Source organism: Mytilus trossulus, chromosome 2 (assembly GCF_036588685.1).
Source record: "Mytilus trossulus isolate FHL-02 chromosome 2, PNRI_Mtr1.1.1.hap1, whole genome shotgun sequence".
NCBI lineage: Eukaryota > Metazoa > Mollusca > Bivalvia > Mytilida > Mytilidae > Mytilus > Mytilus trossulus.
The window spans coordinates 43,204,859-43,336,930 of record NC_086374.1 but is presented as its reverse complement, the minus strand read 5'-3'; the positions used below and the strand labels follow the sequence as shown (position 1 = coordinate 43,336,930).

Here is a 132,072-nt window from a genome sequence, read left to right as displayed (position 1 = left end):
TTTGTACCTTTTTTAATTACGGAAATTTTCTATCCGTCAATCAGCTCCACAAATTATTTTTCCCTTCACAATGAATTTGATAGTTTCGATGTGATTATGTAGATTTTGTAGGAGAAGTTAATTTATTTTTGAGTGATTTGAATATATATAGTAGTTCTTTCGTGTATTTTCTGTAAATAAGTTATATTTTTGTTAATAAAAGTTTAACTTTGTATAAAAGTTAACCAAATCCTTCGGATAAGAGGTGTTTTCTGGATAATGACTATAGTGGATGTTGTGTGAAATACAGTGTATGTCAATGTTTAACCTCAGAGAAATTAATATGCACACAAATGGTTGAGGAAAGGAAAAAGTACTAGTGAAGTTTCGCAGAGATTTGGTGTGAGACAAGGTGATGCTACAACCAACTAATCTTGATATTATGCTTTCCTTATGGCGAATCATCAGTGATGTTATGAGACTTGCGCCAGAAATTTTACATTGCAACAGGCCACCTACAGACCCCTCAAAGAGTTATTGCAAGGGTTCTTAAAGTGCAAAGAACGTAGCACTCTCTTTACACGAGGCATTGGATTTAACTTCCCCATTCTGACCGGACGTGACTGCGAACTTGATACATCCCGCACAGTTAAACGGACGCCCTACTTCGTTTTACTGCAGGTCGGGGGAAGACCAAGTGACCATATTTCGTTTCCCCAGTCACCCATGGGAAACTTTTAATAAGAAACAACAGAAATCCAAATATGTGATCAAACTGATCGACATGTATCCTCACAACCTGACACTTTTCTACGATGTCGCGCTCAGTTTCCTCCTTGAAGTTTGAACAGGTTTTATGTGTAAAAGAAAAACATTTCAAAAAACACCAGAAAACTGCACAAAACTGAGTCCTCTAAACGTGTTGAAAGACTTTTAAGTTGTGCTAATTAATGTGAGTAATCGTTTGTCCATGCATGACCCCATGTACCAAATACTTATTGAAGTCAACACCTGTGCAATTAGGTGAAAACAGTTACTGAAAAATTATAATTTGAACTTCCTGTCAGTTCATTGATAACGATTGTTGGTGATGATCTGTTCTTCCAGAAGAAAAATCTTTCTCGTGTAGCACATCCTCTATATATACCGATCACTTTTACCCAAGATTGCCTCTGATGCTTATCAAACTGCCAAACTCCAGAACTACAAAATGTAACTAGACATTGTAACACCTTACAATTCAGACACAGTGCCATATCTCCTTTAGCAAAATTGAAGTCTATGTTAAGACTTTCAGAATTACACCAAGATGTGTCTGAAAATATCAAGAATACATTAAAAGAAGACCAATTACTTCACCCTGCCGCCAGTGCTCTTATGAGCTATGTCTTTTTTGAGTATTTCTATGGAAATTATGCCCGCATAGCTTCATGATAGATATAGAAAGATGTGATATGATTGTCAATGATACAACACACCATCGTAGTCACAATTTACAAAAGTAAACCATTAAAGGTCACGGTCCGGTCTTCAACACGGAGCCTATAGGATCTTAAGTTCATTTGTTAGTTGATTAATGAAAAACATTACAAAGGCGCTTCTGAACCGTATATTGCCCCTAAAGATAAAAAAAAAATCGTAAATGAATGGCTATTACAAAATCAATCGTTTCTGTAGCAACATTCGCCCCATTACATTTGGGATTTGCCGTGCAGATAAATCAAGCATATGCAAATGGGAATATGGGTCACGAACATTGATCGAAACTTTGTACTCACATTGCTTTTGTGTTTCCTATGCAAAGGTAAGACTATATCTGACGAGTTTGACCGAATCAAGACGGTATTTACGCTACAGATGGCAATTGTACTCAAAAACTGTGTTTGCTTTGATCAAACTCTGTCCTGCGCCGAACTTGTTCTTGTAAAAAAGGGAAGTGGGTTGTAATGCTTATACGCGTACTGAATCCGCATATTATGACTTAGAGATTGATTCATGTCCCTATTTAATGAATACTTGAGGTATTGTGTGTCGCTTTTAAAAGTTATATAAGGATCATGACTGATTTTGAATTACAACATTAGAAAATTGGCATTACATTTTTTTCACCAGGATTATCCCACTAAGACAATGTTTATGCACCAAACTGACTTTGTTTTACACTCAACCAAACCTCTAATCAAGGCAAGTAACACTTATGATTTTTTTAAACCTCGCATTCGCCTCGGGTACCTTTGGTATATTTTGTGTTATAACTGATCTGTCCAAACTTTGCAAATACACAATATGTATTTATCTATAACTAGATACTTATTTTCACAAAATACACAACCTTTTAGATGCAAAATTAATATCACTGTTTCAAAGATAGAAAATATTGAAATAATTTGATAAACTGGTGTTTTATAGTTTAGAAAATAATTCTGTAATATACTGTAGTGAAACACTAAACAATATGAAAGTTTATGGATGTGAAAAGGTCAAGACCATTTCTTCTTTTGCTATGTCATAAATGGAAAAAAATCAAAAGGTTCCAAATCAACGCCATGTTGTTATGGCAGCTCTTCATATAAGTAGTCAAATTTGTCGTTTTAACATCGTTTATAGCATATGCTTATGATTGAATCGTTTTCGCAGCATTCTATTGAAAAATATCAGAAAACTTCTCGTTTTGTCCTGGTGGTTGAAATATTGATATTTTTAAGTTTGACCTTTGACCTCAGTTTCACAAAAATGTGACTACTGTGGATTTTTACGAACCAACTTTTCTTATTGTACACGTTTTCCTCTTTCCATCGATATTTAATTTAGGTGTGTGTTCATCCGGACCATTAAAGTTTTAAAACACGAACTCTGGTTGCAGTACTATTTCGGCTCTTATGATTAATTGACTCGTTGACAATCATGCATTGTACCATAAATACTTGATGAATATCAAATGTGTTTATTAATGAACCCTATGCATATAAACTCATCATAGACATTTGGTAATGAAAATAGATATTGTCGCTTTCTATATGTATATATGTAGGCAATTATATGACAAATTTCACACGTTTTTATTAAATTTTGCATTGAAAAACAATCATTAAGCAAATGAATTAATTTGTATCGCAAAAATAGTATAATTATATGTATACAGATGCTTCCAATACAATTTAAATGTGCTATTCAAAAGTGTTAAAATAGTACTAAAATTTTACTAAAATGTTTGAAAATGTCATGTTGAGCCAATTGTAGTCTTTTATAAATTATTCAAAAATCCGAAATAAGCCTTAATGTTATGTTAATAATCAGTTACTAGCAGTAAAAATATCAAATTCATATATAATAATTTTATTGTAAAATGTGCACATCCTCCAGTTGTAAAATTTTCAAAATGGGAGGATGAGCTGCATTCTAACATTGAAGACTGGAAGAAATACTTTTGCCTTCTTCAGAGAGGTTGTAGATACATATCTGTATAATTGCCAATATAAGTTTTTACATAGGACTATTCCTACAAATTCATTTTTATATAAGATTAAAATCAAAGGGCAATGTTTGACAATGTTAAAAATGTAAAAACAAATTATAGTTAACAGGTTGACAGGTCGACAGGTTAATAAGACGTTGACCAATTGATAATAGCGTTATAAACTTGTCGTTTGTCAACCTTTTCATTGTCAAGCTGTAGACCTGTCGATTTTAACACTTGTCGACCTTTTCATTGTCAACCTGTCGACCTGTCGACCTGTTAATATGTCAAAATATATATATATACATGTAAACCGATTTACTTCTAATTTAAACCAATTTACTCCTATTTTCTTCCGATGGAACTACAGTACCGTATATCCTACTTGACCCAATCAAAGATACAAAGTTATAAAAAAAAAGATGTGGTATGATTATGTTGGTTTTGTAGAAGAAAGCTCATTTTTAAGTTTTCTTGTATTTTTTGACAAAAAAATACATCTATAAATGCAAGCTAGAAGAAATGCTCCCAACTGCAATTGAATTAAAAAAAACTGCAAAACTTTTATAACATATACAGCAAGAAAATACAACAAAGTTTTTGAACTTGAAAAACTTATAACTTACGAAGCTACCTGAAGGTCTTACGATGTCAACACGACTTCGTAAAGACCTCGTAATCCCGTCGTGTTGCCATCGAATAAAAGTACGATGACGACAAGATGGAACTACGACGGCAATAAATCCAGCTAAATGTTAGTTAATTTTCGCGCTAAAATACAGTTAAAGTGCCATGCGCGATATGCACTAGTCAGTATAATACGACAGTTAAGAAAGACATTCTCAAAACATGGAGCTCATATCATATGATTCTATGAGAACAAGAAAGGCGACAGCGTTGTTTCTATTAATTCAAATTGAACCAAGAAGAGCAGCTATTACAGGCTCAGAATTCACTTTTACAAGTAAAATATTATTTTGTCAATTTTTCATATCAAGTAACATAATGAAAATCATAAACGAGTCTCGTATACCAACACTGCATGTACACGTATATAGGGAAACCAATATTTTCTTCATTATTTTGTTTTTTTATGTATCGTCTGAGTTGTCGTCACACGAATGTTTACTCCATAACCATTTTGTTTTCTATATGTCATATTTTGTCGCATTTGTTGCTTTCTCCACATCCTTCCTTTTGTCTATATCATTATGATATTCTCCTGGAAAGAACTCTTTTTGAATAAAAGGGATCAGTAAACATGGGCATAATTATGAGTGATTATTCAGACTAGTGCACGCATTTAACAGTTCAAACAAGGCAATGCCGAGCGTGGCATCCCCTCGTATGTAACATATTGGTGACAAATATGGACACTATATTTGTATATGGCACATGCAGAAAATAGTAAATTGAATATGCATATTTGATACATAAACTATTTTTTTTTAGAAATCAATCAAAACGTTCAGTAACTGGAAATACCTTTGATCTTATCTTTAGAACCAGCAGATAAAAAAATTAGCAACCAATTTCCTGTGTATTATGCTATTTCAAGGAGAAAAAACAAGTCCATCTGCATGACCCTGACCTTTGGCCATGAGCGTAAACAAATGTCAGATCATTACAAGGAGGAACAATATACCAAATGTGGTTAATTTTTATTGAAGCATATTGGTTTAAGAGTGTCCATAAGGGTGATATTGCCTTGTATTACAACTGCCACTGTGACCTTGACCTTTAAACTTTAAAGTCAATAGCGCTTAAGATATTCTTAACGAGTAACACCATACCAAGTTTTGAGCATTTTGGTTCTAGAGTGTCCATAACAATTCTATCTACACGCAACTTACATGTAGTAGGCGAGGGGATAATAAACTATGTTTTATAAGAATTGGACAAAAAGATCGATTTCCCGCCATGCATGGCAGACTTGTACAGAAACAATATGTTGTCGAATTTCTGTTCGTATCATAAAAAAGTTAAACAGGTGGGACGCATTTTTAGATCGATTGTATACTTGTATTATGTATTTTACCTTTATTTATCTTGTATATTTTCGGCATATAATTTAAATGCATCGTAAGCTGTACACGACGTCTTTTAGATATCGTATGGCAATCGCGCCATCATCGTTATTCATCGTGTTGTGTTCGTAATCCATCGTGTAGCCTTCGTGATCCATCGTGTAGGCTTCTGCTGAAATATAAAGCTTAAATACCCGTCTTCGGTTAATCTTCGTATGTCCATCTTTTGCTATCGTATATAATTTCGGCACCATCGTATAGACTTCGTTATTCGTCGTACTTGCTTCTTTCACTTTTTGGTATTTTAACGAGATCGGGACCAACTTCGTACGAACTTACAATTTTCGCATTCGGGTGTCCATCGTATATAAAAATCGGGACAGTGTGACGCGGGCATAAAGGTTATTATAATTGATTCTCATTTATCCAACTTTTTAAAATTATAGATGGTACAGGTAAAAAAACAAACTTGGATAGATGAGATCAAAGTTAATCAAGAACAAAGGGTTTTTCAATTAGAGTTTGTGTTAAAATACACTCAGGTGAAAAATAAGACTGAAAATTATACCCAGATTAAATTTGCTGTAGTATTATTTAGCAAAATATGTTAAAATGTACAACTGACATTTAGTAAATGTAATGTAAATCATTTGAAAGTATTTTTTGGTTTTTTAATTAAAATGTGAATTGGATAGAAAAATATAAGTTGCACTTTTAGTCATGATGAGATTTGTCAATGAGATGGAGCTTTTTTTGTGTATTATAGATCCTCTTCGTTCATTTTTTTTTCTGTTTTTTTTCTGACCAAATGATCCAAATAAGACACATATAATTTGAATACATTTTACTACACAAAGACTAAAATATACTAAATTTTATTTCATAATAGTTTACAATCACCTATCTATAATGAGGTCCAATTTATCAGCCGTCATCACGTTAAAACGACGAATCAAAGAATTCAACTTTATATATAACTAATATAGTACAAAGGTGTAGATTAAAAATTACACCACTCCAGGCCCTTTTGTTTTCCATGTAATTAATATTGCCAATAATGGAGAAGTTCTGGGTCGAGTCCGATACCGATACCAATAGTATATTCACCTGTTACCTATTACCTTATCTGTACGTTCCGCATCTGACAGGCGCACCAACAAACGGTGTATTCAGGATTAATATGCTATATACACGGGTCATAATCACAGGGTTGACACTACTAAATTGTCAAATTGTTACCTAATGCCCTATTGTAGTATTTTAATGAGTAAGACTTTCTAAGATAACAATACGAATACTAAAAATCTGGACTTGAAATAAGGCGTATAGGTACAGTTTTCAATTTGCACCACAAACATGACAAAACGGTGTATTTTATAGGATTTTGCTATATACACGGGTCATAACCACAGGATCAAATTGTTCCCTATTGTGTAGTTTTTTAATCAGTAAGACTTTCTAAGATAACAATAAGAATACTAAAAATTTGGACTTGAAACAAAGCGTATAGGTAGTTTTCAATTTGTTAGCGGACATGACATAAAACAGCGAATATAAGAATTCAACTTTAATTATAAATAATATAGGACAATGCTGTTGATTAAAAGAAAATCCATCCCAGGACCTTTTTTGTTTTCCAAATAATTAATATTACCAATAATTGATAAGTTCCAGTTTCGACGGGTTCAAACAGAAAAGCAGAGAAAACTGTGTATCTTATAATCGGTATTACTTTATCAGATGACAATACCAATACTGAAATAAGGCTTACGCATTGTTATATACTTTAATTCAGTCACGGGACCCGCGATATCACGGGTGTGTTCTAGTTATATATATTTCTTCAAATAGTATAACATACAGGAACAAATTTACTGTCAAATTTTAGAAAGACACCTTTACTATTACTAAACAAACAACCCAATAATTAACAAAAATAAAAAGTTGGCTAAATGAGAAGACACCATCTTAAACAACCAAATTTGTATCAATATATATCTTTTTTATCTATTTATGGAACAGAGCACACAACATGTAATATATGCATAGCACATGTTAACCCTTTTGTTCTATTAAATAGTCTATAGATATTTCTATATGAAGAGATTGTGAAAAAAAGAGAGAGAGAGAGAGAGAGAGAGAGAGAGAGAGAGAGAGAGAGATTTTCAAACAATTTTTATTTTAGATTGTGTTAATCTTGATAAAACAACAGTCTTTTCCTGTTATAAAAAGATTGGAGTAAAAGTCATTGGTATGGAATAAAGAAAATTATGTCATACCTTTTTTATAGCAACATAGCAAATAGTTTACCTTTTTTATTATAAGCACATATTTATTATTGTTTTAGGTGGTACATAGGCGGTTAGCAGCAGGAAATGTGTTACTCAACGATCAGTATGTTCCTAAAATCACAAGATTCGGCCCCGGATCAGTAAGCAAGTGAAACAGGAGACACAAAAAAATCAGTAAATATCATTTAGATAAGTAAAGATATTATAGACAACTTTCAATACCAGATCTCTTCAGATGATGTCATCAAAACCCTTCAAATAGACCATGACTAACTGGTTTCCTTTTTTATGTATGTTTTTATTTGGAGAAGGGAGTAATCGATAAACCGATACACTAACTTGTTTTCTATGTTTTGTCTTCTGTACTATTATTTATAAAAAAAAAGAAGATGTGGTACAATTGCCAATGAGACAACTCTCCACAGGAGACCAAAATGACACAGAAATTAACAACTATAGGTCAGCGTCCGCCCTTCAACAATGACCAAACCCCATACCGCATAGTCAGCTATTAAATGCCCCGAAATGACAACGTAAAACAATTCAAACGAGAAAACTAACCGCCTTATTTATGTACAAAAAAAAACGAAAAACAAAAAGGTAACACACAAACAAACGACAATCACTGAATAACAGGCTCCTGACTTGGGACAGGCACATACATAAATAATGTGGCGGTGTTTAACATGTTAGCGGGTTCCAAACCCTCTCCCTTACACGAGACATTGGTATAACAGTACATTCAACATAAGAACGAAATATACAAATCAGTTGAAAAAGGCTTAACTTATCAGATGAACAAAACATTTGTCTGTTTTTCTTTTTTTTTGTTTTAGCCATGGCCTTGTCAGTTTATTTTCAATCTATGATTTTGACCCCACTCCGGTATCTTTCGTCTCTCGTTTATTAAATTGTAAATGCTGATCGTTGGCATATATTTGTTTATCACTGTGACAACAACCAAACGACACAAAGTAGAATATATGACAACGGAATGTCGATTAACGGGTTTCGATGAGTTTCGTATGACTACACACATGTATATAAAAGCATTAAAAAAATAATACTGATACCTACTGAATGAAAAGCAAAAAGTTATTTTAGAAACGATCAAATTTCTATTACTAGTATATATGTCATTGATGTTCTACATTTTGTTTTGTAGGAGAGAGAGTGACGTGTGGTCTTATGGTATCGCTATATGGGAAATATTTTCTCTCGGTAAACCCTTTTATCTTCATTTTTAAAGTTTTCAGAGTTTGGTTTAGAAACAATTAAAACATACAGACAACCACGGCTGGTAATCTACACACGCAGAACATTTGGTTCTGCAATGAAAACCGTGAGAGGATTTTCCGGTTGTACTTGAGTGGAGCAATTGTCACCGCTTTAAAGAATATAGACATTTCTAAATCGCTATTTTCTTATTCGACTGATCAAAATATTGAAATCAGAGAATGCTATGCTGTGGTGAATACTTTAACGAAGAGATGCATGTATCATTTACTGTTGTATGTGGAGTTGAACTCCTACAAAATCAGTTGCCGCACGTGATTTTGCCGAAAAAAAGTGACATTTAGATTTTGAAATGGTTCTATTAACAGACCTACAAGTTCAAATTTACTTTTTATTCGGTCAATGGGTATGAATGTCGTTTTAGGCGGCGTGGACGTTGTCCGGTGTTGATAGATATCTTAATAAATCTAAAAACCTCATATTTTCATTTTGTCATGCGTGAGGGTATCGGTTCTGATTGAGGACATCGTGAATGCGTGAGGGGACTTGGAATTATATCTTTATATGTAAGCTATCAGTCGTTGAAAGTTGCCTTGGTATGGTTAATGAAAAAACAAAGGAGCAGGTCTGGTAAGGACCGATTTTGGCCTCAAATTTCCGGTTCATCTTTTGAAAGATTTTGCCCACTTTTAAAACACTTAAGTGTCTATTTCATCTGATTCAATTAGTTTATGTGAAAGATTTAAGAAACGATCCGATTCAAGCTCAAATATGAAAAACTACCAAATATGCCGAAAAATGTCACTTTTCAGATGTTTTTTGTGAAAAACGAAAGTGGCCGCATCCGTGTTCATCCACTATTATCATCAAATACAACTTACATTTCAATATTAAGGATAAACACGAATGCGGCCACTTTCGTTTTACACGGAAACTGTCAAAAATTTAACTAAAATGCTAGAATTGTGGAGATTTCAGTAATTTAGCATGACTTAATGGTGCTACTACCCAATATAGGTGCATTGTATTGTCAAAAACAGCCCATATTTATGTAGCAGAAGCATTCTTCTATCCAATAAATAACTATAAGTTTACATTTTAACAATTTTGTAAAACTGCTATACTTTTGGGCCAAAAAGGGGTCTCACTGGACCTACTCCTTTGTGTGCATAAATAAAGATTATGAGATAGAATTTTGAAATAACAATAAATCACCAAGTTTTCTTTTTATGAATAAAAGTCTAACCAATAAATTTCAAATATATCTCCAAATTCGTAGATTTGGGCAAATAATTGGTATAGTTTACTATCATTAATCGTAAACATAAGGTAGCAATACACAGTTAGGAAAAAAACTTAAAATTGACACTCATAATTTTTAAACACCCCCTTCCCCCCCCCTGTATAACAAAGAAGGCTTTATATGTGTGTTATGCATGTATATACTTGTAGAAAGAGAATCTTCCATAGATTTGATTTCTAATGGTCATAAGGGTGAAATATAATCCCTTTTGGGTGTAACCATGGCAACAATCTGCATTTCTTAGATACAAAATATAGCAAAAAAGGGGGGTGAACATGTCACAAAAGTCTCCAAAATTTGGTCTAAAGGAAAATTTCAATGAATTACAGTGATACCTTTCCTGAATCCATAGGTTTATATCTATCAAGTGGTCCAAAAAAAAATCATATGTCTTCCTGCTCGTTTTTCCATAAAATTGAATTGAAAAGATCGAGCGCAAAATCTTTGTTGATAAACACTACAATAATTTATGGACCTATGAACGGTACGGATAGGAAAATACGGACTGTCAATCATTGAAATGGCATATAAAACATGTTAAAATCAATCTAAATGTTCATATAAACCCACTAAGAAGGCCATATTATTCTTCAATTACCTAAAAATCAATTTTATTGTACAAAAACTTTCATATTTAAAAAATTCACAGGGGCCATAATGCGAAACTAAACTTCTAACTGTGTATTGCTACCTAAATGAATAATAAAAGATACAATGACGGAGAGATCCATATAAGTTCAGGAGTTATTATAATAGACAATACGTATGAAGGTTTAGTCTTGGGGTATGTCAACATTTTACATGCAACTGTTGTCTTAAATTAAAGTCATATGAAATTTAAAAATAAAACATACAATGTTTCATACAAAAGTACATGTACAAATGTACATATTTGAAAGGCTTTTCTGTAAATTTATTAAAATATATGTCCTCCCTCTTTCAATTTGTTTTTGTCAGGTTTTCTTTGTGCACTGTGGCAATAAACATAGAATAAAGAAAATTATTTTAAGTCTGGTTACATGATATATATTACAAATATAAGCTTCGTTTTGTTGTCAAACCCCCAAAAGGAGACTAGTATATATATATACATACATTACATATAAACTGTTCAAAAAGTTACAAAATTTCATTGAATTCAAATCAAGAAAGTCAAACCTATAATAAAGACCCACCCATATAAAGCCTTGTTATTGGAAGTAGCTTAGTTTTAATAAATTAATCAGAAATTTTTGTTTTTGTTTTTATCATGTTTATTAGAATCGGATGATGCACTTTCAAAATTTTAGGTGTGATACATGTTATGTATTTACAGATTTTAATAGAATATATTTATTATTATGATTATTACTAGCTATTTTTTCAATCATGCTCCCCACCCCTAGAAAAATAATTTTAGGCAACATTTCTATTTAAATTCAAAGAGATTTATTTCCTAAACACATATTTTGGTCAGGCAGATGACAAATACAAATATTTTGAATCCAGATTTTCCCCAACAACCTGTGTAAGTATTAAATTTTGACAAAATGATTTGATTGGTAGCATTAAACCCCCCCCCCCCCCCCCCACCCCCCCTTGAAGTGAAATTATATATTCCCGTAAGTGATAAATAATTACAATATATCCCGTTTTAAAATGCTGGAGACACGCATAAACGTTGAATAAATGTTCTTATGTAAATTTTAACATTTGTACCGGAGCAACAATTTTTTTTTTTGGATAGGGAAAGGAGGCTTGGATTATCTAGATCTAGCATAAAGAAGGAGTTCAAATTTGTGCAAGTCATTCGTTCTGCATACTCAGTCAATTCTATGATTTTATTTCCCTGTGTCCTATACATGTACATCGAATCCAGATCTGTTCACCCAAAAATATGTTTACGTCCAATTATGTTTGTCCCTTTCACACCCTACATGTTCGCACCCAAAGTCCTTTTGCACACTTTTTATTGGTTTTGTGATTTATAATAATTTAGTAATTGAGTTTTGGTATAAAGTATATTGGTATAAATAATTTTTGTTCATTTCTTCAAAATAAAGTGTTATTATGACAGTTTTTTTTTGTATTGCGATCTTTTATGTTTTTCATTTAAATTCTTCAATGTTTTACTCATACCTGGCTACAGTATTAACATAAAAGGAGATAAAAAACAATTATGATTTTCAGGTCTGTTTGCACCCTATACATGTTCACACCCTACAATGTGTTTCTCATACCTATCTGCAGTATTTATATCAAAACAAGAGACCAAATTAAGCTTTAACCAATTAACAGCTATCATACATACATGTACATAAATAACATTTAATAATTAATCATCATTTGATAAAAAATAAACAACATTTGATACATGTATGTCTCTTATGACACAATTTTATTCTGGAAATATATATAATTTTTTTAGGGAATATATATACATATGAAAAAATATATCTAATAATTCAACTGGAATTTCAACAAAAATTGAGTGCAAATATGTAAGGCGCGAATGGACGTAGGGCGCAAAGGTGTGTGGTACGTATAGATTATGGGGTTTTCTACACAATGTGACATTGATATTTTAAAATATCAGCCACAAGCCACAAAGTGAACCTTTTTTACGAGTGAGTGGAGCGAATGATCTAAATGTCAGTGGCGGATCCAGAACTTTTCCTAAGGGGGGGGGGGGGGGGGGGGGGGGGGGGGCTCTGACTGACCTAAGAGGGGGCCTGCTCCAGTCACGCTTCAATGATTCCCTATATAATCAACCAAATTTTTCCCACAAAAGGGGGGGCCTGGGCCCCCCTGGATCCTATGAATGTTTCTCATTATGTCGAGTGGCTGATATTTTATGATATCGATTTATATTAAAGAAGAAAACTTGATTATCTTTTTATTGTTCTGTTACTGGTCTTTTCCCTCGTCCTAAGACAGTTTTACACTTGACAAAAGCAAGCTTGATAACATCTCTTGTATTGTGACATGCCTGATAACTTCTCCTTTCACATTGTGACGTGGCTGATAATGCATGGTCTTGTTTTGAAGCCTTGATAGGAGAATTACAGAGCGACTGAGCAGGGTTATATGGGCATAGGGAAGGACAATACACATGGTTATTGTCACTTATTGAGCAAAATAGTCCAAATAATTATAAGGTCTGGCAATGCTATTTTAATTTTTTTGGGACAACCTCATAGGAAGGCGTCCCAGAAAAAAATAGCCTTGCCAGTCATAATTATTTTGACAAGGCGTGAAACAGACTTGATCCCAGTTCACATCCTGGGGCTAACTTCAACTTTTACAGTTAATAAAGATTATGAGAAAGTATTTGATTTTTAATGAAAAGGACCTTTGAAAGTGGAATTTAAATATGACTTGTCATGCTAGTCCAGGACATTTATTCTTGAAGGCAAATGTTAACCTTACTCAGTTACTGGTATTAAAACTCATTAGTCCAAGATTGCTCTGACGTCCAACGGTTTTTTGCCACAACTTGCACAAGCTGGCCAGTGAGGGCCCCTCAGTCCAAGATTTTCTGGCGAAACAGTCGTTGGATGTAAAAACAATCTCGGACTAATACTATATAAAGATTATCTTTATGGTCAATATAATTTTACGTATATAATTTATTCATTCAATTTGTAATATTATATACTGTAGTTGTAAAACTTGTGTTGATGTTGTCGTGTATTTTTCGGGAATCAAATGGATTACTTACTGGAAAAATAGTTGTGATCATTAGAGTAAGTCGATGTTTTGGTCAATCGGGCATGTTGACTCTCCGACACCTTCAGATATCTTTTAGATTTGAAGCCATGCTTACGTATTCTTGTCATCACTGCAGCTACCAACGTTACGTTACAGCAGACGACTGTTGTTGTTTACAAATGGCGCCGGAAATTAAACGATGTCGTAATCGTGCGATCGCAAAATTATTTCCATAAAACAACAATAAAACAACTTTCATTTATAACAAAAGTTTCAATATATTCAATCGTTTAATAAATTTTGTATTTATTATTTATTTGTACAATAATAAGTTTCGTATTTTACCGACAGTTCGAGTTGCGCAGAAAATTCAAATTCGTCAGGTTCATATCTCCTTAAGAAATTCATGTGACGTCACTTTGTCTGTTTTGCTGAATGTGAATTCGCATTACTATAATACGTGTTTCTGTACTTGTTTATCCCAAATTCATGTATTTAGTTTACATGTTTAATGTTATATTTGTAATTCTGATCAGATTTTGTCAAATGTGTTGACGTCTTCTTATTATATATTTAGGTGTGACGGATAGAAAAATTAATCACCTCCTCTTTATTAATAATATTAAATTTTGTACGATTATTTACGTTTACAGTTGGATTCATAACAAACTGGACATATATATATTACAGTTAATTGCTATTAATAAGTATTGCAATATGCATTTTGTTTAAATGAATTATCAGTATTTAGTTCTAAATCAATCCTAATTCTATCTCATTTTTGAATGATAGTTTTTCATATGTGACGTCATGCTGTTTCTAAATTTTATAAATTCAAATGTGGCATAACGTTTCTGCCTTTTCGCCATCGTATGTGACGTCACATTTTTTTAATTACGTTGACGCCTGGACTGATTCGGATGTGTGTCTATTTTGTGATAAACTCGGGTTTAGTTTTCTGTAATTAGTTAATACTTCAGTTTCATTATGTATATCTCTTTCATATTCATTTGTTAAAATTTACTGTTTGCAATAGCATTAAGTGTTCTATGTAATAAGGATGTTCTTATCCCGTGCATAAAAACAATGCCGTATTTGTCAAAACCTTTTCAACTTTTGATCTTCAGTGCTGTACAACTTTGTACCTTTTCACGTTCGATCTTTCATATCTAGGCGTTATGTATTCAGGTTTAGTTTTCTGTAATTAGTTAATACTTCAGTTTCTTTGTGTATATCTCTTTCATCTTCATTTGATAAAATTTACTGTTTGCAATGGCATGAATTGTTCTATATAATAAGAATGTTCTTATCCCGGGCATAAAAACAATGCCGTATTTGGCGAAACCTTTTCAACTTTTGATCTTCAGTGCTGTACAACTTTGTACTTTTTTCACTTTCGATCTTTTATATCTGGGCGTCACTGGTGAGTCTTGTGTGGACAAGGCGCGTTTTTGGCGTATTGAATTTTAAACCTGATGCTTTTTTTTTTTATCTATTAGTCATGTTTTTCTTTGTCTAATATGTTCTCCTATTTATTGGTATTGTAGTCCTGTTATATTATGTTGTCATTTCAATGTTATATTTAACTTTGCCATTAAAGTGCGAGGTTTGGCATGCCATAAAACCAGGTTCAACCCACCACTTTTATTCCCCTTTAAAAGTGTCCTGTACCAAGTCAGGAAGATGGTCATTGTTATATTATTGTTCGTTTCTCTGTGTGTTGCATTTTAACGTTGAGTCGTTTGTGTTTTCTCTTATTTTTTGAGATATTGAGATAAGACGTGGCACGGTACTTGTCTATCCCAAATTCATGTATTTGGTTTTCATGTTATAATATTTGTTATTCTCGTGGTGTTGTGTCGTTGTTCTCCTCTTATATTTAATGCGTTTCGCTCGGTTTTGGTTTGTTACCCCGATTTTGTTTTTTGTGCATGGATTTATGAGTTTTGAACAGCGGTATACTACTGTTGCCTTTATTTGTGCGTTGATGGTATGGCTAACTCGGCTGTGAATTTTTATGTGCTGGTTTATGTTGTTGTATGTATCCGTTTTTATTGTGTAGTTAGTCACCATTTCGATTTTATCATGTATATCTATTATATAGTTATTTTATAAAACTTCACTGGTTGCAAAATTATGAAATATTCGAAATAATAAAGATGTTAAAAGCCGTATTATGCACAACTTTTTGGAACTTTTGTTCCTCAATGTACTTGTCTTGGCTTTCGAACTTTTTTTATCTGAGCGTCACTGGTAAGCCTTGTGTGGACGAAAGACGCGTCTGACGTATACGTTTTTTTTAACCTGGTACCGTTTGTTAGCTATAATTGGCGTGTTTCTCTGTCCTATATGTTCTCTCATTTATTTGTATTGTAGTCCTGTCATGTAATGTTGTCTTTAAATGATATATTTACCATTGTCGTAGAAATGGGAGGTTTGGCATGCCACAAAACCGGGTTCATCCAACCATTTTTTCTTAAAATGTTCTGTGTCAAGTGTGTGTGTTAAAGTGTAATGTTAACTTGTGTTTCTGTTGTGTCGTAGTTTTCCTCGGTTTTAATTTGTATTCCGAATTTGTTTTTCTCAATCAATTTATGAATTTCGAAGAGCAGTTTACTACTGTTGCCTTTATTGGAGATTTGTAATTTATTGGTTAGACTGTTTATTCATATACAGAAAACTTTGTGATGTATTGTATAAATCAAAATATTCAAACAAATATCACAATTTGTGTTTTGAAATCCATTTTTTTTTAATTTTAAATACGCAATATAAAGGGAGTTATAACTTAACTCTTTTCGTAAAAAAAATGTATACTGGGCTGATGGGCAAATATGAAATTTTTCAACTTTTATTTGTAGCTAGAAACAAATCGTTGACATATTTTTTTCCTTTTATTGTTCGTTAAACATATCTTCCAACAATGTATTTCAAAATTTAATTTCATAAATTTTGTTTATGCACACAAATGTGTTTTTTCATGAACAATCTGACCACATTTAGGCAACTTTCAAAGACTCATAGTTTGAAAATAATATTATGATTTCACGTCCCCTCACGCATTCACGATGTCCTCAATCAGAACCGATCCCCTAACGCATGACATAATAAAAATATGAGGTTTTTAGATTTATTAAGATGTCGATCAACACCGGACATCGTACACGCCGCCCAAATCGACATTCATATCCATTGACCGAATAAAAAGTAAATTTGAACTTTATGGTCTGTAATTAAAACCAATTCAAAATTTAAATGTCACTTTTTTAGGCAAAATCTCGTGCGGCAACTGATTTTGTAGGAGTTCAACTCCACGTACAACAGTAAATGATACATGTATCTCTTCGTTAAAGTATTCACCACAGCATAGCATTCTCCGGTTTTCAATATTTTGATCAGTCGAATAAGAAAATAGCGATTTAGAAATGTCTATTCCCTTTGAAGCGGTGACAATTGCTCCACTCAAGCACAACCGGAAAATCCTCTCACGGTTTTCATTGCAGAACCAAATGTTCTGCGTGTGTAGATTACAAGCCGTGCAATATTATAAAGAAAGATAATGATTAATTTTGTAGGCTGAAATCGGTACACTATGCAATGATGTTTAATTATATAGCAAACGCATTTATAAGATATTTGAAGTCAAAATGGTTCAAACTTTTAAATTCAGTTTAAAAGACCTAGCTATCTTATGTTAGGCTTAATTGAAAAAAGTACAGTTCAGTTGTTTAGAAGAAGAAAAAAACATGCTAACTAACCAAAAAATATGTATAGCAATTTTATGAGATATTTTATATCCAAATGCTCCAAGCAAGTTTTCAAAAGTTACACAAGTCGTAAATATGATATAAGCCCCTAATACTGCAAAATTAGTACAATTCTGCAGTATTTTAAAAATTGTGTTCACCAATGGTTATTTTGCGGGGATATTTTAGTCCTTAAATATTTGTATTGAGTTTTGCAAACACTTGGTGTCGATCATACTAGTTCCTGCATGAGAAAAAACATGTCATTGGTAGTACAAGTCGGTTATTTTTTTGTAACTGTTATGTTGTGATTGGAATCATGCAAATACCCCCCCCCCCCCCCCCCCCCCCCCAAAAAAAAAAAAAAAAAAAAAAAAAAAAAACTCACTACAATATCAAATAGTAAAAATCAAAATCTGTGCAGACACTGCTATTTATTTCTTTTATTTTCGATGAAAATCACGATGGGGTTACAAACGCTAATTTATCAAGGATGAAAATAGTTCACTTATAATGAACATGATAACTTAAGTTTGAACTGGATATTTAACCTTGATCAAAAATTCAGCCTGACACTGTCTGATGCACTTATTTATGGAGGGGCAGAGGGAATTAAGGAAGGAGGGACGAACAGATCAGAACATAAACATGTCATCCTTCTGTCGTAGTCAAGCATTAAAAACAGAGAAAGACCACGTTGGTGGTATTTATTTCACTCATATGAACACAATCTAAATGTTGTCGATTCTTACGGGAATAGTAACATGTATGAATAAAACTGATTATTATTAGAATTGAACATTAATATATATTTCATTCATATACACATCAAATTGACTGAACAAACTTTTGATTTCTGTATTTAGGCATTGCACTAGTTCATGTTTTCCTCTGACTTTTAATGACGTCTTTACACTAACTAAATCCATTTGATTTTGGATCATTTTGATTAAAGTTGATAGGTAATTATCTAAAATTCAACTGAACTCTGTCAATTCATAACAACTGCATGTCAATATTTTTTTAAATCTTGATTGTGTACCACTGAACTGCAGGCTAGGGCTATTTTCCATTTTTTGTGACAGTACTCTTGGATGTTTAAGTTTGTTCTTAAGAAAGTGTGGACTGAAAACCTATTCCGTTTTATATTTCCATTGTTAAAGTTCCCAGTTACAACTCTCATCACAGGGAAACAGGTAGTAATAAAAAACAATATGATTGATTTAAACTGTGTGAAGCTTGTTTCCAAATCCTAAATTTGAAATATTTGTAAATTTCATGAATAAATATGTTTAAACTACAAAATGCAACATTATTATTTTTTTTTTTCCATTACAATTATTCTGTAGGTACACAAAAAAATAGTTTTAATGGAAGACTACTAATCCAATGAAATGTCACATTTTAAGTGGTTTTTTTTTTAAATACATTAATTTTATTTTAGTGGATAATTACTCATCAATTGAGGTGCTCCTGAATTGCAGGAAGATTCTCAAAACAGCATTTTTACAGAAAAAAATTATAAGATCGTTGCTCTCACCTATCTCATGTAACCCACACTCTTTATTTACTTTGAAAATTGTTGACCTACACATTAAAGTATTGCATGTTGATGTTTAAATCATCTACAGCAACATTATTATGTTTAGATTTAACAAATACCAATGTGTGATTAGTGCAGGATCTCTGAGAATAATCTAAATAACCAGTGAAGGATATCCCTGCTTCTTCCAAGAATGACGTCACTATAAAATACAATGTAGGTTGGATATATTTAGAATAACTCGTCATACTAATTTTTCCGGATTGTATAAGAAACGTAAATAGTGTAAAGGAGAGCTCAAGATACGATAATTTCGCCAGAAACAGAAGGGAAATGTGTAAAAAAAGTGTTTAAAGTCAAACTACATGTATTCATTTCTGGGTCTGCTTCTCTTCAATCTAAGTAAGATTTGTTGGGGGGTTTTCCACACTATAAAAACAAAATTAATGATGTGAGGGAATGTCACTCTGGTCAACCCCATAGGGAATTGACGGCTTCAAGCCGTCTTTCCCCCAAAACACATAAAAAGTCAAACAAATCAATATACAAATCAAAAAGAGTTATTTAGCTCTTTTTTTTTTTTTTTTATAAAAGATGACACTTGGCAAAATGAATAATCATGGCAGTCAGAAAATCCACCAAATAATTTCTACTTTCTAAAAGATAAAAGGAACCAAATGGCACAATATAACCACACCAGAGCTTCATTAACGCCTGAACAAAATTACTTTTTAGAAACCAAAACTATTTCGTATTTTTGGGTAATTTAGATTAGAATTAGCTTTCAGGAAATTGGAAAGCAAATGAAAAACTATGAATATTTGAACTAGATCTTACAACAATTTGTATTTTTATTAAAATACTTGTTTCTCCAATAGCTCTTTGCATCCATGACAGCTGCTTATTCGGGAAAATTATATATTTTTTTATGTAAACTTTGTTACTTTTAGAACGCACTTACGCATGTGAGATTTCAGCGGGGTTTTGGTGAATGTAAACAGAAAGATACTACTTGTACTACCAATAGTTTCTAGCTTTGTTAACCATGTCATTGCATTAAGTTTAATGTAAACCGTAGTAAATTTATATTTGTTTCTTGTTATTTGCGCTGGTTTTTTTTTTGACAGATAAAATTTGTATGAGTCATCACAATATTCTTATATATAATCATTGCCTTAATATAACCAGACTTAGTGAAAAATGTCTTGTAGTTACATTCAGATGGAGATTTTATTAAAGAGGTCCTGCATCATTAAGTCATTGTGCTTCTGAAGGCAGTTATCGAAATGATAGTTTTAAACATATACTCAAATTTAAATACGTCGGATATCTTTTTTAAAGATAGTTCTTGTTTAAATGTGTGAAACGTTTTGTATATAACTATATAGTTTTGCGTGGTCAGGCTAGTGTAATGACCACTTCAAGAAACTGAAATATTACCACATACATTTCAATCAACTCAATCTATGTACTGTGCATTTTCTAATATTATAAGTAAATATCTACTTACTATAATTTTGAAATCACTCCTTTATGGAACAACATGACAAATCCTACGTTTAATGAATGAATTACACATTTCCTTTCTAATAATGGTTAATAAATAGCACAGTCATGAAATGGAAGTGGGCTTCATAACATAAATTCCAAATGAATAAATATTTTGAAATAATATTTGCCCTGGTATAAATATTACAGTTTATATTCCTGACAGATTAATGGTACAGAATATTTGTTCCGACGAGAACAGTTATTAAAGTATATGTTCCTAATAGAATTAATGGTATACATGCAGAAATTATTTTTCGAAAGAAAACATATATTATGACATCGTTTGTACAAATGATTCCAGTGGAACTTCAGTTACGTGACTGTGGAACAAAAATACGTTGACAGCACGTGGCAAAAGATCACCCGATCAAAATGCAAAAGAAATTAGTTAAAAAAAGAATCACCGACTATAGGAAGGAAAAATTACAATCCTAGTCAATTAAGATAAAAGTCGAATGACTCTGCATGTCACATGCTACATTTGCTTGTGATAGAGTTTTTCGCGTCCTAAGACTACTAGGCCACTGAGGCCCTTTTAAGATGGTTTTGCCTTCCAGTAAAGCAAAATTTTATTCGAAAGACTGCTTTATAAGGTATGCCCTATTTCCAAAATTTTATGAATAAGTTTGTGAATAATGTTACTCGTACCATATTTGACAAGCGTCTGAATTCTACGCATACATTCTGGTGAATAAAACCGTATTCAAAAGAAATAAATTGAGATACATATATGACAATAGATAAAGGAAGATGTGAGATGAGTGCCAAAGAGACAACTCACAATCAAAATCACAATTTAGTAAAATTTATAAAAATAAAACATTATAGGTCAAGCTATCAAGGGCCCCAAAATTTATTAGTGTAAAACCATTCAAACGGGAAAACCAACGGTTTAATCTATATAAAAAAGGAGAAACGAGAAACTACACAAACAAACGGCAACTACTGACACAGTGTAGATACTATTCTGTACGCTATCCGGAAGTCGCGATTTTCGAAGCGAGAACTTTTTGGATTACATTTTTAATTTGTTGGATATACTGTATTAAACGATAGGATGTTCATCTGTACATTGCTTAATGATTAATTCAGCTGACATCGATATTCACAAATGGTTTATAATTAAATTTAGCACATTCCTTATTCGTATCTTTGCCTTAATCAAGAGATTTTTAAGTGCATCACTAAGGAAAATCAGTCGGTGAACCTAAAAACAATCTTTTTGCACCCTTACTGTACAAATTAACGTAAAAACCAGACTTAATTAACTCAATAAAGTATATTCTAAGTGGTGGTAAAAGTTTCAGCCAGAAATAAGAAAATTACACTTGTTTGAATTTCTCACTGTACGATCAGTCTCGCTTGTATATTTTGAAACTGTATGATCAGTCTTTATTTCACTGTATTCGAGTGGTGATATCAAGTTATTTACGATACTTTAGAAGGTGGCATTTTTCTAAATAACAAAAATGTATTTCAATGAATTCATATCCTGAAAACTTATCAAACATGTTATTAAATTAGCTTGATAGGGTGTACTCGACTTACTACATTGTAAAGTACCAGTCTTTGTAAGAATCATGCAATTTATGTAAAAATCAAAACATGATCACAAAAAACCCACCGAGCTAATCATGCTATTTAATAGTTACCATCATCCTGAGTTAAAAATTATTAGTCTTTCGTTTGTGTGTGTCTGGTAATATCAAATAACTCAGTTAGAAAATTGGTTAGAATGATAGCAAATTACAGAGTGATCTCCCCTTATTCGTTAATTCCTAGTGTATTTCAACCAAATGTATCTTTTATTACCAGAACAGAACACGAAAATGAATGTTATTTTTGTGCATAACTACATATTATGAACTGAAATCATTGTCAAATTGGGTGGGTTTTTTTGGTCATGTTTTTACCACTGCCTGAGACTGGCACTTAAGTATAAGGATGTTTGAATGTTGCTAAAATAAGAGGAAGGTTTGTTGTTTATATAAGTTTCAGAAATGTCCTCCGTTATACATAAATGTGTACAAACACACAGATTTAATTGTTATATAAAAATGAATGTATTTAAAAACATTCGATGCAGTACTGTAGCATATAATTGATCACATGCAGTTTCTTCACTTTGTTTTGGATGTATATATCTGTCTCTTTCACACTCAATTGTACACGACTTTGTAAAGCGGTGGTTTATAGTGATAATGAAGTCCGTCTTTTCGTTCGTCCGTTGGACCGGTACAACATGTTTCGCCAGTTTTGTAGGCGCATCTCCTCGTAAACCTTAATATTACATTGGGGTTTCCAGACATTTTTGAATGGAGAGGGGGTCCAATCCAGGAGACAAGAGGATTCCAAATATATGTTCCCATACAAATGCATTGATAGTTAAAAAGGGGTTCAAACCACCGGATCCGTCACAGGTATAACTATTAATTATTTTTTCTCGGATTCCGTATCATAAATGATAATATAAAAAAGAAGATGCGGTATGATTGCCAATGAGACAAACGTCCACAAGAGACCAAAATGACACAGATATTAACAAATATAGGTCACCGTACGGCCTTCGACAATGAGCAAAGCCAATATCACAAAGTCGCCTATAAAAGGCCCCGAAATGAAAATGTAAAACAATTCAAACGAGAAAATTAACGGCCTTGTTTATATGAAAAAAGTAATGTATTTTGAATTTTATTAAAAATCTTTTATGGGGTTTCTTTATACATGTTATATAAGATACGGGCTAAAACATTGCATTATATGGGGGCACCCATCAGGTATTTCAATCCGTGACCTCCAAAACCAATTGTTAAAGCTTTTTAAATTGCTCCATTTTTAGTCAATTAATATATTATGGACCTTCTATTTCGAATTTTTAGTAAATATATTTTTCATGTTTCTATATTTAAAATATAGACTTTGTCATAGCCTTATATTGGGCGTACCTATTTTATATCCACAACTTCCTTCAGACACTAGTCATAACTTAATGAATCTTTTTCAGATTCCTTATCATTTAATTCAATTGTGCACCTCTTATTTTGATTTTTCAAAAATTCAGCAGTTTTCTATTTCCATGATAAGTACTGTTCCACTACTTTATTGGGTGGTACCCATTTAATTTACGCAACGTAATTATGAAAAGCGATGTATAAGTAATGATAATTGATGTTACGGAAGTTATTGCTCTAAGATTGTCATGTTTTTAATACAACAGCAGGACGGACGTCTGAAATTCAATATACAATAAATCTTTTGCCCAATGGGTCCTACAAAGTAAAATATCTGTGGTGAATGCCAGAAAAAAGAGGTTGTCACTGGGAAAGGATATCTATGATATATATAATAGGAATAGAAATCATTGTGTCTACTACTAATTTAACATCCCTATTTCGAATGAAAATATACATTTTTAAGTCAGTGCTTCCATGATGAAACAGGTTTAAAATGTATATAAATATCGTATGGCAATACAAGTACATCGGTTAAAATGTGTGTACTTTTACAAAAAAAAAACCTAATGGAGATTTCAATCGTGGTATGTAAGCCCTAAATGAATGATCCAGTTCTTTTAAATAATGCGTGTATGGTGTATTGTGAATAAATATTTATATGTCGTGTAATCAAGTATAACAGTTACCTTTTTTATGATTATTTATCAGGGATAAGATTTTTGATTTATATGAGATATTTTGATTGATAGATGTACGAAAAAAAACGTTAAAAAAATCTCAAAAGAATGCAACATTTTACAGAAAATGACGAACTAGATAATTAGTAAGCACGTTAGATAAGCTTATGATCCTGTATCATTTTTTGACTTCCGTTTTAGGTATACTTTTAAAGCATTTTATTCAGTTTGCTTCATTCCCGCCAAAATCGCCCTTTTGACGCCGTCTTTTGACGTTGTCAGTGCCCCTCAGTATTGTGACGTTACAATGGACCTTTGAAGCAAACTGAATAAAATGCTTTTAAAAGTATACTTAAAACGGATGTCAAGAAATGATACAGGATCATAAGCTTGTTAGTACTATAATACAAACTTTTTTAACGTGTTTACTAATTATCTAGTTCGTCATTTTTATGTAAAATGTTGCATTCTTTCAAGAAATTTGTTTTACGTTTTTTTCGTACATCTATCAATCAGAATGGCAGCTAGAATATCTCATATAAATCAAAAATCTTATCCCTGTTAAAGTTAAATAATCATAAAAAAGGTTACTGTTATACTTGATTACGCGAAATATTAATATTCATTCACAATACACCATATATACACGCTTTATAATTAAAACAACTGGATAATTTATTAAGGGCTCAATTACAACGATTGAAATCTCAGTTAGGATTTTTTGGTAAAAGTACACACATGTTAACCGATGTACTTGTATAATATTGCCATACGAAATTTCAATACATTTTAGACCTGTTTCATCATGGAAGCACTGACTTAATTTTTTTTTATTTTCATTCGAAATGGGGTTGTTAAATTAATAGTAGACAGAATGATTTCTATTCCTATCATATATATTCTTTCCCAGTGGCAACCTCTTTTTTTTTACATTCACCACAGGTCTTTTACTTTGTTGGACCCACTGAGCAATAGATTTATTGTATATTGAATTTCAGACGTCCTTAATATTGCATGAAATACTTGCCACTGAACGTTGAGAAGAGAACAATTTATCAATTAACAGATTTTAAAGATATTTCGTGTATGTCAATTATAGTGTGTACTTATCATTGTAAATGAAAATGAATTATTATTGATTCAGATTCACTTGTAGACAGTAGAAATTCATTTTAGAGAATTTCTTCCCTCGTTTTTACTATGTTTTTTATTCGTATTCTCTAAAATAATCAATAAGTGGTCAACAAAAGAATAATAAACATGATTAAATTTTATAGAAAAAATATATCCTCGCCTACCGAAACAAGGATTGAAATCATGATAATTTTAATCTGACAAGTTTGATACTTTCCAACAAGAAGTATAGTTACAAGAATCATAGAGCAGCTGCTCGGAGATTTTATATATTTTTATCAATTTGTACAAGCTTTGTTTTTATTTTCATTATCATTGGGTGCCGTTGTTTTGCCGTTTCTATAATGATTTGAGAGGGTTTTTTTCAGTATAATTCAATTACCCATTAAAAAAAACGAGAATACATATTTTAGTATGTTATAGGTGGTTAGAATCGTTTATGTATTTCACTTGACAAAGATAAAACAAAGTCGCCTTCCACAAGTGTCTCCTTCAAAGCTAGTATAGCAGTTGGTATATTATTTTCAATTTATTTTAAGACAAGATAAAAAAAATATATTCCTAGGTTGAAAGTATTTTTAAATAATGTTTTATTAAATACATCGTTTAAGACAATCTTAGAGCAATAACTTCCGTAAAATTACTTATACATCGGTTTTCATAATTACGGCTACATTGACGCGGGAACAACTATGGACGGCGGGAAAGCGCAGTTCTACAGAGAGGCACAAGTTTTGCAACGTCACAGATAAGAAACGTCAAGATGCTTTTGGCGCGACAAAGCCAGAAAATAACTCGGCAGCAAGAGGGTTAAGGACGTCCATCGGTAGGTTTACTGTCGCAAATTTAGTTTACCTGGCGACGCGGAGCGGAGACAGGTAAAAGGGTATTTGCGACAGTAAAACTACCGATGGACGACGGCAAAGCTTCAAATACATTACAGTTATCTCTATTTTAATGCAAAACAAGTTTATAATTCAATTTCAATCATTATTTCAGTGTAAAATGTTCATTAAAGAAAAATCCGCGAAAAGATGTTATGTTTTTTGGTCCCTACACTAGGTGACGTCATAGGTATGCTTCCGGCGTCAAACTAAGCTGGTTCTCGGCTGATTACTACACTTTGTTCATGAGTGAAGCGAATACAAGCGGATTCCAGTTTAGCGTCAAACATGAACACCGGGCGTTTTCTGGCTTCTGTGCCGTTTCAGAATGTAATAGAATTTGGTAAAAAGAAGATTTTTAGGCGCAACAATTGAGTTTTTTGTTTATTATTGTAGAAATGACATGTCAATACATTCCGAAATTCACAATGTCCGCTTCCTTAGTTACAGACAAGGAGATAGAGAATTTTACGCTTGCTGTTATCCAATCAGAACAATTGTTACAAAATAATAGACCACTTTCGAGTTCATCCGTCACCGGCAAAAACTCGTCAATTATGCACGCCTTTATGATGTCATTTACCAGATAGAGGGGGTCGCCTGTATCCCTGCACTATTTACGTTCATCAAGCGTCTTAGTGGTCGTCTTTGTGCAGGATAAACTAGAAATAATGGTTGCTCTGTAGGTACTTACTGACAATTCCCTAATGACAGCAGTGTTGATTGTCAATTTTGAGAATTCAATTTGCCGAATAATTCGAACAATATAGAATTATAGTTTTCCAACCACATGCTCAACATTGGAAGGGAAATGACGACGCCCCTAAACGCACAAATGACGGTGATAAAGGCGCGTATAATTGACGAGTTTTTTTCCGGTGACGGATGAACTCGAAAGTTGTCTATTGCATTAGAATATATTTTCTCCTCGTTTCAAAAATACTGGACGTATATTGAACCAACATGTGAACGACATCATTCTTGTGGTATCTAATTTTAAAATTATGACCGATGACCCCGCCTTTAAACCAACATTGCTAACATGGCTACAATTAAATATAGGGGTAAACTGTTTGTCTTATCTCAGAAACTGCTATAGATGCTGAAAATCCTACAGAGCAGGAATGTCTAAATATTGATAATCTGGTCCGAAACCACAATTATTTCGTAGGGCATTTCTTTTAGAACATAAATGACAATAAAAAAAATCCCACCTGCGCTTTCTCAAAAACACTTTTACAGTGTGTTGTACTACTGTTGGGACAGATTATATCAAAATTAGAGAAAACTTCATCGGCTCTAACTCAAAATATGGACAATTTTATGTTTAGGGCGTCTTGAAATCTTTTGACAGCTTCCGAAGTGCTAATTTTAAACCTTTTTCAGCTGGACCAAATCACTACTTTCCTTTAAAATTATGGACCCAATTTTTTTTACAGTGAATTTCACCCCCCCCCCCCCCCCCCTCTTGCAATTTGATTCTTGAGGCATTAAACATGGAAGGGTATATAAAAATTAATGGCAAGTCCCACTGTCAATACTAGGGACTATATTTGTGAACAACGAAAATAACAACGAAAATCAAGGGACGAGAACAACGAAAATAACAACGAAAATCAAGGGACGACAATTGTGACCTCGGACCATCTACTATCTGTCTGTATATACCAAAACCGTCATACGACTTCTTATAGTAGCGATTGTCCTTTTATGATATATTCAGCCTATGACAAAAAAAGTACAATTAATATTCTATTCTAATGACCATTAACTATGAATAACAGGTAAGAAAACAGTAAAAACAAACCTAAACCTTACTTGTAAGATAAGAAAATAATAAATTAGAAAACTTGAAACTTGACAAATTGTGATCGGGTACTTATACATCCCCATACCAAAAAGACACTACGTACAGAATGAGATCTGAGAGTACTTGATGTTAATGACAGCATGTGCAATAACAAATGACAAATTCATTTATCTAAGACTTAAATATCCATCAGTATACACCCAACTTAAAATGGGTCTAAATGAGCGCACTTTGTAACTCATAGTATTTATGGTATTAGTAGGATAGACTTTTATTTTACCTTTGCTTTTTTTTTTGTCGTTTATTTATATTTAAGGCCGTGTTCACACCAAACGCTGTGTACAGTAAACATGTTTACATTTGGTTTAAAGTAACGTGCACTAGTTTCACATTAAATTTGTTCACATCTATACACCTTGTTTAGCTACCTGTACATAAGTTTTTTTCACACTTGTTAACTGTATCATATATGTCATTTAAATGTTCATTACGTAGAACAGAATTCAAATTTTCGAATAACTTTTCTTTTCGTTTAGGGAACGACCATTTGACTTTAAAAAAGGGGGTGATTTTACCACAATTTGATTTTTAAAAATCGGGTCATACCTGTAGATGAATAGAATGAACAAATATTCTGAATCCAAAAATTGACCAAACATTATAGTGTCAAATATTGAATTGGTACCATAGAAAAAATAAATAAGTATAAACTTTCGCGCGAGAAAAAAATTCTGACTCAGACCCCCCCCCCCCCCCCTTTTTTTTCTTAAATAAAGTGGTTCCTCCTTAACGAAAGTCATTTTGGATGATTTGCAGTAGTTTAAAGATGTCTCGATTAGCATCAGCTTGCTTACAGACCAGACGAAGAAATATAATTGCAATGTTAAGAATCACTACATTTCTATCTTTTCTGTTTGTTTCAAATGGTATTTTTTCTCCAAGGAGTATTTAGCAAAAGGAGGGGGTTGTGTTTTTTTTTCTAACTGTATCTTAACGGACTTGAGATACTGCATAAACAAACAATTAGCCTCACCCTTTTTCAGTAATGCATTTATGAGTGAATCGTTGTTTGAGTAAAGACCAGTGGCAAATATTTCTGTCAGTGTGTACGTCCAGTCGATTCGGGAAGACCTTTTGTAATGAAATATGTGTTCGGCAATAATGATGGATGAGTCTTGTCTGTCTTGATAAGGTGTTAATAAGGTTACGTAAAGTGTTTTTATAACAAATAAATATATCAAGTTTAGACAAATATTTCTGCAAAGAACTTTATTAACAAGTGTTATAAGTATCAATTTTATATAAAAATCGCTTCTTTTTAAAATATACATGGGAAAATTAAAGTTCTGAATGCCAAGTTTTGTGTACACTTAACCTACACAAGCCTACATCGACTATCGACTGAATGTAGACAAAACATGATTTACACTACATGTAAACATTGCGTTTTATCAATGAGAACGTAATTATGTTTAGTTTATGTGTGAGTTACACTAACACAACACCGAGTTTAGGTCAATGTTAACACGGCCTAAGCTGATTTTGTTTTTGTTGCGTGTAATTTCCTATTAATTGTGTCTTATTTAATTAATATGAAATCATCAACTATTTTTTTTTCTAGTCTCAGATGTTAAGTATGTGTTAATGGAGGTCAAATCTAACTATTGGCGCGTGCATATCATTTTCAGCGCTCATCTGGTACCCTATAGCCCTGTAATATAGGTATTATACGTTGCAACTTCAAAAAAGAGTCTTATCGATTTCGTTCTCATCTCTTGTGTTAGCTTTTGATTTTTAGAGGTGAAATTACCATATAAGCGCGTATGTTCCACTTTCAGCGCTCGACTGATACCCTGTTACTTATTCGTTCCCTATTCGCTTGTCTTACGTGTGTTATACGTTGCACCTTTTAATTATTTTATTTTTTTAATATTTATCTTGTCTTTTGATTTAACTATGGGTTTTCCAAGGTGAGATGACCATATTAGTGCGTAGGTAATCGTTCCAGCACTTAACGGATACCCTGTTACTTCTTCGTTCCCTATTGGCTTGTTATACGTGTATTTTTATGTTGTACCTTTTAAAAAATATTGTTTCTTTCGTTTTAGTGTCTCTGGTGTAAGCTGAGGTGAAATAGTCATATTAGCGCCTATGTACCCGTTTCAGCGCTCTCCTGGTATACCCTGTTTATTATTCGTTCCTTATTTGCTTGCAAAACATGTGCTTTACGTAACACCTTTAACAAAGTTTTTCCAATCTATTTTGGTGTCTCTTGTGTTAGCTATGGGTTCTTATAGGCGAAATAACCCGATTAACGTGTATGCACTCGTTTCAGCGCTTGACTAATAACTGTGACGTAATCGTTCTCTTTTCACTTGTATAATACCTGCGTTATACGTTACACCTTTCAAAAAAAACATCATTTTTTTTTTCTTTTCTGGAACTAGTTATGGGTTTTTAGATGGAAAAACCAGATTAGCGCGAATGCACCCGTTTCAGTACCCGAATGATACCCTATTACTTAGTCGTTCCTTAATCGCTTGTAATACGAGAAAATGATAAGTAATAACTAACGAACAGGTTACGAATAAGGATTCTAATGCAATTAATTTGTAACAATTGTTCTGATTGGATGACAGCAAGCGTAAAATTCTCTATCTCCTTGTCTGTAACTAAGGAAGCCGACTTTTTAAATTTCGGAATGTATCGACATGTTATTTCTACAAAAATAAACAAAAAACTCACTTGTTGCGCCTAAAATTCTTCTTTTCATTATAATTTATTATATTCTGAAGCGGCACAGAAGCCAGAAAACGCCCAGTGTTTATGTTTGACGCCGGAAGCATACCTATGACGTGACCTAGTATAGGGACCAAAGAAGATAACATCTTTTCGCGGAATTTTTCTTTAATGAAGATTTTACACTGGAATAATGACTAAGCACTTTAAAAGGGCTTAAAGTTTGGGGAAACCATTATCTTACAATCTAATCTTTTACATTTCCAGTCAATGTTGTCTGGTGACAGATATGTGCTGTGATATTTGCTATTGATGAACCGACGTCAAATAAGACTGAGGTTAAAGTTCGTATTCAGACGAAATAGAATCTCTCAGGAATGAAACAAAAACAAAAACTAACAGTTGAAAAACTAAAACCAATTCCCCCTCATCCCTCAAAAAACTTCCACCACTGCCACCAAATCAAAATTCCTTTTCCTTTTCCTTCATAATTTAATTATGAACTTGCTTTGCATTAGAATAGAGATAACTGTATTGTATTTGAAGCTTTGCGGACGTCCATCGGTAGTTTTACTGTCGCAAATACCCGTTTACCTGTCTCCGCTCCGCGTCGCCAGGTAAACTAAATTTGCGACAGTAAAACTACCGATGGACGTCCTTAAAGCTTCAAATACAATACAGTTATCTCTTAAATAAGGAAAAAGGAACAAACTTGACGACCTTCCCATTTGGATACTATCGAATTTCCTATCACTACGTTCGCTATCTTTGTTATAATAGTTATTTCACAGAAATCAAGAGACAGATTTATTTCATTTGAATGTTTAAAAACACATTTCAGTACATAATTGATTTTATAGCAAAGACCTTCTGATTTTCAATTACATGAATTGTATATTTATTTTTCTTGCATTCTCATATTATTAGTGTCTACACTTGTCTGTGTTTTTTGCATGACAAAAACAAGACAGATTTCAAATATTAGTTTTGAATGCTCAGCAACGCAACAAGTTTAGTTGAAGTTCCATTATGTTTGATTGCCCATTGTATATTGAATGTCGAATTCACTCTTTTGGTAAACTTTTAATTGAGGACAACTTCACAGATTTGAATCCTGCTGACAAATTGAATTTTTTCATGATTTTCCACATCAGAAAATTAGCAAAATATATAGTTTGTGCATTCCATATAAGACGTCAGTTGCTGTGTAACACTTAAATATTTTGGATATTTAAAGCTTAAATTTTTGTTTACAAACATTTTGAGGTTCATATTTTTTTTTAATTTACTTACATAAACAAAAGATTAGAACGTGATAAAATTGTTTTATAATTATTTTACTTCATTTGAGATGACTTATAGGTCCATTGGGCCGGGTGTGTTAATATTTTTCTATATTATATACTTATAATCTGTACCTATTTACACATGGCACTATAATAAATAATTTACTTACTTTAATTTACTTACTGTAGATATAAATTTGTAACAGAAAATCTTATTGTAAATGTCTTTGCGATTTATGTTTTTTTATAAATCGTAAGTAATCAGACGTTTGGAATCCTTTTAAGGTGGTACCTAACACTACAGGGAGATAACTCTGTAAAATCAGCTTAACGTTTTAATTACATTGTGTTGTTTAGGGAATAAAAAGCTTCTCAATGATCAAAATTAGTGTTTGTCAAACTGCTATATAACCAGTGTAATTTTTCTGATAAAATGCTTGGTTTAAATTTTTTTAAATTTTTATATTTTTGTCAGATGGTCAAAGAAAATATATATACAAAATTTTATGAGAATTAAACGAGCCAAATTAATTTAAGTCGAGGTGTTGGGTACCACCTAACAAAAGGTCTCACACTGCTGTTGTCTGTGTTGTTTTATACAGGCAGAAAGCTATTCCACAAATTCACGTTTGTAATTATTTTTCATTTTTTTTAAAGAAAAAATCAACTGTCAAATGATATTAGAATGAAATTTCTATTTATGCGCTGCTTAACTGATTGAGCATATTATTCTTAAATATTTGTAAAGTTTATAATAGTTTTGAAAAATAAGTATGTACATATCAATGGATAATTTACGTGTTAAATAGTAAGATGAATGACTTTTCACCGTTTATCAGATTAGAATTGTTAGAAATAAAGATTTTTGTCACGGAAGAATTTCACAATCCTTTTCATTGGTTCGATTTTTTAAGTAGTTTCTTTCTCTATTATAGTTATTTCACAGAAATCAATAGATAATTTTACTTCCTTTTGAAGTCCACTTCAACGTATAAACTTATTTGAACATTCGTTGATGATTGACCTGGTCATAAACAAAAGTTTCAGGTCTTTCTTTTAACGTCATGATGCGATGACTTGGGCTAGTTTTTACATTGATTGGCCTTGATGAGTCAAAACATTTCTTTCCTTAAAATTATACTATTTACACTAATTATTGTGTTCTTTTTTAATAACACCAATTTAAAATATCAAAGTCACACAAACAAATGAACTGGACAAAACATTTGCTTTCGCAAATTTTCAAATCTTACATTGGTGGGTTATTTAGACGATTATTTATACAGAATGTATTTTCAGCCTAGTATCACCATTACTGGTGATTCGATGGAAGGAATCTGTCGTAAAGTTGTCACTGCTTCAGACGTACTTATATATACATATTTATATAAACGTCTAAATAGTGTACACAACAACACCAATAACAAAAAAAGAAACTATAAATGTTATTATTTATAAATATTTCGGATAACAGATATCCTTCATCGGCATATATGATTGCTCGAAGCAAATTTACAGATCTAAAATTGTTGGGTTGATGTTTAGACGAGTTGTATATATATACATACATAGAGGATGCACTATGTAAATACCGCTGTTTCTCAAACCATGCCTCTTTTTGGGAGATATATGATATTGATAGATTTATAAATTTGTTAACGTACTGGTTCCCCGTTATGATCTATGTAAGTCATCTCATAGAGACATAACTTGGTAATGTTACCAGTATCGAATAACAGGGTAGCGCCTAGAATCTAAGTCCAATAGTGGAAGTAGGGTAGTTTGGTATTTTAGTATATTAAGTTTAAACTCTTATATTTTCAGGGCATACAAATGTTGAAAATATGCCGCATAGCCCTTTAACAATAGTAGTGCATTTAATTTTTCACGAAACTTAATAGTAAAGTGGCACAGATTTAGCCGCAAAGGGAGTTCCTATTGGAAATTGCATTGTCTATATTTCCAGAATTGAAACCTAAAGACAATTTAGTTTCTTAGTATCTAAGGCAAACTGACCACATGAATCTTCTATTTAGCCGATGATTCATACTAAACTGTTTAGTCTAAAATAAGATAACTCTTTTTACCTTGTCCATGTTGATCGGAGCTGTTTCACACAAACAAATATTATGCATACAAAAAATAGTGGGTTATGTTGTGAATTACCCCCATCAACTTAAAGTTTTTCCGATGATTGAAATGTAAATATGTATTTGTTTTTATTAATAAAATATATAAACATTGATTACAAATTAAAAACAAATTGCTTTAAAGTTTTGTTAAAAAAAGCTTCATACTTTTTGTTTCACAATGTGTGACAATTGATTCTTAAAATCTCCACTAAAAGGCCTCTGACAGACTTTGTGCGCGTAAAACTATTGTTTTCGATTGGCGATAAAAGTGTAATTGATTCTGAAATAAAGTTTTAAAAAAGAATGTAGCAAACAAGTCAATGAACGTCATGATACTGTTTAAACTTTTTATAAGACATCGGCTGCAGATAAAGATTGATTGGTGTTTGTTTAAAACCTCATCTTCAAACACAAGATACATTGCTGCGACCAATGCGATAAAAGAGTACATAAGTATAAACACTTACTTAAAATCGTCATTGAACTTCAGTCCTCTGAAAATTATAAGACCCAGTCATTTAATATCATTATGTCTTCATTAATCAACAAAGTACTATATAGATATAGGAAGATGTGGTGTGAGTGCCAATGAGACAACTCTCCATCCAAATAACAATTTAAAAATTAAACCATTATAGGTTAAAGTACGGCCTTCAACACGGAGCCTTGGCTCACACCGAACAACAAGCTATAAAGGGCCCCAAAATTACTAGTGTAAAACCATTCAAACGGGAAAACCAACGGTCTAATCTATATAAACAAAACGAGAAACGAGAAACACGTAAATATTACATAAACAAACGACAACTACTGTACATCAGATTCCTGACTTAGGACAGGTGCAAACATTTGCAGCGGGATTAAACGTTTTAATGGGCCCAAACCTTCTCCCTTTTTCTGAAACAATAGCATAACATCACAACATATAAAAACATACGATAAAATATCAATTAGCAGACTTAACTCAATCAAAAAACGTATGATTACACAAAGAACGAATAAATTTGATCTGCGATATCTGAATACAAATGCACAGTTAATTAAATATTAGAGACAAACAGTCATGACCAAAAGGCTATCAAACAAATTCAAACACACTGAGAAATATTTAACCAATCAATGTTCACTTTAGAAAAAAAACCGGCTTTTTATAATCTTGAAGTTTATACAAATGTTGTAAGAATAAGTGAAAAATTGAAGATATTACAAATAATCAAAGCTGGTATACAGCCAAGATCCATATAAATAAAAAATGACAAAAAAGCATTATAAACAGTATCAACAGGTCGAATTAACAAGAAAATACGATTTGAGAGTACTCGCAGTTACTGACAGCTAGTTAAAAGCCAAAACCAATTAATAGTAAAAAATCATGCATCAGAGACTAAAATCGACTAAAACACATCACAGGGATTTAGTATTTTAACGTCATTAATAGTCAGAGAAGACATGACTTGTGCAATGCCAAAAATAAATGTATCGACAGGTAGTAGTATAGTGAAGAGCGACTTCTATAGAAATAAAAGTTAACGTGGCTGTGTCCCCTATACATCTCGCCTCAAAAGATAATGAAATTTAGTTATGTTTTAATTTGCTAATGACAAAATCAATATTAGTGCCAATGTGAACTATATTCAGAGATCTAATTACAATATTGGTACGATAACCCTTACTTATAAGTTTGTTTAAAGGTTCGATGAGTTTACTATGTATACATGGTAAAGGAATTTTGATTTGGTGGCAGTGGTGGAAGTTTTTTGAGGGATGAGGGGGAATTGGTTTTAGTTTTTCAACTGTTAGTTTTTGTTTTTGTTTCATTCCTGAGAGATTCTATTTCGTCTGAATACGAACTTTAACCTCAGTCTTATTTGACGTCGGTTCACCAATAGCAAATATCACAGCACATATCTGTCACCAGACAACAATGACTGGAAATATAAAAGATTAGATTGTAAGATAATGGTTTCCCCAAACTTTAAGCCCTTTTAAAGTGCTTAGTGTAAACACTTATTAGACCTCCGGTCTGAATCAATACTATTTCAGTTAACAAAAGTATGGCGAAGATATCGCAGAGTTGGCTTCAGGGAATAATATTTCTTTCTTCTTTTCATCTTTTGGTATGCGGGTGAGTACAATATGTTTTTGCTTTGTAATTTTTCAATAATTATTTTGTATTTTCATGGTAGTTGACTGTTTGCTCAAAATGGAAAAAAAGGTTAAATAGTTTTACGTTGAAGAAAAAAAAGAATATTCTTCATTTGATTTTTCAATTTATCTGTAACCGGTTGCCAAATTGTAATTTGTTGCCTGCAATCAAGGTCTACTTGTCATGCTTCGTTTTGTCATCCTTTAATTTCCAAGAATAGTAAATAAGCGATGAAGGAAATTTCAAAAATATTTGGATGTGGCTTGGACATGCTGAACTAATATTAATGAAAAAAATAATATTTTCATTTTATTATTTAGTATTTACTACGAAAGCATTATTATTGACAATGATTTATATTCAATGTTTAATCTCTTGTATCATCAAACGTTCGATTGCTTGTCCTTCCTTGTACTGTTTTAAATTATGCCCCCATGTTTGGTCATTTTCTGTATGGTTTGATGAGGAACATATAACACAATTAAAAAAGTGATTTACTAAGACTAACATAAAAAGTATATATTGGCGCAATTTATCGGATATTCTTATGACATTATTATGTTTCAACCGAAACAATCTAGTAATATCAACCCAGTTTTCTGTTGTTTCTTTTGTTATGAGGGGGAGTGTTACATTGCTTATATATATTAGTTTATATGCTTCTATGTTGCGTATTTTGTAGTATTGTTTGTCTTTTTTTTTCTATTTAAGCAATTGTCATTGTCTTCTTATATCAATATTCACTAAACGAAAAAGTATCATATATGGCACAAAGTTATTAAAAAAATTATCAATCAAATAAGGTTTGAAGTAATAAACAACTTCAAAACGGCAACCATACCATTGAAAACAATTACGACAAAATGAATAATGTACACAGGAAATATTTCTATGCCGTATCTACGATAGTAGATGGGCATTATATTTTCTGGCATATGCGTCCGTTTGTCCGTCTGTCCTGCTTCAGGTTAAAGTTTTTGGTCGAGGTAGTTTTTGAGGAAGTTCAAGTTAAATCAACTTGAAACATAGTACACATGTTCTCTATGATATGATCTTTCTAATTTTAAATTTAACTCATATTAGAATTTTCACTCCATTGTCACGGTAAAATGACAAAAATGATAGTGGGGATGGGGCATCCGTGTACTAGGGACAAATTCTTGTTGAATATATACTATTTTTTGGCAAAGTATAAACAAATTTTATGATTTTTTATTTAGACTCTAATACCACCTTAAGCCTCAGAAACGATTTCGTACAGTTTAAAAGTTTTAACTTTTTCTTTCGATATATTTTTCATTTGTATTGAAGAGTTATGAATCGTACGCAAACATGTTAAGATTTTTTTCAACACCAACAAACAAATCAAGGACATTGATTCATTACGTATTCAATGGTGAAGATGATTGACAAAATAAACATCGCTCAAATGGGAAATATCATCTGGTGATACACTATATTACATTTTATAGTGGTATAGCCAATACAAAAAATAAAAACCGAAATTTTGTGACGGTTGAATATGTTATATTTTGCTAAATAGAGTAATACATCAATACGTACGTATGCTGTGTATTCGTCGTTAGTCATTAGGGACATGTTGGCTAATTTTGGTTTTAAATTCGTCGAATTCTATTGATATTGACAATGATCATACCTTTTAAAATTCTAATAATGGGTCGGAAAATAACATGTTACAAAGAAAAATCCTAGGAAACAATGATGTCATACTAAACAAATGTTTGTGTGGTACTAATGTTGTGCTTTTATGCACTGGTTCATCACTGAGTCATTAGTTCGTTAAGTATTGTCCTGAATGACAATTTATGGCAATTATAAAAGAAAGGACGTTTTCATACGTTTACATAATCAATAAAATATATTCTTTCACGGTCTACTACATCACATTTTTTACAATTTATATTGATTTCTGAAAAACAATGACCAAAATTGTGCACAATATATGTTGGATGAATGTCAATTATATGCAAAAAGTGATGCCATGGTTAAGGTTAATATGTTCGTTACAGTTTAGTACATTGATTCTAAAGGTTTTTAATAATTAAGGAAAGATAGTGCTGTCATGCTTTTATTATACGTTTGTACTTTATAGAAACTTTTGCAAAAGACAAATGAAATACCAGTTCGACACCTGTTCTGGTGGTTCCGGGTATGTATTTTGATATTGTACAAAAATGAATGTAAATCAAGACATTTTTACTATAACGATTACGATATCTGTTTCGAAATATTTTTTTAATGTAGATGCCAGCGGGCAACTCCAAAATTTAAATTTCTGGTGTGAACAGATTTTTTGCGTTCTTTTACTGGTATTTAACATAATGAATAGATCTTTTAATGTATTAAAAATCAATTAAATGATATCAGCTGTGAATGCCATACGAACTGGATCGCAAACTTACAAATACAATAGTTAAGATCCACAAAACTCCTACGACATATACTCGATGGCCAAATCTATATTAGTTCGACGGAATTTAACAAAGACGTTTAAATACATTGGGGTATACCAACACAATATACTGACCGTGGCACGTAAACAGATGTCGAGTATCACTGCAATATTCTTGACAAAAGATTATCACATCAGCGTAAAAACTAAATAATTGGTACGACTAGAAACTTATAATTATCAAAAGATAATTGTGTATCTCAAAATTGATTATGTTGCATAACAAAGAAATTAGAAATAATAAAGAGGGAATGACTTCTAAGTATCACAAATGTGAAAAGGGCGTAAGTGGTCGAGAAAAAATAGAAACATCTATACTTTCATCATTTACAGCATATGTGCAATATCATTAAGTTCTTCAATTCTGGAGAATGCATAACATTCTTTCAGACTTTGTCGAGCATTAATAACGACAAAGGATGTCGATGCAGTTTGAATTACACCACAGTCTCTCGGTTATTACCCAATCCGATAGTTATATAATGTATTATAAGACAAGAACACCAGCAGCTGCCACATGTAACAAAAACAATACGGGTATCCATCTATGATTCAGAATCAGTACATGCACATCAAAATAAAAAGTAAAATAATAGTGTGTTTATATATTTTTCAACATGTTCAACATTTTAACATTAAGATCTTTAACATGGAGTAAAACTTTGTTTATCTCACTACAAGACGGCCTGTAGCAATGAGATAAGCGAAATTATATTTACAGATAGTACACCATAGTTAAATGTAGTCATCTCTTTATATAGTTCCTCAGGAAATCACCGGACCATCATAGTTGCTACTGCTTGCATGACTACAAATTGAATAGATCTGTATGATAAAAAGTTTTAAGTTTAATGGGACGTATGAAAATATCAGATATCCAATTTAAGACTTTAAATGAAACAATCCCTCACTTTGATGTGCTTTGTTGCTGCATTGAACGTCCATATATACACAAAGCAAGTTCTAATCGGATACAAGAATAAAACTATCGCATGTAAACTTACAACTAACATATTGCAATATTTGAATGTCTGCAGATGTACAGCTTCAAAAGATTATACAGAGGTATACTGCTGCCCTGGATGGAAGGGATATACATGCGATGTTCGTAAGTTTATACACATTATAAATAAAAAGAAAGCCCATATGAAAACTCTCTATCCAAGTCATAAGATATGACAAGTTAAAAATTATTGGTCAAAGTATGGCCTTCAACCAGGCACCTTGGCTCAAATAGCAATTCAAAATAATGACTAGTGTAATCAATTCAAACAGGTATTTTTTTTTAATTGAATGAATCTATAATTAGTATTTATGTTCCGGATCATATGAGTATTTGGACCATACGCGAATGGTCATGACCGTATGGGTAAAAAGAATACTCATTTGATCCGACCATACGCGTATGGTCGGGGTAATTAACAAATTTACAGTTAAGACTTATCTCTTCCTAAGGTATGATCTTCTTGTTGTCACGTCTTTTAGATAAGATATTAAGTCATTTAATGATATCAACATAATTACCGTCTCCACCGAGTGGAAATAAATGTCATCCTACGCATTAATACAAGAATACAATAAGCGATGAAAACTAACTATGGTATCAATATATAATGTTTATGTAGCATTTGAAGTATAAACTCTATTGTTTTATAATAACGGTTGTAATGCATATTTGAAAAAAGCATACCTATCTGGTCCAAATACACAGATGGTCCGGCCCGTTAATAACCAAACGAATATATACCCATATGGTCGGACCATTTGAGTATACGCATATGGTCCAAATACTCATACGGTCCGAATTATGTATATTACGGTGTAATACAGGGTTGTTCTAACCAAATGAAAAGGTGAAATAGTTGTTTATAGCGGAATTATATTGGTTAAATATTAATTTTGGCTTTTTTTTGGTTTTGTATGTGCGCGTCACTAGATGATTCTTTTTAATGAAACGCTCGTCTGGCGTCTTAAATTATAATCCTGGTATATGCGATTATATTTTGGAACAAAAATGTGCAGGAATATAATTTTTGTAAAATAAAAATCATACATGTAATTTTTTTTCAATATATTTGAATGTTTTTTGTACTGTTTTTTTAATAAATTTCTACTGGAAAAAAATCTCAATACGATGACCGCATAAGATTTTCATTGCATATCATATATTTGACATATAAGTATGTTAGTAAAAATGCGAACATTTAAACAAATTCACTAATTAGCGCTCATGATCCGAACACAACAATGTTTTTACGTTATTGTCAAATAAAATGTACATTTAACTCGGTTGTAGGAATTTGCACTGAATATCACAAACTTACAAAATAAATATGTGGTATGATTACCAATGAGCAAACTCTCCAAAAGACACCAAATGTCCCAGAAATAAAAGTTATTGGTCACCATACGGTCTTCAACAATAAGCAAAGCCCATATCACATAGTCATCTGTAAAAGATCCCGAAATCACCAATGCAAAAAAATTCAAACGAGAAATATAACGGCCTAATTAATGTACAAAAATGAACGAAATAGAAATATGTAACACAGCATTAAACGAAAACCACCTAATTACAGGCTCCTGATTTGGGACAGGAGTTTATTTTATTTGTTATAACGTAGTTTAATGAAGGTCAATATTATAAAATTACTGTCTTTTGATGAGGTACATGTGTGGTTTTATTGTCATTTGCAAAACTGATATCACTGAGTTCAACGGCCGAAGTGAATGTGAATATGTTTTTCAAATTTCAATTCAACCACATATTTACCGAAACAAAAGACAGTAATTGTTTTCTTCCATGTTGCGAGAGAGAGGTTTATAAAATATAACAGTAATTTACAAAAACCAACTAGACGTCACACATTGTATCGTTATTTTACACGTAAAAGCACGCGACGTTTTGCACGGTGTATATTACTTTTCCACAGGTGAATATGCTTTATTGTACAAAATCAAATTCGTATAGAAAAACCTACTAAGGTCTATCAATATGGAAAAGTGACCCTTATTTTTTAGATGTTTAATCATAATACTCATTTAACAAAAATATTTTGCCTAGTATGTCTGTTTTGTTCACGCATCGTTTTAAATATAATTCGATTTGATGCGACTGTTATACAAGTGAGAGGGAAAGCGCTATAAAACCAGATCCAATCCACTTTTTTCTTCATTTAAAAATGCCTGTATCAAGGCAGGCATATGACAGTTGTTGTCCATTCGTTTGATGTGTTTTATAATTTGATTTTGCATTTGAGTATGGACTTTCTGTAGCTTTCAACATGTTTTTTTTTTATGTATGAAACAGTTGACAAAACAACACAGCTTAATTATCCAAATTTGCATAATTTAGATCTAGCATAAAGGTGTTGATATATAACTTTACAATCAATGAAAGGCAAAATCAAGGGTTTTCTGATTCTTTTCCTTTAAATAGCATTTTTCATGATTCGGAGGACAAGGTGATATTTCAACATTAAGGATACAAAAACATTTGTTAAATTTTAATGAAAAAGTACATTTATCGTTCTTTTGAAATACATAATTTTTCCTTGGATATATATACAACAGTCCATGGACAAATTATGGAGTCGATGGAAGCGTCTAACGTACAATATTTTCCTGTGTTATTGGTGACCTGGAATTTGTTATACACACTCTTTACGAAATGTTTTAACAAAGGAACATATAAAGACAACAGTAGTATACCTCTGTCCGAAAGTTATAATCAATTCCGGGTGACAAACTAAAACCAAGGGGCGATCACTGTACTGGTACTGGGTTCTCAAGGACAAAGGATTGTTCTATCTATCAAGTGATTAAAGATACATCTTTCAAACTTATGAACATCCATGTTTTTAGATATCAAAGCCAAAGTCAATGAGCATCTACCCACTATAGAGACGGTGTAAATCAGAAGTGGGTTACAAAAAAAATCAAGGTTCCGTTAAAATCTAACTATCTCTCCTAATCCAACTATATGAAAAAAAAATGTTTTTATTCTTAACAATCGTTTTATATTGACATTTTTTTTAATGTTATATTTCAGCCGTTTGTAAATATTGTGGTGAGACCTGCCTTGGTCCTGGTCATTGTGGCTGTTCAAACAGAACTGTAGGAGGAGTCTGTCCTAATTGTAAGCTAAGACTTTGTTCCAATTATAATGGCTTATTTATTTTTTAATAAAGTAAAGCAACAAGCTTAACTGAAAAAAAAGAAGTTCGGTTAAGAGTGTTTTTCTTATAATCTCAAATCAATCCTAATTCTATCTTACTTTTGAATTATAGTTTTTTATATGTGACGTCATGCTGTTTCTAACCATAAATTCAAATGTGGCGTAATGTTTGTGCCTTTTCGCCATCGTATGTGACGTCATTTTAAAATTTATGATTTACTGCGTTTAGGCCTGAACTGAGTCGGGTGTGTCTATTATGTGTTGGGCTTAGCATTATGTATTCGGGTTTAGTTTTCAGTAATTAGTTAATACTTCAGTTTCATTATGTATATCTCTTTCATATTCATTTGATAACATTTACTGTTTACAATAGCATTAATTGTTCTAAATAATAAGGATGTTCTTATCCGAAGCATAAAAACTACGCCGTATTTGGCACAACCTTTTTCAACTTTTGATCTTCAGTGCTGTAGAACTTTATACTTTTTTTCACTTTCTATCTTTTATATCTGGGCGTCACTGGTGAGTCTTGTGTTGACGAGGCGCGTTTTTGACGTACTGAATTTGAAACCTGATTCTTTTTGTTATCTATTAATCATGTGTTTCTTTGTCTAATATGTTCTCCTATTTATATATTGTAGTCCTGTAATATTATGTTGTCATTTCAATGTTATATTTAACTTTGCCATTAAAGTGCGAGGTTTGGCATGCCACAAAACCAGGTTCAACCCACCATTTGTATTCCCCTTTAGAAATGTCCTGTACCAAGTCGGAAATATGGCCATTGTTATATTATTGTTCTTTTCTGTGTGTGTTGCATTTTAATGTTGTGTCGTTTGTTTTCTCTTATTTTTGAGATATTAAGATAAGACGTTGCACGGTACTTGTTTATCCCAAATTCATGTATTTGCAATGGGTTTAGATGTTATATTTGTTGTTCTCGTGGGATTTTGTCTGATGCTTGGTCTGTTTCTGTGTGTGTTGCGTTTCGGTGTTGTGTCGTTGTTCTCTTATATTTAATGCGTTTCACTCGGTTTTAGTTTGTTACCCCGATTTTGTTTTTTGTCCATGGATTTATGAGTTTTGAACAGCGGTATACTGCTGTTGCCTTTATTTATTAGTATTATACTTTTACAATACACCAAATTGAATTCTTAAAACATTTAAAATTACATAAATTCAATATTAATAACTACTTAGTATTTTAATGATTTCTTCAGTGTAGAAAATCTACAATTTCCCAAGGATTAACACATATTAAGCTTAAACTTGCAAATAGTACCAAAAGGGGAAAAGTCAATCAAGATGGACTACGGGGACAGGACAAACATCATTCAATCACTGAATGCGTAATTCTAAATCCTTATCATTGTGCTTTCCGTTAAAGAATCAGATTACTATGAAGAACGTACTTAATCTTCTCATAGTTTTTTTTTAATTTAAGGGAAACAAACAATTAATCTGAACATATTTGCTTCTCTGCGCCATTAAGTCACTTAACAAGATGATATGACCATGTTGGGTTATTCATTGATTCACTTCGTACCAAAATAACTTAACCAGAACAGATATAGGTTCTTTGTTTGCAACTACGAAAATATCATTTTTCGTTGCTTCAATAAAACTATTGTTGTTTCAATATTTTTACCATGGAACTATGTTAATAACGCTTCGTCATAACCAAGACGACTGAATGCTAACAGAACTACACAATTAAACGTCCAAAAATACTTAAAATGATTTTTTTTTTTACTTAAACAAGGCCGTTAGTTTTCTCGTTTGAATTGTTTTACATTGTCTTATCGGGGCATTTTATATCTGACTACGCGGTATGGGCTTTGCGGTGACCTATAGTTGTTAATGTCTGTGTCATTTTGGTCTTTGTGGATAGTTGTCTCATTGGCAATCATACCACATCTTCTTTTTTATATATTAAGCAGGTACACGATTCCCTGCTGCCTTGTTGTCGTATGAATGCTCCCATAGTTTCACCCTTTGTATTACTTATTACAATTACAATGACGTTTTATAAGTCGCATTCGTTAATGTCACATGCAAGAAAATGTGATTTTGTTAATATGAACATATCCATTGACTTCTGTGATCATGGCATTCACTAACGGTCATACAGGCATAAATTGCGTCTGTAAAATTGCCGATAAGATGATTTAAATTTTACCATTGAGAGAACTTGATGTAGTGTAGTGTAAAGTAAATACTATATCCTCTGTCGTCATAGTGCGACAAGTAGCACTGCTTTTTCTATCTGCATTTGGTCTATTCAACAGTTAATGTAGATACAACAGTTTCGAAACCAGCGATAAATTATTGTACATAGATAATAAAATAGATTCTATAAAAAATTATACAAATGTATACTTATATTATTATACGTTGTTCTTTATGTATTATTGTCATTTTGTTTAGTTTCTATTGTTTCCTGTTCTGACATCGGACTCGGACTTCTCTCAAACTGAGTTTTACTATGCGTACTGTTGTGCATTTGCTTTTTCTACATTGGCTAGAGGTATAGGGGGGAGTTGAGATCTCAAAAAAACATTTTTAACCCCGCCGCATTTTTGCGCCTGTGCCAAGTCAGGAGTCTCTGGCCTCTGTTAGTCTTGTATGATTTTTAAATTCAGTTTTTTTGCGTATAATTCGAAGTTTAGTATGACGTCCATTATCACTGAATTAGTTTACATATTTGTTTAGGAACCAGCTGAAGGTCGCCTCCGGGTGCGGGAGTTTTTCGCTGCATTGAAGACACATTGGTGGCCTTCGGCTGTTGTCTGCTTTATGGTAGAGTTGTTGTCTTTTTGACACATTCCTGTTTCCATTCTCAGTTTTATATTGTTAGCTTTAAACAGAAACAACTAGGGAACTTGCAAAAATCATAAATAGTTCAGGACAAACACATATGAATAAGCCTACATTTATTCATGGCGATTATCATATTCCCCATGGGGTCTGATGTCGACAAATGTATATGTAGAATACAAACTTATGTTTAAAAAAGACATGATGAATTATTACTTTTTACAACAGTTGAATGTTTTCCTCCTTGTCAACACGGCGGAGAATGTTTCGGACCAAATAAATGTGCCTGTCGACCAGGATATGCAGGAGATTTTTGCGATGTTAATCGTAAGTATTTTTGTTAAGTTATAATCATATTAGTTTCCAGTACAATGATACAGTAGATAAACATTTGTTTTACATTTTTAGTAATATATGCTTTCCAATAATTATGCCCCACCTATGATAGTAGAGGGGCATATAGGTTCTGTTCGTCCGTTCGTCTGTTCGTTCGTCCGTCCGTTTGTTATTTCGTTCGTCCGTCTGTCCCGCTTCAGGTTAAAGTTTTGGTCAGGGTAGCTTTTGAGGAAGTAAAAGTCCGAACAACTTGAAACTAAGTACACATGTTCCATATGATATCTTTTAAATGTTAATGCCAAATAAGATTTTTTACCCCAATTTCACGGTCCACTGAACATAGAAAATGATAGTGCTAGTGAGGCATCCGTGTTCTGAGGGCACAATCTTGTTTCTATTTGTTTAAATGAGTGTTTTAATTAGGTTAAAAGATTCAGAAAATTGATATCTCACTAGTAAAAACCTTGTCTTGCATGTGAATAATTGTCATTAATACTAAACAATAAAAACATTTAGTTTAAACATATTTATTTATATTGGATTGCGAAACAAGTTTTGCAACTTATATTAATCCCTTTTCACTTTGTGGGTGCGAGTTCTGCCTTGTAGCGTTATTAGCCTGCTGTTGTTCGAAATCTACAATGGTGTCCTTAACGTGCAAGGGATATAGCTCTATTAACTAATTTTGTGGAGTCCACGAAAACAAAAGCCCTTCAATTTCAAATGTTTAATTAGCAGTAGTTAGTGTCCGTTAAAGGGCTTATTGATATAACAAAAATATGTTGAATTCCCAAAACATATGTCAGAAATGTTGAAATCAAGTTGAAATGTTATTGAAAATCATACCTTTTAGTTTTGTTTTTGCTTTGTGTTTATTTTTTTGTTTGTTTTATTTTTGAGGGGGTTAGGTGATCTTCAACGAATTTTCACTTTTATTTGAATATTCGTTGAAGAAAATTATTTCTGAGTAGAATTAAACATCAGATGTATTCTTGTTGTTTATGAAATCGTCAAATTGAATATAGAATGTTTAAATCACTACAGGAATTGCCATCTGAACAACAGACTATAAAAGCTTTTATTTTTTACAGCATCTGATATTATATTTGTGATAGACGAATCAGGTAGTGTTGGTAATGCTAACTTTCGTGTAACCATGGAGTATCTGGCCAATGCTGTTAATAGACTCCCTGTCAGATATGACTTGGTGCGTGTTGGTATGGCTTTATTTGAAACTTCTGCCAGGAACCAGTTCAACCTCGATGAATTTCATACAAAGAAGACTCTGACAGACGCTATATTAAAGACACATTTCGGAAGTGGTGGAACAGCTATTGATCAAGCACTTGGTTTTGTATGTGGGGGTATGTTTACACGCGAGAGTGGAGCACGATCTCATAGCCATAGTATTTTGGTGTTGTTAACTGATGGACAGTCATCTGAAAGAAACAAACCTGGTCTGGCAAAATGTAGAAGCAAAAACGTAACAATAATTGGGATAGGAATCGGGGGCAACGTTAATGAACAACAACTCAGGTCTTTGGTCTCCCAACCAGAGTATTATTTTGATACGACTTATAAAAACCTGGATACCACTTTGCCAAAACTGTTAAAAACTATAACAGGTAAGTAATAAACTAAAAATATAAACATCGCTTTTAAATGTATTCCAAAGTGGAAAAATTGTAAATTAAAAGTGTTGTCGAACCTGCAGAAAACTACATACAGCATAAAATATGCTAGTTTAATCGTAGGACATGACATTACATGTTATTATACTACAAGTTAAAATGCCATGTTTTGATTGGCTATTACAAAGACGTTTATTTATTATATCACATAGCTGAGCGGGGACATTTTTTTTATGTCACTTTCTCGTTCAAACCAATCAAAAATCGATAATTTAAAAGACATTGAATTGAATTTACATCCAATTTAAAGACATTTCTTCTGTTCTACGTTTGGACTCAGATTCTATAATTTGACTGTAAAATAAAAAAATAAATCATCTTGCTTCCCTTCTGTTGATTTTTCTTATACCCGTAACTTTTGTATGTACGTGTCGTCATAGAAAATACTTTTAAATAAAATTCATCTGTAAAGGTCAAATAATGATAGGAAATTCAGTATCATCAATTAAATAACGCATAGCTGAAAGGGTGATAGAGCAGATTGGTACTCCTCGAAAAGGCATTGTCAGCCTTGGCTTCGTCGCGTTTGACAAAATGGTTTCTTGTGGTAACAATCTGCTCTATCATCGTATGTGTTTTTTATATATATTACTCCCCCATTCGTGCATCACGGTCTCTAATTTAATATCAATCACTCCATATTTGTTCAATGTCTACCAACAGAAGTTTCAAAACATTTTGATAGCTGGTTAAATGCAAAAGCGAGCACATTTTGACCCTGCTTTCCAGTTGAGTGCCGACTTGTATTTATTTTCTTGTTCAAGTACGCAATAATTTTATAGGTAGCTAGCACTACTCACTTCTACGTCACTTGATATCTGCCATTGGCAATAATAATGCAACTAAATATGTTTATGTTCAAAGGAGGTTTTTTTCAAAAAGACAATTATTAGTAATTTCGTTTGGCTTTATATATTCAAAATGATCAGTATGGTTAAATAGTAATTTTACTCTTTATATGAGTGTTTAATGATGGTGGAAATTTTTAACGGCCTTGACTGGCTATACAGTCCTTGAACGACCGGTGTGAGTGTTTACTTTTACAAGACGCTTCTTACACAATTTTGAGTTACGGGTCGATAGATAGAGAGAAACGTTGTACTATTAAATGATCAGCATGACAAATTCTTCAATAATATTCAACATGTCCGAAATTGTTAGTCAACTCCTTAGTGGATTTTAATGCCCTTCAATATTTTTGTTTTGTCATTTAATGACATTTGTTATAAATGATTTTGATTTTTAAGCCGACAGTTTAAATAGAGTGAAACTTTAAACAGCCAAATTGATCACCAAAATAACATCTACAAATACGTCCATCTGGCTGATATTGTCAGCTTACTTATAATACTAATTAAAGCCCTTAAATAATGATTTCAGTCGTAAACAAATAAAGTGTTTTACCTAATATCTTGAAGCTAGCTAACCAAATAATCAGTCACATAAAACGTTTTATGTTCAAAGAAGGATTGAAATTTCACCTGAATCACATTGTGTGCAGTGTGTTGTTTTTATTCATTTTGCATTTTATCTTGAAAACTGAAATACACAAACTAAATCTACTTGGCGAAACTATCGGACAGACTCGATTTAGGATGTACATTTGCCATCTATCCAAATAAGATCGGTGATTTTTTTCGATGTAAGGCTAGAACGCCTTTTTCTTGTTTCTATTGTCGTTTTGTTTGCGTTGCGAAAGAGGAGATAGAAGTATTATAACTATATTTTTAAAACAAATTCTGAATACATATATTTATAATCTTTTTGGTTTTTTTTTTTTTTTAGATTTTTGTCCACCAGGTTGCCAAAATGGCGGAACTTGCATTGCTAGAGGAAAATGTGACTGTCCAGGGGGATATGCAGGAAATCTGTGTCAAACTCAAGGTACTTAATAAAGATAGCGTTTCTGAGATTCCACTTATTTTGTTTGTTAAAAGAAAAAATCACATGGCGAATACCTAACAAAAAAAGTGTTTTCACTGTTTGTTTTCACATTCAAACCAAGTTTTATTTATAAGTATTTTCGGCTCAATTTCCTATTTGAACATTTAGTACCTTCGGTACAAAACAAAACATTTTGATATCCAAATCTTCATCCACACATTATCTAAAAGCTCTCATCTAGCATACAATTATATTTCAGTTAATTCAAATAATACCGCATTACAAATATCAGATAAATACAAAATCGTATCATAAATTCACGTTTGATATCTTATTTTTTATTGTTTTACAACAATTTTTTAATCTTTTAGTGACATGTAGTCCAACATGCAAAAACAACGGGAAATGTTACGATACGAACAAATGCCGATGTCAACAAGGTTTTAAAGGATCTATTTGTGATATTCGTAAGTTTATATATGCAGGTCAATAAATTATCTGAGACATTTTGTCCTATCAAATGTGTGACGTTTTGTCCTGTGACATTTTGCTCTATCCTGTAATTTTTGTCCTATCAAATTTGTGACTCTTTGTCAAATGACTTTTTTTCCTGTGACTTTCTGGCCGTTTACCTTTTCACAAATTAATTAAAAAAAAATATAAATCTGCAAATCAAATTAAGTATCGCTATAAAAATATCGTTAATCTTCTTTTTACTGCCACTTTAAATTACTTTAATAAACTTTTTAATACTAGATATATGATGAATTTATTTTGGTTTTTTTTCCCGATGCCCTTACAATTTTCACAGATATTATAAACCTAATGACATTGTGCACCTCTTTTTTCATATTTTTCTAAAAACTGTTCGCCTTTTCATGAAATTCTTAAAAGTATTAAATGCATCTATGAAGAAGTGCATGCATTTCTGTTTTATTTTGAAAGTTTCTGTAAGATATTTTTTTTCTAATTGTAGCTATATGTAATCCTGAGTGTAAGAACAATGGAACTTGTTCTGCACCTGACACATGTGTATGCGTAAATGGGTATAGTGGAGGCTTGTGTGAAGTGAATTGTAAGTATAAACATATCAGCCTGTAATCTAAAGACGTTGTATTGTTTTAGTTATATTGTATTACGACACATTTCATTATCAATGTATACACATATTGTAATGGCAAATATAATATGTTAAAATAAAATGAAAACATCACGTCAATAATTTAATGCCTTCTTTGTTTGTTTTTTTATTTATCTTTATCAGGAACGCTTAAATATTTGAAAGCCCTGGGTGTATAAGAACTGAAACAGGTAAAAAGCTGTTTGACCAAAGAATATATAAAGAAATAGAAGACAGTAATTGAGCAAGGTTGGAAAATATATTTCGATTCTCTTTAAGAGCAATAACACATGTGAATTCCAAAAGTTTTAATGGTATTATCTTGTGTTCTTTTGTAGTAGAGTTTTGTCGACCAGGCTGCCAAAATGGTGGAACTTGCATTGCTAAAGGAAAATGTCTCTGTCCAGAGGGATATGCAGGAAATCTTTGTCAAACTCGAGGTACTTAATTAAAAAAATGTTTAGCTCACCTTGCCCGAAAAGGGCTAAATGGGCATTTCTCATCACTTGGCGTCGGTCGTTCGTCGTCATCCAATATCTTTTACATAGAAACAACTGGGCCAAATGCAACCAAACTACGCATATATCGTCAATATTGTATTTTTTTTAAAATGTATACGATGACCCCGCCCATCTATCAAGATGGCCGCCATGGCTTATAATAGAACAAGGGGGCTTTTGTCTTATAGCTCTCAAATAAAAGTATAAATAACAAATCTGAAAAGAAGTAAAAAACGTTCACCAGGTAAAGATCGATTCCCTGAAATATTCAGACGCATCGGACAACCAGTTTATCTGTTGCTGTCGCTAAATTACTAATTTTAAAGATATTTTGCAGTTTTAGATTTATGTCTTGAATATAATCATAGATAGAGATATACTGTAAACAGCAAAATTGTTCAGCAAATTTGGATAAACAAATAAAAGTAATGTTTTACAATTTTCACAATTTGTGTAAGTTTTTCTAAAATCTTCTCTTTATAAACTACTCAGTCAAATAAAACCAAACTTTTTATAAATCATCCTTAGGGTATCTCGTTTTGAAAATGTATCCGATGACCCTGTCCATGAACTAAGATGGCTGCTTTGGCTAAATGTAAAACATTGTGGTGAAATGCAAGTTTTGTCTATTATTTTTTGAACCGTTAGAAATGGAACAAACACGATCAGAACAATTAGCTATATCAACTGTTCCTATACAAAATGTATGTCTAAACTGGTAGACAAATTCTTATAGGAGTAATGGCCCATAAGTGACAAATTTTACAATTCAATTTTTTTCATTTTTGCTTATTATCATGGAAACAATGATATATAGAGAGAAACTTTTTTTTTCTTTAATGCCTCATATGATTAAAATTCTAAAAGATAAATAAACACTTCAAATTCCTAAAACTGACCAGCAAGGCAAGATCTTTTAATAAGACAAAGAAATTTAACAGACTGAAAAATCAGTTATTCTAGACAAAAAAAAAGGGTTGGAAAGTCTGTTCTTGTCTACAATGTTGGAGAGTGTGCTTAATATGTGATATGCACAAAGACCAACATGAGCGACACGCCATTTTTAGAGCCTCTAGTTTGAGATATCACTCATTTGTGTTTGTTAAAACATTTACACGTGAACATTTCTTACAAGGGAAATGTAAAACAGTGTTTTCACTGTTTGTAATAATTCAAACAAAGCTTTATTTAAAAAAAAATACTGTTCAATTTCCTGTTTGAATATTTAATGTCTTATTCCTAATAGTTTTACAACAATTTATTTATGTTTTAGTGACATGTAATCCAAAATGCAAAAACAACGGAATATGTTACGATTATGACAAATGCCGATGTCAACAGGGTTATCAAGGAAATATTTGTGATATTCGTAAGTATATATGCAGGTCAACAAATTGTTTGTGAATTTTTGTTCCTTGACATTTTGTGCTATGAATATGTGACTTTTTGTCATGTGACATGTTGTTCTATCAAACGTGTGACGTTTTGTCCTGTAATTTTTGTCCGATCAAAATTGTGACTCTATGTCATTTGACGTTTTTTCCTGTGACTTTCTGACCGTTTACCTTTTCATCAATTATTAAAAAAATACATCTGCATATCTAATTAAGTATCGCAATAAAAATAACGTTAATCTTCTTTTTACTGCCATTTAAAATTAATTAAATTAACTTTTTAATACTAGATAGATGATGATTTTTTTCCCGAAGTCTTTAACATTTTCACAGATATTTTATACCTATTGACCTTTTGCACCTCTTTTTTCATATTTTTCTTTAAAGTAACTTAAAAACAATGTTCGCATTTTCATGAAATTCTAAAAAGTATTAAATGCATCTATGAAGAAGTGCATGCATTTCTGTTTTATTTTGAAAGTTTCTGTAAGATATTTTTTTATCTAATTGTAGCTATATGTAATCCTGAGTGTAAGAACAATGGAACTTGTTCTGCACCTGACACATGTGTATGCGTAAATGGGTATAGTGGAGGCTTGTGTGAAGTGAATTGTAAGTATAAACATATCAGCCTGTAATCTAAAGACGTTGTATTGTTTTAGTTATATTGTATTACGACACATCTCATTATCAATGTACATGTATACACATATTGCAATGGCAAATATAATATGTTAAAATAAAATGAAAACATCACGTCAATAATTTAATGCCTTCCATGTGATTTTTTTCGATTTGTCTTTTGTGTTCAAATAATTGAAAGCCAAGGGTGTATAAGAACTGAAACAGGTAAAGAGCTGTATGACCAAAGAATATATAAAGAAATAGAAGACAGTAATTGAGCAAGGTTGGAAAATATATTTCGATTCTATTTCAGAGCAATAACACCCGTGAATTCCAAAAGTTTTAATAGTATTATCTTGTGTTCTTTTTTAGTAGAATTGTGTCGCCCAGGCTGTCAAAATGGCGGAACTTGCATTGCTAAAGGAAATTGTCTCTGTCCAGAGGGATATGCAGGAAATCTTTGTCAAACTCGAGGTACTTAATAGAAAAAAATGTTAAGCTCACCTGGCCGAAAAGAGCTAAATGGGCCTTTCTCGTCACTTGGCGTCCGTCATCCGTCGTCATCCAATATCTTTACAAAAATCTTTTTCATAGAAACTACTGGGCCAAATGCAACAAATTACGCACAAATCGTCCTTATTGTATGTTTTTAAAAATGTATCTGATGACCCCGCCCATCAACAAAGATGGCCGCCATGGCTAATAATACAACAGGGTTTTTTTTGTCTTATAGCTATGAAATAAACGCATTAAAAACAAATCTGAAAAGGAGTTAAAATGTTCACCAGGTAAAGATCGATTCCCTGAAATATTCAGACGCATCGGACAACCAGTTTATTTGTTGCTTCCGCTAAATTACTAATTTTAAGGAAATTTTGCAGTTTTTGTCAAACTTTTCTTAAATCATCTTTAGGGTATCTCGTTGTGACAATGTATCCGATGAACCTGTCCATGAACCACGATGGCTACCATGGCTAAATGTGAAACATTGGGGTGAAATGCAAGTTTTGTCTATTATGTTTTTGAACCATTATAAATGGAACAACCACGTTCAGCACAATGAGCTCTATCAACTGTTCCTAGACAAAATGTATGCTTAAACTGGTAGACCAATTATTATAGGAGTAATGACCCATAAATGACAAATTTTATGATATTTTGTTTTCATTTTTGCTTATTATCATGGAAACATTGATATAAAGAGAGAAACTTTTTTTCTTTAATGCCTCATATGATTTAAATTCTAAAAGATAAACAAACACTTGTATGTGCCCTTGAATTTTTACTAGATAACATTTTTGTTCGCTTTGGGGATTCCGTATATCGTCAGATTATCGGAATTCCAATGGGGACTAACTGTGCACCACTTATTGCGGACCTCTTTTTGTATTGTTATGAGTTACAATTTATGACAAAAATAAGCAAAGACCCATCAAAACAACATCTGATAAACAAATTTAATAATACTTTTAGATATTTGCATGATATTTTGGCTCTCAATAATGACGACTTCAGTATGTATATTAATGAAATTTATCCTGCTGAACTTACTTTAAATAAAGCTAATACTAACAATGACCACTGCCCTTTCCTCGATCTTGATATCTATATCATTAACGCAAAGCTGAATACTAAAATTTATGATAAAAGGGATGATTTTTCATTTTCTATCGTTAATTACCGGTTTTTAGATGGTGACGTTCCCTTGTCACCTTCTTACGGTGTTTATATATCTCAACTTGTACGATTCGCTCGTGTATGTAACAATGTTTTAGATTTTAACGAGAGAAATTTATGTATTACTGAAAAATTATTACACCAGGGTTTTCGATATCACAAACTAGTCAAAACATTTACTAAATTTTATCATCGATATAAAGACATCATTCGTAAATGTAGCTCAACATGCAGACTTCTTATACGTTCAGGTATTTCACATCCATTTTTTTATGGAAATATTCTTTATAAAGCAGAAAGGTGTCAGTATTCACCTCAGAAACTTACAAAACCTTTGAACAGACTTATTAAGAAGGGGTATAATTACGATACTGTTGTCAAGTCATTAAAGATTGCATATTTTGGCGTTAATATTGAGTCACTGATAAGGTCTTTGCGTCGGAACTAAACACATTTATTCTAAAAACAGTTGTTGGCATGACACGGGTTATGTTCTTCTCATATATGTTATGATGGTATGATACTAAACCCCTAACGGGAAGGATTGTGCCTGATGTTCATATGATGAAATCATAATCTTTCAGTCAGTTTAATTGAAGTCTGGAGCTGGCATGTCAGTTAACTGCTAGTAGTCTGTTGTTATTTATGTATTATTGTCATTTTGTTTATTTTCTTTGGTTACATCTTCTGACATCAGACTCGGACTTCTCTTGAACTGAATTTTAATGTGCGTATTGGTATGCGTTTACTTTTCTACATCGGTTAGAGGTATAGGGGGAGGGTTGAGATATCACAAACATGTTTAACCCCGCCGCATTTTTGCGCCTGTCCCAAGTCAGGAGCCTCTGGCCTTTGTTAGTCTTGTATTATTTTTATTTTAGTTTCTTGTGTACAATTTGGAAATAAGTATGGCGTTCATTATCACTGAACTAGTATATATTTGTTTCGGGGCCAGCTGAAGGACGCCTCCGGGTGCGGGAATTCTCGCTACATTGAAGACCTGTTGGTGACCTTCTGCTGTTGTTTTTTTTATTTGGTCGGGTTGTTGTCTCTTTGACACATTCCCCATTTCCATTCTCAATTTTATACTTCAAATCCCAAAAATGACCAGCAAGGCAAGACCTTTTAATAAGTCAAAGAAACTTAACAGACTGAAAAATCAGTAACTCAAGACAAACAAATTTGGGTCGTGAAGTCTGTTCTTGTCTACAATGTTGGAGAGTGTGCTTTTAAATATGTGATATGCCCAAAGACCAAGGTGAGCGACACACTCTCTTTAGAGCCTCTAGTTTGAGATATCACTCATTTGTGTGTGTTAAAATATTTAAACACATGAACATATCCAACAAGGGATCATGTAAAGCAGTATTTTCACTGTTTGTAATAATTCAAACAAAGCTTTCTTTAAACAAGTTTCCTGTTCTATTTCCTGTTTGTAAATTTAATGTCTTATTCGTAATAGTTTTACAACAATTTATTTATGTTTTAGTGACATGTAATCCAAAATGCAAAAACAACGGAATATGTTACGATTATGACAAATGCCGATGTCATCAGGGTTATCAAGGAAATATTTGTGATATTCGTAAGTATATATGTAGGTCCACAAATTGTTTGTGAATTTTTGTTCCTTGGCATTTTGTCCTATGAATATATTACTTTTTGTCATGTGACATGTTGTTCTATCAGACGTGTGACGTTTTGTCCTGTGACTTTGTGTCCTATGAATATGTGACTTTTGTCCTGTGACTTTTTGTCTGATGAATATGTGACGTTTTATCCTGTGACTTTTTGTCCTTTGAATACGTGACGTTTTGTATTGTAACTGTTTGTTATATCAAATGTGTGACGTTTTGTCCTGTGAATTTTTGCTCTATTCTGTTACTTTTTGTCTTATCAAAATTGTGACTCTTCATCATATGACGTTTTTTCCTGTCACTCTCTTGCCGTTTACCTTTTCACTTATTATTAGAAAATTACATCTGCATATCAAATTCAAAAGTATCGTTATAAAATAAATCGTTAACCTCCACTTTAAATTAATAAGATTAACTTTTTATTACCAGATAGATGATGATTTTTTGAGGGGTTTTTCGATCTCGTTACAATTTTCACAGATATTTTATACCTACTGACATTGTGCACCTCTTTTTTTCATATTTTCTTTAATTAATATTTTGCTATTTAATTTATTCCGGTCTAATCGTAGATTGATTATTGAGGAATCAGACAAAGAGTAGAAAAATGAGTACTAAAATGGTAATTTAAAAACAACGTTCGCCTTTTCATGAAATTCTAAAAAGTATTAAATGCATCTATGAAAAAGTGCATGCATTTCTGTTTTATTTTGAAAGTTTCTGTAACATATTTTCTATCTAACTGTAGCTATATGTAATCCTGCGTGTAAGAACAATGGAACTTGTTCTGCACCTGACACATGTGTATGCGTAAATGGATATAGTGGAGGCTTGTGTGAAGTGAATTGTAAGTATAAACATATCAGCCTGTAATCTAAAGACGTTGTATTGTTTTAGTTATATTGTATTACGACACATTTCATTATCAATATATACACATATTGTAATGGCAAATATAACATGTTAAAATAAAATGAAAACATCACGTCAATAATTTAATGCCTACTATGTGCTTTTTTCGATTTGTCTTTATCTGGAACGTTCAAATATTTGAAAGCCAAGGGTGTATAAGAACTGAAACAGGTAAAGAGCTGTATGACCAAAGAATAAATTAAGAAATAGAAGACAGTAATTGATCAAGGTTGGAAAATATATTTCGATTCTATTTCAGAGCAATTACACAGGTGAAATCCAAAAGCTTTAATGGTATTATCCTATGTTCTTTTTTAGTAGAGTTGTGTCGCCCAGGCTGCCAAAATGGCGGAACTTGTATTGATAAAGGGAAATGTCTCTGTCCAGAGGGATATGCAGGAAGTCATTGTCAAACTCGAGGTACTCAATAAAAAAAAATGTTAAGCTCACCTGGCCGAAAAGGTCTAAATGGGCCTTTCTCATCACTTGGCGTCCGTCATCCGTCGTAATCCAATATCTTTACAAAAATCTTATACGAAGAAACTACTGGGCCAAATGCAACCAAACTATGCATAAATCGTCCGTATTGTATGTTGTTTTAAACAAATGTACCTTATGACCCCGCCCATCAAAAAAGATGGCCAATATGGCTTAAAATGAAACAAGGGGGCTTTTGTCTTATAGCTCTGAAATAAAAGCGTTAATAACAAATATGAATAAAGTAAAAATGTTCACCAGGTAAAGACCGATTTCCTGAAATATCCAGACGCATCGAACCACCGGTTTATTTGTTGCTGTCGCTAAATTAGAAATTTTAAGGACCTTTTGCATTTTTTGGTTAATATCTTAAATATAGTATCATAGACAAAGATAAACTGTAAACAGCAAAAAAAACCACGATAGCTGCCACGGCTAAATGTGAGACATTTTGGTGAAATGCAAGTTTTGTCTTTTATTTTTTGAACCGTTAGAAATGGAACAAACATGTTCAGAACAATGAGCTCTATCAACTGTTCCTATACAAAATGTATTTCTTAACTGGTAGACAAATTCTAATAGGAGTAATGGCAAATAGATGACAAATTTTATAATATTTATGTTTGTAATAATTCAAACAAAGCTTTATGTTTTTTTAAAGAATTTCCTGTTCTTTTGCCTGTTTGTAAATTTAATGTTTTATTCCTAATAGTTTTACAACAATTTATTTATGTTTTAGTGACATGTAATCCAAAATGCAAAAACAACGGAATATGTTACGATTATGACAAATGCCGATGTCATCAGGGTTATCAAGGAAATATTTGTGATATTCGTAAGTATATATGCAGGTCATCAAATTATTTGTGAATTTTTGTTCCTTGACATTTTGTGCTATGAATATGTGACTTTTTGTCTTGTGACATGTTTTCCTATCAAACATGTGACTTTTGTCCTGTAACTTGTTGTCCAATCAAAGGAGTAGGTCCGGTTAGGGCCGATTTTGGTCTCAAATTTCAGGTTCATCTAACGGAAGTTTTTGGACACTTTTTAAACACTTAAATGTCTTTTTTAATTGATTCGATTAGTTTATTTGAATTTTAACTGATTTTGTCATGAAAAACGCTCTGATTCAAGCTTAAATATGAACAATCTATCAAATATGCCAAAAAACGCCACTTTTCAGATGGTTGCAAAATGAAAGTGGCAGCATCCGTATTCATCCTCAACCTTTATATATTTTTTGTATTATCATCAAATACAACTTAAATTTCAATACTATGAATGAACACGAATGCGGCAACTTTCATTTTAGACGGAAACCGTCTTAAAATTACCCAAAATGCTAAAATTTTTAAGATATCAGTAATTTGGCATGAACAGCGATGTGTGTGCATTGTATTGTCAAAACCAGCTCATATTTATGTGGCAGAATCATTTTACTTTCAAAAATATAGCTTAAAGATTACATTTTCACAATTTTCTAAAACTGCTATATTTTGGGGCCAAAATGGGGTCTTACTGAACCTACTCCTTTGTGACTCTTCGTCATGTGGTGTTTTGTTCTGTGACTTTCTGTCCGTTTACAACTATTATCATATACTTAATAACATATGATTTTTACTGTATGATAAAAGCACTAAATTAACGTAAATTCCATATTTTTTCGAATTGGTGTTAAGCGGACTTATATGAAAAGTTCATCACATGCTTCGATTGTTATTACATGCCTTTCCGTTACGTTTTCGCATGGCATTCCGGTGATAGTCGGCAAATTCCGGATAATACACCACAATGCTACGTTTTCTATGAAAAACATTACAAAGTAGTGTACAAAACAATTATTTTGATACTGGAAATTATCTATAGTACTAAAATAACGAGTTCCAATTTGTTAACCGTCATCACGTAAAAACGATGAATCCAATAATTCAACTTTATATATAACTAATATGGTACAATGTTGTTGATTAAAAAATTACACCACTCCAGACCCTTTTGTTTCCCACACAATTAATATTGCCAATAATTAAGAAGTTCCGGGTCGAATCCGATACCGATACCAATAGTATATTCACCTGTTACCTATTACCTTATCTATACGTTCCGCATCTGGCAGGCGCACTTCCAAACGCTGTATTTAGGATTTTGCTATATACACGGGTCGTAATCACAAGGTTGACACTACAAAATTCAATCATTGTCACATTGTTCCCGATTATAGTATTTTAATCAGTATGAATTTCTAAGATGACAATACGAAAAATAAAAATCTGGACTTAATATAATGCGTATAGGTACAGCATGTACAGTTTTCAATTTGTTAGCCGGAATCACGTAAAACAGCAAATCAAAGAATTCAACTTTATTTATAACTCATAAAGGACAATTCTGTTTATTAAAAAAAATCCGTTCTAGGCCCTTTTGTTTTCCAAATAAAATTAATAATACCAATAATTGATAAGTTCCAGGTCTACGGGTTCAAACAGAAAGATGTTGAAACATGGGAAAACTGTGCATCTTATAATCGGCATGACTTTATTAGATGACAATACCATTTCTAAAATAAGGCTTACGCAGTTATTTTCTTTAATTCCATCACAGACCCGCAATATTAGGGATGTGTTCTAGTATTGTGTAAAATAATAAATAAAAAAAAAAAAAAAACTAACAAACAACTTTTAAAAAGTTAGAATCATAATTTTGAAAGTTACTTTAAAAAAAGTTCGACTTTTCCAAACAGTGTTCATTATGTATATTTTTGTCGATTCGTCTATATTAAAATATGTTTCTTCTCTGTTGGGGCATATGATAGAAAGGTTTCATATCGAATGTAATAAATTTGGGTTTCGACGTTCGTGAACTTTTCACTCTTTGAACTTCTATTTGGGAGCCACGTAAAAGAATCAATATAAGAATCTGTTATTTTTCTCCATTGTTGAAGCATATGATAAAAAGATCATAAGTCATTTTTTTTATTGCATGTATTATCAGCCTTCGGTCTATATCAGCCCTCGAGTCATGCGGCTCTTGTGATGATAATGAACAAAGGACTGATAATACATGTGATATGAAAAATGCCATGTAATGATCTGATAGTATTGTATGTAACCATATAATGTAGTTTTTATTTAGGGTTTTTAGAAAAATCAAGTTTTGTTTTAAAAAACACAGCAAACTAAAAGTAAATTATTAGTTTTATTACTCTCAACAAAGTTTTGGTTTTCAAGTAAAAACAAAGTATTTTTATTTAAAAAGACTCAAAATGTAAAATTAGATGATTTGACTATCTCGATTTGATCAATCTGAGAATCATGTAAGGATGTAAATATCTATTTGAATTGTGACTGTTATCATATCAGTTCAAACGAAAGTAATTTTAACCAACAAAAATATACAAGTAGAGGCTATTTGGTCTAGTATGGTTCAGAATAGTTTAGTGTTATTTAAACCTTTGACCGAGTAAGATTCAGACTGAAAATAAAAAGGTTGAGAGCTGATCAAGTGTTTGTTGAGTACAGGAGGGAAATTGGATCAGACTGTTTTAGACTGGTCGAGTAATAGTTCAAACTATATTCGACAGCAAGATAAAGGTAATGTACATTAGTACAGTCGTGTTTGGTCGAGTAATATTAAGTTAAGGTCAGACTCATTTAGACTTGTCGAGTAAATATCAGTACAGTCGAGTAAAGATATAAGTCATTTCAGACGTTTACTGGTCTTTAGTGACATGCATATCTTTAATTGTCAAGAAAGTTTTTAATTTCTTGGTTGATTAAAGTTACACATGATGCATGCCTCAAGAATTATATCAAATAAAATACATCTGCATCTCAAATTTAATATCGTTTTAAAATAGCGTTGATTTTCTGTTTACTGCCACCTTAAATTATTTAAATGTTACCTCTTAATGCTAGATGAATGGTGAATTAATTTGTTTGTATCCAATGTCGTTGAAACTTTCACAGATATTTTCTATTTTATGGCATTGGGCATCTCTTATTATCATATTTTTCTCTAAATAATTGTGTTTTTTTTTTCCATTCCATTTTACATTTATGCTTAAACGTCCTATTTAGAATTCAGACAAATAGCAGGAAAATGTGTAACAAATAGTAATTATAAAAAAATATTGCCGTTTGTATTTTGAAAGTTTCCGCAAAATTATGTTTATATAACTGTAGCTATCTGTTATCCTGAGTGTAAGAATAACGGAACTTGTACTGCACCTGACACATGTGCTTGCGAAAATGGATATAGTGGAGGATTGTGTGAAGTGAATTGTAAGTATTAATCGAACGTAAAATGTAAGGATGTACATATAAAGACAGTGTAGTGTTTCAATTAGATTCAATTACGACAACTTTAATTATCATTGCATTCACATATTGTAATGGAAAACATAACATGCTATAATAAAATGAAAACATCGTATCATTATGTGTATGCCTCTGGTGTGATTATCTTGAGTTTTCTTTATCAGGAACGTTCAAATATTTGAAAGATAAGGGTGTAAAAGAACTGAAACAGGTAAAGAGCTGTATGACCAAAGAATAAATTAAGAAATAGAAGACAGTAATTGAGCAAGGTTGGAAAATATATTTCGATTCTATTTCAGAGCAATAACACCCATGAATTCTAAATATTTCAATTGTGTGTTCTTTTTTAGTAGAGTTGTGTCGTCCAGGCTGCCAAAATGGCGGAACTTGCATTGATAAAGGGAAATGTCTCTGTCCAGAAGGATATGATGGAAATCTTTGTCAAACACGAGGTACTGAATCAAAAATATATTTTAGCTTACCTGGCCGAAAAGGCTAAATGGGCCTTTCTCATCACTTGGCGTCCGTCGTCGTCCAATATCTTTTCAAAAATCTTTTACAAAGAAACTACTGAGCCAAATGGAACCGAACTACGCATCAATCTTCCTTATTGTATATTGTTTTAAAAATGTATCCGATGACCCCGCCCAACAACACAGATGACCGCCATGGCTAAAAATAAAACAAGGGAGCTTTGTCTTATAGCTCTGAAATAAAAGCATTAATAACAAATCTGAAAAGTAGTAAAAATGTTCACCAGGTAAAGATCGATTCTCTAAAATATTCAGACTAATTGGACAACCGGTTTATCTGCTGCTGCCTCTAAATTACTAATTTTAAAGAAATTTTGCAGTTTTCGGTTATAATCTTGAAAATGATCATAGATAGAGATAAATTGTGAACAGCAAATTTGTTCAGCAAAGTTGGATATACAAATAAGTCAAACATGTCCAAAATAGCCAATTGATCCCTTTAGAAAAATTTTCACAATTTTTGTAAGTTTTAACTATATCTTCTCTTCTGAAACTACTCAGCCAAATAGAACCAAACTTGTCATAACTCATCCTTAGATTATCTTGTTTTAAAAATGTATCCGATGACACTGTCCAATAATCAAGATGGCCGCAATGGCTAAAGGTAAAACATGGGGGTGAAAAGTAAGTTTTGTCTGTTATTTTTTGAACCGTTAGAAATAGAAAATATATGATAGGAACAAACACTTTCAGAACAATGAGCTCTATCAACTGTTCATATACAAAATGTATACTAGTATCTAAACTGGTAGACAAATTCTTATAGGAGAAATGGCCCATGAATGACACATTTTCCAATAATTTTTTTTTCATTTTTGTTTATTATCATGGAAACAACGATATATAGAGAAACTTTTTTTCCTTAAATGCCTCATATGATTTAAATTCTTAAAGATAAATAAACACTTCAAATCCCAAAAATGATCAGCAAGGCAAGATCTTTTAATAAGTCAAAGAAACTAAACAGATTGAAAAATCAGTCATACAAGATTAAAAAAAAAAGACATTTTGTCGTGAAGTCTGTTCTTGTCCACAATGTTAGAGAGTGTGCTTAATATGTGATATTCCCAAAGACCAAGGTGAGCGACACACGCTCTTTAGAGCCTCTAGTTTGAGATATGTGTGTGTGTTAAATCATTTAAACACATGAACATATCCAACAAGGGAAAATGTAAAACAGTGATTTCACTGTTTGTAATAATTCAAACAAAGCTTTATTTAAAAGAATTTACTGTTCGATTTCTTGTTTGAATAGTTAATTTAATGTCTTATTCCAAATAGTTTTACAACAATTTATTTATGTTTTAGTGACATGTAATCCAGAATGCAAAAACGGAACATGTTACGATTATGACAAATGCCGATGTCATCAGGATTATCTAGGAAATATTTGTGATATTCGTAAGTATATATGCAGGTCAACAAATTATTTGTGAATTTTTGTCCGTTGACATTTTGTCCCATGAATATGTGACTTTTTGTCCTGTAACATTTTGTCCTATCAAACGCGTGATGTGTTGTCCTGTTACTTTTTGTCCAATCAAATTTGTGACTCTTGTCACGTCACGTTTTGTCATGTGTTTTTTTGTTCTGTAACTTTTTGTCCTATTAAATTTGTGACTCTTGTCATGTGACGTTTTGTCCTGTGACTTTCTGTCCGTTTACCTTAAATAGCTACTAGTATTGTATGTAACCATGAAATGTAGTTTTTATTTCGGATTTTAGAAAATTCAAGTTTTGTCTTAAAAAAACACATACCAAACTAAAAGCAAATTAATAAGGTTTTATTACTCTCAACAAAGATTTGGATTTCAGGTAAAAACAAAATATTTCTATTTAAAAAGACTCATTAAAAATGTAAGGATGTCAATATCTATTTGTATTGTGACTGTTGACATATCAGTTAAAACGAAAGTAATTTTAACAATAAAAAATATACAAGTAGAGGCTATTTGGTCTAGTATGGTACAGACTGGTCTAGTGATAATTAAACATTTAATCGAGTAAGATTCAGACTGAAAATAAATAGGTTGAGAGCTGGTCAAGTGTTTGTTGAGTACAGGAGGGAAATTGGATCAGACCGTTTTAGACTGGTCGAGTAATAATTCAAACTGTTTTTGACAGCAAGATAAAGGTAATGTACACATCAGTACAGTCGTGTTTGGTCGAGTAATATGAAGTTAAGATCAGACTCATTTAGACTTCTTCTTCCATATAAGAGTTGGGTTCCTTGAATGAAACGTTTAAACTCTGACTTGTCGAGTAAATATCAGTACAGTCGAGTAAAGATATAGGTAATTTCAGACGTTTACTGGTCTTTAGTTTAATTAATTTAATTAATTTAATTTAATTTAATTTAATTTAATTTAAACATATTTATTTATAGTGGATTGGGAAACAAGTTTTGCAACTTATATAAATCCCTTTCCACTTTGCGGGTGCGAGTGCTGCCTTGTAGCGGCTTTAGCCTACTCTTTTTCGAAATCTACAAGGGTGTCTTTAACGTGCAAGAGATATGGCTCTCTCTTAACACGGGTCAGCCATTTATCGTCCCCGTCCGACGGACTATCATCGTTTCCTCAAGACCATACTTGCAAATGGTGTCAAGGGAGAGCCGAAAATTGGGTTCCTGAAATTTTCATCCCAAACGGGAATCGAACCAGGAACCTCTGTGTTAGTAGTCCGATGCACTAACCACTACACCACGGCTCTCTGAAGGTCTTTAGTGACATGCATATCTATAATTGTCAAGAAAGTTTTTAATTTCTTGGTTGATTAAAGTTACACATGATGCATGCCTCAAGAATTATATCAAATAAAATACATCTGCATCTCAAATTTAATATCGTTTTTAAAAGTAGCGTTGATTTTCTGTTTACTGCCACCTTAAATTATTTAAATGTTACCTCTTAATGCTAGATGAATGGTGAATTAATTTGTTTGTATCCAATGTCGTTGAAACTTTCACATATATTTTATACCTAATGGCATTGAGCATCTCTTATTTCATATTTTTCTCTAAATAATTTATGGTAGTATTTCCATACCATTCTACATTTATGCTTAAATGTCCTGTTAAGGATTCAGATAAATAGCCGGAAAATGTGTAAAAAAAATGAAATTATATTAAAAAAAAAGCTTTTTCATGAAATTCTAAAAAGTATTCAATACATCTAAGTAGTAGATATTTTGGAAGTTACCACAATAGTATGTCTATCTATTGTAGCTATCTGTTATCCTGAGTGTAAGAATAATGGAACTTGTACTGCACCTGACACATGTGAATGCGAAAATGGATATAGTGGAGGCTTGTGTGAAGTGAATTGTAAGTATTAATCAAACGTAAAATGTAAGATTCAATTACGACAACTTTAATTATCATTGCATTCACATATTGTTATGGAAAACATAACATGCTAGAATACATCGTGTCATTAATTGTATGCCTCCAGTGTCCTTTTCTATATTGGTCTTGATCAGGAACGCTTAAATATTTATATTTAAAGAATACATTAAGAAATAGAGGACAGCAATTGAGCAAGGTTGGAAAAAATATTCCGATTTTCATTTATTTCAAATGTAAACAAAAACAATATGACTACTAGCATCCATCATTCATGTCATTCTCGTAATTGTTTCGCAAAGGGGTTGATATGACAGCACTTATTAGGTCTTTCCACTTTTCCGTGGAAAGACCTATTGGTTTTCTTCTGATTATTATTATTATTATTAGGTCTTTCACCTTTCGGATTAAAGACCTATTGTTTTTGTTCTGATTATTAGGTCTTTCCACTTTTCCGTGGAAAGACCTATTGGATTTCTTCTGATTATTATTATTATTTTTTTTTTTCTTCCGCCAACTTTTTGTTCCTTCGCAATTTTTTTGTTTCGCAAGATGTCGCTTAGATATATGGTATATGATATCGAGCAATTAATACACTTTTGAAACTGACACCGCGTAACCAAAATCTTTTCAATGTAAGAGTTATCTCCCCGAACACTATTTTTCTTGTTATCGCTTAATCTTCACAACCGTATAAGAAACTGACAAATTTATTTTTCCAAATGGCGCGTTAAATCCTCAGGATGTTCTGTTTTATTTTGACCGAAGCCGTATGGAGATTCCATATGAGAGTTATTTCCCCTTTTGTTTTTGAAATTTTGAAATGTATTTTAAACTGGAAAACCATAAGTTATAGAGACCTAGGGTATTTTGATTTTAGATTCTTAGTCCAAAAAAATTAAAATAAGGTCAAGGTCAAAGGTCAAGGTCGTATTTTAGATTTTTATTGGTCTTTGATTTCCCTATAACTTTGGAATGGTTATAGATATAGAAAATTTACATAGTGAAAAATGTTTGGTACTTCAAGGGGCAACTTTGTTACATTTCGACTGTATTGGTTTTACCAATGTGTAAGGGACATAATCCCCATTGATGGTTTATATAAAGCCATTATAAGACAAAACTCTTAAACCAAATGACCTTGACCAATAGGGTCTTTTGAAATGACATTGTGAAGCAATGACCTTGACAAAGGTTACAAGGTCAAAGGTCAAGGTCATGTACATATGTGATTTGGGGCACTACTTGAAGAGTTTTATGTGTGTTTGCCAACCAACCAACCAACCAATCAATCATGATCATGATCATGATCAATCAATCAATCAATCATGTTTCCCAATCAATCAATCAATCAATCATGTTTCCGTCTCATGTGTTTATCATAGGGTTCAAGATCTTCTTTGTTTCTTTTTCGCTGTTTCAATTGACCCTATCCAACGTGTTTAACCAACCAACCAACCAACCAACCAACCAACTAATCAATCAATTAATCAATCAATCAATCAATCAATCAATCATGATCATGATCAATCAATCATGTTTCAGTCTCATGTGTTTAATATAGGGTCCAAGATCTTTGTTTCTTTTCCGCTGTTTCAATTGACCCTATCCAACGTGTTTAACCGTTTAACCAACCAACCAACCAATCAATCAATCAATCAATCAATCAATCAATCAATCAATCAATCAATCAATCAATCAATCAATCAATCATGATCAATCAATCATGTTTCATGAAACATTGGAATTTAATATTGTTCTTGCGTCACTTCTGAAAAAAAATCCACCTGTACTCTGAAACTACAAGTACAATCGACCTCAAAATTTGCAGTCAGCAGGGCATACATGTACTAAAAGTTTATAAAAAAACTTGGTGCAGATATCTCTCAAAGCTTTTCCTAGAGAAAAAAAATGGCAATGCCGTAAAAATCGCTTGCTAGGTCCGTAAATCTCAGTGAAATCCTACAATAAAAATGTCCGCTCCTGGATTGAAAAACTTATCTGTTACAAAACTTGTGCTGAAAAATGTACATTTTAAGAAAATAATCTTTAAACGTGTTTTAAAGTTACACCGGATCAATTAAATCCGAATCATGCACTGCTGGTGAACTGTGAACAAAATGTCAATTTCCTACAATGACAAAAGAAATTACATTGTGTACATTCCATCTCTATAGATGTTGTCTGTTTAACGTCCCCACCTAAAAAGAAATAAAAAGACTAAGTTTTTGTTAATATAAACCCGCGTCACGTGGTGTCTCCTCAATCTGGCGCGCACTGTACCTAAAATAAAATAAAAACTTTCCAAACTAAACATGAAACTTCTCCGGTAACACAATAATATAGACCCCATACCGAAACAAACAAACAAACGAACAAACAACCCCCCCCCCCCCATATAATCAATTTCAAAGGGGGAAAGACCGTTTACAATTGCTTTTTAAAAGCAATTGATTTATATTTATTATTATTTTTTTTCTTCCGCCAACTTTTTTTTCCTTCGCTGTTTTTTTGTTTCGCAAGATGTCGCTTAGATAAATGAAATATGATATCGAACAGTTTATGCGCTTTTGAGACTAACCCTGCTTAACCGAACACTTTCCCATATAAGAGTTATCTCCCCGAACACTGTTTTTCTTGTTATCGCTTAATCTTCACAACCGTATAAGAAACTGACAAATTTATTTTTCCAAATGGCGCGTTACATCCTCAGGATGTTCTGTTCTATTTTGACCGAAGCCGTATGGAGATTCCATATGAGAGTTATTTCCCCTTTTGTTTTTGAAATTTTGAAATGTATTTTAAACTGGAAAACCATAAGTGATAGAGTCCTAGGGTATTTTGATTTTAGATCCTTGGTAAAAAAAAATTAAAATAAGGTCAAGGTCAAAGGTCAAGGTCGTATTTTAGATTTTTATTGGTCTTTGATTTCCCTATAATTTTGGAATGGTTATAGATACAGAAAATTTACATAGTGAAAAATGTTTGGTACCTCAAGGGGCAACTTTGTTACATTTCGACTGTATTGGTTTTACCATTGTGTAAGGGACATAATCCCCCTTGATGGTTTATATAAAGCCATTATAAGACAAAACTCTTAAACCAAATGACCTTGACCCATAGGGTCTTTTGAAATGATATTGTGAAGCAATGACCTTGACAAAGGTTACAAGGTCAAAGGTCAAGGTCATGTACATATGTGATTTGGGGCACTACTTGAAGAGTTTTATGTGTGTTTGCCAACCAACCAATCAATCATGATCATGATTAATCAACCAATAATGATCATGATCATGATCAATCAATCAATCAATCAATCAATCAATCAATCATGTTTCCCAATCAATCAATCAATCAATCAATCAATCATGTTTCCGTGTCATGTGTTTATCATAGGGTTCAAGATCTTCTTTGTTTCTTTTTCGCTGTTTCAATTGACCCTATCCAACGTGTTTAACCAACCAACCAACTAATCAATCAATCAATTAATCAATCAATCAATCAATCAATCAATCATGATCATGATCAATCAATCATGTTTCAGTCTCATGTGTTTAATATAGGGTCCAAGATCTTTGTTTCTTTTCCGCTGTTTCAATTGACCCTATCCAACGTGTTTAACCGTTTAACCAACCAACCAACCAACCAACTAATCAATCAATCAATTAATCAATCAATCAATCAATCAATCAATCATGATCATGATCAATCAATCATGTTTCAGTCTCATGTGCTTAATATAGGGTCCAAGATCTTTGTTTCTTTTTCGCTGTTTCAATTGACCCTATCCAACGTGTTTAACCGTTTAACCAACCAACCAACCAACCAACTAATCAATCAATTAATCAATCAATCAATCAATCAATCAATCAATTATGATCATGATCAATCAATCATGTTTCAGTCTCATGTGCTTAATATAGGGTCCAAGATCTTTGTTTCTTTTTCGCTGTTTCAATTGACCCTATCCAACGTGTTTAACCGTTTAACCAACCAACCAACCAACCAACTAATCAATCAATCAATTAATCAATCAATCAATCAATCAATCAATCAATCATGATCATGATCAATCAATCATGTTTCAGTCTCATGTGCTTAATATAGGGTCCAAGATCTTTGTTTCTTTTTCGCTGTTTCAATTGACCCTATCCAACGTGTTTAACCGTTTAACCAACCAACCAACCAACCAACTAATCAATCAATTAATCAATCAATCAATCAATCAATCAATCAATTATGATCATGATCAATCAATCATGTTTCAGTCTCATGTGCTTAATATAGGGTCCAAGATCTTTGTTTCTTTTTCGCTGTTTCAATTGACCCTATCCAACGTGTTTAACCGTTTAACCAGCCAACCAACCAACCAACCAACTAATCAATCAATTAATCAATCAATCAATCAATCAATCAATCAATCAATCATGATCATGATCAATCAATCATGTTTCAGTCTCATGTGCTTAATATAGGGTCCAAGATCTTTGTTTCTTTTTCGCTGTTTCAATTGACCCTATCCAACGTGTTTAACCGTTTAACCAACCAACCAACCAACCAACTAATCAATCAATCAATCAATCAATCAATCAATCATGATCAATCAATCATGTTTCATGAAACATTGAAATTTAATATTGTTCTTGCGTCACTTCTGAAAAAAAATCCACATGTACTCTGAAACTACAAGTACAATCGACCTCAAAATTTGCAGTCAGCAGGGCATACATGTACTAAAAGTTTATAAAAAAACTTGGTGCAGATATCTCTCAAAGCTTTTCCTAGAGAAAAAAAATGGCAATGCCGTAAAAATCGCTTGCTAGGTCCGTAAATCTCAGTGAAATCCTACAATAAAAATGTCCGCTCCTGGATTGAAAAACTTATCTGTTACAAAACTTGTGCTGAAAAATGTACATTTTAAGAAAATAATCCTTAAACGTGTTTTAAAGTTACACCGGATCAATTAAATCCAAATCATGCACTGCTGGTGAACTGTGAACAAAATGTCAATTTCCTACAATGACAAAAGAAATTACATTGTGTACATTCCATCTCTATAGATGTTGTCTGTTTAACGTCCCCACCTAAAAAGAAATAAAAAGACTAAGTTTTTGTTAATATAAACCCGCGTCACGTGGTGTCTCCTCAATCTGGCGCGCGCGCTGTACCTAAAATAAAATAAAAACTTTCCAAACTAAACATGAAACTTCTCCGGTAACACAATAATATAGACCCCATCCAGAAACAAACAAACAAACGAACAAACCCCCCCCCCCCCCCCCCATATAATCAATTTCAAAGGGGGAAAGACCGTTTGCAATTGCTTTTTAAAAGCAATTGTTTTATATTTATTATTATTTTTTTTCTTCCGCCAACTTTTTGTTCCTTCGCAATTTTTTTGTTTCGCAAGATGTCGCTTAGATATATGATATATAATATCGAGCAACTAATACGCTTTTGAAACTGACACCGCGTAACCAAAATCTTTTCAATGTAAGAGTTATCTCCCCGAACACTGTTTTTCTTGTGATCGCTTAATATTCGCAACCGTATAAGAAACCGACAAATTTATTTTACCAAATTGCTCGTTATATCCTCAGGATGATTTGATTTATTTTGACCGAAGCTTTCCGGAGACTCCATATGAGAGTTATTTCCCCTTTTATATTTGATATAAGTGATATGCATTTTTAACTGGAAAACCATAAGTGTTAGAGGCCTAGGGTCTTATGTTTTGAGGTCCTTGGTCCAAAAAAATTGAAAATGAGGTCAAGGTCAAAGGTCAAGGTCATGATCAAAATTTTGATTTTGGCTTGTTATCTCTTATTTTCAGAAATCATATAAGATATTGACAAAATATTTTCATAAAATTGTTAGTTACGACATGTAGTAACACAGAAATTTTAGTCGAAAGGGTACGTAGACATTTGACGTGAGTTTTCCCCCTTTTTATATCTAATATCATATGTATGGTAATATAACTCATAAACAATATAAAGTAGAGGACTAAAGTCTTTTGATTTGAGGTCCTTGGTTGATGACCTTGAAATTGAGCTCAAGGTCATTGGCAAAATTAACGTTCTAGATTTTGACCTATGCTTTTACCTCATATGTATACATGATAAAGACATGGGACTTATTGCAATAGGTTGCAAGCAATGTGACCTTGTAAAAGCCAACCGGAAGTGACCTTTTGTTTACCGGAAGTAGCTATTTTTGTTCTAAATAAATGTAAAAGTATATAGAACCATATATTTTTGGAATCAGTGTCAATTAAACTATCAAACTATACCGGAAATTACGTCGTTTGAACCGGAAGTTAACAATTATCTCCCTTATCTATATCTTTTTCCATAGAAACCATACATTTTTGGAATCAACGTTCAATAAGCTGTCATTTGACGGTTCAATTGACATTTAAAACAAAAATTTTAATATTTTCATATAAAAAAATCTTCTAACTGGTGGAAAGACCATCAATGGTTCTCTGAACAATTGGTTTTTAATTGTTTTTGGTTTTGTTTTGGTTTTTTTTGTTTTTGTTAAAAATTTCAGTAGTAGGATAACAACGGCCAGCTTATAAAGATATCACGGGATAAAATATGAGTACGATGTGTTATCCCATGCATCCTGTGATAATTATAAAGAATTTAATACAAACGTCTTTGGTCAGGTTGTTGTCTCTTTGACACATTCCCGGTTTCCATTCTAAATTGTATGTACTATTATTATTGTAAAACTGTTGCAAAATTATGATCGTTGCACCGAGGGATAGCATTTTGCAGCCAGCCATACGATCGAGATGAAATATATCTTTTAAACAGCCTCTTCTATATTCAACCATCACGTCGACTTGATGTTTCTAATTACTTTTTCTACATTTATTAACTAGCTGTATTCTTACGTGTGAGTGTAGCATTCGCAAAACCATTGATAACCTTGAATGTCTTCATGATAGAAGTTGTACAGAAGTTTGAGCTTGTGACAAGGATCTACAAAGCTTTTTCCAAGACGCAAATGCACACCTAAAACTTTAGAGCTGTGAATCAAATTAGTCTTTATTCAACTAACTAATTTACAAGACCAATTTGTCACAAAGTACTACTCAAGCTGATTTTATTTAAAGAAGATTTTTTTAATAGTCTGCAATCACATAAGTAACGACAGGTTGTATTTGTAAATAACTAGATAGAAATAGTGTTTATCGGCAGCTTGTGAAAATAAATATCTTGAAAATATACAACACTTTAAGGTGGTATGCGGTTTTTTCGTCATCTTAGATTGTAAAAAACAGAGAACCTAAGGTAATTTTCTTTAATCTAGTAAACAAAATGTGATGCAGGAATGCAGAAAACTGAATTTTAATTAAAAAGAAAAAAAGCATAAGCCTATAACATATAAATATCAATATTTTTATAAGATAAGATTACATTTACTTGATTTTCAATGTTTGTAAAATGACATTTCAATTGGAGGTAACTCTGAAATTGTGCATTTTCTGAAGGAATCTACATGGAATTTTCCTACTTTGTGTTGTAGCCGGGAAAATGTACGGTGACACTTTTCTTTTGATATTCCCAAAGCAGTTTAATTTTATAAAGCTATCTTCTCGTATCATATTTATATAGTTTAGATTCTAATTACATAATGGTGTTTTGACCTGTACAATCCATACAAAATGTGTCATTTTGTCACAACCTGTAGCTTGAGAAAAGGCGGTGACCTACCATTTTTTTAAGATATCAATATATACTATGTTTTGGCAAAGTATAAACAAATTCTTTCATTTTAAAGTTAGACTCCCATATTAAATGTTTATACCTCTTTGGTTTTTGTATCTCTTCAAAGTTTGTACTAGGGTCGAACTCTTAAATAGTTTGGTCTCTGGCAATAATGAATAAACCTTAAATGTCGAAATCATGTTCCTATAAGGTTCTTAATAATTTGCCAGTAACACATGCATGTAGATAAATTTAATTGAAATTTATGACGTCACTACAGACACGTGCATGGCAGCTTTCATACTTTTGGTCATTTATATATTTTCAGATTATTTTGAAGCTTTTGGAATATTTCAAACTTGCAAAATATGAAAGTCTGTCGGGTGTAACTAACTTACGTCAGGACAGTTCGCACCTGTAAATGGAAGGTCATGAACTTAAACCACGGCTAATGTGAACCCCTGATAATTTTGAGACAAATGCACACGAGACTATAAAACTAATAAAATATTTCATTTAAAATTGAAAAAAATCTGACAATACTTATAAATCTTGACTAAAAAATAACAACTGCATTGTCAATATTATTTTGTTATATTTTGACGAGAGAACATTATTGAACTGAAACTATCAGGGAAATCCTCTTCTTTAACATGTTGACTACATCGAAGAGAAGGTTACTATGTTATATGAAACACTACGATATGCTGGTGTAATGCAATGCTGTAGTTTTCACCTTACGGGAAAACATGCACGACTTGTCTGAGGACACTTAAGCTACCATTCTGGTATATCTGAGTAACTTTTGATTAAATGAATGTCAAAGATTCTACTATTACATATGTATATATTTCTTCTTTTCTTTTTACAATTTTAGTGTCAAAATATGTTCGCCAGGTGAATGTAATAGCAGGACTTCCCAAGAATATTGTCATTGCAATAGTTGCAAGTAAGTTTGCAATGTAAAATGAAAGATAGTGTCAAATATCAGTTGTCATGTGTGTACAGTGTTAATTAGAAAAAAACTCAGCGGCAAAAGAGTGTAAATTGATCGTTAAAACCAAATGAGAAAAGAACAAAAGAAAATGGACATCATCTTAAAAACAAATCACAACAACGGCTTTATTCTAGATCTACTATTTGTGAAACATGTTAATATTTTTTCAAGGTCATCACCTAACGTTTTTGAAAGACATATCACAATAAGTTCCAACATTTTCGAGTAAAACAGATTAATGATTTCGGTGATTTTTAATGATAAAAAGCTTAATAAGATTCGTTCTTTTTATACAAATGTAGTTGAGATCAGTTGTTTTACTGTTCCTCTTGAATATTCATTTCGGACATAGAATTTAAAGGCACATATCGGAATATAAATATTGTAGCCTAGCAAATTGTATTTGTTCGAGTTGATATGAAATGATCAAAACTATAACTAATCTCGTTGATATTAGATCGTCTAGTTAATCATATAACAAAATGACATATTGGGCGTGTACCAGCTCAACGACAACCAGAGAAAAGTTTGTCATACCTGCACCAAGTCAGGAAAATGACAATTGATATCTTATAGTTCGTTTTTATGTTTGTTGCATCGTCGTTTAGTTTTTTGTTGCACTTAAAGTGTTTCTGTTGTTTCTTTGTTTTCCTCTTATATATGATGTGTTTCCCTCAGTTTTAGTTTGTAACCCGGATTTGTTTTCTCTCAAAATCAATTTATGACTTTCGAATAGTGGTATACTACTGTTGCTTTTATTTATACAATACTTCAATATAATCTAAATTTAATAAGTAACCTTATAAAAATTGTATATATGAATTATAACATACTATTTATAAAAAATATATAGGTTGATAGAGTTAAAATTTACAAATGAAAATAAAAATTCAGCTCCCTCAGGTTCCCGTTTATTCAAATAGCTTTTTTTTTTTTTTAAATTAATCAAAGTTTTATTTCAAATAGCTACTTACATGTTTTGATATATAGATTCATAGCTTTCGAATATTACGGCTTGATCATTACTGATGAAGGTAGTTGTGAGAAATTGCTTCGGACGAACGAAATTAATAAAATGTTTGTCTCTGATTTATATATGCGCACTGTAATATCATTTTCTGCTCCGATTTGCTCGAAGTAAAATGTTGCAAACACAAAGAGTCCAATGACTTAAAGAGCAACACAAGTATTGTCATGTATTACCAAACAGGATGCTCTAATCGACATAATTTAGTTTCAAGTCTTAACTCACCGACTATTCATCTTTTGCGGATGGCATAGATTTCTTCAAAATGATTTTTTTTTTTCAAAAGTATATCGGCGGGGGGAGAATTAAATGACCTATATATTTTGCCAAACTTTTAGGAATGTTGTACCTTATTGGTCTTCAACTTCGTACTTTATTTGCCCCTTTTTAACATTTTTGGGTTTCTAGCGTCACTGATGAGTCTTTTGTAGACGAAAAACCGGTATGGCGGAATTACAAAATTTAAGTTTAAATACACCAAATGCATCTTCAAACAAAACTTTAGTTTACAATTTAGGAAGAGAAAAATCGTTTAAAAATTTGATAAATATTGTGATATTTGTACTTATTCTAATATAATTTCAGGTTTATGTTTTCTTATGATTATCATGGTTGCAGTATTCATGTTTCTTGGGAAAACCAGAAGATTACAATCTGGCATACGAACAATAAGAAATACCATTAGAGTAACTGAACCAGCCAGTGGAAATGTAAATATACTTTATTGGAAAGTAAAGTTAACTGGTACCAGTAGTATAAATATCAAATTATAAATACCAGTTAATTGATAGCACTATTTTGTGGGCGATGGGGTGGGGTCTGTTTTCAGTGATTTTTATATTACCTAACAATGAACCTTTGTAATCAAGTGAACAAATGCAATAGAAAACATTTAGTGTAAAATTGACGTGAGAACGATAAAAAAAATTAATAATACATGTAGTTCATAATAGTTAATAATTTCAAAGAGCATAACAAAAATATTAACGAAAGTGAAATGTCAATAGGATTCGTTTTACGATCAATTTAATCGGTTCATTGATCTCTGTATCACTGCTTTTTAAAAGTGTCTGCCTTCAAAAATTTGTTATACTTTAAATACTAGATAAAAGCAAACAAAATAACGGCTCTCAACCCATTTGAAATGTACTGACCCTGTATATATCATATTAGGTCACTAGCACACTAGGTAACGAATTTATCTTACCGACTATCTTTATTTGTTGAATTTAAACTAAAGTTGTCTTATTTGCTATCATAACACATCTTCTTATTTCTGTATAAAAAGTGTTCAAGTGTTCAATTTTAAGAACCTTTTTCAATTGGTCTACACTAAAAAAAACTAATGTAAAGGACAAATATCTATTATCAACAAACTTAATATAGTAATATTAAACAGATCTTTCAATACTTTTTAATAATCAAACAATACCTAAGTTGTAAATCCACTACTAACCGTGTATTGAAATAAGCCCCGCCTCTCTACTAACCTAATATTGAATATACACGGTATCCACGAGGTCGTTATTAACCAATCATATTTCTATAAATGTAGAGGAGGTAAGATAAAGATGCATATTGACTTAGTATAAAATGTACCCGGTATTTTTTGCATTATATTTCTAAAAACCTTGTCAAATTTTAAAATACGTGTTCAAACAGGTGGCTCCGCACTCCCAGTCGTTAAAGATTAAGGTGTAATATGGGTTTTTAAATAATAGATAAAGCAAACAAAAGAACCGATACATAGCTAATTTAATTTCAATCTTCCCTCGAACATCAGATGCCTATTCATCTAGTGCTTAATATAATTATAGTACATGTATGCTTCATTATTATACGTTAATTTTTAATAGGCTACCAGCACATTGCGTCATTCTGAAATTAACTTTCATTACAAAATGAAATCTTACAATATGATAACTCGAACTTCCACAATAAAGTGCACAGATTGAAGAAACACTTAATAGGAATCGTCATTTTATGTTCCGAGCAAATAATATCAATATAAGTATTGAATGCTTCTTTTAGTTATTTAGTAGGGTTGTAAAAGCTTCGTACAAAATGTACTTCGGTCAACGTTTTTTAGTAACCTTAACCCCTTGAATATTTCTGAACAAATAAGTCAAATTTCAAAATACATTCTCAAACGTGTGGCTCTTTACTCCTATGTGTTTGGAATAGAGACGTGATATGTGTACTTCTTTAAGAAATGAAAAATAAATCAATTCGTTTCCAAGGATGCAATAATTGTGCAATTCAACGTTTAAAAAAAAAAAATTAAGGAAAGGATGTTGAGACGTTTTTAAATATATCTGTTGCATGGATATTGGAGGTTTTCGATTGATATTGAATACACACGACTTTTCATGATTCGTAATTGGCATTGAACTGGCTTTCAATAACGGCAAGTACTCTCATATCCACTTTTGGTGTTATTGGTAGGGCTTATATTTTATTTGTATCGATATGATAAGCCTGATACACATGATAATTAACGTCTGTGTTTGTGTTATACTGGTACACCACTTTCATGTTAAGCTAGCAAATCATATCACATCTTCTGAATATATTATCTCCGCCACATTATGCATGTGCCTGTCCCATGTCAGCAGCCTGTTATTCAGCGGTTGTCGTTATTTGCTGTTTTTCATATGCTTTAGGTTGAGTTATTTAAACAAAGACTACACCGTTCGATTTCTGGTTTGAAAATTGATTTACATTTAAATTTTTTGATTCTTTTATAGCTGACTATGCGGTATGGGTTTTGTCTCTTGTTGAAGTCAATACGATAACCTATAGTGGTTGACATCTTTTAGTTTTGATTGTATCTGGTATATGGTTGTCTCAATCATACCACATCTTATTATTTTTAGATTATGAATTATTATGAATATGGCAATTTATTAACACCATTTTGCTATTTCTATTTAAACTTTTTGAAATGTCGTTGAAATTCCTCCAAGTAAATAAACCTACTTATAAAAGAAGTGTTCATTTCGTAAACGTTTCATAACTGATTTATTGCATGAACCTGGATATATGTGCATATTTTTTTATTTTCAATGATATATAATTTAATAATAAAATACTTAGCAAAGTCTGAAATAACGAACAAAACCGAAACCAACTTTAAGTATTTCTTAAAGACAACGCCTTGCTGTCGATTTCATCTTGTTTTTTTATAAGTAAAGTGACTGGTTGTAGTTATCAATTATAGCGTTGTTTTAAAGAGTGTTCGTCCAGTTTTTATATTCATTTATTTTTTTAAGTCTTTAAGGGTATATTATTTGTTTTTACTTAATTATTGTAAAAAAAAATAAGAAAAAAAATATATTTTGCATTATCCATTGCAGTAAGATAAGATCTGTCCCTATGCATAGATTTTTTTTTTTTAGCTTTTTCGAATTTTATATCAATAACATTTACATTTTTCTCATTCTATTTGAATACGCTTTTAATCACACTCATAGATATCAGATAATATATATGATCAAATGACACAGCAAAAAGAAGATACATGTTGTTTGTAAGCCCATTCAGCTTGCTATTGAACAGAGTTTAAATGAAATAATGCATTTTATAAAAGAAAATTCTAAAGTTTACATACCAAAGAATGGATATGAGGATGATTTAACTTTTTTGATTTCGAGCGTCACTGATGAGTTTTGTTTAGACGAAACGCGCGTCTGGCGTAAATACAAAATGTAATCCTGGTATCTATGATGAGTTTGTTTATCAATTGTAGTAAAGATCTCTGAACTTTCTTAAAATTCAACTCTACAAAATCATCATTGAAAATCCGAAGAACCAGGAAATACATAATGAAGGATAATATTTTCAAGAATTTTATATTATGAAGAGTGTAATTAAAAGATTATACATGTCAACCAAACTTTAATTTCTGTTTCAAATTTTATATAAGAACCGAGCCCAGATGTCGAACAACGATGATGATATATATTTTTACGGTGCAATGGAAACACAAGGACAAGATACATGGACGATCGCAAGACAAGATTTATCTTTAGAAACAGAACTTGCACGTGGTCGATTCGCCATAATTTATTTGGCTCAATACTTTAACCACCAGGATGTCAGAAAAGTTGTTGCAAAAACTTTAAAAGGTACCGTTAGAAGAAGACAACTTATTTTGTAAATTATATAGATGAAAATCTTCGACTTAAGCAAATACATAACCATTCAAGTGATTAAAAATTACAACATTCAAATGTAACCAAAGACGAATTATTTAGAACACATTTAGAAGGCAATGTCTACAGTCTTTGTCAATAGATTATCGACAAGAATAAACATACGTATAATATATCTAAATATATTAAACAGTAACCATAAAAGATCCACCATCAACAATCATCTTTCAAATAATTAAAACTATAAATGTTAATCGTTAAGTGTTAGTGTATTTGAATTTAACATATTTTTTCGGTTTTTTTTTTTAATTTACCATTCTATAGATTTCCCAATAGTAAACATCGGCTGAAATTATGGTCTCGGTCTAATGTTACTAGGAATTTACAGTGGAAATTAAAATATTATTGTTTTGCTCGATAAATAAATTTAGATAGGCATAAATGCCAATGAGACAACTATCAACCCACGTCACATTTTGTAAAAGTAAACTATTATATGTCATAGTACGGCCTTCAACACAGAGCCCTTGCTCATGAAAACAAACAAGCTTTAAATGGCGCCAAAAATGATTTATATATAAAAATATATCTGAATATTTGCACCACAATAATTACATTAGATGTATGTTTCATTATAATACGTTATTCTGATTGGCTAACAGCACATCACATGATATTCCGTAAACAGTTGCATGAGACAATAACATTTATCATGCATGATGACACGAGGTCCCACAATATAGTGCACAGGTGAATTAAATAAAACTGGATAAAAATCGTGTTTTCATGATCATAGCTAAAAAAAATGTAATTATAAGTATTGAATGCTTCTTTTTGTAACTTTATAGGGTTGTAAAAGCGTTGACCGTGCGTACATTTTTAGAATGAACCGCTTCCGCGCTTCATACAAAATGTACTTCGGTCAACGCTTTTACACCCCCAATAAATTTACAAAAAGAAGCATTCAATACTTAATTGATAGTTCTGTCCTGTTTGATGATTGAATTGAGTGATATTGTTTTGTTTTGAAACATTGGACTTAGTCACACGTTTATTTCTCTTCTTGAAGATGATCAGAATCAAGATAATGTCATTAAGATGAAAGGAAAGATAAATTTTTATGGGACAAAAATTGGACATCACAAAAATATCTTGGATTTTATTGGATCTGTTAACGATGATATTCGTGAGTATATACGTGATAATGAAATGATATTAACAGGTTTGCTATCGATTGCGGTGCATACGGCATTTGATTCAGAATAACTTTTTTGATGGTACACTCCATGCAAGCTTAATATGCACATAACATTAATGAACATCAAAATCAAACATAATATTTATGTTTCATTTATTAATGTGTTGGATTAACTCTTTTTTCTTTTACTGTTATTGGTGGTGAAATACTGATTGGCTTAAGCATACAAAAGTATAAAAAAAAAACGCTATCACTTGTGATAGTGCTATATGTATTGAACTACGAAGCCAACCAGCGCACCACAAATAATTTGATAGAAGCACATACACATGTGAAACTTGACACAATTATGGTTTGTAGGTGGTCCTATCATGGTTTTGGAATATTGTTCTAAAGGAGTTCTGAAAGAGTTTCTAGAGTCCGCCAGATCAAACGTCACTGTGGATTTAGAGGAAAGATTGTTTCGAATAACACTTGCTATTTGTGAAGGAATGGATTACTTATCCTCTCAGCAGGTGAGAATATCTCGCAGATCTTAAAGAAAACAGATATTTTTGTCAATTTACTGGTGAACATAAAATAATTCTTCCATTCAATTGGGTTAGTTAAACTATGGAGTATAAGTCAATATAATATTAACCAGATGGTATAACCATGATAACAGATATGAAAATTATTTAAACAGGACAAGTTCCAAAGTAGTAATCGATCTTTACTTGCAGTCATATATAAAGTATTGTATTCTTGTCTTTGGAAACAATTACTCAGGGATGAGTACAATATAACTACAAAAGAGCTAGATTTTGCATATATATATATATATGTTGTGTACAAGTTGTAATGTTGTACAAATTATAATTTTGTACAAGTTATCAGTGTTTTATGAACTGCTTAACACAAATGGATGATTCGCGCTCACAGTCTTTTGTTTCTCATATTTCTGTCATATTTTCCCGACTACATGATACAATCTAATACTGAGCATTGATACACAAATCATTATAAGACCACAAAAAGACTTTTAATGGATATGAATAAAGTATCAGGAGAAAAAATAAAATTTTAATTTGAACCATTCAGGTATCCTCATTTCCAGTTAGATGACAAATAGAATAGCACTAATAATTATTAAAAATAAAAATGTTAGGTGAAGATATATAAATTTGAATTTAAAACATAAAAACTAGTACATTTTAGAAGATAAAACTGTACGATCTGGTGCAAGAAGGTATGTGCCAAAAAACTTATAACTTGTACAAAAACTCTGTACAAATTATGATTTGTACAAACTTACATCTTGTACACAACATATACACAACTATTTTGTTTTTGATTATTTATATATCTGTCACGTATGGTATCATGTAACGTAAAATTGGATAATGGATATAAAAAGAAAAATACCAAAAAATACCAAACTCCGAGGAAAAATCCAGATGGAAAGTCACAAATCAAATGGCAAAATCAAAGGTTCAAACACATCGAACGATTTGATAACAACTGTCATATTCCTGACTTGGTATGGTATTTGTTTACGTAGAAAATGGTGGATTAAACCTGGTTCCTGTTTTTGGAATTTTGGGTCCTCAATGCTCTTCAACTTTGTATTTATTTGGCTTTTTGAACTATTTTGATCTGAGCGTCACTGATGAGTCTTATGTAGACGAAACGCGCGTCTGGCGTATGAAATTATAATTCTGGTACTTTTGATAACTAATTAAAGCTAGCTAAACCTCGTTGAGTCAAATGAGTCTATTTTGTTTTTAGTTTTGCCTTTTAATTAATGGTGTGTTTCGTTCAGCCTTTCTGGTGTAAGGTGAAGGATTTAAATTGTGCTATGAACAAAAGAGGATGTCGTATAAATGCCAATAACACTCCTCATCCGAGATTAAAATACGTAGATGATTACAATTACCTTTTCTGCGTTTCGTATCGCTTGTCACTTTAAAAAATTGTTAAACTATCCATAATACAAATTTCTTCACAGTTTTTATAAGATTAAAATATAATGATAAATAATGTCCAATACGCAATATTATTGATTTTGCTTTTGACGAAATCTTTCTTTGAAATGGTTTCACGAAAGTAGCACATGATGGTCATCAAATTAAAAACTGTGTTTTTCCTTGTGTAAAGTAAATGGCATATTCCGATTTTTTTGTCAGACTCAAAAAATTTTAGAAATGTGTTTAAAACAAACTGAGATTAATTCATTGTGTAAGGCCAGTCTTGAGTCCTTGTCATTTTGACTATTTTCGATAATTATGTAAATGGTAATCATACATTGTACTGCATATATTAGTTACACAATGTTTTCGAATATTTTAAAAGTCGCCAGTTTGATAGTCTTAAAATAAATTGACGATTTGACATATCATCAATGAATAAAAGTTTTATTCAGCGCCGCATATTGCTATGTTGAGCAATTATAAGGCAAATGTTACACGTTTTGTAAAATTTTGCATTGAAATAAAACATTCAGTAGAATAAATTAATCTATATCGTAAAAACAAAATATATATGAAGTTCCTACCAAAATTATAGTTCCAAACTACAATATGGAACTCGGAAATACGCCTGAATGTTATGTTACAAACGTGTACCATTTTATAATTCTGTTAACTTTAGTAAAGATTCTAGGAATTTCAGAGAATGGCCATAGTGTGGAATAAATAGAATTATGTCGTATCTCTTTTTTTAACTATTTTACCATTGTTTTAAGGGTGTTTTTTTTACAAAAAAAACGAATTGATTATTGTTGTAGGTGGTACATAGGCGGTTAGCAGCACGCAATGTGTTACTCAACGATCAGTATGTTCCAAAAATCACAGGATTCGGCCCGGATCCGGAAGCAATTCAGACCGAAACCGGAGACACAAGAAAATCTGTAAATATAATTTCAATGCATGGAGATTAAATCTATTTTAATACTAGATTTTTTCAGATGTCGTTGTTGCTAAGAGAGGTTGGTCATTTGCAAACGTATCAACCGTATCGTTTACGTTGACGTGTCCGCATCTGCAGACATATAAAAAAATATTATGTGATCCCGAGTTTATAAATAAGACCATGCTTCGTTTAAAAAAAATAATTAAAATCCCTTCGAGACAATAAAACATACACTTTCAATATTTGTGATAGTGGTGTTTTGTACTTTTACATGCCCTTAAAAAGGGCAGGTACATGAATATCGTACACAATCCTTAAATAATCTTTTTAAAAAGCTATTGCAAGATCGTATATGAATAAACACCAAAAAAACCAAATATATAGAGATACCAGAGATATATATTTACATTATATTTACCTGAGTAAATATTCATGCTAATTTTGAATGAATTATAAGTAACTTTCGTTAAAATTTATGTGAACCTCAATGAGACAACATAAAAGAAACACTAAATACCAACTAGGTGTAAGTTAACATACAGGTTTCTTGGGGTTTCGGATGACTATTTAACAACTAGTTTTTAAAGTGAATTAATGTGAGACTCACTGAAGACAAGAAGACAAACAATAAAGATGAACATAAAAAAAGTTATCAGAGAAACGAAAAAGTTGCTATTGCTATTGCATATGTCATTGTTGATGGTTTATTACCACTATACTTTATATACTTTAAAAACATTTTTTGTAGGAGAGAATTCCAATTAAATGGATGGCTCCAGAATGTATGAAATCAACTAAATATGCAAACGAGTTGAGTGACGTGTGGTCATATGGAATCGTTATGTGGGAAATATTTTCTCTTGGTAAAACCCTATAGATTCATTTATTAAAGATTCAGAATTTAGTTTAGAAATAATAAAATCAATACCGACACGATTACACCGAAAGACAAACATAATGTCGGAGGCCGTTCTTGGTAAAATGTATGCTGTTAAAAAACAGTTTTGCAAACAAACACAAAAAATATTTATAGAAAACGCATATATAATCTTAATATATTTTAAGTACATCCCATCATTGTTTTATTGTTCTATGATAAATCTCGTATTCTCGTATTTAAAATAAATTGTCATAATATCCAACATTTTATTGTGTTTTTTTTTAAACTAAACTCATTTCTTTTCTTTTTCATATTTTATATGCACAATGTAAAAACGATGTTTTTCTTTCCATAGGTGAAACACCATATCCAGGTATAAAAAACACAGACGTATTAAGTGTTGTTAAGCGTGGCACTAAAATGAAGAAGCCAGAGCTATGTGATGACACGTATGTATTATATGTATTATTTTTCAGAACTTCGTTTAAATAAATTAATTAAAAGCTCTTCGAGACGATCAAACATACTTTAATTATTTGTGATAGTGGTGTTTTGTAATAAAAAAAACAAGGGGTTCTATCAACTACGTTTACATGCCCCTAAAAAGGGCAGGTACATGAATATCGTACACAATCCTTTAATAATCTTTGTAAAAAGATATTGGAAGATCTTATATGAATAAAACAAATGAACTACTTATATACACGTAAGAAACTTTGCATATTGTTCATTTGCGATTTTAACATAAAAGGTAATAGAAAAGTACTGAGTATCACACTATTTGTCATTGAAAATGTGGTTTTACGTGAGCATAAGTTCATACACAAACAAACGATTTTATTGTATTCACTCCTATCATGTCTGTAAACTGCTACAACTATCCAGAATATCTTTGAAATTCGGGTTTCATATTCCACAAAAACTCGATATTTCCTAACTGTTTTGTAAATTTCTGCATTGGAAACTAATCAGTCGCCATTTTGCACTATTGAAAGTACATAAACTTAAGCTCGGGATCATCATTAAAGATCTTAAGACAGCTTTGATTATATCCTATGACATATCATATGAGTCATAAGATGATCATAAAATATGTCCTAAGATATATCTTATGACATATCTTATGATGCTTTCGAAAACCAGATCCCTGGACATTTAATTTTCAGATGTCTACACCATAATACCATTTCCTAAAATAAAAATCTTTTTCACCACTACATGTTGTTGTTAAAAGCATTTTGATGGAAAATTACAAATTTAACACGTGCTTTGTTAAATTTTGTATTATACAACATTTATTACCAAAATAAAAAGTAAATCACAAAACTGCGAGGAAAATTCAAACAGGAAAGTCCCTTATCAAATGGCAAAATCAAAAACTAAAAACACTTCAAACGAGTGGATTACAACTGTTATTTTGCTGACTTTGTACAGGCATTTTCTTATATAAGAAAATGGTAGATTGAACCTGTTGGATTGATTTTTTTTAATCACAAAGAAAATGCATGGCTTTATTCCAGCACAATTCGATGTTTGGTTAACGATGTCCTTCTTATAAGTATTTGGGGGTAATACTCAAAAGGAGGCGGTTTTATACGAACCATTATTTGGGCCCTGAAATTGCAAAATTAGATAATTGTGAATGAGAAGTTTATAATATATAACGTACAGATCATTGGATGTAGTAATAACACTAATGATATCATACCATAAATTCATGAAAAAATATAAATATGGGCAATACCTTATCTTAACAGATATTTCACACAGATTGACAATCTAGTTAAATACTGATCTTGTAAAGCTGTTATACGCAAAATACAAGAGTTTTAGGGGCTCTAGTGACATACGCAAGAAACAATTGTACGACTGATGAACAAATTATAAGATGGTTTTAAAATACTTTTGATTTTTGAATGAAACGGTTTACAAATTGCTTCATCATACCTTTTCATAATAGTTATCAAATGCACCAGGATTGCAAGTTTGTACGCCAGACGCGCATTCGTCTACATAAGACTCATCAGTGACGTTCATGTCAAAATATTTATAAAGCAAAACAAGTACGAAGTTGGAGAACATTAAGGATCCACAATTCCAAAACATTGTGCCAAATACGGCTACGGTAATCTATTCCTTGGATAATAAAAGCCTTAGTTTTTCGAAAATTTCAATGCTTTCATAAAATATATGGTTAGGGCTATCTTCGTACGTATAAAACTTGATGAAATGAAATAAACAATTACAGTGTTACAACCTTAAAGTACACATTACATTTATTGAGAACACTGGTGTGAACTAGTTTCAAGAGAAATCGGCCTTACCCATTTGGATATCTTAGAGAAAAGCTTGATTTGATACTGATCTATTTAGTCTTCGTTATTGAATACCTTTGGTATCAGAACTACGTAGTTGATGACGACTTGACTATTAACCTTCATTATAAAATATTTTTCTATAGATTTTACAAAATCATGCTGAAGTGTTGGCACTATGATCCACGTAAACGTTCAGGATTTGAGCAAATCAAGGAGGAATTGAGCAAGCTTTTCACAGAAGAAACTGGTGACGACGACTATTACATGTACTACAAATCAAACGAAAAGTGATCATTTTCGGCGTATAGATGATTGTATATCAACTTCTTGATATCAAACAACAGATTCCATGATTAGACAATTAAACCAGCAATGTTGTTTTTTTTCATTTCAAAATTCAGTTTTTTTGATTCAGCTTTGTAAAGAATTTGCACTTTTACTTTTATGATGTATTTAGAAATCAATTCTTTCATTTCATGAAACGTTAATTTTATTAAGAACTTTGATATTATTAATATTGTAAATGTAAAGTATGGACATGTTTTAAGGAAGTTATTGTTCTAGCATGAGACTATCGAAGTCTTACTTCTATTTCTAACTGACTTTTGAAAAACCGTGGTTTAACCGGCAAAGGACAGCAATTTCAGCGAAAGAACAGGGTTGGAGTGCCAGAACAGAGATATCCCCCTTTAAATCTATAGTAAGATCTTTGGACCTCGGTTTAAGAAGTACTTACTATAATTTGTTTTAAATAAATCTTAAGTATGACACATTTTTTCACATAAAATGATCAAATCAAATTATTTTCGTTACTCATTGAAATAATGCAAGGAACAATAACAAAGCAAATGTTTTAATTGTGAAGTTATTTAATAATGTACGCGTGGTTAATTCAAAAAGAGGCAGATTAAGGGGGGCCCAGGCCCCCCCTTTTGAGAAATTTTGTTTAATGCTTATATAGGGATTCACTGAAGCGTGAAGCGATTGGGCCCTCTCTTAGGCAGCCATTGGGTCCCCACTTTTCAAAATTTCTGGATCCACCACTGTCAACATTTCGAATATGAATATAGAATAATCATAACAAGAAAAAATCAAATGACAACCAGTTCAAATCAAATATAACATACCTGCCAACTTTTCAAAATGCCCATGGGAGTTTTGCGTTCAAGATGGCTGCCATAGTCCTAAAAAACCTTCAAAGGAGCCTTCAAATACATTTTAATGTTGGTTTTTGGCTTCTCCATAGTTTTTCAAGCCTATAGTCATTGTAAAATTTATTGTTTTGTTTAAAATTATGGGCAAAGTTGCTATTTCAAAATTTCAATTTTGGAGCCTCCATGGGGGAAATCTCCCGCAAAAAGTGACAGTTGGCAGGTATGATATAATAAGTTTTGCTACACGAAAAATAGTAAATGTACGTAAATGTTGCTTCTCACTCTTGAATTAGGAGTGAACATGATGATTTATTATGTTATATTCACACAGTGGAAAATGAAATTTCTACTTTAGCAATAAACATTACTTTTGTGTGAAAATTAGCTTTAAAGTTCGGTGATTTCTTTTTTTTTTTAATTGATTTATGGTCTATGATCACAAATTTGTATATACATATTTTGTTTTTGGTTTTTACTAAAAAAAAATATGTTTGTCCATCTGATGAGTTAAGCCTTTTTCAACTGATGTTTATAGTTTGTTCTTACATGTTGTACTTTTATACCACTGTCCCAGGTATGGGAGGGTTGGGATTCCGCTTACATGTTTAACAAAATTTCTAAAAGCAAACAAAACAACCTCTGAAGTGTATTGATTCGGTTGTATCAGTACACGATGCATTACGTTTGTGTGCCGATTACCATTACATTAGCGCGAAAAATCATTACGTTTGCGCGCCGACTACCATTACATTTGCGCGAAAAAAAATCATTACGTTTGCGCGCAGCTATTGATAACATTTACGCATCATTTATTTGACGGGTAATTTCATGTAAATACAGGTAATATTACTTATGTATTTATTATTTTATTCAGTTATTTACAAATGAAAGTATCCCTTCCATCAGTCTAAGTCCACTGCGAAACAACGAGGAGATGGATGAGGGATTTCGAGCAGGATAGGTTTTATCATGCACAAGCACTTAAAAATGTACAAATAAAAATGTTAAAACAGCTTATCGAATTGCTCCATCAAATATAGTGAAAATTAATAGTTGCAATGAAGTCACGTGTATGGCTTAGTCTTTAACGGGATTCATTATGATCACTTTATTTTTTTAATTAGAATTTAATAAATAAAAAAAAATATATATATAAATTAAAATTATTTTAAAAATGTTTTCAAAATTAATATTCTATAGTCATATTTGTTATGAAAATTAACTAATTAAGGTTTAATTTAATATATTTTTATATAATTGTATTTATGTTACACTTTTTTTCTGAGTTTATCTGTAAAATAAATGCGCACAAAATCAAAAGCTGCTCGCAAACGTTAAACCTTTTAATCCCATAATGCGCACAAAGGTAATGCGCCCTCGGTACAATTTTTTTTCTGTGCCTCGCCCAAATGCACATGGGACCCTTTCTGAGGTCTCGAGGTCTGAGGTCTTCTGTTTATCTTGTTTTGCATATTTGGTACAAAAAGATAATTGGTTAAATATGTCTTTGGTGAATACTGTTTCAAAGAAATCAATGAATAAAAAGGATGTTTTGCTTTTTTTTTTTTTATATAAAGATATTTTGTGTGTTTATTATGTTTTTGCGTTTTTGTGTATTTATTTATATTTTGCTTTTTTAATGTTTTATTAAATGTGTGTTAAGAATAACAACTTTAAGCATATTTTAAGTTTCTTTATTTTTATTTTTGTCTATTTTTTAGGTCATCCGAACCGAATAAACACATGAGCTTTTCTCATTACTTGGCGTCTGTTGACTGTTGTCTGCTGTCATCCGATATATTTTTACAATCATCTTACCCACGGAACCAAAGTTGGACAGACTCATCCTTGATATATCTAGTTCATAAATTATGTCCGATGATCCCGCTTGCCAAAAAACATGGTCAACATTGCTAAAAATAGTAATATTTTTTTTTATCTTGCAAATGCTTTAGATATTGAAAAACATACCAAGAATTATCAAAATGTTAAGAGGCAATGTCAGAGAGCACCAGACAGGACTGTTCAACTAAAAACAAATTGGTCAAACACATATTTTACCGTTTCAGTATAATATACTGGCTGGGAACACATTTCTTTTTACAATTTTTTAAGAATTTTACATTATTTTATTATATGAGCTTAAATGGCATATTTGCAATGAAATATGTATGGGGAAAAGCCAGTTTCTTCCAGTTTTCAATTATCCATCATCGCAAGAAAACAACACTAATGACTAAACTACATATATTGAAGTCTAGTATTATGTTGGTGTAAAAAGTAATAAAATTAAAAATGTTGGTATCTTTTTTATTTTTATCAAAAAAATAAGGTAAAAAATTGAAATTAGAGAAAATTGTAAAATTTTAGAAAATTATGCTTTGCAAACTAATATGGTAAATGCATGGAAATAGATAGACAAATCCAAATAGCAAAAATAATCACCTAGACAGGATAAGTATACATGGCCCATATCGTCAGTCATTGCTCTTAATTGTGATTTTAAACTTGTTTTTTTTCATATTTGTTTGAAAACTACAATTATAGACAAATTTTAACTTTAAGTATAGCAAATATGATCTGCAAACAACAACAATTTTAAATACTAAAAACGATTAAATTTTTATGTTTATTCTTCATGAAGTTATTGCACTGTAATGATGAGTGTTACAACAAAAAGTAGTCATAGTTGAAGAAGCAGGTGAGCGACACAGGCTAGTTCATTTTTATACGCCCATCAAAATTTTGACGGGACGTATTATGGTATACAAATGTTCGGTGTCCGTCCGTCTGTCCGTCCGTCTGTCCGTCCGTCCGTCTGTCCGGCGTAAACATGTCGCACCATAACTTGAGAACGACTCATCCAAATTTCATGAAACGTAATATAAGTGTTTCTTATGATGGTAAAATGATCTGTATACCTTTCGGTGAAAATAAGATTTCAACTTTTTGAGTTACAGCACTTTATTACTAAAACAGGGGGGTGTTTTTTTCACATGTCGCACTGTATTTCAAAAAAGATTCTCGATAATGACTTAAAACTTTAAACACTTTTTAGTTATATTAATCTCAATATCTGTATACTTTTTGGTGATGATTCAAAATTTCATTTTTTTTGAGTTTTTGAGTATTTTGTAAAAAAGGGGGTGGTTTTTTTTTTACATGTCGCGCCATATCTCAAAAAAAAATTATGATTATTGCTTAAAACTTTACACATGTCTTTGTTATATTAATCTAAAGATCTGTATCCTTTTTGGTGATGATTCAAAATTTCATTTTTGAGTTATTAGTATTTTATATAAAAAAAAAAGGGGGAGGTGTTTTTTTTACATGTAATGCCGTATCTCAAAAACGATTTATGATTATTGCTTAAAACTTTACACACTTTTTTGTTATATTAATCTTAAGTTCTGTATACTTTTTGGTGATGATTCAAAATTTCCTTTTTGTGTTATTGAGTATTTTGTTAAACAGGGAGGGGTTTTTTTTACATGTCGCGCCGTATCTCAAAAATGATTTATGATTTTTGCTTAAAACTTTACATACTTCTTTGTAATATTAATATAAAGATCTGTATATTTTTGGGTTTTTATTCAAAATTTTATTTTAGTAATATTTGAATTTTGTAAAAAAAAACAGGGTGGGGGTTTCACATGTCCCACTGTGTCTCAAAAACAATATATGGTTATTGCTTAAAACTTTCTCAGAAACTATTTATGATTATTGCATAAGTCTTCCACATAAGGCGTCGGGCGTATCATGCGCTCATGGCGCAGCTGTTTATTTAATTACTGCAAACACAATGTTGCAAAAATTAAGTGGTCAATTCAGTTTTTGACAGTGCATGTTTTATCTCTAATACTTGTTATGATTATATATATATTGTATTTTGTTGGCATATGCTACTATAGTTGTTAATTTCTGTGTCATTTTGGTCTCTTGTGGAAAGTTGTCTCATTTGAAATCATACCACATCTTCTTTTTAATATTAATATATTTTTATTGTTATGTAGTTACGTAGAGCCGCTAATTGGATACTTTAGCTTCTAAATCTATTATATATATATATTGACAGCGTTTGACTGTAGGTGTTTAATCAGAAAAAAATACTTTACAAATCGGTACTATTTTTTATTTTTTAATTATCATTGTTAAAAAGAAACTCTTTCAAAAACTTGATATTTTTCAATTATATTTTTTTGTTAAAGCAGAATAATTAATAACTTTTCGGGGTAAATTTTGTTAAGAAATAGTATTTTGATTTCCCCAATTGCAAAACTTAAGAAAAATTAGAAAAAGTACTTTGATTTTCCAAAACATGAGAAAAGTTTGAATTTTTTAAAGTTGTGTTTTAATTTTTGAAACGAATCTTTCCCGTAACTTCATGTTTAATTGATCAACATCATATGATAATATCCTTTGAGTTTAAAATATGAAGCCAAGACCCCCTACAGTGAAATCAGAGCTAGTACACGAAGATGTCCTAGGTTCATTTCCAGTTTTACTTTAAGGCCTATGACAAAAGTAGATTTTGTTTAGCCAACTTGGTTTAAAGTTTTACAGATTTATCAACACATGCTTTGCTTCGAGTGTTTTTTCTTTCTTCAGCAAAGTAAGTGGTGAAATCTCGATCATAATAATAAAGGATAATAGAATAAATTATTTTATCAGCTTATGATTGGTGAAAATTTCGTGTAGTTTAGAAATTTTGTTATCAACGTTTTAAACCCTAGGCGACGATGAATTATAGCAAAAGCATCAAAATACAATATTTTCTTTAATATACAAAAATATGACTTTAATACACCTCTACAAAAGACATGTGTAGTCATGACTGGGGACAGTTCCAGATGCTTTAAATGATATTTCTTTAATTTCCATAGTATTATTATGCAGTGGTATCTTTGTACAGTGTTTAATTTATGCAATTTTAAAATAAACTTTCTGCTTTTCTTGTTGTTTTTATTTTATCAAGTGCCTTTGCCTCAGTCTTGTAAATATTCGATTTGACTGTAACACATGCAAGTTCCATTGCTCACAGTATTCGTTTAAATTGTTGAAACAATTTTGAAATCCATTTTAGGATGCTGATATTAATTCTATTAATTAAACCACGTATAACAATGTGCTAAACTATAGGCCTATCTCCGTTACTATTAATTGATTTTCTCATACGAACTTTCAAATGAATTTACATACAGTGGTCCAAGAGGCATGAGTGGAAACGACTAACAGTCATGTTAGCTTAGCCAATTGCAAAAAACCTTGGAAAAGATTTTGAATTCATTTTAAGTAATTTCACAACATACAAGGATTTAAATTTGCATCGAAAATAAACACATTTATTCTAAAAAACAGTTATTGGTATGATACGGGTTATGCTCTTCTCATATATTTTATGATGGTATTAGACTAAACCCCTTTTAACGAGAGGGACTTTCATATGATGAAGACATAATTTTCAATCAGTTTAATTGAGGTCTAGAACTAGCATCTCAGTAACTGCTCGTAGCCTTCTATTAACTTATGTATCATTGTCGTTTTGATTTGTAATCTTTTCTGACATCGGAATTGGACTTCTGTTAAACTGAGTTTCACTGTGCGTATTGCTATGTTTTCTTTATTCTACATTGGCTAGAGGTAATGGGGAGGGTTGAAATCTCACAAAACATGTTTAATCCCGTCGCAATTTTTCGCCTTTCCCTACTCAGGAGCCTCTATAGCCTTCGTTATTCTTGTATGTTTTTTTTTAATTAAAGTTCATTCATATGTTTTGGAGTTTAGAGTGAAGTTCATTTTCACTAAACTAGTACACAATTTCATTTAGGGGCCAGCTAAGGACCAACTCCGGGTACGGGATTTTCTCGTTGCGTTGAAGACCCCGGATTGATTGCCTATGGCTATATTGTCTGCTTTTTGGAAGGGGTTGTTGTCTCTTTGACATATTCCCCATTTCCACTCTCAATTTTCTCATTCACACCTACATGATGTACAACTTAATGTAAAACTGACTTTTAAGGAGTCTTTTCTATGCAATCCACTAATTATAATTAATATCAACATGAGATTTTAAGGGTAATTCGTGAACTTACATGTGACAAAAACCATGTTCCAGCTGGCTGTTTACTGAATTAATTTTTCATTCGGAATACAAGGATTTATCATGCCATATTTTTATGTACTATTTTAATGTAATATTAAATAAGCCGGAATTTAGGGATCTTTCCCACCAGCATGGTCAGATGCTATCCTAGTACCAATTTATAAATCTGATGAAGCAAGCGATGCCGAAACTATCGTTTTTAAGACTTATCGGCAGTCTGTGTATAACATTATAATACAGTATACGTACTTTACTTTTCATCACATGATATAGTATAATACATTGTAAAATTGGGAAACTTTTGTATCCTTTACTTTTCGAAAGAGCTCTTATGAAAAATGGACAAACATAAAAGAAATTAAAGCCGGTTCTCCACAGGCACACAGATGGTTGTCTGTTCTCGTACTCGTCTAATAATTATATGACTGTGAATTATTTTGTAAAAATTGAAAAATTGATTTTGTATTTACATTGTGACAATAGGCCGATCCCGGGTGTCTGCTCCCCCCCCCCCCCCCCCAACCCCACCCCGCCTCTTTCGTGGGAAAAATTTGGTTCATTATATAGGGAATCATTGAAACATGACTGGAGCCCCCCCTTTTTTATGTCAGTCAGACCCCAACCCCCACCCACTCCCCTTTATGAAAAGTTCTGGGTCATGGTGATCGTGGCATAGACCAAATATACGTTCAGTGTTTGTTTCTTTTCTTTGGGTTAATATGCCTTTTGATTTCTTTTGTTTTACAATATTTGTCCAAGAAATTCAGAAAACTGTAAGATTTATAGATAAATTATACGAAAATATAAATTTATGGAGAAAAAAAATGTTTTTTCTGCTAAAAAGTTGACCGGACGGTGTTCACAATCGCCGATGTACACGTTGATTATACATGTATGCAAGGATTTGTACATACAAATCCTTGATGTATGTTAAAAAAAAAATGATTTTTTTCTTGAGTAACATAATGGAAGGGCAGACACGAAAATTACTGAACTAATAGATTGATATGTTTTCCGTCCGTGTTTTTTTTTTTAATCGGAGGTTATAAAATTGAGAATGGAAATGGGGAATGTGTCAAAGAGACAACAACCCGACCAAATAAAAAAACAACAGCAGAAGGTCACCAAGAGGTCTTCAATGTAGCGAGAAATTCCCGCACCCGGAGGCGTCCTTCAGCTGGCCCCTAAACAAATAAATACTAGTTCAGTGATAATGAACGCCATAATAATTTCCAAATTGTACACAAGAAACTAAAATTAAAATAATACAAGACTGACCGGCACGGGACGTTTGCGCTTTTTCATAGGACATTTGCGCTTTTTTTTTGTGGACATTTGCGCTTCAAAACATAGGACATTTGCGCTTTTTAAAAATAGACATTTGCGCTTTTTACATAGGACATTTGCGCTTTTTTTTTATATACATATCTATGACTTCCCTCCTCTTTTATCCGGGCTTTAAAAGTTTAAATTCATTTCATAGCACATTGTTGATATGTGTTTAAAAGTTTATGTACAGCTTAAAGTAAACATTTTTAAAAGAAATAAAATCAAGTACTGTCATCACAATAACAGCTCAGTTTGGCTTAATATTTGAAGCCCAATGAGTAAACACAGTTTTCTCTTGTTACCTGTCCTGATTGGTACTTAGACCACATCTCAAATAAATGATCGAGTTTCTCCTTCCCACTTCAGTTGTACATTCCTTGTATTCTTTGGAGAGTCCTAATGCTTGATTTTTTCTCCACCAGCTTGGGACAGATTGAAACGGCAGCACTTCAAGAGAGCTGCTGGAAATAAATTTCTAACAACAACCATAACCCGGTCTAGTCTCTATAACTTTAAAATCCATGATCAAGACTGTGTAAATGTAAACTAACTAATGACAAATATAAGTTAAATTTATTCACGTAGTGATAACTTCCCATTAAGATTACAGGTAGTCGACTATAGGTAAAAAGCGCAAATGTCCGATCAATTTAATACAGGTGAATCAAAATTAAAAGCGCAAATGTCCATAGTATTTGAAGCGTAAATGTCCTATCGTTTTACAGGTAAAAAAGAGCAAACGTCATGTGCCCAGACTGACAAAGGCCAGAGGCTCCTGACTTGGGACAGGCGCAAAAATGCGGCGGGGTTAAACATGTTTGCGAGATCTCAACCCTCCCCTATACCTCTAACCAATGTAGAAAAGTATAAACGCATAACAATACGCACATTAAAATTCAGTTCAAGAGAAGTCCGAGTCTGATGTCAGAAGATGTAACCAAAGAAAATAAACAAAATAACAATAATACATAAATAACAACAGACTATTAGCAGTTAACTGACATGCAAGCTCCAGCTTATGCATTTCTACATCCAACTTGAGAGATACCCATGTCGTCGACTTGATAACTAATTATTCTGCTTAACTATGTACTAGATAAATTGAAAAATTATGCAAATGGTGTTTTTAAAATAATACACTTCGTAATTGAGAAGAAAATTGTCATTTTATTTGTTTCTATTAACTTTTAAAAATTTTGTAAGTATAGTTAAACTTATAGTAAGCATTTATCGCCTTCTCTTACAAAGAGCTTCGATTCTTTTGTTCTGTTTCAACCGGGGGCCTGTTTATCGAAACTGTCCTAAGATCGGTCCTTATAATTTCTTAGGACAGAAGTTAGGATAAACTTAGGACCGACTTACGACACGTCTCAGCATGCACATCGAAGCTATCTTAGGAATATCTTAGCTAGGACGTCCTAACTGATGTCCTAAGTATTAGCGGAAAAGAAAATACAAACCGAATATGAAAAAATATGAAAAAAATAAAAAATTATGATATCATATTTTATCAATAATTTTATTTCAAATAAGGTTAATTTGTAGTTTTAAATTAAAGGTAATAAATATTTTTTGTAAAATAATTGTACATTTAAACTGTATGAAACAAAACGACACAAAAATAAAAGAATAACAAACTAACTGTAAACAAGATAGATAATACGTAAAAATCATAACATGTTTTTGAGTGAGTTGAATTCGAAGTGTCACATTTTTATTCTTTAACAGTGCAAATGCAAATCTCGTGCATCATTCATATCATTACGGAGAAATTCAACTATGTTTACTACTGCTTTAAAAATAATACGCGTGAAAATGAACAAAAGACGAAATTCGAATGTATCCTAAAGTAAGGACCATCCTCAGACCATCTTAAGACACCTAAATTGGTATCCTAAAGTTAGGACAATTCATAGGATTTTCCTAAGTTGCGACATGTTCGATAAACCCATTTAGGACTAAGATGTGTCCTAAGTTGGTCTTAGGACACGTCCTAATCCTAAGAGAGCTTCGATAAACAGGCCCCGGGTCTCCGCCTGTATAGTAATCAAACTTCGAATGTTTTCGAAGAGAAACTGAAAGACTATAAGGTGATATTTTTTTATGACTGAATTTAAATGAATTGACAGACTAGTTAGTAACTTTGTGTTCGATGTCCGTGCAAGTTTACTCCATGTTCCTTAATTTCTATATACATGTTATAAAGGGTTCGAACACGCATTGCCAAGTGTACTCCTTCATTAATTATTTCAGGTCATATTGCATTTACATTGTTGTTGTTTTTCAAAAATTTGTTACTGGGATATTGGTGGTCTCAATTCAATTTAATCCATGTCAACTATTTAGTTTTATCTACAAAAACGAGAGAGCCAGCTTTGTATTCTTTAATCAAAAGTTCAATTCACTGTAATCTTTGATTGGATTCTAATTGCCAACTGATTATCAGGTAATTCAATTAAATGTATTCGATGTCTCAGGTGTAAAAACTTAAATGACATGATTATTAGCTTGATTAGTGATTACGACAGGTGTCAGAATTAGATAGAAATCTAATTAAATAATAACTATTTTAAATATCAGGGGTGGTGTTCTCGAAGCTATCTTAGGATTAGGACGTGTCCTAAGTCTATCTTATGACAAGTCTTTGTCCTAAGTCGAGTTCTCGAAGCTCTCTTAACTTTTGATATATCTATAATGATGCAAAAATGCGTGATACTTAAAGATAAGATTTATAAATAAATTACAAGTAAAGCGTTGGTGAATAATTGAAGAATTGCACAGAAGTTAAAGAGAATATTTGTCATTTAATTGTAAAATTAAATGACAGAAAAATAAACGTAAATAAACTAAATTAAAGAAAGTTTAACTTGTTTATAGAATAATTTCCTAAAAATATAAATGTAAAGTGTTTAATCTTTTAAGCATATTTGATAACGTTGTCTCAAAAATGTCCCCCAGCTATTAAATTGATAAATGTGTCAGCTTCGAAGGCATAAAGATAATTGTATATACTTTTAAAATTAATAGACTTGAACAATTAAGATTAAGTAATTCTGCCTTTAACCGACAAAATCCATTGTTTATTAAAAGAGATCAGAGAAAGCTATTGTAATGAGTAACAAAATATTACGTGTCAAATTAAGTCCAGTCTGCTATATAAAGTCGTGCAAAACTATTTGGTTCACTAGACTGTGAACCAGAATAAAATGTAGTTAGCAGACTGGATTGTCTTTTAAAGGTTAGTAAACATGTTAAATTTGTTTAATAGTGTATCTTTTAAACTTAAGCAGAAACGAGTTTAAAGAATTAAAAGATGTTTTCCAGTAAAGTAATTTTAATCACATTCACAAGTAAAATCGTGGTACAGTTTAAATAAATAGGAGACAAAGTTTGACATAAAATTTAGGTAAATGATTTGTATAAAATATTCTTAACATATAAAAAAGGAATTAACTTATTCGTATAGATAACTTTTGAAAATACAATTCTTAATTTGATATTTGATTGAATATTATAAGTAAACGAAATAAGGGGAGATAACAGATTACACGACTGTTCATTTATGGCGCGTATACTATTGTCGGTTTTTGTATTATTGTTCGATTGATATCGCGAAATATTTGATGTATAACTATGATGGAAAACTTATGTAATCTTTATTGTAACTATTGTAAATATATGACTAGACTGTGAACCAGAATAAAATGTAGTTAGCAGACTGGATTGTCTTTTAAAGGTCCCGTTGTCATGCCGAGTCCAAGCTAGTTCCCAATTCTAATATGACGTGCTTCTTTAGCTTTGTAAAGAAACCATACTTTATTATCCAATAAAATTAGTTTGCACATGCGTATATTGACTGCGGCAGAAAAATGAATTTCGTCAAAATGGTATGCATTTAATGTATTTCCTTAAATTAAAAACACTTTCAAACACTAAAATGATACACATTTTGTTACTAATACTTTAACAATGACAACAATGTGTTACAATTCGTAATTGAAAATAGTTGACCTAGATACAGCAACGTCCATGTTGGCTGTTCTAACTTCAAAACCCATCCCCCTAAAAACACGTTTCATCTCTCCTGTTAAAAAGGCATGTCATAGTATATTAATTTCATTGAAACATATGTTCCGATGATAAAATATAAAACAAAGAATAGGTTACTATTACTGTTGTACTGAAATGACAAAATTGTTTCATATTTCTGATAAAATGGATTGACCCTAGCAGGGAATCGAACCCCATTCTCCTATAAAAACAAATAGGCGTAATTACCAATATACCACCAAGGTTTCCAATCCATTTTTTCCTAGAACAATAAGGTTGTGGAATACCCTACCATACCAAGTAGCCTGTAGCCCAGACTTAGAAGCTTTTAAGTCTGGTGCAAAACCACATATGTATTGCTAAATCAAACCATGTTTTTAACTATATACAAAAAAAAAAAAAAAAATAAAAAAAATGTTTTTTCTTGCAATTATTGTAAATATGTTTAGTTTTAATTTGTTTCCCTAGCATGTGCCTTCTTGTAATCTTCAACATATTGAAGTTAAGAAGTATTATGTAGATGTAGTTCAATTTTGAATTTTAGAAATTTATACAACTTTGCCAAATTAAACTGGTATGAACTAGTTGGATAAAAATCGACAGGAAGGTTGATGGAAGAGCCTACACAAATACCGTACACTTTATACACAGCGAACATAGATATTACCGTAATTGTCCTAATCAGAATCGAAATAATTGATGCCAGCTATACTTTATTGTAGTTTTAACATGGGTAGGCATTATATTCGTGTTATTTTAGCCCTCGCTATCGCTCTGGCAAAAATAATCACGAATATAATGCCTACCCATGTTAAAACTACAATAAAGTATAGCTGGCATCAATTATTTCTTAAACAATGTAACATCTGTGTGAGCAGTTCCCCGTAAAAAGAATCGATAAAACCATGAAAGAAAGACTACAACACGAATAACAAAGACGGGACCAAGTTCCCGCATAATATATCTCATTTTTCGTCCTAACTTAAGGACACCCAATAAGGTGTCTTAAGAGCATCCTATCTTCATCCTAGTGTAATAATGTTTGGATTTCGCTTTTTGCTCATTGTTTTACGTGAAAATGAACATGAAATGAAACGCACCATCGGTTATTAACTCGTATATAAAGAAATTGTGCATGATTTTAAACTTTGAACTTGGTGTTTCACGATATGATTACACAACAAATTTAATTCTCATTTCAAAACAAATTGTTTTCAAGTTTAAATAACAATCCTTTTTTATATAATAACATTTGTAATTATGCATTTAATTCTGTACATGTTATTATAAAATTCGTAAACAATTTTGTTAAAAATTTTCGTCATTAATAAATGTTTTATCAAAAAATAACTTAAAACATTTAAAATTTCGACTTAGGAAATGTTTAGGACGTCCTAACATAAAATTCGTCTGAGAGAGCTTCGAGACACAACTTAAGAGTGTCCTAAGTCGATCCTAAGTCCATCCTAAAATCGGACTTATCTATGACTTAGGACGAATCTTAGGATACCTTCGAGAACACCACCCCAGGTCTTCTACTGTGCTGGGGAACTTACTCAAGTCAACATTTTGGACTCGAAGTTTTTATCATAAAGTATATACTTTTGATTAATTTCACAGATTCCTGACTTTCATGGACAGATTTTGTTAAATAAAAGATCAGGGGTGGTGTTCTCGAAAGTATCCTAAGATTCGTCCTAAGTCATAGATAAGATCAATTTTAGGATCGACTTAGGATCGATTTAGGGCACTCTTAAGTTGTGTCTCGAAGCTCTCTCAGATGAATCTTATGTTAGGATGTCCTAAACATATCCTAAGTCGAAATTTTAAATCGTTAAAGTAAAATTTTTGTAAAACATTTATTAATGACGAAATTATTTAATAAAATTGTTTACGAATTTTATAATAACATGTATAGAATGAAAGGCATAATTACCAATGTAATTATATCAAAAAGGATTGTAATTTAAACTAGAAAACAATTTGTTTTGAAATGAGAATTAAATTTGTAGTGTAATCGTATCGTGAAACACGAAGTTCAAAGTTTAAAATCATGCACAATTTCTTTATATACGAGTTAATAACCGATGGTGCGTTTCATTTCATGTTCATTTTCATGTAAAATAATGAGCAAAAAGCGAAATCCAAACTTTAATATGCTAGGAAGATGATACTAGGTTGAACTTAGGACACCTTATTGGGTGTCCTAAAGTTAGGACGAAAAATGAGATATACCATAAGTTAAGAGAGCTTCAAGAACACGACTTATGACAAAGACTTGTCATAAGATAGACTTAGGACACGTCCTAATCCTAAGATAGCTTCGAGAACACCACCCCAGTTCAATATATTTAAAGCATAAATCGACAAATATGAATTCCGTCCGGTCAACTTATTTGAGGGAAAACTTTTTTTTTACTATAAAGTTTATATTTTCGTATAAAATATTTATATATCTCCAAGATTCCTGAATTTTATGGAAGAATATGGTAAAATAATTTTTTTTAACATTTTTGTCGATCATTTCAATATATTTAAAGCATATATATCGGCGAATGTGAATTCCGTCCGGTCAACTTTTTTTTTAAAGAAAAAACATTTTTATTTACTAATAAGTTTATATTTTCCTATCAAGTATTTATTGATCTCGTAGATTTCTTAGTTTCATGTAAAAATATTGTTAAACAAATATGATAGTAACACTTCTTTTGATCAGTTCAATATAATTAACGCGTACATCGGCGAATCTGAGACTACTATTACACATGTTATAGCCAGAGACATATTATACATCTACATTATATGTCTCTGTTACAGCATAGCTCAGGGCGAATGTGAAGGTCCGGTAAACTTTTTTTTTAGAAAAAAACATTTTTTTTACTATAAAGTTTATATTTTTGTATTCAATATTTATAGTTCACACAGATTCCAGAATTTCATGGACAAATATTATAAAACAAAAGAGATATTAACACTTGTTGTCGACCAGTTGAATATATGTATAGCGTATATCGGCGAGTGTGAATACCGTCCGGTCAACTTTATTTTCTCAGAAATATTTTTTTTTCACTTTTTTTGTTTGATTTTCATAAAATATATTTTAATATCTTTAAGGTCTAAAAATATTAAACAAATCTACCGAAAAAAACAAAAAAGTTATGACTATATAATTATATGTCGTCCGGTCAACCGTCTTGTCACTTTCCGGGCAACCGTCCTGTCATTAGTGCTTCCCGAAGATTCCCGCGTAAATTACTTCCCTTGTGCCGTAAAAAATATATCAACATGGCTTCGTCGCGAAACTGCCGTAAGCGCCGTCATTCCCCTGTTAACTACAAACAATTTCACGAAACTGGAAGAACACCATCGTCTGAATCAACTGAAAGCACAGACGACCCAATAAAAGCTGATTTTGAGAGTGAGAGTACGTCGGGCTACAAGAAAGCTAAGGAGCGCAGTACACCATTTCCCGATGGCAATGGGAATGCCTCTGGCTCTGCGGGGTCTCCGTGTAAAGGAACAGAAGAAACTAATGATAGCAGTACGTTTAAAAAGAACGAACAGACTGATAAATGTAAGACCACTAATGGTGCGAGCACTGCCACAGGTACTGAGTTTGACGATGGCTTACCAAGATTTTACAGTAGACCTAGAAATGAGAGATCTAATCCAATGTATGACACATATTTTTCGAGCGACACAGATGATAACGACAGTGGAGATGATGTTGTGTCAAATTCAAACAATGAGACTGACGGCGAGCTCCAGACGGGCAACGCAGAAATGGATGTTGAAGACAATTCTCAATCTCATGCAGAAGAAAATGTCCAAGAACCAAACACCACAGTCAATGCTGATAAACTGTCTGTTGGTTCTGCAGGTACATTTCACTCCTTTGCATCTTCTAGTAACCCTTAATTGATGGTGTCAGATTAGTCCAAATGACCTCTGGCAAGGCTATTTTTTTTTCTGGGACGCCTTCCTTCGACTTTGTAGGAAGGCGTCCCAGAAAAAAATAAAATAGCCTTACCAGACTTCATAATTATTTGGACCAGTGTCAGTTATGTCAGTCAAGGGTCTAACTTAAATAAGTTATTAGAGAAAAATAACATGCATGTGTTATTCAGGTCAGAAATAACCACCAATTGGTGGATTATACCGCAATTGACGTTTAATCCACCAATTGAGGTATATTGGTATAGACCAATTGACGTATAATGCAAATTTTTTGTAAAAAAATGCTAGTGTGAGATAGGAGCATGATTTTGCAACTTGCAACCTATTTTATGACCCTTATAGTGTCCTCTGAAAGTTTCAGTTTTTTTAAAGCCTGCTGCATCTCTTGAGAATGCATGTGTACAACAATTCTTTTGTTGAAACATTTGTATTATTGACCATGATTGACTTTTGATAATGAAAGTCATGTATTAACAAAGAGCTCCATTCACCTGTGGAGTTGTACTCATGATCACATGACTGTAGACAGTAATGATGTCCATTGACAGGTGATTACAGGTAAATTTGCCAATCAAGAAGTTACAAGATAACAATAGAAGAAACTGCAAATACAATTATTGATTAAATGCAATATGTTATGTCACTTTACTAAACTAGGAATGTTTGACAAGTTTTCATACCATAGAAGAAACTGCAAATACAATTATTGATTAAATGCAATATGTTATGTCACTTTACTAAACTAGGAATGTTTGACAAGTTTTCATACCATAATATGGCTTTAAGAAAACAATGCTCCATTTTGGTAGAATAATTTGTTTTGAAAAACAAAGAATTATACACCAATTCGTCTATACCATTATATGTCAATTGGTGGATTATACGTCAATTGAGGTATAATCCACCAATTGGTGGTTATTCCTGACCTGTTATTTCAGACACTTTCATAAGTTGTCTACTCTTTTTTCCTTAATCTGTAGTAACATATGTTTGTTATCAGTTAAATATATCATAAATATTTTATCTTTTGTGGGCGCTTGGGAATACTTGAAACTTTGTGCAGTAGCTTAATAAATTACCTTGATAACTAATTTTCTAATATATATAATTATTTAAGTATTTGTTTTTAAAAATGTGTCCGATGACCCCGCTTTCCAACAATCATGGCTTCTTAAAATAGCTTTTCATATATGTTTAACTTTCAGTACAGCTGCATGCTTTATTTTTTAGGAACTTCAAGTGTAGCTGGTAATTCATCAGAACATTGGAGGACATTGGGAAATAAAATTTATGTCACTGCCTCCAAAAACCTTAGTCCATTTATTCAGAAAGAACGACTGACGAAAGCTTCAGGACACTACTACAAGGCTTTGAATTTCAGCCAATCAGAAGGAGATACAGTGTCGGGTAAATATGAATAAAGGAATACTGGGGTAGTATTAAATTGAACTGAACAGCATGGTGTCAAAATATCACACTTATACCTAATTAAAATACTATCATCATGATCATGACTATGTAGATTTAAAAATTTTTGCTTACTTTCAGTGATATTGTTTGCCTTAAATTAGTGGAGAATACAGGCTTTTTCCCCTGGAGAAGAATCCCAATTTGGAAAAAAATTGATTCAAAATTATTCCCAAAAAGACAATTTTTTCCCCAAACAGTGCAGTCTCAGTAGTAATTGTGCATGAATTCAAACTGAAAAACGCTCATTTATACATTTTTCTTGCCTAAAATTACTATATGTGCAGATTTGAGGGTCTATTTATGTATTATTACTGACAAAAAGGGGTCTTATTTCAAAGCTGGGTTTGACTCTTGAAAGGGGGTCAGTAAATTGAAGTTTCAGTCAAATTCATGATTTATTCTAAATTTCCCAATTTGATGAAAATAACGCATATTTTCCCAATAAAAAAGGGTAGAGGTAGTTTTGAAAAAAGTCAACAATATCACTGACTTTTATTTTTGTAACTGTTGAAAAAAATCCCAAATATGAAATAAATTATTGTGATTTTAAAAAATACTATATATATATATATATATATATTTAGAAAATGAAATTACAATGAATAATAATTTAAAAAGACACCTAATAAGTTAATAAGAATGTAAAGTACTGAATTTGTATCACCATGTCTCTTCATACAATTAGAAGCAAATACAGTTAACTCTTGTCTCAAACACTGTTGACTCGAAATTTTGAATGAGTCAGAAGTTTTCATGTGGTCCCTAATTTTGTTCCAAATAAATGTATGTAATTTGTCTCCTGATGAGTCAAAACTTTGGTTAAAAGTCGAACCAAATTTACGATCCCAAGATTAACGAAAGCATTCAAAATTCGTTATTTATCTCGAACTAATACACTTATGTCAAAACATGACCCCTGGCATTTGAATGGATTGATGAGTTAATCTGACAATATACATGTAATTAAAGGAGTAGGTCCAGTATTAAAGGGCCGATTTTGGCCTCAAATTTTAGGTTCATCTAACGAAACTGTTTGGACACTTTTTAAACACTCAAGTGTCTATTTCAATTGATTCGATTAGTTTAAGTGAAAGATTTTAACTGATTTAGTCATTAACGCTCTGATTCAAGCTTAGATGCAAAATCTATCAAATATGCCAAAAAATGTCACTTTTCAGATGGTTTTTGTCAAAAATGAAAGTGGCCGCATTCGTGTTCATCCTCAACCTTTATATATGTTTTGTATTATCATCAAATACAACACACATTTGAATATTATGAATGAACACGAATGCGGCCACTTTCATTTAAGACGGAAACCGTCCAAAAATTAACCAAAATTCAGGGACTAAAGTTGGGAATTTCAAGCTAGGACCCCAGACCAGATATTTCATAATTAGTTTCTATATGTTCAACTGAAATTTAACTGAAAGTTTAGGGGCCCAGCTCAAAATCTAGGAGCCATGGGCGACTGGGCCCCCTTTAAGTTTTGTCCCTGACAATGCTAAAATTTTGAAGATTTCAGTAATTTAGCCTGACTAAATGATGCTAGAACGCGATATTTGTGCATTGTATTGTCAAAAACAGGACATATTTATGTAGCAGAAGCATTTTACTTTCCACAATATAGCTTAAAGATTACATTTTCACAGTTTTTTAAAACTGCTATATTTTGGGGCCAAAAAGGGCTCTTACTGAACCTACTCCTTTCCAGTCACTGACCACTGTATTGATTTATGATATGCTATTTCAATGAAATGATTACAAAACAATTAATTGTGATTTACACTAATGAGCTTGGGTGTGTTTAAAGTAAGGATTATTCTGTTGATGATCATCCAAAAACACTATATAAACAACCTGAATAACGAAACTATCGATTGGAAATTACTCTCTCGGATAAAAGCCATGGGAAAAAATTGTAACTGAAACAATTGAATCAATAAGTAAAAATAATGTTATTATAATAATGAAAGACCATGACATACAAATACATTGATCTGATACCAGAATATCCATCCCCTTCCCATATTCACCCGGATTTATTTTAGCTATACCAAGCTGTCAAACTTCGGGATTTTGTTTGAGTTGAACTATGTGTATCTCGAAATATTTCTCTGGTCCGGCTGACTTTGAGATAAGGCAGATTTTACAGTATTGTGTTCTGTCTCCTACTTTCATGTTGCTAACGTGACGGAGACAAAAATAAGTAACGTTAGCGACATTTGGACATGTAACATGAGCAACAACATCTTTAAAAGTTCAAATGTATGCACACAGTGATGTTTAATATATGCCTGGAGTAATAAAATTGTACAGTCTGGTTTAGAATTTCTAAATATACAGAATGTCATTTGCAGGTGTACTTTATATCAAATGAATACACATGAAACCAATTCGTAATAGTAACATTAGCAACATCTACTATCATGACATTACGTTTTGTTGCGAACGTCTTTTTGATGGACGGAATACATTTAAGGTCCTCTTGTAACGATATTACATACAACTAACCTTCTTTGCTACCCCATCATGTGAAGGAACTGACTCCGAATCTAATTCTGCAAAGGGCGATATCGTAACTCCTATACAGGAGAGTTACAGATCTAAATATATGTTGCTCACGTGACACTGATTTGGACGGAAACCTCAAGTAGTAACGTTCGCAAAAAATAAAACAGCCAATGATATTGATTCCTCAAGTCCTTTGACCCCCTTACGTCATCCAAATTTAATATGATTGCTATTTTCAATTATTTATAAAACCCGGGATAAAAATAACTACAATTGCCTGTCTGAGAACCAACAAGAAAATTGCGATCGTGACATACCACAATGGACGGAAAAGACGTGACGTTAGCAACAATATTATTAAATTACCTTTTTTAGCCTTTACCAATAAAAATCTGCCTTAAAGTTATGATTAAAACACAAAAGAAGACTTTTTATTAAAATATAAGTCCATGTGATAAGGCTCAACTTATAAATAATACTTCAAAATTCCACTCCAAATAAGCTGGATGTCAGTAAAGTAGGTCATGATGTCTATTCCATGTCCAATATTTTGAAATTGAAAACCCTCTAATTCTAACAAAAAACACAAGCACAGAGTAATTTTTATTTTTATTTACTCAGAAAGACACATTTTATTCAATAACATAATGCATTACTCCATTACACAGTCTGTTTCACAGTTTCAGCAATTGCTTTTTTGATGGATACAAAAAAACAATAATTCCTTCTTATTGTAAAATCTGCCATAATGAGTCCGCTGCAGTGGCAGATCTAGAAATTTTCATAAGTGGGGGCCCACTGGCTGCCTAAGAGGGGGCCGCTGTCACGCTTCAGTGATTCCCAATATAACCAACCAAATTTTTTTCTCAAAAGGGGGAGCCGGGCCCTTTCCCCTCAATCCACCTCTGGGCTGTAGATAGTCTTGAATTAATACAAAAATTGCTACATCTAGTTTGCACAAGTTCACCTAATACTTTAAAAAAGACCATGCATGTACCAGTATGAAGTTGTTATCAATTTAAATTAAATTTAAACATTTCAAGGGCTATAACTCTTGTAAGATGTGACCATCATGTCATCTGATTGTTTTGAACTGATCATGAAAGTACCATTTCTTTCTGTCAAAATCCCAAATATTCTCCTTATTAAAATGAGGTAGTTAAAATCAATTGTCAGTAGTCTTTTTTTTTAAGTCTTCTGTCTGCTGGACATTATACAAATCTGTTTTGTTGAAATGAAAACTTTAAATCTCAAAATCATGGACTTGGCGGCATTTGCTTTTACATGGCTCTTACAATGTAGGCGTTGATTGTCATGATTGCAGGTGTGCTTAACTAATATCTATGAATATTTTTTTTTCAGCTTCCAAAAATCTTGGCATGGTATCTTGGCGGATTGCTGAATTGGAGAACAGACTATCAACCATGACATATTTCTTTAAAGAAGCATTTAAATATTTTTCTTTTTCTTGGAGAGACTCCTCCAATGGTGTCAAACCGCAGAGTTGGCGTGATGGTGTATTTGCAAATGCAACTGCATGTTTAGAGTGTTTTAAATTGAAAATAGCAGATGTAAATATAGAAGAAAGATTAAAGATCTTTACTGACATTATAGATACTATTAGGATTGAAAATGTTAAATGTAGCGTTTATATAGAGTTAGGAAGTTGTCTGTTTCATCAAGCTGTTTATGCTTTACAGAACAATGACTTTAAGAAAGCTATTTATGTATTAAAAGAAACATTTTTTCCTCTGAATGAAACCAAAAGAATTGGAAAAGGAGTAACAGTAATTGAGGCTGAGGCAAGAATTTTAGAAGAGGATGTTTTCATGCATTCTTGCATGGCTGAGTCAATACAGGCAAGAGAGATAGGTAAGAAACATTTACTAGGTTCATAAACAATGCACATTGACTTTTTAAAAATAAAACTTTTAACTTAACTTTCACTAACCTGCTTTGCGTCATATACATGTACATGTATGAATTTTGTACTTTTGTATTTGTAGGTTTACTACAAATGTACAATCATGAACAAAGGAAGATAACTCCAACTTAAATTTTTAATATGCCAAGCAAAATACAATTCAATGTTAAAGGGAAACTTCGCAAAAAAATCAAAAATTGATATGATCATTCTGTATAAAAATGCTCAAATTCATAGATATTAAAGTTTTATTCCGCTAGATAAGCGATCACCATCAATTTTAAATTTAGAGTGTCAATTCTCTTCATTCAGCCATTTTGTCTTCTTTCCCGATTTTTAAAACCGATATGTCTATAAACCACAAAGAAACAAAACTACAGTAACCGATGTAGTCGTAATTGCATGTTGATATCTTGTCAATCGTACGGTTGTTTTATCCGACTAACTAACTTGATACGGAACATATATTCTTATTTTTTTTTAAATTACCGTGGTCTGTTGTTTTTAAACTGTTAATATTGGAATTAGGTATAAAGTCAAAGTTGAAATCATAAATAAATGTTACGTGAACATTGTTTTCGAAAATCTTATTTGTTCATAATTCTTAAAAGTAATAATTTTTATTCAAATAAATTCTGATCTTCCCTCATCTGATCACCAGCATGACTAAAGGTATTAATTCAAAAGGTATTGTGAGGGTAGTGAGGTGACACGTCCAGGTATTCAAGCGATTTCCTGTCGGACTCGCAAGTTCATGCATCGTTTCACTTCTGCAGGTATTGATCAGTGTACACAGCCGATAACTTAAAACTTTCCATTTTGAATTATCAGATGTATAATATATACAACTGTCATACTTGTCATTACAAAACTCGTACGCTTGTTTATAAATAACATATCTGGTGTAAAGAATATTATTCATAAAAATAAAAATAATACCAAAAAAATAAGATTTGATGAAATTAAAATCTAATAATTATTATTTCCAAGGGTGAATTTTGGAAAATGTAAAATATACTCATTGTCAATAGTGAAGGACAGATTGGAACATACCAGAAAAAAATGATTTAAAAAAATGTATGCACTTGTCGATGATTCGTTTATACGACTGGGTAGAAAGTTAAGCTGGAACTATAGCGCAATTTAAAATATATACATGTATACATTGAACATAAGAAAAAAAAATATTTCGAATAAATTGGGGTAAAAGTTTTGTAAATAGACTAGTCCACGTATGCCAACAGTATGTAATCATCGAATGTCGATAGACTATTGTATACCAAAAGAAGAAGAAAAAGAGAACCAATTTGATTTGAAATACAGGTCGATGTATAACTTGCTTTGGTTCATCGAAGTTGTGGACATAGTAAACTCACAGATTTATATTTCAGTAAGATTGTTCTCGAACAAAGGAAAGAATTCGTCATCACATTTGTATTTTTTTCGAATTATTTTCGGGATTTATTTTCTTTCTTGGTATTCAATAACAGAAAAAAGAATAAATTACTTTTCCGCTAAAAAAGATATTCTTGTCAGATAAAAGACTTTTGGTTATATTTAAAAAAAAAATATGACATTAAATTGGTTCTGTCTTTTTTTTAAATCGTTAAAAAGTTGTGTGTGTAAAGTGAACGCCACAAGAACCCTGTAATACTAGTACGAGAGTATAGCATGTAAACATTCCTTCTCAATAATATGGTTGTATTGGAAATCTTTTCATACAGATTGACAACTCGTAGTCCAATATGCATGTAATATTTGCCACATGACGCCTATAGTTCTTTCTATCATCATCTTATTCTTTGACATACATGTGATTCTTCCGGCGGGAGTTAAAATCTCCCGCTTTTAGGACCCTCTTCCGTCCCTCCCATTAAAATTTGAAATCTTCCGCTTTTGAAAATGTCAACCTCGAAAAATTTTCAGTAGAAATTTTTGTTTACAAAATTGATACTGACAGAGAAAAAGTCAGAGAAAAAAGAGAAAAACGGAAGTTTCCTTTAATTGTTTTGATGTCAAAAGGTAAATAGCCTCGAGTTATCTCTGCAGGTGTTAAGGATTAGAAGGTATATACAGCAATAAAAGAGTATTGGCAATTACCTGGTGATTAACTAGCAAGTTTAAGACAAAAGCCTGAATGATTAAAAGTGAGATTCTGACAATGGATTCATTAAAGTTGTATAAACAATGACTTTTTTGTGATGCTGTTAAAAACATTGAACAGTTATATTACTTAACCTCAAGACAAATATCTTAATGAACTGAAACATGATATGTATGCCTACTCCACTTGTTGCAAAGCTGACTATGGTGACTCTATTGACTTGACCGAACATATGGAGACAGCAAACCCACCAGAAAGCTCACAACTCTTATCAATTCAACACCACAGTTCAGTTCGTGGTACCAAAATTGACAATGAAGCTTAAGCAGAGATACTTTTTACCAACTATATATGATGGCTGATCACTTTATCTTGAACTTAATAGATAAATATTTAGAAACCCCTGATCTTCTATTTCTATCAAGTAAAAATGGCTATGGAGTTATAGAATCATGAACGAAAAAGGAAAATATGCAGTTTAAACACCAAAAAACCATTGCGTATGTCGATAAAACTCTCCAGTTATGAGGCCCAAACTCCAGCTGAAAATTTCCAAATCTCCAGTTGTGAATTGACAACTCTGTCACATGTCTGCTTTGATATTGCTTTAAATTAACATCGATGGTTCACACCCAAACAAAATGGGAGTAATGTACCTTCAGAGCTTCTCCGTGTAATACACTTGTGAAACTTAATATATAGACGAAATTTCTGTATTAAAATGAATCTACATTTCACAATCAGGATTTTCAAATAACGATTTTGAGTAATTTTCTTACAAATCAATATAAACGTATGGCAAGATATAAACATGAAGGAATTTATAAAAAAGAAGATGTGGTATGATTGCCAATGAGACAACTATCCACAAAAGACCAAAATGACACAAACATTAACAATTATAGGTCACCGTACGGCCTTCAACAATGAGCAAAGCACATACCGCATATAGTCAGCTATAAAAGGCCCCGATAAGACAATGTAAAACAATTCAAGCGAGAAAACTTACGGCCTTATTTAAGTAAAAAAATGAATTGTTTTTGTCAGACGCAAGAACTCATCACTATCACAAACGTATACGTATATATGCATGTAGTTTCAGAACATGCGGTCGATGTCGATAGTCTGTTTTCTAACTATTCAGAGTTAGACATGTCACTTGTTCCTTTTTGGAAGCCTACATATTTCCCCGTCAAACGATGGGAACTCTTTCTGGTTGTGTTGACTTTAAATGCTTGTATGGTAATTCTGTCGTTTATCTATACAAGTGGTTGCATTTCCTCTCCTTTCCTAACAAACAAAGTAACAATACGCTACTAGTCTGCTTTCTCTAGAGCTCATCCTCAATGGCGCTTATACGTTAGGAAACTTACATGTATACTAATAATGATTGTTTTAAAGACAACGATGTAGGGACGAACTATTCTAAATTCGTCAATATCAGTCATTTGTCAGTTATGCATGTCTAAAATATAAGTTTTATTACAACTACTGTATTACTTATTTGGATTAATGACGGCTATCATGTTCAACAATGCACAAATATTATCGTAGAATTTAAAAGAAATGTACAAAAATCCTCAAATTAAATGCCTTAGCTTAAGATTTGAATACAAGTTAAGAAATTCTGGTAAAGTCAATGCAATGATATCAAACAGATGTGCAATGGTATATCAAATTGGGTAATATTGCATTCCGTTTTATTAAAGATTAAAACTACTATTTTTTACTTCATATTTGAATCTTTACGCCAATTGCCGCTAAGAAAGTAATCAAAATTGTTTCCTGTTATTTTTATACACTTTCGGAATTACGAATCTGAATTTTATTTTCAATTAATTTACACAATTTAATTATTGTATCTTTATTCTCATCGTGTATTAAATCTTAGAGGATTACCACATCATACTCTTTCTAATCCTTTCTGTTTATCCTTTCCAAATAACAACATTCATACCTGTGTACGCTTGAACTCACACCTGCGGCTAAATAGCTACAAGGTAAACGAATTGACCTCAAACCGAGAAATATACAGTGACCTTTACAAAATAATATACACACGCTGCTCACACATTAGTTGCAATGAAATGATAATCAAAACAATAACGGTAAATAGAACTGAAATATTTTCAGTTCAATATCAGAAAAAATGTTCAATAAATATTTTATGAAAAAAATCTCACCAATAATTAATGAAATTTTTTCGAAAACATTTACTAGAGATAATTTTATAGGAGTTTAATTCAATCAATACAAAACGGTATATGCATATTCATTTTCGTTCATTCTTATATTGTGGTTAATAACTACGACCATTTGTCAGCTGTGCGCTTTTAATTACGTATATTGTCGATAAGCTATAAGAGTTCAACAGATTTTATTTTTTCCCAGAATTCAACAAATCGGGCTAATACATTGTACGTCACGACCCACTCGAGAATTCAACCAAAAAAGTTACAAATACTTGATTTTCTCCATTATTAGAAGGAATATAAATTTAAAACTTTGCAAATGTGTTTTTTATGTTAAGATGAACATAATTAGATGAATAGTAAAAAATCGTGGAATTTCCCTTTAAATTTAAAAATTCACAAATATCAAAATGAAAGCAATGTTTACCTTTCAGTGCTCATAAGCACTTTGATCATGTTGATTTTGAATTACTATTTGATTCAGATTAGTTAAATGCAAAATACTGGTTAACTGATTTACCGATCACCAAAGGCCATCTCTACATAGGATACAATGTCTGTTTACAAAATATTTTGTACACGCGTTGATAAGTTTGTGTTAAACAAGTATAAAGACACAGAGTAACGTTCGTCATATCATGATTTCAAAGTTTTCAACATCTATTTCAAACAAATGCATTGAAACTCCAAATGCAAGTGTTCATGTCAAACGCTCAAGCGATATCAAACAAACTAGACTGTATATAGAAAAGATAAAACCCAAGGATTCTAGTAAAAAAGTTTTGAGCAGAAAATACAAATAAAAGATTTTTGGTAGGAACGAAAAAATAAGATAGAATCTTGCTGGTAAGGGGACGACCATTTGATATTCTGGGGGGGGCCAGGAGGATTTGTTTTTGATCGGTTATTTATTTTTGAAAACTGAGAGGACAGATTATTCATTTTCTGCACTATTGAAGCAAGATTTTTCATTTTCATAAAAGCAAGGGACTGGTTATTCATTTTTTACCACTATATTTATGATATTCGAAAACATACAATTTTTTAAATACTTGTAAATTATGAATAATTAGATATAGGAAGATGTGGTGTGAGTGCCAATGAGACAACTCTCCATCCAAATAACCATTTAAAAAAAGGTAAACCATTAATACATGTATAGTCAAGTCATTGTGTACCATTTAATCAGAATACTAGTAGATCATTATCCCCTTAAGAAATTTTAAGATTTAAGATTTCATTCATAACCTCAGACACATACTTGTGTATGAGAGGACAATATATACAAACATTTTAAGATAATACATAGCTCAGACAGGACAAACGAAACACAAATACATAGTAATAAGTATATTATAAAAGACAATTGGTGTAATTAGATTAAGTATTTTATAATTTTCTTAATGAAATGAATCATTTATATTCCCAAGCAATATACATGTATTTCATACATACATAGTATTAAAGTTAATTTAGTTTGGGTTTACCTCGCCTCTTTCAAAGTATTGTCAATCATATTTCGCCGAGCGGAGCGAGACAATTTTTTTTTTGAAGTGTTTTGGAACCGCCGAAGGCGCAATAAGCTATAGACCTGCTGAGTTATTTATTTTCAATACATTGCAAGTCAGGTAATTTATTTTCAAACTACCACAGAACAAACCATTTATTTTTGTGAAAATCAAGGCCGAGTTATTTATTTCCAAAATCCTCCTGGCCCCCCCCCCCCCCCCCCCCCCCAGAATATCAAATGGTCGTCCCCTAAATACAAATTAAAGATTTTCAGGCGGAACAAATTTACAGGGTAGGTTAGTAAAGGTCAAACAAACAATATTTTGATTTAAGCCTAATCATTCGCATAGTTTGAGGTATACACTTAAAAGCTGATGACTATATTCATAAAGTATTGCAATGAAGGTGTATTTGAACTTTCAGGGGATGGTATATTTAGGAAAGTTTTATTAGATGAGGAAAAGCTTAACATGGACATGGTGTATGAGATGATTGACTGGTACAAACAAGCCATTCTACGTACCCGAGAGGTGACAGAGGTAGAGTTAGAGGCTATTGCACTCAGTAGGATGGGAAGAGTATATGACAAAATACTGAAGCTAAAGTACAAAGCTAAAGAGTACCTGATGAGGTCAATACAGTTGGCACATTCTATGCATCCAAGGACATTCCATGGAGAAGGTATGATAAGATGACTGTTTTCTGGATTTTGATCTGGTCTGACAACAATTTTTCAGTTAATCACTTATTGAAAGGAAAAGAATGTCATCAATGAAAGTAAAAAAGGATAAACCAATTGGTTGACATAAGCTTATTCTATTTATTCACCAAAAAATCATTCTTATACAGGTAAAAATGATAATAAACATGTAATTAGTTTAAACAACAATATGAAATCAAATAGACTTATATAAAAAATCCTATTGCTTGTACATGTTGTCCTATTTATTTACATTTATATTAATGTAAAGGATGTACTTGGGTGAGATTAGCTGAAAATTAATAAATCAAGAATTTAAAATTGCTACTATAAGCTGGTTGAGCATTCTTTAAGGATGAAAATGACTAAAAATATTGATAGGTGATGGACTTCCTTTTCAATATATATTTGAGATTCAAAACATGGCGGGACAAGGCTAACACAGACTTTTACCTTATGTTTGCATTGGGATTATTTGTGTTCCTAAACAAAAGCAAGAAAATTAAGAAGCTTTTAAAATTTTGGTAAATGACCTTTCATGAGCTATTTAGTTTTATCTGAAATAATAAATGTGTGTTATGGGGCAAAATATTTTAACTAGTTTTGTATGGAAAAACACCAAGGAGTCCGAAAATTTGACATGAATTCTAAAACCTCACCTAAGTACATCCTTAAATCAGGTTATTATATGATCGTCTGCAGTTTAAGGAGGAATCATCGATTAAATGACATCTAGACAAAAATACACACAAAAAGTTGAAAAATATTATCTAGTCTTTGCATTGTCAATTGTTTGCTTTAGATTCTTTTTGTCCATATGATAATAGTAATGATATGACATTCTAAAATACAACTGTCATTTGATGGAGTTGAGAACATTTCAGCACATTAATTTATTTTTTCAGACTGGTTTAAGGAATGTAGTGACATCTTAGAACGGTACCAGAGAGAAACAGTCCAAGAAGAAGATAGCAAATGGCAGAAAGAGAAAGAAGAGCTAATGAAGGAACTTTCAAAAGAAATGAAGGATATTGAAAAGAATGACAAAAAAGATTCCGAAGACTTTTTGAAGTTTGTATATAGAGTTTTTCCACCAAAAAATCCAGAACACAAATTGCTTGGTATTCCACGCAAGAAAGGAGTACATTTAGATTCACCAGTATTGAAAAAAATTCTACAAAAAGCCATAGTGCATTTTCACCCTGATAGGGTGAATGCTGATAAACATGGAAAAGCATGGAAAGTTATTGCCGAGGAGATCACCAAGTGTCTAACAAGAAGATATGAATGTTTAAAGTGAGCTTTTTGTACTGACATCAGTGTTTGTAATGTCACCAGAAGATATGAATGTTTAAAGTGAGCTTTTTGTACTGTCACCAGTGTTTGTAATGTCACCAGAAGATATGAATGTTAAAAGTGATCTTTTTGTACTGTCACCAGTGTTTGTAATGTCACCAGAAGATATAAATGTTTAAAGTGAGCTTTTTGTACTGTCACCAGTGTTTGTAATGTCACCAGAAGATATGAATGTTTAAAGTGAGCTTTTTGTACTGTCACCAGTGTTTGTAATGTCACCAGAAGATATGAATGTTTAAAGTGAGCTTTTTGTACTGTCACCAGTGTTTGTAATGTCACCAGAAGATATGAATGTTTAAAGTGATCTTCTTCAACTATTGATTATATTTCAAGGAATGAGTTGACAGTTAACTTATGAGAGTTAATTGAATATTTCACAGCAAACAGTAGAATATGGGGTCATTTGTTAAATAGGTATAGATGTTTTCATGAACATTTGGAAGGATTGAAATGGTGCGAGTTTTTAGTTCTTCATCAGACAAAATAAGTAGAAGATATAGTGCTTGATGAGTTTTTAGTTTTTATCAGACAGTAGTCATTATATAGTGCTGAAATACTACTGTTTACAGTTCAGAATTTTTATTTTATGTTGAGGTCATTTTAATCATGCTTGTTTTTGTACTTTTTAAAAACCCTTTCCTGTATTTTAATCCTATGTAATATTTTGCATGACATTTTTGTATGTTTTTTTATATAACCTAAAAGGTTGACTTGGTACCTTTATTGTTGTTGAAATTTTGAATAAAAATTCTCATCTTTACTGCTGTATCAACAGAAAGCAAGCTAGACCACGAGTGTCATATGCATTCTGTAATAGGTTATAATTACTAAGTTTTAAAATTCTACCCAGCAGAGTAGCTGACCAATCATAAAGGCTACATATGCAAAAAAACAAATCGAACAGACAAAAAAACTTGATGGTCATGCATGAAGGTGTGTCTTTTTTTCAATCCTTGGTTAAGTTCAGAAAAGTTTTGTCTGCCATTACCCCGGTTGTCTTAATACAAGCAAGTTAAAGGTTTGGTTTGCTTGCTTGCTTGCTTGCTTGCTTTGTTTGTATTAAGGTTTGCTCAAGCATTGTAATTAAGATTGACATCTGCAAATAATATAAGTAGGCAGAGTAAAACCTGTTTATGGGTAAATTTGATCATTTGATAATGTCCAATCAAATTTAGATAAGTTAAAATATGCCTTTTTAGTTTGTTTTCAGATGTCTAAATTACAATGCTTCAGCAAACATTAATACAAACAAAGCAAGTTAGCAAACCAAACCTTAACTTGCTAGCATTAGGATAACAGCTGTAACATAATATGAAATGCATTTTCTTTGTGATTGTAAATAGCTTTACTGTAGTTTTTTATGTAGAATACCTTAACATTAGCATAACCAGTACATGTACATGTGTTCATTCAAATTTGGAAGAAGAAAATAATGGTGAAATATAAAACATAGCCATCATGGCTTATGCACTGGGAAAATAATATATGAATTTATTCTTTTTTAAAGACCTTGTAATTTCATTTTTTAAAAGTCAAGAATTTCTTTAATAGTTCTAATACCTCGAGATCTACTGGCATTCAACTGATTTTAATATAATTCTACATACATACATGTACATCAATGTGAGGTTACATAATCTTTATAGGAACACTTCTAGGATTTAAAATGACTGTGCATGTGCATTGTATTTTTAATTTGTTATTACATCATTTAGAATCAGTATTACATATGAAGTTGTTTGATATTTTTATTTAGAATAAGTATTAGATATATGTACCTTTATGCTATTTCAATCTGATTCAAATAAGATCTTTCACTTTGATCTCATAGAAATGTTTGCACCTCATTAAAAATGTAATCATTTCTAGTAAGTGGACATGTTTGATGATCTTTTATGTAATTTTTAAATCAGAAAATAGTTTTATGGGATATGCTGCAACAAAATTTCCCACAAACGTAGTTTAAGTCATTTTTAGCTCACCTGGCATGAAGTTGTCCGTCGTCGTTGTTAACTTTTACAAAAATCTTCTCCTCTGAAACTACTGGGCCAAATTGTACCAAACTTGGCCACAATCATCATTGGGGTATCTAGTTTAAAAAATGTGTGGCGTGACCCGGTCAACCAACCAAGATGGCCGTCACGGCTAAAAATAGAACATAGGGGTAAAATGCAGTTTTTGGCTTATAACTCAAAAACAAAGCATTTAGAGGAAATCTGACATGGGGTAAAAATGTTTATCAGGTCAATTTCTATCTGCTCTAAAATTTTCAGATGAATCGGTCAACTCGTTGTTGGGTTGCTGCCCCTGAATTGGTAATTTTGAGGAAATTTTGCTGTTTTTGGTTATTATCTTGAATATTATTATAGATAGAGATAAACTTTAAACAGCAATAATGTTCAGCAAAGTTAGATTTACAAATAAATCAACATGACCAAAATGGTCAGTTGACCCGTTAAGGAGTTATTGTCCTTTACAGTCAATTTTTAACAATTTTTCGTAAATCTTAGTTCACTTTTACAAAAATCTTCTCCTCTGAAACTACTGGGCCAAATTGTACCAAACTTGGCCACAATCATCATTGGGGTATCTAGTTTAAAAAATGTGTGGCGTGACCGGGTCAACCAACCAAGATGGCCGCCACGGCTAAAAATAGAACATAGGGGTAAAATGCAGTTTTTGGCTTATAACTCAAAAACCAAAGCATTTACAGGAAATCTAACATGGGGTAAAAATGTTTATCAGGTCAAGATCTATCTGCCCTGAAATTTTCAGACGAATCGGACAAGCCGTTGCTGGGTTGCTGCCCCAGAATTGGTCATTTTAAGGGAATTTAACCGTTTTTGGTTATGATCTTGAATATTATTATAGATAGAGATAAACTGTATACAGCAATAATGTTCAGCAAAGTAAGATCTACAAAAAAGTCAACATGACCAAAATGGTCAGTTGATCTTTTAAGGAGTTATTGCCCTTTATAGTTATTTTTTGTCATTTTTTCGTAAAGTTTTGTTATTTTATACAAAAATCTTCTCCTCTGAAACTACTGAGACAATTAAATCAAACTTGTCCACAATCATCATTAGGGTATCGATCATGTTTTAAAAATGTGTTCAATGACCCTGTCTGCCAACCAAGATGACAGACATGACTAATAATAGTACATAGGGTAAAATGCAGTTTTTGGCTTATAACTCAAAAATCAAAGCATTTAGAGCTAATTTGATTGTTTATTAGATCAAGATCTATCTGCCCTGTAGTTTTCAGATGAATGAGACAACCCATTGTTGGTTTGCTGCCCCTGAATCGGTAATTTTAAGGAAATTTTGCTGTTTTTGGTTATTATCTTGAACATTATTATAGATAGAGATAAACTGTAAACAGCAATTATGTTCAGCAAAGTAAGATTTACAAATAAGTCAACATGACCGAAATGGTCAATTGACCCCCTAAGGAATTATTGTCCTTTATAGTCAATTTTTAACAATTTTCATAAAATTTGTAAATTTTTATTAACATTTTCCACTGAAACTACTGGGCCAAGTTCATTATAGATAGAGATTAATGAAAGCATCAAGACGGTTTAGTAAAGTAAAATTTACAAACACATCACCATCACCAAAACACAATTTTGTCATGAATCCATCTGCTTCCTTTGTTTAATATTCACATAGACCAAGGTGAGCGACACAGGCTCTTTAGAGCCTCTAGTTTTATGTAGAATTAGTATTAGATATTGTGTTATTTGAAGAAGTTGATGAAAATCCTTTTGAGTAACCTTGGTGTGCATGTGCATGTACATCTTGGTGTCTGTTTGATCAATAATCATGTAACCTTGTTGGTAGGTATATCTATTGTATTTAGTGTTGTCTTTCAAGAGCATTAGTGGATCCATGTTTCATGGTTTGAAAACCTTTGGGTGGTTAACATCTTTGTAATAGAATCATCTAAAGTTGTCATTGTGGGAATTTAAAAATTTTGTGTTGATGGCAAATCTTTTTGATAGTCAGTATTATTAGCTCACCTGGCCCAAAGGGCCAAGTGAGCTTTTCTCATCACTTTGCGTCCGTCGTCCGTCGTCGTCGTCGTCCGGCGTTAACTTTTACAAAAATCTTCTCCTCTGAAACTACTGGGCCAAATTTAACCAAACTTGGCCACAATCATCATTGGGGTATCTAGTTCAGAAATTGTGTCCGGTGACCCCGCCAACCAACCAAGATGGCCGCCATGGCTAAAAATAGAACATAGGGGTAAAATGCAGTTTTTGGCTTATAACTCAAAAACCAAAGCATTTAGAGCAAATCTGACGGAGATTAAATTGTTAATCAGGTTAAGAACTATCTGCCCTGAAATTTTCAGATGAATCTGACATTCCGTTGTTAGGTTGCTGCCCCTGAATTGGTAATTTTAAGGAAATTTTGTTGTTTTTGGTTATTATCTTGAATATTATTTTAGATAGAGATAAACTGTAAACAGCAATAATGTTCAGCAAAGTAAGATCTACAAATAAGTCAACATGACCAAAATGGTCAGTTGACCACTTTAGGAGTTATTGCCCTTTATAGCCAATTTTTAACCATTTTTCGTAAATCTTAGTAATCTTTTAGTAAAAATCTTCTCCTCTGAAACTACTGGGCCAAATAAATTGAAACTTGGCCACAATCATCATTGGGGTATCTAGTTTGAAAATTGTGTCCGATGACCCCGCCAACCAACCAAGATGGCCACCACATCTAAAAATAGAACATAGGGGTAAAATGCAGTTTTTGGCTTATAACGCAAAAACCAAAGCATTAAGAGTAAATCTGACACGACGTAAAATTGTTGATCAGGTCAAGATCTATCTGCCCTGGAATTTGCAGATGAATTGGATCATCGGTTGTTAGGCTGCTGCCCCTGAATTAGTAATTTTGAAGAAATTTTGCTGTTTTTTTTGTTATTATCTTGAATATTATTATAGATAGTGATAAACTGTAAACAGCAATTATGTACAGCAAAGTAAGAACTAAAAATAAGTCAACATAACCAAAATAGTCAATTGACCCCCTAAGGAGTTATTGCCCTTCATTGTAAATTTTTAATAATTTTCACAAAATTAATTTTCACAAAATTTGTAGATTTTCACCAATATTTTCCACAGAAATTACTGTTATAGATAGAGATAATTGTAAGCAGCAAAAATGTTTAGTAAAGTAAGATCTACAAACACATCACCATCACCAAAACACAATTTTGTCATGAATCCATCTGTGTACAATGTTTAATATTAACATAGACCAAGGTGAGCGACACAGGCTCTTTAGAGCCTCTAGTTCGTAAATCTTAGTAATCTTTTAGAAAAATCTTCTCCTCTGAAACTGCTGGGCCAAATTATTTGAAACTTGGCCACAATCATCATTGGGGTATCTAGTTTAAAAATTGTGTCCAGTGACCCCGCCAACTAACCAAGATGACCGCCATGGCTATAAATAGAACATAGGGGTAAAATGCAGTTTTTGGCTTATAACTCAAAAACCAAAGCATTTAGAGCAAATCTGACATTGGGTAAAATTGTTAATCAGGTGAAGATCTATCTGCCCTGAAATTTTCAGATGAATTGGACAACCTGTTTTTGGGTTGCGGCCCCTGAATTGGTAATTTTAAGGAAATTTTGCTGTTTTCGGTTATTATATTGAATATTATTATAGATATAGGTAAACTGTAAACAGCAATAATGTTCAGCAAGGTCAGATTTACAAATAAGTCAACATGACCAAAATGGTCAGTTGACCTCTTTAGGAGTTATTGCCCTTTAAAGTCAATTTTTAACCATTTTTCGTAAATTTTATATATCTTTTACTAAAATCTTCTTCTCTGAAACTGCTGTGCCAAATTGATCCAAACTTGGCCACAATCATCTTTGGGGTTTCTTGTTTAAAAAATGTGTCCGGTGACCTGGCCATCAAACCAAGATGGCCGCCACGGCTAAAAATAGAACATAGGGGTAAAATGCAGTTTTTGGCTTATAACTCAAAAACCAAATAATTTAGAGAAAATCTGACATGAAGTAAAATTGTTAATCAGGTCAAGATCTATCTGCCCTGAAATTTTCAGACGAATTGGACAACCTGTTTTTGGGTTGCGGCCCCTGAATTGGTAATTTTAAGGAAATTTTGCTGTTTTATATTGAATATTATTATAGATATAGGTAAACTGTAAACAGCAATAATGTTCAGCAAAGTAAGATCTACAAATAAGTCAACATGAACGAAATGGTCAATTGACCCCTGTAGGAGTTATTGACCTTTGTAGTCAATTTTCAATCTGCTTCCTTTGTTTAATATTCACATAGACCAAGGTGAGCGACACAGGCTCTTTAGAGCCTCTAGTTATTTTATATACAACATTTTATTACTGAAGGTGATTTAGAGTATGACACACTTATTTTTAATGATGAACAAATGTTGACCAAGATATCATGAGGCTTTTATTGTTGTTCATGTTGTTGGAATACTTGTTGGCATATTCAACATTTTTAGCTCACCTGGCCCGAAGGGCCAAGTGAGCTTTTCCCATCACTTTGCGTCCGTCGTCGTCCGGCGTCCGGCGTCCGGCGTCGTTGTTAACTTTTACAAAAATCTTCTCCTCTGAAACTACTGGGCCAAATTAAACCAAACTTGGCCACTATCATTATTGGGGTATCTAGTTTAAAAAATGTGTCCGGTGACCCGGCCAACTAACCAAGATGGCCGCCATGGCTAAAAATAGAACATAGGGGTAAAATGCAGTTTTTGGCTTATAACTCAAAAACCAAAGCATTTAGAGGAAATCTGACAGGGGTAAAAATGTTTATCAGGGCAAGATCTATCTGCCCTGAAATTTTCAGATGAATCGGTCAACCCGTTGTTGGGTTGCTGCCCCTGAATTGGTAATTTTGTGGAAATTTTGCAGTTTTTGGTTATTATCTTGAATATTATTATAGATAGAGATAAACTGTAAACAGCAATAATGTTCAGCAAAGTAAGATCTACAAATAAGTCAACATGACCAAAATGGTCAGTTGACCCGTTTAGGAGTTATTGCCCTTTATAGTCAATTTTTAACCATTTTTCGTAAATTAAAGTAATCTTTTACAAAAATCTTCTCCTCTGAAACTACTTGGCCAAATTAATCCAAACTTGGCCACAATCATCATTGGGGTATCTAGTTTAAAAAATGTGTGGCGTGACCCAGTCAACCAACCAAGATGGCAGCCACGGCTAAAAATAGAACATAGGGGTAAACTGCAGTTTTTGGCTTATAACTCAAAAACCAAAGCATTTAGAGGAAATCTGACATGGGGTAAAAATGTTTATCAGGTCAAAATCTATCTGCCCTGAAATTTTCAGATGAATCGGTCAACCCGTTGTTGGGTTGCTGCCCCTGAATTGGTAATTTTGTGGAAATTTTGCAGTTTTTGGTTATTATCTTGAATATTATTATAGATAAAGATAAACTGTAAACAGCAATAATGTTTAGTAAAGTAGGATTTACAAATAAGTCAACATGACCGAAATGGTCAGTTGACCCGTTTAGGAGTTATTGCCCTTTATAGTCAATTTTTAACCATTTTTCGTAAATCTTAGTTATCTTTTACAAAAATCTTCTCCTCTAAAACTACTGGGCCAAATTGAACCAAACTTGGCTACAATCATCATTGGGGTATCTAGTTTAATAAATGTGTGGCGTGACCCTGTCAACCAACCAAGATGGCCGCCACGGCAAAAAATAGAACATAGGGGTAAAATGCAGTTTTTGGCTTATAACTCAAAAACCAAAGCATTTAGAGGAAATCTGACAAGGGTAAAAATGTTTATCAGGTCAAGATCTATCTGCCCTGAAATTTTCAGATGAATCGGTCAACCCGTTGTTGGGTTGCTGCCCCTGAATTGGTAATTTTGTGGAAATTTTGCAGTTTTTGGTTATTATCTTGAATATTATTATAGATAGAGATAAACTGTAAACAGCAATAATGTTTAGTAAAGTAGGATTTACAAATAAGTCAACATGACCGAAATGGTCAGTTGACCCGTTTAGGAGTTATTGCCCTTTATAGTCAATTTTTAACCATTTTTCGTAAATCTTAGTTATCTTTTACAAAAATCTTCTCCTCTGAAACTACTGGGCCAAATTAATCCAGACTTGGCAATCATCATCTTTGGGGTATCTTGTTTTAAAAATGTGTCCGGTGACCCGACTTTCAAATCAAGATGGCCGCCACAGCTAAAAATAGAACATAGGGGTAAAATGCAGTTTTTGGCTTATAACTCAAAAACCAAAGCATTTAGAGCAAATCCAACACGGGGTAAAATTATTACTCAGATCAAGATCTATCTGCCCTATAATTTTCAGATGAATCTGACAACCCGTTGTTGGGTTGCTGCCCCTGAATCGGTAATTTTAAGGAAATTTTGCTGTTTTTGGTTATTATCTTAAATTTTATTATAGATAGAGATAAACTGTAAACAGCAATTATGTTCAGCAAAGTAAGATTTACAAATAAGTCAACATGACCGAAATTGTCAATTGACCCCCTAAGGAGTTATTGTCCTTTATAGTCAATTTTTAACAATTTTCATAAAATTTGTAAATTTTTATTAACATTTTCCACTGAAACTACTGGGCCAAGTTCATTATAGATAGAGATAAATGTAAGCAGCAAGACTAGTAAAGTAAGATTTACAAACACATCACCATCACCAAAACACAATTTTGTCATGAATCCATCTGCTTCCTTTGTTTAATATTCACATAGACCAAGGTGAGCGACACAGGCTCTTTGGAGCCTCTAGTTATTCACACTTTATATGTATCTTGGGTAAAAAGTCTTCGTTTTCCATTGAACCAGCTCTACATATTATGCAGAATGAGTCAAACTTTGTATGCATGGATTATCTGTACTCTTTAGTTAGAAATAGTGATGTTTCCTTTTAAATTGTTTTAGAATTTATCTTAGATAAAGGTAAATTAGTTAGACTGATAATTTTCATACATGTTTAACAACTTGATTGCTTATTAATGTGTGCATCTAGTCATAGTGATTATTTGTGATGTATCAGAATTGAATTGTTATTCACAGTATTGTTCAGACTATACAGATGTATTAGGTGTTTTAGATGACCTAATGAGAGATTTTCTCATTTCTTGGTGTTTGTTAACATTCAATGTTTTTCTTTGAAACCACTTGGCCAATTGAAACTTAGATTTGCCACTATTGTCTATTGTTTAAAGTTTCAAATTTGTTCCATGTTTTCTTGCCAATGAACTGTTATATGGCTGCCATTACTAAAATAGTTAATGGTATTTGTCAATAATTTGACAACTGCAAAATAAGGAGGCTGACAGAGAGATAAATTCTAAATTTTGATACAGAAAAAAAAATCATCTACAGTATAGTTTGGTGTGTTTTTTGCACAGTTCTTGTGCATTGAATAGATATGGGCATATATTTTTGTGTAATTTTAATATTTAATTTGGGTCATATACTTTGTTCTCTTTATCAACATGGCAGCCATGACTAAAAACAACATTTATTGGATAAAAATTTGTATTAGTGAAAATGTGAGTCACTCAAAACTAGTCTTTATTTTGTTTCGTTTCATTATGTTTTCAAAGATATATCCACACATGGAAGGATGGATCAATATTTTCTATTTTAATGTAGTATTATAATGCATTAAACAATCCTAAAATTTTATTTAGTTCATTTCTTGTTTAAATTTGTAACAAGTACCAACAGTGGTAATGGTATATTTTCATATTTTTAAACAAAATCTCTTTTAAGGATGCATTGAAGTTGGTATCTATGACTATGCATACACATCCACCTTCCCATCCCCCACCCTCCAAAAAAATGTTTCAAATTTATGGCAACTTAAGAAGTGTGCAGTTTATCTTTTCACCAGAAGAAACACATTATAAGATCACTTTGACTTTCATGTGTTAATCAATTTTATGCCCTCACCTTAATAGATCGGTTACCCTTGTCCTTTGGTGCCAAAGTTGGTTTCCGTTCTCTAACTTAAGGTTGCCTAATACAAATGCTATGAAACTTAAACACAAAACACAGATCAAGTTTGAATTTTGGCGGGGCCACTTATACCATTCTAGAGTTGTGCCCCTTTACAAATGGAAAAATAGCTGATTTTTAGCTCACCTGGCCCAAATATACTGGGCCAAATTTAACCAAACTTGGCCACAATCATCATTGGTGTATCTAGTTTTAAAAATGTGTCCGGTGACCTGGTCAACCAACCAAGATGGCCACCACGGCTAAAAATAGACTATGGGGGTAAAATGCAGTTTTTGGCTTATAACTCAAAAACCAAAGCATTTAGAGCAAATCTGACATGGGGTAATATTGTTCATTAGGTCAAGATCTATCTGTCCTGAAATTTTCAGATGAATCGAACAACCCGTTGTTGGGTTGCTGCCCCTGAATTGGTAATTTTAAGGAAATTTTGCTGTTTTTGGTTATTATCTTGAATATTATTAAAGATAGAGATAAACTGTAAACAGCAAAAATGTGCAGCAAAGTAAGATTTACAAATAAGTCAACATGACCGAAATGGTCAGTTGACCCCTTTAGGAGTTATTGCCCTTTATAGTCAATTTTTAACCATTTTTAGCTCACCTGACCTGAAAGGTCAAGTGAGCTTTTCTCATCACTTGGCGTCCGTCGTCTGTCGTCCGTCGTCCGTAAACTTTTACAAAAATCTTCTCCTCTGAAACTACTGGGCCAAATTTCACCAAACTTGGCCGCAATCATCCTAGGGGTATCTAGTTTAAAAAATGTGTCCGATGACCTGGCCATCCAACCAAGATGGCCGCCATGGCTAAAAATAGAACACAGGGGTAAAATGTATATTTTGGCTTATATCTTTGAAACCAAAGCATTTAGAGCAAATCTGACATGAGGTAAAATTGTTGATCAGGTCAATCTCTATCTGCCCTGAAATTTTCAGACGAATCCAACAACCTTTTGTTGGGTTGCTGCCCCTGAATTGGTTTTTTTAAGAAAATTTTGCAGTTTTTGGTTATTTTCTTGAAAACTATTTTTGATAGAGATAAACTGTAAACAGCAATAATGTTCAGCAAAGTAAGACCTACAAATAAGTTAAATGATCAAAATTGTCAGTCAATCCCTTAAGGAGTTATTGCCCTTTATAGTGAATTTTTTACAACTTTTTGTCATTTTTTGTAACTTGTACAAATATCTTCTTCTCTGAAACTGCTTGGCCAAATTTAACCAAACTTAGCCACAGTTATTATTGTGGTATACAGATTAAAAAATGTGTCCGATGACCCCGCCTACCAAACAAAATGGCCGACCTGGCTAAAATTAGAACATAGTGGTAAAATGCCGTTTTTGCTTGATATCTTTGAAACTAAGACATTTAGGGCAACTCTTTCAAGATTTAAATGTCCCTCAGAATAAGATCTATCCCCTCACATATTTTCAGATGAATCGGACAATCCGTTGTTGGATTGCTGCCCTAAAATTGGTAATTTTAAGGAAATTTTGCAGTTTCTGGTTATTATCTTGAATACTATTATAGATAGAGATAAACTGTAAACAGCAATTATGTTCAGCGAAGTAAGATCTACAAATAAGTCAACATGATGAAAGTTGTTAGAGGACCCCTTAAGGATTTATTGCCCTTTATAGTCAATATTGAACAACTTTTTGTCATTTTTGTAACTTTTACAAAAATCTTCTTTCTTAAACTTCTGGGCTAAATTTAACCAAACTCGTTCACAATCATTACTAGGGTATCTATTTACAAAGCTAATGACTCTGCCTACCAACTAAGATGGCCGACATCAGTAAATACAGTAACAGGTGAGTGACACAGGCTCTTGAGAGCCTCTAGTTCTTAAACCTTAGTAATCTTTTACAAAAATCTTCTCCTCTGAAACTACTGGGCCAAATTTAACCAAACTTGGCCACAATCATCATTGGTGTATCTATTTTAAAAAAAGTGTCCGGTGACCCGGTCAACCAACCAAGATGGCCACCACAGCTAAAAATAGACTATGGGGTAAAATGCAGTTTTTGGCTTATAACTCAAAAACCAACGCATTTAGAGCAAATCTGACATGGGGTAATATTGTTCATCAGGTCAAGACCTATCTGTCCTGAAATTTTCAGATGAATCGAACAACCCGTTGTTGAGTTGCTGCCCCTGAATTGGTAATTTTAAGGAAATTTTGCTGTTTTTGGTTATTATCTTGAATATTATTAAAGATAGAGATAAACTGTAAACAGCAAAAATGTGCAGCAAAGTAAGATTTACAAATAAGTCAACATGACCGAAATGGTCAGTTGACCCCTTTAGGAGTTATTGCCCTTTATAGTCAATTTTTAACCATTTTTCTTAAACCTTAGTAATCTTTTACAAAAATCTTCTCCTCTGAAACTACTGGGCCAAATTTAACCAAACTTGGCCACAATCATCATTGGTGTATCTAGTTAAAAAAAGTGTCCGGTGACCCGGTCAACCAACCAAGATGGCCGCCACAGCTAAAAATAGAACATGGGGTAAAATGCAGTTTTTGGCTTATAACTCAAAAACCAAAGCATTTATAGCAAATCTGACATGGGGTAAGATTGTTAATCAGTCAGATTTACAAATAAGTCAACAGGAACAAAATGGTAAGTTGACCCCCTAAGGAGTTATTGTCCCTTATAGTCAATTTTTTACAATTTTCGAAGAATTTGCAAATTTTAACTAACATTTTCCACTTAAACTACTGCACCAAGTTCATTATAAATAGAGATAATTTTAAAGCAGCAAGAATGATCAGTAAAGTAAGATGTACAAACACATCACCATCACCAAAACACAATTTTATCATGCATCCATCTGCTTCCTTTGTTTAATATTCACATAGACCAAGGTGAGCGACACAGGCTTTTTAGAGCCTCTAGTTTCTTTTAATTTTGCGGTTGGAATCTTTAATGCTTCTAATGTACCAAAACTATAAACTTGTAGCAAAAACTAGAAACTTGAAACAAAAAAATTCTAGTATGATTGCTGATTAGACATCAAATGATGAAGATGTAAACTTGTAAGGCAGCCCAACTTGTAACCATTGGTAATTAGCGTATAGCATCCAACATCTGCAAAACCTATACCGACTGAAGTTTAGATCTTGTGAATGAATGCATTCAGGATAAGCTATTACAGTACTTGTAATGTTGGTAATTTTAATTGGTAACTTGATTAATTTCGATTAGAAACTTAAAATACGGTCGCATTAGACGAAAACAGTCATGATTGCTAATTTATTTGATTTTCAATCTTTTAATTCATTCAAAATCTGTTCCCTCTTTGAACGAATTTGATGACTGTGCATATGCCATGTACGGTAGTAATATTAAAGATCATTAAAGGTTTGGAATTTCACTAGATTTTTCTACTACAAGAAAACAACAAGGACATATGATTCAATAAAATTGTCATAGATACCAGAATTGTGTACTCCAGGCGCATGTTTCGTTTACAAAAGAATCACCAGTGACGCACGAATAAAAAAGTTAAAAGGAAAAATAAAGTAACCAGTTGAAGAGCATTGAGAACCCAAAATTCCTCAACGTTTTGTCAAATCTATTCTTAGGGTAGAATATCCTTAGTACATGTCATCGCGTAATAAATCATTTTAGTTTATGATTATATTGATCTACTTGACATTTTTGAAAATCCCCATTGGCCAAGTCGAAACTGTATCAACTCCATTTTAAGCTGCAAACACACTCAAGGGTATCAGGACTGTTCGCGCCCAATATACTTTCGCACCCTACAGTTCGCACCCAAGGTCCGTTCGCACTCTACATGTTTGCGCCCAATTTTAATTCAAATTCCTGTTGAATAATTGGAAAATCATGATTGTTGCTTTTAATTGCTTTCATGTAAATACTGAATGTATTTATAGCTTGGTATGAGTAAAAGATCGAAGATTTTAAATGAAAAGCACAAAAGATAATTGTTTTTAACAGCTTGGTTCCT

The 132,072-nt window shown here is 32.1% G+C and overlaps 2 protein-coding genes and 1 long non-coding RNA gene across 3 annotated transcripts; all 3 read left to right on the top strand.

The window, feature by feature from the left end:
• The first annotated feature begins 36,396 nt into the window (after positions 1-36,396).
• Positions 36,397-40,166, top strand: LOC134707308 (uncharacterized). The gene is made up of 3 exons (XR_010105696.1): positions 36,397-36,564; positions 38,699-38,755; positions 40,096-40,166. It is a non-coding gene; the product is annotated as an uncharacterized LOC134707308 (long non-coding RNA).
• A 257-nt stretch (positions 40,167-40,423) lies between these two features.
• On the top strand, positions 40,424-88,062 carry LOC134705784 (neurogenic locus notch homolog protein 1-like). The gene is made up of 28 exons (XM_063564500.1): positions 40,424-40,427; positions 43,110-43,196; positions 46,281-46,379; positions 47,480-48,013; positions 49,865-49,963; positions 50,335-50,430; positions 50,940-51,038; positions 51,422-51,523; positions 52,857-52,952; positions 53,491-53,589; positions 53,974-54,075; positions 56,768-56,863; positions 57,664-57,762; positions 58,146-58,247; positions 59,044-59,139; positions 62,489-62,587; positions 62,974-63,075; positions 64,465-64,557; positions 66,383-66,481; positions 75,098-75,169; positions 76,830-76,954; positions 80,170-80,371; positions 81,468-81,584; positions 81,957-82,111; positions 84,361-84,483; positions 85,234-85,348; positions 85,721-85,814; positions 87,827-88,062. The coding sequence occupies exons 1-28, from the start codon at positions 40,424-40,426 to the stop codon at positions 87,972-87,974; spliced, it is 3,354 nt and encodes a 1,117-aa protein (XP_063420570.1). The 3' UTR covers positions 87,975-88,062.
• Positions 88,063-103,536: 15,474 nt separating this feature from the next.
• On the top strand, positions 103,537-123,291 carry LOC134707306 (uncharacterized). Its single transcript, XM_063566953.1, has 5 exons — positions 103,537-104,199; positions 105,507-105,683; positions 109,623-110,132; positions 116,413-116,670; positions 117,595-123,291. Exons 1-5 carry the CDS (start codon positions 103,605-103,607, stop codon positions 117,987-117,989), a joined length of 1,935 nt encoding a protein of 644 aa, XP_063423023.1. The 5' UTR covers positions 103,537-103,604; the 3' UTR covers positions 117,990-123,291.
• Positions 123,292-132,072: the final 8,781 nt, after the last annotated feature.

Excerpts from the sequence above, each read along its gene's own strand:
- LOC134705784 (XM_063564500.1), top strand. Across the intron at positions 43,197-46,280 it reads AGGAGGAGTCTGTCCTAATT|TTGAATGTTTTCCTCCTTGT; the intron begins GTAAGCTAAGAC and ends TTTTTACAACAG. Across the intron at positions 85,349-85,720 it reads GTGGGAAATATTTTCTCTTG|GTGAAACACCATATCCAGGT; the intron begins GTAAAACCCTAT and ends TTCTTTCCATAG.
- LOC134707306 (XM_063566953.1), top strand. The coding sequence starts at position 103,605 with ATGGCTTCGTCGCGAAACTGCCGTAAGCGCCGTCATTCCCCTGTTAAC. Across the intron at positions 110,133-116,412 it reads AATACAGGCAAGAGAGATAG|GGGATGGTATATTTAGGAAA; the intron begins GTAAGAAACATT and ends TTGAACTTTCAG. Across the intron at positions 116,671-117,594 it reads AAGGACATTCCATGGAGAAG|ACTGGTTTAAGGAATGTAGT; the intron begins GTATGATAAGAT and ends TTATTTTTTCAG.